At 37.5% G+C, this 107,380-nt stretch overlaps 3 protein-coding genes across 9 annotated transcripts; 2 read left to right on the top strand and 1 right to left on the bottom strand.

Moving 5' to 3' along the window:
- Positions 1-11,400: 11,400 nt before the first annotated feature.
- On the top strand, positions 11,401-30,883 carry LOC127654061 (mitochondrial import receptor subunit TOM70-like). Its single transcript, XM_052141026.1, has 12 exons — positions 11,401-11,686; positions 18,301-18,474; positions 18,552-18,678; positions 19,638-19,747; positions 19,831-19,979; positions 23,142-23,349; positions 24,742-24,876; positions 29,578-29,685; positions 29,893-30,009; positions 30,117-30,214; positions 30,310-30,432; positions 30,605-30,883. The coding sequence occupies exons 1-12, from the start codon at positions 11,450-11,452 to the stop codon at positions 30,756-30,758; spliced, it is 1,740 nt and encodes a 579-aa protein (XP_051996986.1). The 5' UTR covers positions 11,401-11,449; the 3' UTR covers positions 30,759-30,883.
- Positions 30,884-34,467: 3,584 nt separating this feature from the next.
- On the top strand, positions 34,468-57,100 carry LOC127654058 (TBC1 domain family member 23-like). Of its 2 annotated transcripts, XM_052141013.1 has the most exons (19): positions 34,468-34,513; positions 38,105-38,219; positions 38,799-38,904; positions 39,707-39,911; positions 40,854-40,977; positions 42,023-42,147; positions 42,245-42,291; positions 42,397-42,500; positions 49,145-49,267; positions 49,403-49,495; positions 50,241-50,411; positions 50,528-50,570; positions 50,779-50,885; positions 51,648-51,784; positions 52,050-52,094; positions 52,969-53,057; positions 56,022-56,157; positions 56,489-56,683; positions 56,958-57,100. In XM_052141013.1, exons 1-19 carry the CDS (start codon positions 34,476-34,478, stop codon positions 57,040-57,042), a joined length of 2,088 nt encoding a protein of 695 aa, XP_051996973.1. In that variant the 5' UTR covers positions 34,468-34,475; the 3' UTR covers positions 57,043-57,100. The 2 variants fall into 2 exon arrangements, with proteins under 2 accessions (XP_051996973.1, XP_051996974.1); XM_052141014.1 differs by lacking the exon at positions 52,050-52,094.
- On the bottom strand, positions 57,070-106,546 carry LOC127654060 (tumor protein 63-like). 6 transcript variants are annotated; one of them, XM_052141025.1, is made up of 14 exons: positions 106,479-106,546; positions 98,005-98,139; positions 97,695-97,824; positions 83,675-83,923; positions 72,867-73,053; positions 72,619-72,734; positions 72,332-72,441; positions 72,108-72,232; positions 71,668-71,750; positions 68,966-69,090; positions 62,680-62,822; positions 61,291-61,441; positions 61,091-61,184; positions 57,070-59,776 (listed from the first exon to the last, which is right to left on the bottom strand). In XM_052141025.1, the coding sequence occupies exons 1-14, from the start codon at positions 106,529-106,531 to the stop codon at positions 59,474-59,476; spliced, it is 2,004 nt and encodes a 667-aa protein (XP_051996985.1). In that variant the 5' UTR covers positions 106,532-106,546; the 3' UTR covers positions 57,070-59,473. The 6 variants fall into 6 exon arrangements, with proteins under 6 accessions (XP_051996985.1, XP_051996980.1, XP_051996981.1 ...); XM_052141020.1 differs by lacking the exons at positions 97,695-97,824; positions 98,005-98,139; positions 106,479-106,546 and adding an exon at positions 88,941-89,100 and having other exon boundaries at positions 57,074-59,776; positions 72,096-72,232; XM_052141021.1 differs by lacking the exons at positions 97,695-97,824; positions 98,005-98,139; positions 106,479-106,546 and adding an exon at positions 88,941-89,100 and having other exon boundaries at positions 57,074-59,776.
- Between the last annotated feature and the right edge of the window lie 834 nt (positions 106,547-107,380).

Genomic DNA, 107,380 nt, shown 5'->3' with positions numbered 1-107,380 from the left:
TAGCATTTTATCAATGTAGCAAAGCAGGGAAACATTTAGATTGCAGCAGCCATTTGAACACCTGCCTTCAAATGCACACCAGAGTTTTAATACTAGCCAACATGTCCAGGAATGATCATAAAGTTTGCTAGATAAATGAGAAAAATCCACTCATCTCATTTCTAAGCACACACATTTGAAGCTCTGTAAAATCATGTTTGTGCTTCATGTTATAAATGCAAGTATAGGGGAACTGGGTAGCTCAGGGAGTATTGATCCTGACTACCACCCCTGGAGTCATGAGTTCGAATCCAGGGTGTGCTGAGTGACTCCAGCCAGGTCTCTTAAGCAACCAAATTGGCCCGGTTGCTAGGGAGGTTAGATTCACATGGTGTAACCTCCTCATGGTCACAATTAGTGGGTCTCACTCTCAATGGTGCGCATGGATCGTGGTGAGTAGCATGAAGCTCCACATGTGGAGTCTCTTCATGCCATGCACAAAGAGCCAAGTGATAAGATGAACGGATTGAAGTTCTCAGAAGTGGAGGCAACTGAGACTTGTTCTCAGCCTCCCTATGGAGATGAGTAACTGCACCACCATGAGGACCTACTAAGTAGTGGGAATTGGGCATTCCAAATTGGGAGAAAAAGGGATAAAAATAAATAAATAAATAAAATGTATTAATGCAAGTATAATTAAGAGAAATGCGCATTTTAAGCGCTTTATTTTTCTTCATGAAATAAAACACTGACATAGGCCTAATGATTATTGTGTCATTAAACCAGAGTCTCTCCCACAAAATCCAAACACAAGTGTTTAAAAAAAGAAGCGTGATATGACCAGTTGTAACAATGATGTGCCTCGCTTGTCCACTTCTGATTGAATCACCCCAAATGGGTGCAAGCCATTCTGTTATGCTGTTAATTTATATGTTATCATGAATTAACTCTCCCGTTGAGTTTGTGCATGAATTTCCCATTGAGTTTGTGAAGGAATTTCAGGATCAACTCACCAGTAAATCAACCGATGCACTAAAGGAAGAGTTTTAAACTGGCACATGAGACGGGAATAACGCAGGATGCTTTTGAACTTCGCAAACTGTCTGGAAAGTCCTCCGTGGCAGACATTTCCTGCTAACTGAAAACCTGCTGTGCACAGTCTCCAAGGTTCTGTCACAGTGTCTCTGCATAATAGTGCATTTGACAGTGCACTAGCCACTGTAGAACAGCAGAAGATGCTGGAACCCTGCAGGTAATCTAGACTGTCATTAACCCATTTAATCCCACCGAACAGGGTGAAAGGGGTCTAAAAGTAGCTGCTGATGTATTTTACAGAGAGTTGCCAATTTTAAATGACAGTGCAGACTTTTTTTTCGCATGAGTGGCGCAAATAGCCACATGACCAAAGCTATTTAATTACACTGCAGTCCTCTAAACATTATGTTTGCTAAAACCCCATTAAAGGAAGCAAATATGTCGTCATAATACACATACAATTATATATACAGTATCTCACAAAAGCGAGTACACCCCTCACATTTTTTTTAATATTTGATTATATCTTTTCATGTGACAACACTGAAGAAATGACACTTTGCTACAATGTAAAGTAGTGAGTGTACAGCTTGTATAACAGTGTAAATTTGCTGTCCCCTCAAAATAACTCAACACACAGCCATTAATGTCTAAACCGCTGCAAACAAAAGTGAGTACACCCCTAAGTGAAAATCTCCAAATTGGGCCCAATTAGCCATTTTCCCTCCCCGGTGTCATGTGACTCGTTAGTGTTACAAGGTCTCAGGTGTGAATGGGGAGCATGTGTGTTAAATTTGGTGTCATCGCTTTCACACTCCCTCATACTGGTCTCTGGAAGTTCAACATGGCACCTCATGGCAAAGAACTCTCTGAGCATCTGAAAAAAAGAATTGTTGGTCTACATAAAGATGGCCTAGGCTATAAGAATATTGCCAAGACCCTGACACTGAGCTACAGCACGGTGGCCAAGACCATACAGCAGTTTAACCGGAGAGGTTCCACTCAGAACAGGCCTCACCATGGTCGACCAAAGAAGTTGAGTGCACGTGCTCAGCATGATATCCAGAGGTTGTCTTTGGGAGATAGACGTATGAGTGCTGCCAGCATTGCTGCAGAGGTTGAAGGGGTGGGGGGTCAGCCCGTCAGTGCTCAGACCATACGCCGCACACTGCATCAAATTGGTCTGCATGGCTGTCGTCCCAGAAGGAAGCCTCTTCTAAAGATGATGCACAAGAAAGCTCACAAACAGTTTGCTGAAGACAAGCAGACTAAGGACATGGATTACTGGAACCATGTCCTGTGGTCTGATGAGACCAAGATAAACGTATTTGGTTCAGATGGTGTCAAGCGTGTGGAAGAGGACTCCAGTGGCAACCTGTGAAGCTCTGGTGAACTCCATGCCCAAGAGGGTTAAAGCAGTGCTGGAAAATAATGGTGGCCACACAAAATATTGACACTTTGGGCACAATTTGGACATTTTCACTTTGGGTGTACTCCCTTTTATTGCCAGCGGTTTAGACATTAATGACTGTGTGTTGAGTTATTTTGTTATACAAGCTGTACACTCACTACTTTACATTGTAGCAAAGTGTCATTTCTTCAGTGTTGTCACATGAAAAGATATAATCAAATATTTACAAAAATGTGAGGGGTGTACTCGCTTTTGTGAGATACTGTATATATATATATATATATATATATATATATATATACAGGTGAAACTCGAAAAATTTGAATATCGTGCAAAAGTTCATTAATTTCAGTAATTCAACTTAAAAGGTGAAACTAATATATTATATAGACTCATTACAAGCAAAGTAAGATATTTCAAGCCTTTATTTGATATAATTTTTATGATTATGGCTTACAGCTTATGAAAACCCCAAATTCAGGATCTCAGAAAATTAGAATATTGTGAAAAGGTTCAGTATTGTAGGCACAAAGTGTCACACTCTAATCAGCTACTTAATCCAAAACACCTGCAAAGGGTTCCTGAGCCTTTAAATGGTCTCTCAGTCTGGTTCAGTTGAATTCACAAGACTGCTGACCTGACAGTTGTGCAGAAAACCATCATTGACACCCTCCACAAGGAGGGAAAGCCTCAAAAGGTAATTGCAAAAGAAGTTGGATGTTCTCAAAGTGCTGTATCAAAGCACATTAATAGAAAGTTAAGTGGAAGGGAAAAGTGTGGAAGAAAAAGGTGCACAAGCAGCAGGGATGACCGTAGCCTGGAGAGGATTGTCAGGAAAAGGCCATTCAAATGTGTGGGGGAGCTTCACAAGGAGTGGACTGAGGCTGGAGTTACTGCATCAAGAGCCACCACACACAGATGGGTCCTGGACATGGGCTTCAAATGTTGTATTCCTCTTGTCAAGCCGCTCCTGAACAACAAACAACATCAGAAGCGTCTTACCTGGGCTAAAGAAAAAAAGAACTGGTCTGTTGCTCAGTGGTCCAAAGTCCTCTTTTCTGATGAGAGCAAATTTTGCATCTCATTTGGAAACCAAGGTCCCAGAGTCTGGATGGAGAGGCACACAATCCAAGATGCTTGAAGTCCAGTGTGAAGTTTCCACAGTCTGTGTTGGTTTGGGGGGCCATGTCATCGGCTGGTTTTGGTCCACTGTGCTTTATTAAGTCCAGAGTCAACGCAGCCGTCTACCGTGACATTTTAGAGCACTTCATGCTTCCTTCAGCAGACAAGCTTTATGGAGATGCTGACTTCATTTTCCAGCAGGACTTGGCACCTGCCCACACTGCCAAAAGTACCAAAACCTGGTTCAATGACCATGGTATTACTGTGCTTGATTGGCCAGCAAACTCGCCTGACCTGAATCCCATAGAGAATCTATGGGGTATTGCCAAGAGAAAGATGAGACATGAGACCAAACAATGCAGAAGAGCTGAAGGCCTCTATTGAAGCATCTTGGTCTTCCATAACACCTCAGCAGTGCCACAGGCTGATAGCATCCATGCCACGCCGCATTGAGGCAGTAATTAATGCAAAAGGGTCCCAAACCAAGTACTGAGTACATATGCATGATTATACTTTTCAGAGGGCCGACATTTCTGTATTTAAAATCCTTTTTTTTTATTGATTTCATGTAATATTCTAATTTTCTGAGATTCTGAATTTGGGGTTTTCATAAGCTGTAAGCCATAATCATCAAAATTATATCAAATAAAGGCTTGAAATATCTTACTTTGCTTGTAATGAGTCTATATAATATATTAGTTTCACCTTTTAAGTTGAATTACTGAAATTAATGAACTTTTGCATGATATTCTAATTTTTCGAGTTTCACCTGTATATATATATATTACATATTTGGAATCGTGCTGTGTTCATGTTCTGTTGTATGGTAGGTTGTGTGTAAATGACTGAAAAACAATAAATACAAATTAAATACATGAATGAATTTAATACACCCCCCCATAAGCAGACCAAATTTACGTGCAGTGCTTCTTCTCTGAAATAATACAAACAAACTATCAATCTCTGCCAACCACAAGTCCAGTGCCTATTCTTAGACCAATCCTCCAACAGATTAAATAGGAGAGCGATGTGAGAGGTGAGCCGTGAGACTGTGTCAGACACCCCTCCAGTGCCTAGCTTGGCATGGTTTGGCATGACTGAGTGGGTCATCAGAAATAATTCCTCCCCACCCCTTTTCCTCTTTCACATACTACCTCAGCACATATCACAATTGTTCTCTATTCCTAATTTATCACTTCTGCACATCACACTTTTCATCTTTCCTCCTTAACCATAGCCAGAAGATCTTTTTTCTGCTTTCTCTGCCATTTCTTTCATAGACTTCTTCAACACTGATCCAAAGATACCAATGTCTTTCAACAGGTGCTGCACTGATGTTCTCATAAACCCTCGACACCCAACCTCCATCAGGTAAGTGGCAGTGCTCCATCCCTTTTCCCTGCACTCGGCGGCCAGATCAGAATATTTTGCCTTCTTCCTCTATTAGGGTGCCTCCAGTTCCTCTTCCCATGTGACAGTAAGTTCATTCATTATGACTTTCCTAACTGATGTCAAGCGTAACACTATGTCCGGTCTCAAGGAGGTAATGGTGATCTCAGAAGGAAATTTTAGTTGCTAGCCAAGGTCAACCACTATTGACCAATAACGTCCATGTGCCAGGATTGACCTTGCCTCCTTCCAATTCATGCCTTGTGTGGCACCTCCCTTTTCTAACAAACTCAATGTACTTCCTCTGAGGAGCATGATGACCTTTGATTGCCTTTATTCTACACACCTCTAGGATATCTGCCAGCATTTGCAGAACCTGATCATGCCGCTACCAGTAGCTTCCTTGTGCCAATGAGGTCTTGTACCCAGCCAACATGTTCAGCATATTTGCACTTGGGGCCTCGCAGAAGGGATGACTGTCCTCTTTACTATACCACATTTCCAGGGCTTGGAAGAGTGTCATAGGTAGATCTTATTAGAAAACTTCCACAGGTATCTTCCACAGGTTAGCCCATCCTAAAACTCTATTAGATGTACCCTCCCATATTGCTTCGAGACCTTGCTGCTGCTGGCTGACTGCTCGAATCATATACCCTTCAGTGGTAGTCTGTCACTACCATCGCTTTCCTCTGTTTTTTAGCCATCCCCCATCCAATACCTGCTCTTCCTTAGTGGGTCCTTCCAACAATCTGCTGTTTTTGTTTAGTCTTTAAAACCACCCTGTTTACAACCTCCTCTGCTTTCTAGGCATGGCCTGTGCAGACCTGGGCTTGAAAAGTCCTCAGTTCTAAAACAGTCTGGTATTCTCCTGCTTGTAACCCAGGGTGATGGACTTTAGTAGAAGTTGGAAGGCATTTCTATCAAACAATGCTACATCTGAAATAGAACACAGCAAGCCCAGCCACTTCCTGATGTAACTGTTCGACTTGGAGTCCATCCTTGCCACTGTCGCTGCAGTGATCTCACACATTTTTAGCGGCCAAACCAGACGGTGATACAATGCAAATTGGTAACACCAGACCTTGTATTTGTCTGTGAGATGACACTTCTTTCATCTGCTTCAGAACTAATCCTGCCATGTGATTATCGGATTATTCTCCCCCTAAACTTTGAATGGGCTGCTCTGACGGCACCGGGATTCTTTCACCATCCACATCCAACGATGTCTTGTTGCTTCTAATTCCCTTATGTACAGAAAGGCTACGTGACTTTGCTGGCTTGATCTTCATCCTGGCCCATGCCTAAAGATCTTCCAGTTTTTTTAAGAGTCTGTTTGTGCATGCAGTAGTCTGGAGGATGCTTGTGACATCATCAATATAGCTGAAAAATGCTGGCAATCTTACCCCAGATTGTGCACAGATTCCTCTGGCCAACTATCTGGCACCAATTAGGATGATCTCAAATGCAGCTGTGAACAGGATGGGAGAGATTGAACTTCCCATCTTAATTCCTTTTTCCAGTTGCTGCTAACCAGTTGTGTACTGCTGTGTTACAAAACATATTTTCAGGTCCCCACAGTACCTACCAAGATCTTATTACACTCTGGTCCAGTCAGACTACATGGAGGTCTTTCCTGTCTCTCTTGGCAGACAGGATCCGTTCCCATACTATTGAGGTATGCTCCACACATCCAGGAAAACCTGTGTATCCATTCTTCAGGAGGTAATCAGACATCCTCCTTGCTACCACCAAAAATAAAATCTTTTCCTCCACATTCAGTAGAGCAATACTCCTAAATTGACTTATATTGGTGGATTCTGGTTCTTTGGGTTTAAAGATGGCTAATGCCATTCACCATTTACATTTACATTTATGCATTTGGCAGACGCTTTTATCCAAAGCGACTTACAGTGCACTTATTATAGGGAAAAACCCCCCCGGAGCAACCTGGAGTTAAGTGACTTGCTCAAGGACACAATGGTGGTGGCTGTGGGGATTGAACCAACAACCTTCTGCTTAACCAGTTCAGTGCTTTAGCCCACTACGCCACCACCACTTACAGGGGTATGTACTGCTTCTTCCAGGTAACTCTCAGTAGTCTCCACAACAGTTTAAAAACTGTTGGGCAACTTTTATACATCTTATATTGTATCCCATTCGGCCCCGGTTCTGAAGATGTCCTGGCTTATTCTACCACTTGCCTGATATCACTCAACTTGGATTGAGCTACATAAAATCCCATGACTTTCTCTGCTGGCTGTGGGACATATCCGGGAAAGCCTTGCGGGCTGTCTTTATGAGGATCACCTAGTTGTTGTTTCATGTGATCTTTTAGATCTTGCTTCGGCATCACCATCTTTCCACTCATCTTTTCTTTGAGAAGCTTTCTGGCAAATTTAAAGGGATCCTTGATGAATTTCATCTTCTTATGCTCCTTTCTTTGCCCTCCTCAAAACTGACAACCTTTCCCTTATGCCATACCACAATACATTCAAGCCCTCCTTCTCATGCTCATCTGCCCTTCTCCATGCCTTGCAAAGCTGCCTCCACTCTTTAACCAGCTCTTTTCTCCTACCCATCACTCTGGGACCATTCTACCTCACTGACAATTTCCCAAATCTTCCTACGCATTCTTCATACACAATGTCACTAAACATCTTAAGTTTGGCCTCCACCCTTCCGCTGCGTCTCCTCCATGCTTCATTATCATTACACCTTGTCCAATTAATTAGTTTCCTTCTCCCTGCCTCTTTTTTTTTTATTTCCTCCCCCTTTCTCACCAATTTGGAATGCCCAAATTCCCAATGCGCTCTAAGTCCTTGTAGTGGCGTAGTGAATGCCTCAATCCGGGTAGCGGAGGACGAATTTCAGTCGCCTCCACATCTGACAGTCAAACTGTGCATCTTATCACGTGGCTTGCTGAGCGTGTTACCACAGAGACATAGCTCATCTGGAGCATAACTGTCAACACTCCCATTTTTCCCTAGAGTCTCCCATATTTCACACCCATCTCCTGCCCCCCTCCCGTTTTGTTATTTCTACCACGAATCTCCCATAATTTGTATGGCCCAAACCTCGTTATTGTAACACAGACTCAGGTAAGTTGGGATCCATCAGCAGTTTCTTTATTGAACTCACAGAGATAAACAGGCAATGGTCAAGCAGTGGGGAAGCTGGGCAAACGTAGACAGGCTGAGCGCGTAGTGAGGCAGGCAGAACGTCAGGGCAGGCGGCAAGTGGCAATACGAAGAGGCAGGCAAGAGTATCAGGCAGGCAGGTAACAGTCAATCGTAGTCAAGGGGTAAGCAAGGTCAGTAGTTAGAACGCTCAGTAGTGTAGCCGGAACAAACAAGACTTCGCAATGTGACTGTCACTGTGCGTGGCTTATGTAGAGGGAGTTGAATGAGGAACAGCTGTACCTTAATCAAGCCCCGGTATGTGGGTAAGGAGGAGATTAGAATTCAGGTGAACCCGATCTCTGGTGGCTGATCGTGACAGTTAAATGAATAATCACATCAATATATTATTCCAAGGTTGTCCAGTTGCCTGATCTTGTTTGAAACGCAATCTACTGAGTAGACACAATCGAAACATCATACAAATTTTAACACATTGGTGACCTGAACCTGGCATCCTAAACCCAGTTGTGCTGTTAATATCTGCGCAGGTAGTAGACGCAGGAAGTTGAATCAAGCATCACTGGTAGACAGGAGAAGACTCAGGAGCTGTTCCGATGAAAAAAACAAAATATGCATGTAAATTTAACAACAGCTGGACGGAAGAATTTTATTTCATATCTTGAAGCAATAACGACAATGCCCACGCCTTTTGCATAGTGTGTCTCACTGATTTTAATATCGGACATGGTGGGAAAAAATGACGTTGCTCAGCACATGAAATCACAATGGCACATTTTGTATGTATTTAGCCTGCCTCTGCCATCCAGCAAATTTTCAAAGACGTGATCTGAGAGATGCGCCGATGCCTTGCAGATGCCCGCGAGAGATTTATCAGATTAAATATCTAGACCGCTCTGCGAGTCCAAGTCCTGCAGTGTGAAATGTGTTTTGATGTGCTATCTGCAGCAGCTCCCTGAACCCAGGCTTATCATGCATCTATTTGTATGGTGAGCACAATAATATAGTATAAATTGGCTTAAATAGAGTTTCTATCGAAATACATTTGCATACACATAAGCTTTTCAATTATTTGAAACAAAAACAAAGCACAAACATTGTTGAGCCACAACACCAGGAGGCAGCTACCTGCGTTCATTGCTAAATTATTTATTTACCTCCAACTCTCTCTGCAGAACAGACAGTCCTTGCTGCCCACATCTCCCAACCATTCTCTCCTTCATATTCATTTATTTATTTTCCAGCAAATCTGTGCACAAACAACTTGGATCGCAAGACCACCATTTTTAAAGGGAAGAACGCAAGAAATACTCTCACACGTGAAATTACGTCATTTCCTGTATCACTTCTCACGTGTGTTTTGTTGTGAAATGTAGTTTGGAGACCAGACAGAGTATTCAGGGATTCTTCCTAGTGACCCAGTCACTGATCCCTTGTTTAATGTGCAAACCACAGCAACTTCAAGATACCCCATTATAGACAGCAGTTGTGTAGTTTGAAATGAACAGTAATATGATGACTTTGAAAGTCGTATAGTGTGTGGGCGGCATAAGCGTCATGTAACAGAGGATCAGAAAGAAGGAGGCAGTCATTTAGGGGGCTTTCACACTTGGTTCGATTGCCTGTTCCGAACCCGAGTTCGATTGCTCCCCCCTGCCCCCGATGGACTGTGTTCACATTATATATTTGTATCCGAACCGCGGTACACTTGCGTCATCAAGCTGCAGCTGGTGCGTAATCGTGTTGCTTGATAACCGCGAAATGAAAAGGCGTCAAAATTCAATGAATAGACTTGCTCGGTTCACATTTGTTCTTCTTTTTTTTAACCTTTGGTTTTGTTTTCAACATCAAGATACAGAAACACACTTGCGTCTGTCTGCCGCAAAAATACTGAAATCGTTCAAAAGACAGCGGGCTGTCCGCCGAAGACAATTTTTGCGAAGGCAAGCAGAAATCATCTCTCTGCTTGCAGTGCGTGTGCGTGTGCGTCAATTCCGCTTTTCGTCAAGGTAAGTGTATACACACACGCACGCACGCACGCACGAAAGTAAACTCTTTCCGCTCATTTTGAAAGTGACGCGTGTGAGACTGACGACCACATTATACGTCATCAATAGCGGTTCACTTCCGCGGTTTGGTTCGATTGCGTTCATATCAGCAGCGAACCGTACCCCAGACCACCTTTTTAAGCGGACCCGAGTACGGTTCGCGGGTGCGCACCCGAGTTCGGAAGACAGCGTTCACATCATCCAAACGAACCGAACTCTGACGTCATTCGAACCGGGGTGCGCACCAAAAGTGCTAGTGTGAAAGCCCCCTTAATCTACCACCTTACCGCTTGTGAAAAAATACTATGGGCAGAAACATTCTCAAAATGCTTGATAGCTGGCGGAACATTCCATTGTACACCAAACAGAAAGTCTAAAACTATTAGCAGCTTTTTGGTCTTTTTTTTACAGGTTGCAGACAGCAAGTCCTATTCATTATTAAATAAATATTCCAGGGTCCAATACAGGTTAAGTTCAATCAGCAGCATTTGTGGCATAATGTTGATTATCACAAAAATTAATTTCGACTTGTGCCTCCTTTTCTTAGAAGAGAGAAAATCTATGTTCCAGTAAGGCGCTTAGAATGAAAGTTAATGGGGCCAGAAACATTAAAATAGTGTTTCAAACGTTTACCCACAGACATAAACATTATACAGGTTAATATTATTATAGTGTGATAAAATCACTTACTATCTCTATCGGTGTAAAGTTATATCCAATTGTGAAATTTAGTCGACATGGCAAAGAAGTTGTAACAACTTCTTTGCCATGTCGACTAAATGCATAAACCCTAAAACGACTGTAAAAGTGATGATTTAAACAATTTTACAACTCAAGTAATACACAAGCTTTAACAGAAGAATTCATGAAAGTGCTTTTATAAAATTATAAGCTTCACATTTCTGCATTTAAACTCCTGATTCTCTTCCATTTTAAGTGCCTCACTGTAACATCTCTTTTTCTTTTTTAAGAAAAGGAGAGAAGAGCCATATTAATTTTTTGAGGTGATACAAATGCTGTCAATTGACCTTAACTTGTATTGAACCCAGAATATTCCTTTAACATTAAAAACTGTAATTATTTCAAAGCCATTTAACTATTAAATAATAATAATTTGACTCAGTTATAAAGTTTCAGTTAATTGAAGATAACAAAAGCTTTTGTCCCTGTCAGGCGTTGTAGTTCCATTCTTGTTGGGCGTATAGTCCTCCAGTATCCCATGATACCACCTGTTCAGAGCGGTGACTCTTTCCTCTCATCTGGCGTGCGCACGCTGGTATGTGAGTTTGCGCGTGAGTTAGGCGCTGCTGATGTGCTGAGTGTGTTGGATGATGGCTGCGTCTAAGCCCCTAGAGCCACAGTCCGGGAGTGGGCTCCCCCGCTGGCAGCTGGCACTTCTCGTAGGGACTCCTATCGTCCTCGGAGTCGGAGCGGTGTACCTCTGGAACAGAAGCCGTGGCAAGGACAAGCAAGGGAAACGGAATGGAGAGAGGAAAACTCCCGAAGGAAGCGCTAGCCCCGTCCAGGGCCAGATCGGTGCGACCAACCCAGAGCTAGAGAATATGGTAATGAGCCAGATTATATATCATTCATTATGCGTTAACATTTATTGATTTTGACCCGTCGTTTTTTGCACGTTTCCTTGACACCGTAAAATTACAGTACTCCCAGTCAAGGGCAAGGCTCGCCAAACTAGCCTTGTGGTGTTAGCGAAAGTGCATTAGCCTGTTAGCTTTCAAACATTAGCTTCAAATTCATATCTGCATACAGCATCTGTGTCGACGATCAGAAATATAAAGGTCTCTCGATTTCATAACACTTATTGTAATGCAGTACATATTTTGATTATTTGCCTATTGGTCCCCAATCTTCCGCAGACACGGGGGCGTGAAAACGGTCAGGCTGGAGAAAATGCATAATTTGTTGCATATTAACTTTAGCACTTTATCTCTTACATTCATTGCATGCTTGATGCTCACAACGTTTACTGTGTAGTTTTACGGCAGCTTGCCTATAAATCACAACGTTTTCCGAGTGGCGTGAATCAAACATGTAGCGCACACAGGAATCCATGAATCTGGCCTCCTTTACACCTGTTGTGTGCGTTATTTGGGTCCATAATGGTAATGTAAGATCCATGACAGGATATTGTTTGTAGGCACTTCAATATATTACAAAAACGATTCCGGCAATTGATGAATGTAAAGCTGTGAACAATGTGTAACATTCGAGAACCATGCATGTGTGTGTAATATGCATACAATGTGCAATAATAAAATGCAAATCTTGTCCAAAGGTCAGAGATGGTTTAGTGAATTACATTTCAATTAGTGCCATGTTTCTCAGAATATTGGATTATGTTTCAGTAAAAGCCATGCAGCGCAAGTCTCCTTGAAGGTGTACATTTGAACTTTATCTGGCTTGACAGTTTGACTGTATTCTGTCTGCAGTTAATATGTTTAGAAATTTGCTGAAACTGAGAAAACTGAACAATAATTTAGTATGCTACACCCTGTTGTTGAGAAGTTGAGGTAATACAATGTATTGAACCACACATACTGTAAAGTTGTGGTTACCTCAAAGTTGCTGGAAAGATGGCATTGTGATATGTCCTTATTTTGAAATGTAGTTTTTCTACATATATTTCTGTATATCCATCTATCCATATACACTTTGCAAGTTGTACTATTTTTGTACCAATTAATGTATTAAGACTGCATTTTCAGTACTTTGCTCACCTCTTAATTTGTAAGATTTGGGGATTAGACCGACTGCTCACAAGGGAGATTTGGATGAATTAGCAAATAATATTAAGGGAAATGATTAAATACATTATGTATTATTCAAATATGTTTTGAAGTTCCACTTTGAGAAGGCAAAATAGTTTCATTATTGATTTTGGTGCTTCCCTGTGTGAATGTTTTAAATGCTCAACAGGAATATATGTGTGGCAGACAAAAGTCAGTTTTGATCTTTTATCTTTACATACACTGGTGGCCAAAAGTTTGCAATTATGTACACATTTTTGCTCTTATGGAAAGAAATTGGTACTTTAACCAAAGTGGTTATTAATTACATGTTTAGTCAGGACATTAATATTGTGAAAAATTACTATTACAATTTGAAAAAAAAAAGTTCAGAACTTCTTAAATTTCTTCCTTGGCATTAGCTGTCAGTTTATGCAGATACTCAGGTGACATTTCACCTCACACTTCCTGTAGCACTTCTGCCATAGATGTGGCTGACTTTTCGGGCACTTCTCCTGCACATTACAGTCTTGCTGATCTCACAGAAGCTCAATGGGGTTAAGATCCATAACACTCTTTTCAATGATCTGTTGTCCAATGTCTGTGTTTGTTTGCCCACTCTAACATTTTGTTTAGTTTTTCTGTTTCAAAAGTGGCTTTTTCTTTGCTATTCTTCCTATAAGGCCTGTACACCTGAGTCTTCTCTTTACTGTTGTACACGAAACTGAAGTTGAGCAGGTAGAATTCAATGAAGCTGTCAGCTGAGGACACGTGAGACATCTATTTCTCAAACTAGAGACTCTCTGATACACTTATTCTCTTGTTTAGTTGTACATCTGGCCTTCCACGTCTCTTTCTGTCCTTGTTAGAGCCAGTTGTCCTTTGTCTTTGAAGACTGTAGTGTTCAACCTTTATATGAAATCTGTTTTGGCCATTTCAAGCATTGAATAGCTCCTCAAAACAATGATTGACTGATGAGTTTCTAGAGAAAGCAGTTTCTTTTTTGCCATTTTTGAACTAATATTGACCTTAAGACATGCCAGTCTATTGCATACTGTGGCAACTCAAAATCAAATACAAAGATAACGTTAAGGTTCCTTTAATGAACCAAATAGCTTTCAACTGTGTTTGATATAATGGCCAGTGATTTTCTAGTACCAAAGTAGCAAATTAGCGTGATTACTGAAGGATAAGGTGTTGGATGGCTGCTAGATTGATCAAACATTACTTTTTTCAAATAGTGATGGTGCTGTTTTTTTACATCAGTAATATCCTGACTAGGGCTGCACAATATTGGAAAAAACTGACATTGCGATATTTTGTTTTTCTGCGATATACATTAGAGGTCACCTGATATGAGTTTTTTCAGGCCGATGCCGATCTTTTGAAATCGGGGTCGGAGGATGGCCGATTCAAATCCAAATGCAGCTTTAATTAAGGGGCAATCCAGACACGTAATCCAATAATCAGAGCATCCAAGAGAAGCACAGGCATAACTAGGGATGGGTATCGTTAAGGTTTTAATGGTATTACTACTCTTACCGATACTGCTTATCAATCCGGTACTTTAACGGTTCTTTTTGTTATATATATTAAACAAAGATAAACGTTATATAGGCACAGTGATTTAATTTCAGGAAGGTCTACTAACATTACTGTTCAGGTGTGGTCTAAAAAGAAATCTAATAAAGTAATCAATTGTAAAATAACACTGCATAGTTTATCATAGATAGATTAATGCAGAAGTTATTCATTCAAGAGCTGTACGTGATTTTCTCTTTGCCTTTTGTTGTTTCGCAGTAATGGCTCAATCATCAGCATGTTCATTAGACTGCTTCCCCTTTTAAGACCGAGCTCCTGATGCACCATATTTTCTCCCAACTATTTCCATAACTACGTCCATTTAAGACATAAACTGTGTTTAAGTGAATCTCCAAGCCGGGCGTTTTGACATTTTTGTGCATAGTTGATCGTTTAGAAATGCACATGAAACTAGGGTGACCAGACGTCCCGAAAAATTCGGGACAGTCCCGAAATCCAAGCAGTTGTCCCGAATCCCGAATCCTGCCCTAATTGTCCCGAAAATTAGAACAAAGTCTCAAGAGCAGACTCTCGAGTAGTTATAGTGTGATAGAATATTAAAAATTGCTCATTGCCGTCCTGCAGCCAGCTCCTGTCGGCTGCTCATTGCAACCATAGACAGTAAAAGAACGTAGAGAGCTGCAGTAGGCTATGTAGACTAGGTAGGCGGCAAGGCGCGAATTTCATGCTCAAAAAAAGTCACAAGGAGTGATTTGATTGGATGTTGCTGATGTTAAAGCGCAGTGTTTGTTTTATTTGTTTCATGATGACACTTGAGTTCAATGGTTTTTTTAATTTGTATTTCCGTGTTTACATGACAGACAGTCATTTTATTCAGAATTCCTCAATAAATAATTTTGCCCTGATTTTTGAAATTCATTAACCCCCCCCCATTTTCGTCCGTCCCGAATTTTACCAATTCTGATCTGGTCACCCTACATGAAACCCAAAGTAGCCTATACTTTGCTTGTGTCGTTGCGGTCTGTTTTGGAGCGTGCGCTGCCTTGGGAACGGTATCTCTTGCGCTCTTTTTATTATTTAGCAACAGTTGCTAGACTGCATTTTACAACAATCACCGATCGTGCTGATTCTGACGTTAAGTTTCAGTTTTAGGGAGAAATGTCAGTGCACCGCTGGGAAGGAAGTTGTGCTAGACAGAATGCGGCTTATGTATAAATATTCTTTTTATAATCTTTGGAAGGCGAAATCTAAAATAAATTCAGACTAATAATCACAGATCTAAACCAGGCTACGTTTGAATGTTTAGTTCTGTCAGTCATTAAGCAGGGCTCGTGTTGTGCTCGCTGTGGCACCGTGTAAGGGATATCTCTCTCTCTCACTGCGAATAGCTAAATTGCATCACAGACAAATGGTTTCATATTATTATACATAGAAATGGCTGGCGAGATAAAATAACTTTCTCTTTATAGCAATAATACATTTATTTTCTTAATTTCTCCAGTACCGACAGCAGAACTGATAACGTCCGAGCTTACCAAAGCCAGTCCTTCACTAGCCTATAGTGCGTTGGTATCTTTTTTATTACTTATTTCTCTACATTGAGTGACAACGCTCTCAAATATAAGACACACAAACAGAACAAATAAAAGTCTCAGATTCACTGTCTGTAATTGCAAAATTCTTGCTTACTTATTGTGACATGATAGCCACCCTTCTGCTGTGATAATGCAACTTCAACTACGCTATCAATATCCAAAGTAGCCGAACGTCATGTCGCCTATCGCGTTTTTTCTTGAAGTTGGCAGTAACATATCAAAAGTTTTTAATTAAATATAAAGAAGTTATACAGATTTAATCCTTACTGTTTTCTCCAAGGAACTTAGCTCCTTCCTTAGGCACTGGATGAGGTCTGCTCACTCTGCTGGAAAATGACTCTAAGGGCAGTGTGCGTCGAAAACGTATTTCACTGCAACACTAGGCTGCCCACAGATGCGCCTGCCTAATAATCGGCTTGATATACTTGGATATTGGCCGATGCCGATTATGTTAAAAAATGCAAAAAAAATCAGCCGATTAATCGGCCGACCTCTAATATACATTGGGATATGAAAAAATACAGTATGACTTCGCCAGATGACTTGAATAGCTCTATTTGAGAAGAATTAATTATTCTAGAATGATTGGGGTGATTTTTGTAGGGAACTGTATCTTCATGGAAAATATGACTTATTTTGGGTAGTTTATTTTATTATAATAATTAATACACCATTTAATTCACCATGGTTCCATTGTATTCATGTAATACTCCTCTATCAATTCACCCTAAAGTCAATGATCTAACATGTTATGATATTAATAATGCATGTTGCTTACCCTAAAATAAAGGGGCTCATTTGTGAATGAAGTGTGCTGTCTAGAAGGGATCCAGGAGATTACAGGAGGCTTTATCTCTGTACTCCAACCAGGTTAAAACAGAGCATAACACTAAGGAAGTTTCATTATCACAATAGGGCATTAATGTGAATGACAAAAGTAATTTAACATTTTATTACATTACAAATTAATTACAAACCTCTTTTTTTATTTTTTTTAAGAAATGTAAACAATAAATAACATTTAATGGGGAATAAGTGCAGCTATACACCAACCCTGAGTGGTTTACTAAAATACAACATAAAATAAAATGTTTATAAAAGGAATAACTTATTACATACCGCTTGTCAAGCGACTGGATCATGTTTTTAAAACCCACGTTGGTAAACGTGTTAATTGGTACCATGTCTTTCGCAAGGTGAAATGTTACTGAATCTGTGATTTTTCTCTGCTGTTTGGAACCTTTCTCGTATGATGTAACACTGGCAAAGGCATCTGAAATAGTTTTTTGCTTTGGACGGCATTTAGATCTTGCTTTGCACTCGACATACAAAGATTTGTGGTGCTGACTTAAATTATCAAATAAATTGGTAGTGTTTCCTTGTGTTGTGGCAACAATTGCAAGACACTCTCGACAAAGTACCTGTTTTTGGTCAACATTATCCTGTCTGTAGACAAAATATTTCCATATAACTGACCATGCATTTCATTTTGCAACCAAATCCTCCATTATTTTTGCCTGTTCCTCGCTCATTTCATCAAGCAAAAGCAGAGCCTGCACGTCGACAATGTGCAGCAACGAACATTTAAAAAAAAAAATATATATATATATAACAAACTCTGTGTATCTATGAACCCATAAATCGGAGTAAATTACGTAATATCAGACAGATATAATGCTACATTTAAAAAAATGTAGACTATACGTTTATCTTACTACATCGCACGTTCTGCGATGTGACTATTACGGATGAGCACATCGCGATGTCGATGCTGAAAATATATATTGTGTAGCCCTAGTCCTGACTATGTTTTGTGATCAGTTGAATGCCACTTTGGTGAATTAAAATACCAATTTCCTTCTGAAACAGCAAAATACAATATTCTGTTAATTATTACAAACTTTTTGCCACCAGTGTTTTTATGTCAGTAAGGTGTTCTCTTCTCCCAATATTCTACTCAGATGTGCATCAGTGTTTATATTTAGTCTAACTTACTATGTATCTTAATATGTAGTTTTGGTTACTTGCTGAATGTTGTGTTGTGTTGAATGTCCTGATTGTAGTGACCTGGCTTCTATAAATTGGATTGCATTCACACTGCAATTGTATGCAATTTTTAGATTTCCCAAAATGCAGCATTTCATTTTTTTTTACCAACGTTTTTGTGTTGATCAGATTAAACCTCTTTTTGTTTTTTAAATGTACAGTAGTTATTGTTTGTTTTCTTCATTTATTAAAAGATTTTATCATGCAACTTTTCTTGTATTTAAAATAATTCTGTGTCTGTCCATCTAGAGTCCGCTTGATAGAGCACAGTCTGCTAAGAATAAGGGCAACAAATACTTTAAGGCTGGAAAATATGAGCAGGCGATCCACTGCTACACAGAAGCCATTGGCCTGTGCCCCAAAGAACAGAAGGGAGACCTTTCCACCTTCTATCAGAATAGAGCTGCAGCCTATGAGCAACAGGTTTGTTTTAATCACATGATCATTTAGTGTCACCAACAGAATATTATATGTCTGAATGAGTGCTTTTTGTGTTTTAGATGAAATGGACAGAGGTGATACAGGACTGTTCTCAGGCAGTGGCGTTGAATCCTCTCTATGTGAAAGCCCTTTTTAGACGTGCCAAAGCACTGGAAAAACTGGATAACAAGAAGGAGTGTCTAGAAGGTTAACGTTTTGTTTGATTTGAATTGGCCTTGTTCCCAACTGACAATCTTTTAGGTTTTTTTTTAATTATTTTTAAATTTTGGTGTTTTTAATTTTTTACTTTGGGTGAAGTTTTTTTTTTTTGTGTCATCCCGACCTCTAACAGATCAATTGCATGTTTTGCATATTTGAATTTAACATGTTCACAATATGTTTATGCTCAATCTTTTTTGATTTTATAAGGACTTTGATTTCCTGTCAACAACCTGCTGTTACAGTGGCTGAAATCAGCCATTAATTCAAGTTGTCATTAATTGCCATTATTATTATTTGTTTTAAAGCAAAGACTTTTTAGCTAGTCAGTTCACTCGTCTGCCTTATTTAGAATGCTTCTATGCAGCTACATGTATTTTTCTATATAAACAAGCGGCATACAAGTGCAGCTCGTATCTACTTGAATGGGGAAAGACTGAAATCTCCAAAATGGTTATCAAGTTTAAGATCAATAAACATATTGAAAATCTGCAGTTAAATCTGACATCGCTGGTTTAATAAATGATGCTTCTTTACCTTTAGATTATGTAAAAAAAAAAAAAAAAAAAATATATATATATATATATATAAATATAATATATATATATATATATATATATATATATATATATATATATATATATATATATATATATATATATATATAATTCCGGCTTGTATAGCTGTTCTTCAGTTGATTGACAGGTGAGGCCTGTATCTAAAAGGCGATTGGCTCTTTTAACTATAAGGCCGGATTTCCTTTTCTACATCCGTTGACCATTGGACATTCCAATTTCTCCCATTCATTTTAATAGAAGTGACCTGTCTTTGCTAAATAGACTCTGATTAAAGGAATTATCAAGAGGGTTTCCTCTGATATTAACATACTCCTGAGCAACATGGTCAACATGAGCTTCAGTCTAAAGTAATGTTTCTGCTTTTTGTAGATGTGACTGCTGTATGTATTCTGGAGGCCTTCCAGAACCAGCAGAGCATGCTACTGGCAGACAAGGTGCTGAAACAGCTGGGAAAAGAGAAGGCCAAAGAGAAGTACAAGGTGAGAATTTGACAGAGTCAGGACTCAGACTTCATGTAAACGTTGTCAAAAATGTATGGCATCTAATCTTTCACTTTTCTCAGAACCGGGAGCCCCTTATGCCATCTCCTCAGTTCATCAAGTCCTACTTCAGCTCCTTTACCGATGACATCATCTCACAGCTGCTACAGAAGGGGGAAAAGAAGGATGAGGATAAAGACAAAGAGGGCGAGGCCTCAGAGGTCACAGAAAGGTAAAAGCTGGGGGCTTTCATTATATTTTGCCCATAACCACAATGAGATTTGTAGGGGTTTGTGCTTTTGCTGGTAGTGTGTCCTGTTAAATGTAACCCAAGTTCTAACCATAAGAATAGTCTGCAACCGATATATCAACAAGGTATCATATAGCTGATATAATTTTCTTTTTAATTATCAGCGATGGCAGATTAGTGTTGCAAAGTTCTGAGTTCTTTGCGACCAGAGTGCTTATCTGACCGACCCCAATTGGCTTGCATGTCATTTAGGGGCAGGTAAATGTGATATTGATGCTACCACAATAATACACTGGCATGCAAAGAGTATTTTAACAGTGCTGTAGTTATCAGAACCACGGCTCAGCAGGTGCAAAAGTTGATTGTTTAAAGTGCATACATTTGTTTTTTAAATATGAATACAATAATGTAAATAATTCAAATACATTACATCATCATGTACATCTATTGTGGCAGCAGACAAGTAAAGCATTTACACAGTACAAAGAGTGATTTCAAAAGTACAAATATTGTTTGTTTTATCTCCATATAAAAGAACATAACAGTGCATCCGGTGCATAACAGTGCATCCACATTTTGTTATGTTACAACCTTATTCCAAAATTGATTAAATTAATTATTTTCCTCAAAATTCTACAAACAATACTCCACAATGACAACGTGAAAGACGTTTGTTTGGAATCTTTTATTTTATTAGCTTTCGTTGAACGCCTTCACTCAATGCTTTGTTGAAGCACCTTTGGCACCAATTACAGCCTCAAGTTTTTTTGTGTATGATGCTACAATCTTGGCACACCTATTTTTGGGCAGTTTCTCCCATTCTTCTTTGCAGGAACTCTCAAGCTCCATCAGGTTGGATGGAGAGCGTCGGTGCACAGACATTTTCAGATCTCTCCAGAGATGTTCAATCGGGTTCAAGTTTGGGCTCTGGCTGGGCCACTCAAGGACATTCACAGAGTTGTCCCATAGCCACTACTTTGTTATCTTTGCTGTGTGCTTGGGGTCGTTGTCTGGTTGGAAGATGAACTTTCACCCCAGTCTGACGCCTGTTTCACACATACTCCGTGTGCAGTGCGTATGCGGTGCGTATACGGTACAGGAGCAGCGCACGCTATAGTGCTTTCACATATGCTGCGTTTGCAGTGCGCTACTGATCCGCAGTTTCTGTATGCCACAAAATCAAACATTTAAGGAATTTTGATTTTAAACCTAAACGTTAACTTTGAGATTGTTTAAGGCATTGAAACAGTATGAAAATTCATTTTAATCATTGTGATTCTTTGTTTTACATGTAGTTCGAGTTGTTGACAGAAGAAAAGCTATTGCGCTATATCTGTTGCTAATAAGGAGAAGAATGAGACGCATTTGGGTTCACTGTCTTTTTTTTTTTAGGGTAAAAAAAATCATATATGATGGCATTTTGCAACTTTTGGGACTATAATCATACTTTTTTGTTTTTCTTGACCCTGTAATTTAGTAACTGTAGAACACATTAACTGAAATTATGCGTATATGATGAAATTATTACAGTTTCTTGACAATCTATGTCTATTTTAATGTGAACCATGCGCTGCCACTTTAATTCAGTGCGGTGCAGCACAGTAAAAACAGACTCTGTCCGTAAACCATCGCTGCACTGCTGTATACGCATCACAACTGGAACGGATCGACAGACTGCATCCGCGTGCAGTGTAAAAGCTCTAACCTGTTAACATGGGACCGGAAAAAATACGCACTGTAAACGGAGTATGTGTGAAACGGGCGTGAGGTCCAGAGTGCTCTGGAGCAGGTTTTCATCAAGGTTGTCTCTGTACATTGCTGCATTCATCTTTCCCTCGATCCTGACTAGTCTCCCATTTCCTTCCGCTGAAAAACATCCCCACAGCATGATGCTGCCACCACCATGCTTCACTGTAGGGATGGTATTGGCCAGGTGATGAGCAGTGCCTGGTTTCCTCAGAGTTAAATCTTTGTTTCATTAGACCAGAGAATTTTGTTTCTCATGGTCTGAGAGTCCTTCAGGTGGCTTTTGGCAAACTCCAGGTGGGCTGTCATGTGCCTTTTACTGAGGAGTGGCTTCTGTCTGGCCACTCTACCATACAGGCCTGACTGGTGGAGTGCTGCAGAGATGGTTGTTCTTCTGGAAAGGTCTGCTCTCTCCACAGAGAAATGCTGGAGCTCTTTCAGAGTGACCTCAGGTTCTTGGTCACCTTCCTGAATAAGGCCCTTCTCCCCCGATCGCTCAGTTTGGCCGGGTGGCCAGCTAGGAAGAGTCCTGGTGGTTCCAAACTTCCATTTACGGATGATGGAGGCCACTGTGCTCATTGGGACCTTCAATGCTGCAGAAATTTTTCTGTAACCTTTCCCAGATCTGTGCCTCGATACAATTCTGTCTCGGAGGTCTACAGACAGTTCCTTGGACTTCATGGCTTGGTTTGTGCTCTGACATGCACTGTTAACTGTGGGACCTTATATAGACAGGTGAGTGCCTTTCCAAATCATGTCCAATCAACTGAATTTACCACAGGTGGACTCCAATCAAGTTGTAGAAACACCTCAAGGATGATCAGTGGAAACAGGAAGCACCTGAGCTAAATTTTGTGTGTCATGGCAAAGGATGTGAATACTTATGTACATGTGTTTTTTTTATTTTTTTATTTATTTATTTTTTATAAATTTGCAAAGATTTCAAACAAACTTCTTTCACATTGTCATTATGGGGTATTGTTTGTAGAATTTTGAGGAAAATAATTAATATAATAAATTTTGGTATAAGGCTATAACGTAACAAAATGTGGAAAAAGTTAGGGTTAATGTTCACAGAATTTATGTTGTGTGTTTGTTTTTGGTATGTACGTTCAGTGAAATGACCCGGACACATTGCAAAGGTTCCGCCCTATTCCAACCAGTGTTCAGAACTCAAAATAAGCAGAGTAAAATGTCAGAATCATGATAATGCAATATTAGTAATGCGCTAATCGTGATAAAGAAAAATTTACATGTTAAACATTTCAATGCATCTGTTAACGTAAACAGCTCTAGTTTTTGCTCAACAATAATTTAATTTAGCATTTCTGAATGCATGCATGTACAATTATTATGTTACTTTTCAATAGTTGATGTATTGAACCACTGTTTCCTCAGCTCAAGCTACCTTAAGGCTAAGCAGTATATGGAGGAGGAGAACTATGATAAGATCATCAGCGAGTGCACAAAGGAGATTGAGTCTGGAGGCAGGTACACAGCTGAAGCTCTTCTGCTGAGAGCCACCTTCTACCTGCTGATTGGCAACGCTACAGCTGCACAGCCTGACCTCGACCGTGTCATCAACATGAATGATGCCAGTGTCAAGGTAACAGAAATGAGATGAAAAGTAAAAAAGAAAAAAAAAGCACTATAGGCACTTTTCCAATAATGGAACTTTAGCTAGTTCCTTGAAAAATGTCAGGTTCTCGTTGTTTTTCCACCACGTGGAACTAAAACTAGTACTTCCTCCTAAGGTGGTACTTTCCTTGCAAAGAGGAACTATTTCTGTGGAGTCAGAACAGCAAATGCTTCTCGTTGTTCAAGAAAAATGCATCAGACAGCCGATACCGGTCATTTTGAAAAGTCTAGTTAGTAGTCTTAACTTTTGCTGAGATGTTGCTATTGTAGGCTTTTCAAATCTAAATGGATAGGTGGACATATGCTGTTGTGCATGATCTGCTGAGTATTTATGGAGAAGAAAAAATGCAGCATGAGTTTGAAATGCCGAGCATAATCGATGTATACAAGTAATCTGATTGCCTCATGAAGTTAGGATTTGATGACATTGCATTTTGTAGATTGAAAATGTAAAAAAAAAATTTAACGGGAATACAAGAGAATAAAGGATCATAAAATTATTTACGTTCCATGATTATCATTTATATTGTACATTGTATTATGTACTGTGCATTGTTTGCTCGTTCTACCTTTAAATGTTTTGCTAACCTTTTTGCACTTTCTTCGTTTGCGGAGTTAAAGGCTTCACTTTTTGTATTATACACTAATAAAGATGTTTTTATTTGACTTCAAGGCTATAAGTAAACGTTTTTAAGTTCGTCATGTGTATATAGTATTATCCTACAAAGCACAGCAGTAATTGAATTGGTAGTTGAAATCAGTATTAGAACACTCCCTACATAGTAGGTTCAAGTGGCATTGTTTATTGGAAGCAAACATGATTTGCAAAGGGATTAAAAAGCAGTTGACTACAGATGAACGAAGCAATAAAGCAGTCTCTCCTCTTGCTCTCCTGTTGTTTTAAATCTCTCACCAATCGCATCTTGTACACGTGAAGTTTTCCAGTTCAAAAAAGGAAGATACAAATCAACACACAATCTTACACCGAATCATTCATTGTTAATGTTTTGAAGTTAGTCATCTCAGCTGTTGTCACATCAAGTTCAGTCGTTTCCACCTGAAGCGTCATATACTTATGCCAAAGCTTTTTTTAATGAAGTTCCTGCTTCCGTGTCCCTGGTATGGGCATAGTTCCACAAGGAATTGATTTTGGTTCAGTTACTGTTCCACAATTGTGTGGACAAACACCTTATCACTCTCATTTTAACCTCTCACTATGGCAAATTTCACTGTGTTACACAGTTATGGCTCATAACGATTGACTGAGTCTTGTCAGAAATAACCAAGCAAGTTATTAAGGTGATGCATGGACAGTATGTATAGAATGGCCTTTGGTGTTAATGCATTTTATTTGTTTCAGTTGCGTGCTAATGCTCTCATTAAACGTGGAAGCATGTACATGCAGCAGCAGCAACCCCAGCTCTCCACACTGGACTTTAATATGGCTGCAGAGATTGATGCCGATAATGCAGACGTCTACCACCACAGGGGACAGGTACAATCAAAGCTTCACACTCATTCACATTTTCAGAATGTTCAAGATTTTGAGGTATGAGGATACCCTTTTCACATCTATTAATTTTACATGTTTCTGGGCAAACTTTAACCTAAAATAAATACATATATTTTTCATGTTTGTAACTACTAAGATGGAGTTTAGAACAGTCATGCACCACTTCCCACCAATTAAACCCTAAAATCTTTGTACAGTAAACCATAGCAACTGCATGAAATTTAAATAATGCTAATTTCGCTACTGCGTTGAATTGTTTTCATAGTGTTTCTATTGTTTTCATTGTGTTATCATGGTACCAAAATTTCATTAGTCTGTACTGGGCTGCAACTAATGATTATTTTGATAATCGATTAATCTTCGATAATTTATTTGATTATTCAAATGAGAATTTTATTTTATTTTCTGTAATTTTTTAAAATATGATTTAAAAAAAACTGAAATGACAAAGGGGCTAAGGATTTGGTTTGGTTTATCTGAATTAACAATTCTTTACTCACAAAACTGTGAACAAAGCCTGAATCATCAGACGTTAAGTTTAATGTATTGTTATTATTACTACTTTCGGGACATATGTGAAACAGTTCCTTTACTTGAAAAAAACTAAAAGTGCTCATCATTAAAGAGTAAAATGATCCATAAGGAATGGAGTGGGACAAACAATCTGCCCAGCAGAGGGCAATAGTGACCAGTGAATTCTGCCCAGCTGAAAAATACAGAATTATGTTAGGTACATTATGCTTGTACACTGCCACTGATTATTTACATTTTAAGAATTTTAATATTATATTTTTTAAATAGTATTTTCACTGATTACATGCTTCTAAACAAAAGAAATGGTGGATTCTCCAATTGTGGAGACTCGCTTGTGGTAAGAACAATTAGTTTTGCGAAATATGCGTCTGATTTTTAATTCATAACATTTACATTATAAAACATAGAAAATAGCAGTAAAATGTAAGTTAAGTGCTGGAGAAAAACAACAACCGTTCCACATTAATCTGTATGATTATTATCATCTTCTTTGAAGTGTTTATAAAGTGCTCTTGTGCGCTGGACAACTTGGGTCATGTGTCTCCTGCTACAACTTAACTCTTTGAGTTTCATAATGCAACCCATTTTTAACAGGACTGTGAAGTGATGTCACTGATGGGGCTTCTCTGTGCTGACTGCAGAATATCCAACTAATCGATCATGAAATTCGATGTTGATGATTTCCATTATCGATTTTATCAATTAGTTGTTGCAGCCCTAGTCTGTACCGATACTAGTGAAATTTCACAGTTCTCGATACCAATTTCGATAGCACAGAAACAATTATATGGTAATGTGCTATTGAACACACTCCTTTACCCTATTTAAAGTTACATTTCAGTGTAAATAATAAATTAAAAGATATACATGTTTCCTTCAAATTATGGAAGGGATATTTTGCCATTTTAAATAAAATAATAAAAGGATAAAAATGAAAATAAAAAGCTGATTTATTCATTATTGAAACGTGTCCGCAAAATGTCAATTCAAAATTGTATTATTTGATTTTAATTTTCTCTATAACAATGCATCATCCCTGTTAAATTAAGAAAATAAATAAAATTGAATCTTCAAGATTGTAGTGAAAATGAAATGTCAAATCATACATTTTATTTTTTAATTTGACAAGGATGATGAATTTGTAATAGTGAAAACTAAAATGAAAATCTAATGATTTAATTTTATTTGTAATTTTTGCACATACTTTTTAATAATGAAGTGGTTCATCAGTTTTTCATTTTTATCCTTTTATGCATTTATTTAAAATTTGCAGAATATCCCTTCCTTATCAAGTGTTTCTACCACTTGTTTGTTTTGAAGCAGGGTCCTACTGAAATCTGTTTTTATTTTTCCAGAATTCCATAATTATAATATAATAAACTATTATTCCATAATAGTTTTATAATTAATTTAATTTAATTATCAAAATGATGTCGTAATCAAATCAATTCTTAAAACCATTGCATTTTTTTTAACAAACTTTTATTCAGTACAAAAGCACTTTGGCTTGTGATATATTGCTTCATTTCTAGTATTATTATTACAATCATTATTCATTAATCATTATTTATTATTATTAATTTTTCTACAGTGAGGATGACATTTTACTTTACAGTTGTAATATATTTCTGTTGCAATTTCTGTTGCAATTTCAGGCATCTAGCTTTTATTATGAATCGTGCTTTTATTTTGACGTGTGTTTTTGATGGAAGTTTAACTTCTCTGGATTAACCATTTGGTACATGGTCCAGTGTGATCATTAAAGTGCAAATGCTGTGATTTTAATTATATAAATGTATTAGAGATGGGCACGGGTACACTGAATTGGCAGCGATGATTGATGGTGATCATACATGGTGACTTTTCACTTAATTTGAAATTCCGTGACAATTACCTGATAACTAAACACACACGTGCCAAAAAGGGAGCTTATTTTTAATTTTAAGATTGATTACGTTATGAATGAGGGGTACATTGATTGTCAGAGACGTCTCATAGCAACCAAACTAATACAAAGCTACAATGCTATCATTATGATAACCAGAACAAAGAGAGTGTAATTGACCGTGCTTTGAACACCTGTCTGTGCAAAACGTTTGCTAAACACGTTTTAAATAAGAACTTTGACTTTTTAATGGATTTAATTTAATAATTTTGAATGTTTGTTACTGGCTGTAAACCTCCCTGCTCTAAGTGATGAAACACACACCTGTATCTCTTCCGTTGCACTTTCCCCAGTTGAAAGGTGAAAATTCATATTCTCTGAGTTGAATGGAACACTTAATGAATCACAGCAACAACAATACGGAGCATTGTGGCTTTCACCACGTGAGCGAACACACACACACACCAGGTGCGTGTGGCAGTGTACAGCAGGGGAGTGTTTCAAACAGCTAGTCCGAGCGCAACTAAATTAAACAATGCAGCGTCTTCAAAACTGAACTTCAAATTAAAATACATATTAAAAACGCAATAGTTGTAGCATCTCCTGTTAATCCAACCATGATTTGAAAATTGACATTTCAGACAGTCACTAAAAAAAATCAGCTGCGCACTTACTAAGATTACTACGGTAACTTGAAGGAAGAACGGACAGACACGCATTGTGCACATACTTTCATTGAGTTGGGCAGGGAATCTTCAAATAATAACTAAATATGATGCATTATATTTTGATTATGCAATAATCAACATTTTGTGACAGATTATTTTATAACAGACTATAATAATAAATGGACTATACACTGGGAACAACAAGACGCAATGCAGGAGCCATAGACGTTTGTCAGACAATAGAGATGTCCCGATCGATCGGCCACCGATCAAAATCGGCCGATATTTGTCTTAAATCTGTGATTTAACATGAGTGCTTTCTGTGTCAATCAAAGATGTGCTCTTCAGGTGCTCTCAATAGGTCATCATCAGTCACTCATCCCAATTTAAATCAGATTAATGTTGGTCTCAATACCACTAATAATAAATATAACTGTTTAACCTTCAATAAAGACACCGCGTCTTCATGCATTTGCTTAATAAGTAGTGATTTGTGTTACAGCAAAACTCAAAGACAGTAAACAGACCATAGATATTAATGATTTCTCACTGGAGCAGTTTTAGAGCTTATTATGAATATATTTTTCTTATTTTTGAATGTATCTCTGCGGTGTGTGATGCTTTCATGGTTTTTACTGGTTGTCAGTTTGTCACAATGGCATTTTGTTATTGACAACAGAACTATTAATAACTGTTTCATTATTGTTGAACTTGGGCCTGTTCAAGTGTAACTGTTTACACCACTTTAGTTGAATTGCAAAATTTTGAATTTGTTTTTATAGAATTAATGTTTTGTTGTGACTATTCAAGTCAAGTTGTTTACACAATTTTTAAGTGTATGTAAGATTTCTATTTATCCATACAGAACTCAGTGGATTTGTGATTTATTTTTGTACCTGATTATTAAAGTTAAAAAGCTAAACTAAGTTAAATATATTAAGCTGAAGACATCTTTTAGTTACTTTGTTTAATTAGTTATTTTTGTAAATACACAAAAACACAGTGTACATGTCATTGCCCCTTGAGTACTCTGAGTTCTCGAGTAGAAAAAATTACCAAAATGCCAATCCCTAAAATGTATTGTGCACATCTAATACATGCGGTGTCCACGCTTCACAGTGGATTAGTGCTCTATTCTGTCATCTCTCACACAACGCAAATGATTCCCAACGTCTGTGGAGTTTCTAGTGTATGAGCGGTCTGCTTCACACACTCATTTAAATCACACAGCTCGAATGCAGACTAAGATTGCAGCCTTTCGTGGTTTAATAATCACACTGGGACATATCATGATTTTAATTTGATTAATTGTGCATTTCAGTGCTAAAGGAGTAACAGAGCACACACTCAAATAAGCGTGTGAGTATTTGAAAGCATTTGTGTGTCAGTAAAACAATGTGCGGTTACCGGATTAAGTCGGGGCTCGGTATTACCGGTACTGCAGAAACACTGGTATTGTTGCATCTTTTTTTATTTTATTACCAACTTGGTACCGAAGTACCGGTACTTTTGACAACACTAAACCTGACTGATGATTACAAAGAATGTCCATCTTAATTGTCTTAATAACTGTGGATATATTAATTTTTTTTTTAGTTGAAAATTCTGCTGGATCAGGTGGAGGAGGCTGTTGGAGATTTTGATGCATGTATAAAGCTTCGACCAGACTCTGCGCTTGCTCAGGCCCAGAAGTGTTTTGCATTGGTGGGTAACAACAGAGGGTTCTGTGTGTACATTAACACCTTTTGAATTGGCACTGTTCAACTTTTGCCATGTTGCTTCAGAGATGATCCTTGGTCTACCATATTAACAATGAACAAAGTCAACCTAATGTGAGCAATTTCATTGTTTGTTTTTTTTTTTACTCATAGTAAACGTGGATATGATCTCCATGTCGTTGTTTTATTCTAGTACCGACAGGCCTACACTGGAAACAACCCATCCCAGGTTCAGAAAGCTATGGATGGCTTTGAGGATGTCATTAGGAGGTTTCCAATGTGTGCAGAGGGCTATGCTTTGTATGCACAGGTATTGTTCACCTTTGTCATTTAGAATGGAAATGATCTATTGAATGTGTAATGTTTGAATCCTCTTTGTATCATACATTGTATCATCCTTTTAAAAATCTTTTGTAGGCACTGACGGACCAGCAACAGTTTGGTAAGGCAGATGAAATGTATGACAAGTGTATTGAACTAGAGACTGACAATGCCACAACATATGTCCACAAAGGGTTAGTTCTTTGAATATTTATAGAATCCTATGTTAGTCCATCCCAAGTATGAATATACATTTCTGATCGGTTTTTGTTTGTTTGATGATGAACAGGCTATTGCAGCTCCAGTGGAAACAGGATCTAGAAATGGGCCTTGATCTCATAAGCAAAGCCATTGAAATTGACAACAAATGCGACTTTGCTTATGAAACTATGGGAACCATTGAAGTCCAAAGGTTTGTGACAGCCAAAATGTTAACATTCCCTGAATAACTGTACTGTTTGATTTTCCTGATGTGTAAAGCTTTCGATAAAAACTTTTATGTGGTTGTATAAATCTTAAAACCTGATGGTGTTTGCTTTGAAATGCGCTTTTGGCAAAACTGATATTTAAATTGTCTCCCACAGAGGCAACCTGGACAAAGCTATTGACATGTTCAACAAGGCTATCAACTTGGCTAAGTCAGAGATGGAGATGGCCCATCTCTATTCTCTGTGTGATGCTGCTTATGCCCAGACCGAGGTAGCAAAGAAGTATGGACTCAAGCCTCCCACACTATAACTCTGGGTTTCTTCCATCAGACTGTATTGGAGGACTGAAAAGTGGCTCAGAAAATGATGGGGTAATGGCGTATGGAGCAGCAAAAGCAAAAAAAAAAAAAAAAAAAAAAAAAGATTAAAAGAGAAAGAATAGACGGATGGCTGAGTTGATTTAGTCCACATTTTATCAAGTATGGCCCAGATAATTTTTCAACTTGAGAACAGCATTCATTTGTTCATGTTCATCCTCCCTTGCCATGTGGTGTGACAAATGTGAATCTTTATTACTACCAGAAATGGACAGAAGTCTACAATCAGTCATTTTTACTTTTTATTTTATTTTTTTTATTGTTAGTATTTTGTTCCAAGACGCCAGAATCCATAAATCAAAGGGATAGTTCACCCAAAAAGAATATTCTCTCACCCGTTACTCACTCTCATGCCATCCCAGATGTGTATGACATTGAGCAGAACACAAATTAACATTTATAGAAGAATATTCCAACTCTGTTGGTCCTCAAAAAGTGAATCGTGACCACAACTCAGGAGGTCTAAAAATGAAGTAAAGGAGGCACAGAAGTAATCCCTATGACTCCATTTGTTTAATGCATGTCTTCTGAAGCAATATGATAGGTGTGGGTGAGAAACAGAAATTTCAACCAGAGTCCTTTTATACTATTAATCTCCAGCTTTGACCAGCCCCAACCTATAGTTGGCTGAATTTGAAAGTAAAAGTCACTTATATTGAAATTAAAGTTTCGTTTTAAAGTTAAAAAAAAAGGACTTTTAATATTGTTCTGTTTCTCACTCACACCTATTATATCACTTCAGTGTATATATGGATTTACCCTCTGGATTCTTATGGATTACTTTTATACAGCCTTTTGGGCCTTCAAAGGTCTCGTCACCATTCACTTGCAGTATTGGGACCAACGGAGCTGAAATATTCTTTAAAAAATTGTTGTTTGTTTTGCAGAAGAAAGAAAGTCATAAATATCTGGGATGGCATGAGGGTGAGTAAATGATGAGAACATTTTTATTTTTGGCTGAACTATTCCTTTGAATGTCAATGAATGCCATCAGCAGGACTGCATTATCGATTCATGGTTTGATGCTAATGTGCAGATGTTTTGTCCTTCACTGTCATATGCTACCACTCTTTATGTTTTTGTTGTATGGTAAATGCAGGATTAAAATTTTAGTTGACATGTGTTCGTGTTATAAATCATTCAGTTCTTTGGGTTTCACTGCTTTTGATCACTGTTTATAACAATGGGGTTAAATTAAGTTAAAGTTTAAGAAATTGGACCACAAGGTGATTCATTTGGTTTTTTTTTAGTTTTGGGATTGTTTTGTTTTTTTGTAAGTTCTGCATTGAATCAGTGAGATTTCATTTTTTTTTTTTTATAACAGACGTTATTTAGCCTGCTCAGTGGGAAAATAATTCTTATTTTTGGAGACATAATTTGCTTACTATTTTTTTTTTTTTTTTTTTTTAGCGTAAGGTAAACTATAACCAAAGTAATTTAGCACCATAAGCCCTGTACAAGTCTTTTGCTACCGAGTGAAACAACTTTACCTTACTTTTTAAACTGAGGCTCTAAAACGTTTAAATGAAAGTTTGGCTGTGCAAACTTAATGTTGCATGTTGCATCAATGTGATGTTGCAAAAAGAAAAAGGAATGAACATTGAACCTAGAAGGTTTTGCTTCTCAATTGCATTCATTTTATTGTTCAAACTGTGCATTTCTCCTTTAATTTAAGTTGCTTTATGAAATAAAAAATTATATGGAGGGATATTTTTGACTACCTTCTTGGAAAGACTAATTGCAAGAATAGATCATAAATTTTTCATCTAACAACAAAGTGCAACTCTTCTCCCTTTTTTCTTTGTTCAAAAACTACATTAATTTATAAAGCCTTATCTTGAGAACTTGGTTGTAAAGAAATGGCATGCCTTTAAATACAGCATACTAGTATCTATCTAATATATAAAACAGATGGATGGGGATTATCTAGATAAGTAAAACATTGCAACCACGACTTCTTCCCATTACTCATTCAGACATTCTCTCAAAAATATAATTTCTGTATATTGTTCATGAGCTTTACATTTATTTTATCACTTTGGCAAAATCATTACAAAACATTGTTCTGAACAAGTCATAAATACTGCACTTTAGGATGCTTTGAACAAGTGAATATCCTTCGCTCAGTGTGACTTTTTCTATCCACACTAGTGAACATAAGTGATGTGAATGTTTAACACAATATAGGGGCTTAGCATTTAACACCTGGTCAAAACTAGTTTGAAATTAAACAAAAGGGATGTGATCACTTGCCTATTAATTTATAAGTTGGTCATTAATGCTATGTTTACTAGGTTTGCTCATTTTTGTTTCCCAGCCTGGTCAGTTAGTAGTAATTTATTGGATTTACTGACCAATTCTGAGGGGGAAAGTCATTCCAGACTGCTGCATGTTTGAAGATCTTCTTTGTAACTCTTGCTTAGAAGGACTGTTTTAAAATGAACTTTACACTGCTGGTGAATTGGCATCATCTATTCTAGAGGTTATAAATTAATTAGTAGTGTTTGATCTGTTTATATTAACTGCAAAAAGATGCCTCAAGAAAAAAATAAAAATAATAGAGATGTAATGTGATGTTGGCAACATTTACTGTGTAATAATAATGTATCATAACCATAAATAAAAAGAATGGTCAATTATTCATAACTTGGTTTCATGATTTAATACGGATCAATTTTAGGTGTGTTTATTTTCATTAAATGGTGTTAAATTGTTATTTACTATTGAAGTTATTAATCATTGGATGACCAATTATTGGAGTCCCTTGATTCAACAAGCGTCACACTGTATATATACACTGCAAGCGATGCAGTAAAACTAATGGTTAATTTTCACTGGAGTGAAAAGTGTGTCATGTCATGTCAGCTGGGAGGAGAACATGTCGTCCTGATACAGCAGTAGGGTAATCTTTCTTTTTCTCTCTCCATACAATGAACGTGAATGGTGAATAACGAGACTTACCAATCAGGTAGCGGGGAGAAAGATTTCGGCACAACGTTCATGATGATGGTAAATTATTTTAATATTTAAGTAAACTATCCCTTTTCGCATATGTAGTCGAAATATAATTTAAAATACATGTGATTTGGAGTCTTAATCGATTTTTTAGAGCGTTTTCTGTCATTTTGCACAGTTATTTTCTCATTAAACATTCACAACATTGTAAGACAATTCGATGTCATTCCTTTTGACACAAATACAAACTAAAATAAATAAATAAATATAAGGGCATCACACAAAAATATATCAGATTCGTTAAACAATGACAATTTCTTGTTTATAGAAAATGTAATTGACTCAAAATAAATAACAAGGGATGTTTGGAAAATGCGATATAATTGCTTTTAAATCACCCACTTAGTCTGACGTAAATAATGTTTTTCGAGAAACAAAAACATAGTATTTTAATAGTAACAAAAAGTATTTACTTGTGAATTAATAATAAATAGTAATGATAACAATGATTAAATAATACAACTATACATGTTTAATTATTTTAGTAAATAAATAAATTAATAAAATAATAATAATTCATAGTTTTTTGTTTAGCTAGATTTGCACTGTAAAAGTGTGTCCAGATCGTGCGCATGGTCCGATCGAAAGCACGCTGGTATTTACGACACAGTTTGACGTGGACCGTCATCACAGCTATGGCGGATGCTGTAGGGGAAGTGCTTCAAGGCAGCTGGTAAGAAAACACTGCTATCCAATTACACCAGAGAACCGTTCACCGATCCGAGTTTGATATTGTCACCTGGAACTTGAAGCCCGTTGAAGAAATGTTGTTAAAGCCGCAGCTGATACACGTCACACGTTTAACTGACAGTGAGACAGCTATGATGTGCTAAGCAGCTAGTCTGGCTAGTCAAAGCAGTCAGTGTATTGTTAGGAGACTCCAGCTGTTTCTCAGCAGTTTGATACACACTTTTCAGTTTTATTGAGTCCTCTGTCATCTATCTCCTAAGCGATTCAATATGTAATTGCCGTGATAACAAATGTTGTGGTTGTTTTCTCAGGACTTGGTTGTGTGTTCGATCTGCTTTTGCTAGGTGTTAGCGTAGCTTTGCACACAATATAGCTGTGAAAATGATGATTGTGTGGTGATATAATTGAAGTTTTGTTTACAATTTCATATCACCATTGCCCACTCAGCGGACGCGGTTTAGTTGTTGTTTAAAATTTTTCCATTTAAATGATTGCTAAGTTGCTCGGCTAGTCTCAAAAGTGGGGGAGTGTCTTGCTGTAAATTGTCTATTTCATCTCAAATGGTGGGTTTGTGAAACTGATTGATTCCATAGATGTCTGTTTGCTTGTTTGCCACATTTCAGAAAAAGCGATCCGTATTTAAACTGTAACAGTACCATTAGCAGTATGATGGGCTTAAAAATATTATGACTCTTGGCCTCAGAAGAATAACAGAGGTCACGATTCACATCTACTCGTATGACAGAAACGCAGTTGGAATAGGTGAATCTGAGGGTTTGCTGACCATACTATGCATCAGACTTTTGGTCTCAATGTCTTTAGAACTTCCTTTTCAGTAGGACTGGGTGCTTTGACTATTCCAGTGTAGGAACGTTGAAACCATCAGTGTCTGTGAATCCGATGAACATCACAGACTCATTTGTGAAGATATTAAACGAGCGCTCGACAGGAAGAAAACGCTGATTTTCGTGAGGTTCATGAATGACATCTTTTTAAACAAGATGTCTGCATATTTGCAGACGGGTATATAATAGATGTTGTATTGATATTTGTGCTTTTATCATTAGAAAAGGTACAGGGAACTGCTGAAGAGACTGTTAGAATACATGCTTTAGAGGTAAATAAATGAGTGCTCCACAGGATGCTGGATCTGCTCAAATTTTGTGAAGTTTGTTTATTACATCAGTTTAAATGAGGTATGCGCATAGTTGCAGACAGTATATGATATTTGTTTTATTGATATTTGCCATTTCTTATTAGACAAGACAGTTAAAATTTACAGAAAACATTTTAGGATAGAGAGGGAGAATGAAACAGGCGAGCACTTTAACATCATGAGCTCAAACGTGTCTGCCACAGCTCTGATATGTGGACTGTTTAAATGACACCGTGTTGCACACTGTCCTATTATTGTATTAATACGATGGCATATAACAACTGGTCATTTACGTGTCTCCATCTCTTCACATGCAAGCAGGCGATTAATGGCCATATGGGAAAATTAATTGGCCGATGCTGATAATTAAAGTCAGAATATCGGCTGATTTATCAATCACTGTGCTATATCGGTCAACCACTAGTTGTAAATACATGAAAAGTTGTTGAGTTGGTGTTCTTTTTACAGCCTTATCAAGCTGACGTTTTCATGACATCAACATTCCTTTTTATCTGACTATTTAGTGCCGAACAGAATTATTCTAAAAAAAACAACTTTGCATTCTAGAGAGGAATTGGGAATTATAATGACACAGTTAGTTTAGCACTATTAGATGACGGTCTAGTTCGTTTTTAGCGGTTCCTCTATTCTAGACTGAAGGAAAATGTTCACACTGAGACGTCACACAGAGACACACCTCTGTAGGCTAGGTTTTATGTCCTCTTCTCTGAATATGGATCTTCCTGTTTTCACAGATAATGACCAGGAAGAGAATAGCCTAATCCATAGGGGAGATAAACAGCAAAGTATGTGTGCGGGAGGCACATGTTTCGGCTTGTGTTTTGTGAAGTTACAAATTAACCACAGAGAGAGCTTTACACTGTCTGTTGCTAATTTTTCCTATTGCTCTTGTTGCACCTATGAATGAAAGAATGAACTTGCATTTTCTCACCTCAGTTTGGAATGGCTTGTTGTTAGACCATTTTAATGTCAGCTCAGGTGCATTCCCTTCAATAGAATATTTTATATGATATCTGTTATAATTTGTTCAAAATTCCATTTTATTTTATTTCCCAATTTCTGTGTTTTCCATTTCATGTTCTCAGAATTCCAGGTTTTAAAGTTTAATTATTTTATCATTAGAAAACTGTCTAATCAAATTAATTCATCCAATTTTAATCAAATGAGAAGAACAGAACAATTACGTTTCAACATACCATTGCATTATTTTTATCAAATGAAGAGCTTCTATACTGATTCTCACAGCACAATCAAAATGACAAAATTGGAATTTGTTATTTATTTTTTTGGTAAAATACAGTGCTGCACAGAAGAGCATCACAGAAGCAGTGAAGAAACTCTTGCTTGTGTACTTAAATATAATGCAATTATTATTAATATATAATTATTATTACTGATACTACATTGAATAATACATTTTTATAAATAGAAGTAATTTATGTCTGTCACATTTTTTAAAATGGAGCTTTTATTTAGGCGTCTATACAGAAAACTGGATGTTTTCGATGACTTCACAACTCTGGAAAAGAAGTTTGCTGCATGGGCTGATTTTCTTATTATACTGCAAAAGGCTGTGATTTAATTACCTACATGGTCTGCATGTGCTGCACTTCACAATGAATAAAATGGATGCTGAGTTGGCTAATTTGCGTGTCAACGTTCTGGAAACCTGCATGAGCTTAGAGTCTGGGACGGGACCAACAACTCTCCAATATTTTGAATTTGGACTGCAGTACCCATTTCAAACAATTTTTGTCAATCTTACATATAGCCCCTTTAATAACAGAATTTTATTCGATTTTGATTCAAAGGGTAATAATTTGATTATAAAACGATTCACGATGCATCACGATGCATTTTATCCTCCAATTTCTTTTTTCTTCAGTTTCATCAATTTCTTTTTTTTTCATCAATTTAATCTCTCTATTTTTTTCCCTTTCAGCTTTTTTATTTAACAGCTGTTTTCAAAAATCAGGATTAGCGGAATTAAATAAAAACATCCCCCATTTCTCACGAACCACTGCCTCATTATTATTTTCTGCGGTGTTTTCCTCCGTTCTGTGCAAATCAATGCAGAAACAGGTGCAAGCTAGTATTTCATGTTGTTTGTTTGTATGTTATCATGAATAAGCTCTCCCATTGCTATATGCGTGGGTTTGTGAAAGATTTTCGAGATCGTAGTTTAAATCGGGCACAAATGGTTATGTGTTTTATACACCTAGTCTTTATACACCTGTGACTGTAAAAAAAAAAATCTGATTTTTGGCGGACGATTTGCCGGATGCGATGTGAAAAGTGCCATAGCAATGCATTGTTCTAGTTTAAAAACTTGTTTTGGATAGAACAGACTTGGTAAGAATAGGCATTAATAGTGATCCGTGTGTTTGTGTTCTGAAGGGATGAGGATCTAGCTGATGCTCTTGACTCAGCAGGCTATGATCTGGATTCTGACCAGGATGGTGTCATCCAGGTCCGTAACCTGCCCCCACCACAGCGCGCCAAGTTATGGATGGTAAGTGTGTGTGTGTATGTCTGAAGACGAAATGGCTTGACTGCCTGTGTAGCATCATGTGGAAATATTGACTTTCAGCATTATGAAAAAGCTTTGGAAAGATCGAACATGCTGTTTTGAGAAGAGATAGACAGAAAAAGTGTTTGTGCATGGATGACTGGATACATCAAAGATCCATGGAGATCTTTGTTTTATAGGGTTTTCCAGCAGAGCCAACAGGTCCCAAAGGGCTTTAGAAAGCCTCCGTATTGATCAAGTGGGCCATTAAGGAAACTGTAGCCTGGCCCTTTAAACAGACACCCCTTATGGGATTACTGTACATCTTGTTCAGGAGCCTTTCTGAACTACAGTCCCATATCCCTAATTTTCACTGATATCCCTCTCTCTGTTTGCTCTCCCATACTTTTGACTTTTTGCTGTTTGTGCTGCTGGCTGTGATATCTTGTTCAGGAGCCTTTCTGAACTACAGTCCCATATCCCTAATTTTCACTGATATCCCTCTCTCTGTTTGCTCTCCCATACTTTTGACTTTTTGCTGTTTGTGCTGCTGGCTGTGATGTTGAATGTGTGTGTTGACAGATTGCTTTGAACGTGTCTGGTAAAGGAGACAGTCTGTCCTCATGGGATGGGGCTCTGGACCTACAAGAACAGACGCTTATTCACAGTTGCAGTCAGCAGATCATTGGTGAATAACCAGAGCACACCTCACCATATTTTAATTGTGGCATCTATTGGTTGCATGCCATATTTTTATGTCATGAGTTCCATGAATGGGAAGTGAGCTACATTATGCTGGTTATTCAGAACACCATGTATGACATGCCATGCATTGCACAAACATAGCTTGATGGCATTTCTGTTTGTTTGTGTTCTACAGTTTAAAGAGACAAACACTTGTTTAAAGATTTGTACTCCAGTGATGACTATAATTGTGAAGTACAGTATGTCTTGAAACTAAACCAGTTATTTTTCTTCTTTACAAAGTATGCAATGTTGTGAGGTTCAAATACAGCCCCTTTAAATTGAAATCATAGCTTAAGCTTTCAGCTGTTGTTTTTTGGGCTGGGTATAGATACAGATTTTCTATTAAATTTCAAGTTGATTTTTCTTGCAAATTAAATGGGTTTTCTCTTAGGTTTTGCTGTTAATTATACAGGGGACATTTTAACTTGGAACATTATGTAGAAGTAGATCTGGCGCTACTTTACACACTCACAAGGTGCATGGATAGAAACAACAGTAATGGCACCGAGGAATCCAGCAAAACTTGCAGTGAAAACCTTTAATAGATTTAAAATGAATGACATTAACCAACGCGTTTTGGCACGTAAGCCTTCATCAGAGTCAACTTGGTACATTATGAAAATATAAATTCTTCCAATTTAATTTATCACTTTTATAATTTTTTTTCCCATTCTTTCTTTAATGTATATGGGATTATATTTCTTATAATATGGTGAAGCTAATGTGGAATCTTCTGCATATAGATCAGCTGGGGGTACCAGTGGAGGAAGGGAGAGACCTGGTATCAGACGTGGAGTCAGTTATCACCTTCTATTGCAAGTCCAGAAATGTCACCTTCTCTCCAGATCTTAGCTGGCCAAACCTTCTCAAACCACTCCTGGGCTTACAGCTGCCCCGCAGAGACCTCTATAACTGCTTCTACGCAGTCATGAATAAATACATCCCACGGTAGGAGCGTGTGTGTGTGTGTCTGTGTCTGTGTTTCTTCACTGCTGTGAAAAGCATAAGTTTAATTATTAATTTTAAGTATTAGTATGAACTTAAGTTTAGTTTCAAAACTTTATTGTCCACAGTGTGAAAATATTGTATATATGGTTTTACCATAAATACATATAAAAACAACATTTAATACAACAACCAGTGTCTATATATACAGTATATACACACACATATATATATATATATATATTAGTGTATAGTGTATATTACAATATTGAATGCATAGCTATATTTTATTGTATTTTGATTCTACTTTTTATACTATCATATATAATCAGTATAAATACATTCATTATAAAAACATGATAAATGGAAGAATCAAAATACAATAAAATATAGCTATGCATTCAATATTGTAATTGCACTTGGCACAAATGACAGCTGATACACATTCGTGCTGGCAGATGATTGCTTAATGTGCCTCTCTCTCATTCATATATATATAAAATAACTTCAAATGGCTAATTAATTTGACAGGGTGCCCACTAAGTACATCACAAATAATAAAAATTATGTTTAATGGGTTATCATTCCTTGTGTTTGAATATTGTTACTGATGTGGTAGTCTCAGCCTGAAGCATGTCTGAAGCACATAGCATACTAAATTTGAAAACACACTCTTAAACATGTTGCAGAAAGGAAAGCAGAAATCCAAAAGCCGAGCTGCATATTCTGCTTTGTTCACTTGGTTATGTCTGTGAAATGATCTGTGAGGAGGATTTCTGTGCTGTGCTTGGACTCTACGTATTTTTTTTTGCTATTTTCCTGTGTGTTTTTTGTGCAGTCACTAGCAGAGATGCTATTCCATTATATTAATTATTTATTTTCCTTTTATTTTGGTGTTGTATATCTCAAAAAAACCCAATTCAGTGAAATTTTATCTCATTGCAGAGACTGTGTGGTGAAAGGACGGCCATTTCACCTATTCAGACTCCTGTTACAGTACCATGAGCCTGAACTCTGCTCATTCCTAGACACAAAAAAGATCACTCCTGATTCCTATGCCATCATCTGGGTCAGTTTTTCTCTGACCTCTCTGAAAATGCTTCAGTGTTTTTGGCTGGGGGGTTACTTTTAAAATTCCACCACATATTACAGAATATATGATGTAAAATTAAATTTTTTTTTGCATTACTGACGACGAGCTAACTTAATCTAAATACTTTGAAGTACAAAGCACTGGCAGTTTTGCCAGAATAACATGCAAAAAATCTGCCAGTTAAGTGAGACAAAATACTCTGAAAAAGCCTAAATATCTAATGCGTTGTTGCTTCTCAAGTAAATTTATTGTAAACCGATTTATTAGATTTTTTTACAGGAAAACAACAACAAAAAATGCTTATTAAGAGTAAGATTTGTTCAGTACATCTTTGCCCTAAAGAAAAATCTAGACAGATCTAACAGTGATTTATTTTTTATTTTGTATGATTTCATCATAGAATATTACCATGCATGTAAGGGCTAGATATAGAATTTTTGCTTGGCATAAAGCTAAATGGTCGCATAATTTACACAAGGTGAACTATTTTTCCTGCTCCAAATTTACTTCAAAATCCCAGTTTACACAACATCTTTTTCTGATCGTATGTGTATTCACTTGAAGCTGAAGTATGTCAATTCTGTACCACTAGCGCCACCAAACAGAATTGCAAAAATAAATAATGTTTACAAAACAGTTTTCTGAAAATGCACATCTGCCATTGATCATACAAAGAGAGAGTCCCACTCCTAACTTACACCATTGGTTGAGTAACGTTGTTGGCGCAGGTCGAAGCAGGTCCCTCAAAACAAACTGAGCAATTTTCAAAGCACCACAGAAAGTCAGTGCTTACAGTTTCTAGTTTCTTTTAACATATGAATGGCATTGTTGGCTCTGCATATTAAGCTGGGATAAGAGAAGGTATTTTAACAATTAATATATATATATATACTTAAACACTTTTCTAAACTACAGATACATTCTCAGAGTTGGGGTTAAATACCATACATGTCCATTTACCATTTTGATCTGTATGCTAAAGTAATATATACTAATGTTGTGCGTTATTTGCTTCCTGTAGCTGGGCAGTCTCTTTTCTAGCCACTGTCTCCCTGAGGTCACACAAGCCTTGTGGGACATTTACCTGCAACAGGCTGATCCTTTTCTAATCTTCTTCCTCATGCTCATCATCCTTGTCAATGCCAAGTATGTGATACTGGACTGTGGAATTTTGTTCTGTGCTCCACACTGTTTATGAATTAAAGTAAAAAGATGTTTTTCTTTTCATTTTTTTAATGTCCAGAGACAGCATTCTCACCCAAGAAGGAGCCAGTAGAGAGGACATAATCAGTAAATACTTTCATGCATTCTTTCTGATTAAACAATCCAATCCAAAAATAAGTTGCCTTGATCTGTGTCACTAAAGTGTACAGCTGTAAAAAAAATTGTTTTCAGAAATGCTGGAGCAGTCGCCGTCATTACTAGAGGCAGAGGACATAGAAGACTTGTTCTCTTTGGCACAGTATTACAATAGCAAAACTCCTCTTTCTCTCAGAAAGGTATATTTGTGTTCTTTGGGCAGCTACTTCAAAATTTTATATACATAACAATAATTAAACTTGTGAATTAATATGTCTTGATCACAATTTCATGATCACAATATCATAATTGGCCCGCAATTGGAATAATAATAATAATATTTAAGGCACAATGCTGGTTATCACAAAATAAAACCAGACAACCTCTGAAAGGGTTTACTTGGGCTGACTGAACGTTATCCCACTTATAACACAGCTACTAACCAGATAAATAAATACATGTACATACAATGTTGATTTGCTTTAAAATGATGTAATCAAGTAAAAATAAATAGCTGGTTACGTCGGAGATCTGTCTGTGTTTATTTTGTGGAAATGATTGTCTAAATCATCATTATCCAGCGTAGTAAAAGACCATTTGCCAAGTACATAAATAAAACGCTTGAAACGTTGATTTGTAAGGTGCCTCTTAGAGGAAGGGTGGGAATTGTTTTCTGAAATAGTTATGCATTCCCTTGCAATATTTTGCATGTCCTCGCAATAAATTTACCATGGTTTTACTTCAGTAACCATATTTTGTCCATGATATTCGTAGTGAAAACTTAGAATTAATAAAGGCAAATGAAAACATTGGTAATAAAATCATAATTTTTGGGTTACTATGGTTTAATTACAAATACCTTGGTTCAAATATTAACCATGGTTAATCTATATTAAAACAATGGTTTATATATGGATGCATTATACTGCATTAAAACCATGGTTTCCACCAAAAACTATGGTTACTACAGTCTACAAGTACAATATTACTATAGAAAAACAATAAGGTTACAACTGTAACCCTGGTTCCCTGAAAGGAGGGAAGGAAACGCTGCTTCACTTTAGCTTTTGCTAGGGGTTATCTCCGCAGGTGTAACCAATCTCTGAAACTCTTTAAAATCTCACCAAAATCTTGTTAGAATATTCGACTGAAGGGTATAGAGTGGTACTCATCCACTGTAGTGAAGATCCATTGAACAGAAGATGCATACATTTCATTCCCTCCTTTCAGGGAATCAGGGTTACTGTCCTAACCTTATCGTTCTCTTTCAAGTCCGTCATTTCAATTCTTCGCCATTTTAGCTGACGCTAGGAGAATGTATACATCACGCATGTTACTGATTCACACGCACAACAATGTTCACTAGCCATTGGGGTATTTAAAGACACCAACAGAGTCTCCTCTTTGTATCATAATAAGAAATGAAGAGCAAAATGATGAATGGATGGATATACATGGCTATGACATTAACCGGTTTGATTAGCGCAGCATCGCAGGATGCTTTAAAACACTGATATGTGTGATTATGTATATAAGGCACTAGCCTTGTGGGTAAATGGGTTAGTGCAAATTTATATAAACTGACTGCGGCTTATGGGAAGACCATATCAATAAATATAAAGAAGCTTGTAGTCAGCAATGGAATACACAGTTTAGCTCTCCTCCACAGTAGCACCTGTGAAGAGAGAAAGGTGACATCCAGGTTGTAAAACCTAGCGAAAGTGCTAGGGGAAGTTCAACCTGCAGTGAGGCAGATGCCTTCAAGGGAAACACAATTAGACCATGCCCATGAAGATGCCAGGCCATTAATGGAGTGAGCTTTAACGTCAATGGGTCACTGTTTGCCTTGCGAGTCGGATGCAAGCGCAATGGCATCCACAATCCAATGTGAAAACGTTTGTTTGGAGATGGCCAAACCTTTAAAGCGACCCAGTGACACAAACAGAGCTGATTCGACAGTCTAATTTGCCTTGTACGATCGACATATGCATGCAGTGCTCTTACGGGACACAGTGTGTGTAGCCTCTCCACTTTGCTCGAAGCATACGGAGGGTAAAAGCCTGAAGGGGAATCACCTGTGCCCTGAAGGGAGTTGTTAAATCTTTCGGCATGTAGCCTTTCTTGTGTTTTGAGGACAGCTTTTGATAAGCCTGGTCAAAATCTTAGCAGTAGTTGTTGACCGACAGTGCTTGAAGTATCCCAACATGTTTCACTGAAGCCAAAGCAAGAAGCAGCACAGCATTCTTTCTATAAAGAATGTGTAAACTCACTGTATCTAGTTGCTCAAACGGTGGGCCTGCAAGTGCTTTTAACAAAAGCGCAAAGTCCAAAACTGGCAATATCAACTTCAATGTGCCATGTAAGAACTTCACAATCAAATGATGTCTGCCTACTGACTGACCGGTCAATGGGATGTGTCCAGTTGCTGTGGCAGCAAAATATACTTTGAGCATAGAGGAGGTGAGACTTGCATCCAAACGTTCTTTCAGAAATTGAAGTATAGGCTGTACGGGGTCTTGCACAATGTCCTCGCCCCGAGATGAGCTCTAAACACTTGCCATTTCAAAGTGTGTATATGTCTCGTTGAGGGGGCTGTGGCCTGTTATGTGGTGTCAAGCCATGGTTGCGAGAAACCGTTTGCATCATTTGGGCACCGTTCACTGGCCAGATGTGAAATTACCACTATTCTGGTTGTAGATACCAAAGCAGATCTCAGCTCATCCACTGGCATCAAAGAATTCTGTTAACTGGAGGGAATACATACTTCAGTCCTGCTGGCCATTTGTGGGCCAGAGCATCCAGGCCCAGTGGAGCATAAGTCAGGGAGTACCACAAGCAAATATGTGTTGACTCTGGGGATGCAAATAGATCTATTTCAATTTCTCTGAATAGATCTCATATCATCAGAACTGTCTAAAAGGGGGAAGACTCCATTCTCCTTGTATAACACCCTGTTGCGAGAGCAAATCTGCGCTTCGTTTCTTGTGACCAAGAATGTGTGTCGCACGTATCGATTGAAGTTTTCCATACCAGGGAGAAGAGTAATTTGCTAAAGTATGATGCACCAAGTTCATTATCGGGCACGATCAAACTCCCCTCAATCGCCGTGTTGTCGGTTCTGATCAGGACATGAAACTCCCTGGACGGCTGGTTGGAAAGCCATCATTGCTAGAAATACAGCAAGTACTTCCAGACAATTAATGTACCAGGTAATTTTTGCATCTGTCCAGGTGCCAAAGGGACAGGGCTCTCCAGCCCATGTTTGAAGCCACATGATGTAAGCAACCATGTCGCCATGAATGATGAAGCACCTTCAATCTGAGCCAGCACTGAAGAGGTCTCATATGCAGTAGCCCAATCAGAGTGAGCGCGGAGGCCATGAACCCCAAGGACAGTTGAAAAAGCTTAGGTAGAAATGTTTTTTTTTCAGCTTGAATGTGTTTAAACACTGTCCCAAACGCTCCAAATGTGCAAGCAACAGGTCTGAATTTGCATGTTTCTTCCATTGTTTGTTCTAAGAGCAACCAGTCGTCAAAGTAATTCATAACACAAACGCCACTTAGCCTCAGCGGAGTGAGTGCTGCATCGACACATTTTATGAATGTGTGAGGAACCAGACACAAGCTGAAGGGCAGGACTTTGAACTGGTGAGCAGTCCCCTTGAGAGTGAATATCAAGAATGGGCTGTGATGAGGGGCTATGTGCATATGAAAGTAAGCGTCTTTCAGGTTGATTGATACAAACCAGTCCGTAGGGCGAACATGAGATAGAATTTGCTTCAGTGTAATAATTTTGAAAGGAAACTTTGAGTGTCCGGTTCATGCACCCCAAAGTCAAAATGGGCTGCCTTTTTTTTTTTTTTTTTTTTTGTGCAACTAGAGAATCTAGACCATCGATATGTTCTCTATCGCAATGAGGTTTTATATCTCTGAATGGAGAACCTGCACGTCCCACATTATTGCGGTGAAGGAAACAACTGCGTTTAACTGTAATCGTGCTTAAGCACATCGTGGAACCTAATTTCCAGCTTGTGACAGTGGGGAAAGTGAGAGGTCTATTAGGCTATGTTGAGGCACCTAAAATCTCTGCGTTGCGATATAGCCGTCTTCTGGCATGTCGTCAACAACAGTAAAAATAGGCATTGAAATTACCTGTGTCAAGACACAAACTCATTCCTGACTCTCAGCGCCAGGATAAGCGAAATGCCTATTAGGTTAATAGGCCTAAAATCTCTGTGTTGTGACATAGGCAGTCTTCTGGTATGTTGCCAAATATAGTAAACACAGGGCAAACCGTCCTGCTTTACTGAGGAAATGACACGCGCGGTTCCCAGCTCACAATGGCTGAGAAAATGAGAAGCTTGTTTAATAAGCAATGCAAGGTGACCTGTACTCGACAAGTAATATTAAGCTGTTCGTGCAGCTCTGGAAAGAACGGCACCGGCGGCAAAACGCTGAGGCATGGCAACACTGTTAACAACAAAAGAAAATTTTCTCTTTTTTTTTTTTAAGGCAAGAAAACTTCAAGCATCACCATCTCAAAGGCTGCTTCATTCTGTTTTCCCACCCGCAGGGGAAATATTACAGTAAACGTCTCACCTGAGCGTGTACATGTACCACTAATAAAGCCCAGTGACAAAGTACCCCTGACATAAACACCACTATGAATGATTGCAATGTGCCGGAGTATGCCATTAATCAGCACAAAATAGGTGAGGCCACTGGAGATGGAGAGATGCAGGCTCAAGCCGGCGAAAATCACACTAAAGTTTTCTTTGCTCTGTATCCCATTCTCGCTAGATATAGGGAGGAAATGGTAACTGCATCTTCTTCCTCAGAAGCAAGCTGAGAGCAAAGCGTTTGTGTATCACATGATCACAGTAAACACGATCAATTTCAGTAAGTGCTGCTTACCTGGTAGGTATAATGTTTGTGACATAGCACCCCTCTTATCATAAACTACGCTCCGTGTGATTGCATCATGCGTGCCATATGCAGATCGTCACTGTTGTACTGGGCAGGCGAAGCCGCTTTAGATGGAAGAGAGGATAAACACACGGTGCGAGCCGGTGACAAATCATCCTCAACTCCATACTCTATATCCCGTCCTCGAACACCTCCCTCATGCAGTTCCTTGGAAGCCACAGGAGTAGAGTGGGAGGTGAAGGGGATGGCTTTAACTTTCAAATGAGCCGAGAGCAAAGCATCTTGAGATTCATGCATTCACTGTGAACACTATCAGCCTCAATGAGCACCACTTTGTTTAATGGCACTTGTGCCTGTCAGAGGAAATATGCTTGTTTTCACGTATTTGTGGAAACATTTGCAAAACGGCATATTTATAAAGAAGTCGTTAAGCAAATGGCACTTTTACGATTGTTCAAAGTTTACAAATACACAAACACAATCAGGCTGTAGTGCTTAATTTACACGCTAGAGAAAATTCTAAATAATTCAACGGATATATTCCGTTGAGGCCCACAGGCTGTATAATTATATCCGATTGTTTTGAAGCAGTGAAAACAGAAGATGCTTGTCCTTCTGCTGTCCCACTGGAGGAAACTTCCAGAGCTGCCGTTAAATGGCAAAGAGAGAAATCGACGACCGCCAGAGCACCACAGGGAGTGAAAGAAATTATCCACCCACTGTGAGTAGAGATCTTGATGCCGATTCTAATAGAGAAAATCCAGTTGATGTGCAGAGCCTGAGAAAGAGAGATCTTTGCCCTGAAGGAGACAATTCTAATGATATAGCGCTGTGCTGGCATATATACAACCACAACATTAAAACTGCCTGCCTAATATTGTGTAGTTCCCCCTTGTGCCACCAACCCTCATCTCAGAATAACATTCTGAGGCTCTATTCTTCTCACCACAATTGTACAGAGCGGTTTTCTGGGTTATCGTAGACTTTGTCCGTTCGAACCAGTCTAGCTATTTTCTGTTGTCCTCTCTCATCAACAAGGCGTTTCCGTCCACAGAACTGTAGTACATTTTAGATACTGTTGTGTGTGAAAATCCCTATGATTTTACTATAGTAATATTGTAAACTATATTAACCATAGTTTTTGGCAGAAATCTTGTTTTTACTATAATAATGTAGTTGCCATGAAGGCTAACCATGCTTTTGGCGTAAACCATGGTTTTACTGTAGTAACTCTTGGAATCCATGCTACAGTACACTGTATCCATAAAGTAACCATGGTTTTATTATAGAGTAACCATTGTTAATCTTGTGGTAATGTAGTTACATGTAGCTATGGTTTTAGCTACAAATACCTTGGGAAAACTGGTATATGTAATAAAACCATAGTACAAAATTATGATTTTTATTACCTTTGCTTCTGCTTTATTGTGCTAGTACTATGGTTTTACAATGAATATCATGGTTAGAAATAAAATATGGCTACTCTAGTAAAACCATTGTAAATGTATTGTGAGGAAACGCAAAACTATTGTAAGGGCATGCAAAACGTATTGCCAGGGCTTGCAAAAATCATTGCGAGGGAACACAAAACTATTTCAGAAAAAAGATTCCCGCACTGTCCTCTAAGGAACTCCATACATATGTGGATGTTTGGTTGTTTCTGAGAAATATCAGACCCCTAGATGATGCCATTGATCAATCATAATGGAGTATTTCAGAGAGCTAGTAATAATAATAATGTATAAATATATAAAAGTTAATGTATGCAATTGGGTATAAGAAAATAAACCTGATCAGCATTTTTACTGGGTTTACATGATGACATCAGCAGTTTTATTGTTCTGATGAGATTGTACCTTTTCTCTGCACTGCATTGCAGCTTGACATGCTTTAAAATTATTTGTTTTATGTGTTTGTAGGAGAACCATAATCTGTTTGGCAGTAGTCTGGTGGCTTTGAAGGAAGAAGACATGGACCTGAGTCAGGCGCTCTGTCTACCTGTATCTGTCCCTGAGATCCTTCAAGCCAACCAGCTACAACCTGTGAGGCCTTACTCCAAGAGTTCTGTCTTGTATATTTCCAGGCCTTGAAAACCTGCACATTGTCTTTGATTCATAATTATTGTACAGGATATTACAGATTCTTAGTGTGCTTTCCTGTGCTATTTTGCTGTTTAGGAGGGTGTGAGGTTTTTTGTTGTCGACTGTCGTCCTGCAGAGCAGTACAATGCTGGTCACCTCTCCACTGCCTTTCATTTGGACTCAGACTTGGTAAGAATGAGGCAAGCTGAGCTGAAGGGTTTATACTGTGACTCATCATGATTTATGCATAGTATTGCATTTGTATAATAAAATAATAGACCTTCTATTACTTTCTCGAATTTTATTTTTAAATAGGGATTGATTTCCTTTTGGATCCATCGGAATTGTCAAAAATGAGTGCTGTCAGTTGATTAAAATATTTAATCATGATGTTTCTCATAGTTAGTGCATTAACAAATTTGGTTCCTTTTTAAGGAAAGAATTGTTTCCTTTTTAAGGATTAAAAATAATAATAATGGTTAAAAAAATCTTGAGACACCTGCATTTTATTCTGTTTTATTGCACCAGTTTTGTGAATGACCCCTTATAGTTTGGAATACCACATATGAAATATCCCTAGTACCTGACAAATATCAGTGAAATAGTTTTCCTGAGAAATCCCATGTCTCTGTGACAGCACTAGGCTCTGTAAAGAGTCAGGATTTGTCATGCTCTTATCACAAACACTCTTTTGGAAGACAGGGAGAGAAGGTGATGTTATAATGGAAAACTGAATAAATGTGATATCACCGTTTTAAAAACGTTTAACTGATCTATTTTGTTAATCAGTTCATTTTGACAGCTCTGTCAAGAATACAATGTTTAGTACATATTTAACTGCCTTACATCAGCTCGGTGCACCTCCTTTATCTCATATCCAGAAATGTTTTCAAGACTGCTACTGTAATGCAGTGGTGTGTACTGTGCTTCACAGATGCTCCATAACCCTTCTGAGTTTGCCCTGTCAGTGAAGTCTCTTCTAGAGGCACAGAAGCAGTCTCTGGAGTCAGGCTCTGTGGCCAGCGGAGAGCATCTGTGTTTCATGGGCAGTGGACGTGAAGAGGAGGATATGTACATGAACATGGTTCTCGCCCACTTTTTACAGGTCAGAACTGCTTTTACTGTATATTAAATGCTGCAAGTGCAAATTACTTGGTTGTCAAAATACTAACAGCTGTTTATAAGTGGTAAATCAAAGCACTTTTTTAAATTATTTTGTAGAAAAGCAAAGAGTATGTGAGCATAGCAAAAGGTGGCTTCATTGGTAAGTTTATGTCCATTTAACTGTGCTTTTAATGTGATGTGTACAAATGACCACAGTGTCTGAATTGCATCTTGTAGCTTCTGACTAACTTGGGAACAAAATTATTAATGAGAAAATGTAATCGGGTGAAAGAAAATATACCCAACTAGCAGTTTTACTGCTTTTACATGTATATTGTGCTGATGAGACTGTTTTGTTTAATACACAGCATTGCAGCAGCACCTGGCAGATATTAATGTTGAGGGGCCTGATAATGTTTATGTTCACTGGATCGTGAGCACCTCAGGATCACACAGCAGCCTCAGCTCAGTGGATGTGAGTTGTGTTTGTGTAATACATTTTCTGTGTATTAATCTGATGATGGGGTTTACACTTTCATTTCATTTTCTCTATGGTGTTTTCTGCCACCTTGTGGGCATTTTAAGTAAAGCAAGTAATTTGTTACACTTCACGGAATAAAAAAGTCATTCCTCCTTTTCTTTTAAAAACAGTCAAGGTTAAATTGAGGCACTTAAAATAGAAGTGAATGGGCCAATTTTGGAGGGTTTTATGGCAGAAATGTGAAGCTTAAAATTTTATAAAAGCACTTACATTAATTCTTCTGTTAAAAGTCATGTATTATTTGAGCTGTTAAGTAGTTTTTATGGCAGACTGCTAAATTACCAGGATTTCAGCATTACGTCACTATGGCAGTGATGTTGTAAAATTGGCAATAACTTTACACAGAAACTGTTAAGAGATTTTATCATGCTAAATTAATTTTAACACATTGTTTACATCTTTTGGCTATACTTTTGAAACAGTGAATATTTTAACGTTTATGGATTGGCCCCTTTAAATTCCATTGTAAGTGCCTCACGGTTACCCAGAGGGACAATCCCAAATGAGTTTTTATGATAATCGACATTGACACAAATGCTGTTGATTTGAGCTTATCTTTTATTAAACTCAGAACATTCCTTTTAAAAAAAGAATATTTTGTTGTTGTCTCAAGTATTCCTTGAATTCAGTTCTGGTAACCAATAAAATAACTGGGTATTTAATTTACTGGCATGTCTCTCTCTTATTTTAAAACAGGGGGACTTGAATAGCACAGATGGCAAAGGAGTTAAATCACTTGTCAACAAAATGACCTTTGCACTTAAGTCAAAGTCAGTTAATGTAAAAGAAAAGGTGATCAGCTTCATTGAGAACACTTCCACGCCTGTGGAAAGGTGAGCATCTTATTCTTAATCTATGTCCTTTTAATTTCTATTAAGGGGTAATATAATCATCAGATCTTTTTAACTATGTGAATTGTTTCTACCACATCCACTTATATTAAACTTTATATGAATATAATAAAAGGTAATCATCACATATGTTTCCCAAAACAGCCTTTTTTAATTTTAGTTAGAGGCATTAATTTAAAGGTTCTGATTTTCTGGATTCTTTGTGTTTAATCATTCTCCCAACCTATACGCTGCTATTTCACACTAGAATATCAATCAATCTGCCCTGGCCAGACAAGGGGATACTGGATCGGTAAGACTTCATTAATGTTTGCTTGTGCCCACACTATCATGCAACCTGCAACTTCCCCTCTCAAGGTGGTGCTGTCAACTTTAGTTTATTGTAGGGGTTATTGGAACCCGGATTAAATGGCACACTCATGTATGTTCTAACATCATATGCATCTGCATCACTTGCATCCATTGTGCATTCCCTTTTGAATTTCCTGTTTCCTCAATTGAAATCTACAGTGGATTAGGAATATCATCTGAGTGGGTTAACAGTCTAGAATTTTGAAATCCACCACCAGACCTTCAGACGTATGTGTAGAACCACTGAGGCCACAAATTCCACTCAGAATGGTGGAAACTGGACTTTTTGTCACTCTGCCACAGTGTTTGCTGTTGATTCCATGTTGATTCTAACACTGCTCTTGCCACTGTATGTCTTTCCTTGGATTATGCAAGCAGTCTGCATCTGACACCCTGAAATCTGATTACAGCTGTCTGACTCGTTGTCATTCCCCCTAACTTGTGTGGAGGGAGACTGCAGGCTTTCATTGTTTTTATACAGAGATGATACTCTCATTTGTGCAAGGCTGTGGCAATTGTGATTAAATGCTGAACAGTTGCTCATTCTCACAGTATAATACTCTCAAAAGACTTTATAAGTGTCTGGACTTCCACACATTGATTCTCATCTCAGAGACAGTAGCAAACTTTTTAACCTCCCTCTCTTTCTTCCAACTAACAGCACACACTTTTTCTAATCCTGGAGGACCCATTTCACTGCCATGCTCTTAGTATGCCTGTCTTAGGTTAAGGATGACAATGCTGGTGTGAAGGATAAGCCTCTATTCCTCCTGTGCTCTTGTAAATGATGCCTTTCCTTTCCTCTCCTCCTTCAGGCATGTGAGCAGCAGTGATCGGGTGGGGAAGCCGTACAGGGGTGTGAAGCCCGTCTTCAGCATTGGTGATGAGGAGGAGTATGACACGGGTAAGTGCACAGTTCCCTTTTTTTTCTTTTTCAAATGCAGTACATATTCTGATGGGATGCAAATTAATTTGCAGCGATGGTCTTGAGGGTTTCTTGAAAAGTACAGGCAGGTTTGTAAGAGCAGGGTTGAGAACCCGAAAATGATCAGATCAATGCCATTCTAGTTGGGCTGTCAATAGATGTAAATTAATTAGGTGTTAATTCAGTGAGATAAAATATGTTTTAACTAGAGCTATCAAGTTAACACGTTAATAAGGCGTTAACGCTATATTCCTCTAATGCCACAATTTGTTTTAACGGCGTTAACGCACATCCTTATATGACCCTTTTAACAAACCATGCATTGACTGTCGTGAAAGCAGATGGTGGGAGACATTATGCTTAAACCTCTGCCAAGCATTTTATTAATGTAGCAAAGCAGGGGAACATTTAGAATGAAGTAAGCACACAAAACACACAGTTAGCACTGTGCACAAATCCACTCATCTCATATCTAAGTACGTACATTTGAAGCTCTGTAAATTCAGATATTACACTAAATTACTTTGAATTCTGCTCGTAATATCATGTTTGTGCTTCATTTTATAAATGCAAGTATAATTAAGAGAAACAGTGCATTTTTTAAGCGCTTTCTTTTTCTTCTTTTACTTGACATGGGCCTAATGATTAATGTGTCATTATACCAGAGTCTCTACCGCAAATCCAAATGCAAGTGGTCAAAAAAGAAGCATAATACGACCAGTTATAACAGTGATTTGTCTCGCTTGTACACCTCAGATTGAATCACGCCAAACGGGTGCAAGCCATTCTTTTATGTTTTAGAGGTCATGATAACATGTAAACTAGGTTGTGTGTAATTGACTGAAAGACAATAAATACATCTGAATGAAGCATATTTTGTCCACTCATGAGATCTTGCGATTAATCGCGATTTAACTACAAGAAAACATGCGATTAATCTCGATTAAAATAATTTCATCGTTTGACAGCCCTAGTTTTAGCGCAATTGTGCCCAGACATAACAATGAATATTCCTTCCTTTGGGGCAATTCAAGCTTGAAGTAGGCTACCACCTGTTTTTAGCAGTTTAGGCAATGAACAGCTGCACACACAACAAACCACACTCAGGCTTGCTTGACACTAGTGACAGCACAAGATCAGAACAAGTTCTTGCATTCAAACTCAGCTGGACAGAGCACAATTCCGAATGTATATTTGTTATAGTACACATTTTTAGACTATATTTCACACTTTTCAGTCCCCCTACAGTGCCCAGGTACTTCACTAAAGATAACATTTTTATGACAAATATAAATTTATCACACATTTATTGCTTTTCACATTCAAAGTTGTATTTTCAGATTTTTTTCTTTTTGCCACTGACACGCAAGTGCCAGCTTCTCAGGTCACATACAGATGGCGCACTACAATTATCTGATGGACCCAGTTGTAATATTTCCATCATAGTCTTTTTTTTTTTATCAGTCAAATTAGTTTAAATTTCCCTGACACGTGGTATATTTTATGTTGACTCGATATAGTCACGCAAGTTCAAGTCTGATGAAACGGGTGTTCTATTTAATAAGTCGCAGAGTTGGGGAACGTACTTTTAAAAGTTTACTTGCGTCATTGATTTTTCTGTGTGCACACACATACAGTAGAATTGATTAGAGAGAGAGAGTGTAAAAGAACTGGACAGTGGTGTGGATGCAGCATCATTCAAAATCAATAGTTTTCATTTACAGATGCCTTTTGTAGAAATTCACTATTCACAATCAGCCAAGAATGAAAGTATCCAATAACAAGAAGGTTACTGAGACGTATTACATGGCTCTCTGGAATGCTAGATTCTGATTGGTCAATGGCACCATCCAGTGGTCAGATATTGTTCTGTATCAGAGTGCTCATCCGAGTTCTGCAAGCCGTGATCACCCTGTCGGGTATATTGTGCGCTAACCAGTTGACTGTAAATTAACCCTTACGTGGCGAGTAGTATTCAGCTGATCATGTGATCCCAACATTGCTGCACCCATGAGGGTACTACTGCTCCATGTAGAATAAAACCACTTTTAAAAGGTTTCTGAAATGACTAGAGTAATTTCTTTAGGAGTAAAACTTTGTTAATGGGGAAAAATGACTGCACTGAGTGCGTCTTTAAAGACATGTAAACACGTGTAAACTGATGCTTAGTACAAAAAAAAAAAACACAAAAAAACTCAGAATGTATTCTAATTGTAGAGAGCACATCAATATGAAGACAAAACGAAATCCCAGACATTTTTAACCAATATTGAAATCCCAGCCGGATGCTTTTTTTCAGGTTTGGAAAAGAGGTAATATCCTGGAAAAATGAATGTATGGTCACCCTACATAACCATTTATCAGTACTGAAAGGATGTTACCACCACATTTCACTCAACACAGGGGTAGAGGGGGCACATAGTCGTCATAAGAAGGGTGCATTTCAGACTGAATAAAAAAAAAAATGTTTTATCCTTGTGCTGCACCTCCCCCGTCATGCACACTATATAAATAATATATTATGTCATGTTATGTATATGCATTTAATGGTTAACATGTTAACTTTGGATAGTTATGCATTCTATATATCTCTTTTTTTATTCTTTGTTTATTGTGGCAATTTAAGTAAAATGGTAAATGGTCTGCACTTATTTAGCGCCTTTTAAACTTAGTGGTTCTACAAAGCACTTTACACTGTGTCTCATTCACCCATTCACACACTCACACACCAATGATGGCAGAGCTGCCATGCAAGGTGCTAGCCTGCCATTGGGAGCAACTTGGGGTTCAATGTCTCGCTCAAGGACACTTCGGCATGTGGAGACATTTGGGCTGGGAAAGTCACTTTTTACAGTTAAATGTTTATCAGTTCAACATTTGATATACTTGTGATCTCAAATCCCAGTGTGTTTTTCCTTGGCTTATTTCCTTCTCTCCTTTCAGACGAGATTGACAGGTCATCAATGTCAGATGATGACAGGAAAGAGATTGTCAATATTCAGACTTGGATAAACAAACCAGATGTAAAGCACCATATTCCATGCAATGAGGTTAAGGAGACCGGGCACATGTTCCCAAGGTGAGGCTACCTATTTGAACACAGCAGAAAACATGGGACAGGTGCAGAAAAGGTTGACTTTCGCATGTTTTCTTGTACCAATTTTTTTAATGAAGTCACAAGATATGCTTAACATTGGTATGCTGCCATGGTATTCTGAAATTATGGTTTTCATCCATCATTAATATTAACACCTAGTCTTAGACACTTTCTAACCAGTGGCCCAGGTTGTCCGAATTGTCATAACTCTTTGATAATATTTTTCAGCCAATCAGATTTTGAGGCTTGTCCTAACTTCAGTGGATTGTGGATGATGTGTAATTCAAATGTATTTATTTTTTATATTCTGCAGCCATCTCCTGATCACTGCAACACACGTGTACTGTTTAAGAGAGATCGCCGCCCGTAAAGGTTTTGCTTGCATCCAGTCCAGGCAGGCCCTCAACTCTGTGGTGAAGATCACCTCCAAGAAGAAGCATCCAGAGCTCATCACTTTTAAGTTTGGCAACAACAATGCCACAGGAGTGGAGATACTGGCTGTGGAGAGGTAAGGTCACTGATACAGGACATGAGACTGTCCTATTTATTACACCTTTTTATCCCAGTTCAAGTTGTATTCTAGATTATTCTCATGCTTGTACTTGCTAAACAAGGTAAGTGATGTACTCACTCTGATTGGTTAAGCAAAGCCTCAAACAAAGCTTTTCTCAACTATTTTGAAAAATCTCAGCATAAAATCACAGTATTTATTAATGCTTGCACTCATTTCCTTATTTGTGTTAATTGTCAGAGTTCTGACACTTCTCATGTGTCTTCTCAAGGTATTTAATACCGAATGCGGGTGATGCCACTAAAGCAATCAAACAGCAAATAATGAAAGTTTTGGATGCTATGGAGAGCTCTTAGTGACGAAGACATAAGAGAGGCTTCGCTCTGGTCGTCCATGGGATGACCACTGCTCCAGCCAGATGTCAGCCTGAAGAGGAAGGTAGTCCCCTCCACCTCCTCCCTGGCCAACACTGACATTGAGGACTTGAGCGCTGTCATGAATCTTTGGGTGCGTTGCTATCACGATTGACAGGAATTCTAAAACTTTAGGCAAGGAGATGTGAATACGAGCCTGCATTTGAAATTGTTAATTTGTTTATTTTGCTTTTATCATCATTTCTGTTTTGAGAACATGTCTTAATTAGGCAAGTTAGATTTATTATCTCTCCTTTATCTGTCTCGAGCCTTAATGCAAAGCTACTGCATTTTATATAAGAGACTCAAACAGGTCCTCTGGATGAGAAAACATTTTTGGAACCTACTTTAATATATGATCATTAATCCATAAGCCATTTGAAGATTTGAGTATCATATATTGTTGTGTACTCATGTAACAGTGAAGAGTTTCATGCATTCTTATCAGAGCAGTGTTTTTACAGCACAACTAATTGGAGCCAGATCACTGGCATTGACGTATGTGCTTAATTTTCATATTGGGAAAGAACGCTACTCTCCACGATGTTGCTTGCACAAAAGAGGCTGCACCAGTGTGATATACATACTTCCACACAACTCATTAGTATGACCTTTGGAAACCAGAAATAATGATAACCATGTGTTAAGTCACCTTTTATATTCTGATTCCAAGAAGTGATTTTGTGATTGCAGCCTTGATGATTAAAAGGAACAAGTCAAGAGAAAGTCATTGTACACTAGAAAAACTAGACTTCTCTGTAAATAATGGCCAAGTTTACCAGAGAATGTATTGAGAAAAAAAAGTTTTCAGATGCCAATAACAGAGTGCATTATGTGGACCAGCTTCTATTGAGGGAAATATTAGTATTGTATTCTGTATTGATGCTGACACACTGAAGAAAGAGACTGAATTCATAAGCCAGTTTTCATCTAAATCAAATAAATACATAAATAAACAATTTACTGGTGTCAATCATAACCGTACATCTTAACACAGATCAAAGAAATGTAAGGACAATTAAGGGTGACATTAAGACTAGGGGAGAGTTATTCATATATTTTTGGTCCTCCTGTGTGAGGAAAATGTCCTACCAGTTTGTCACACTATGCTAGTTCTGAAAAATGCATTTGAAAGTTTAAAAAGAAGTCCATTGCATTAATTGTTTAAGACCATGGATTACTATTGATAAAATCTGTTTTAATAAATCCAAATGAGGTCCACCATGTCTCACTCTATTTGAATAAAATGGGTTATTTAGTCTTAATTGCACATAACAGCATGCAACAATGTGAAATTATTATTTTTGTTTATATCAAAATAAGTACATTGCAACATATTTACAATAATTCCTTATAGTTTGATAAAGAATTGTTTACTCAGTTGTCAAATGAAAGTGAAATTAAACTGTACAATATTGCCACATTAGCCTTATCAAGTGAACTGAAAATGTGTAAAAAAAAATAAAAATAATAAAAGAACAAATACTGAAGGAATGGTTAATGGAAATCACTTTTAGACTGGGCAGTAAACAGCGCACGGCTCCATATTCATTTTCACAACCCTTAGGAGCGATTCAATACTTACATACTGCAATTCAACAGTATTAGAGCGTTTACGACTTACAAATAAAAGATACAATAAACGGTTTACAGTATTACATGGAGGCTGCATAATATCAGTCTTACACCACAAATAAAAATGAATAACACTTTTTTTTTTTTTGAGAATAAAGAAAAAAAATGTGCGATTTGAAATGCATACAATCAAAACTGACAAATGTCAGAGTTTCAAAAAAGCCTATTGTTCAACTGCAAGGAATGATCGCAATAAAGATTACAAACAATTAACACTAAAGCTCCTACATGGAGGAAAAGTTTTTTTTACAAAAAATAGGAAGAAAAAAAAAGAACGAAAATAATGATAAACATATAAAAGTATACAGTACCTTTAGCCATGTAAAAACGTAAAAAGAACCCCCAAAGTTCAGTATTTTATATTGCGCGGAGTAATAACATTTTAGCATTTCTTAAGTGCTTTGTCTCAAGAAACATTAAAAATGACTAAACAATTTAGCAAAGCACCATTTCTCACTCAGCCACAGCTGCTTACGTTTAATAAAGGGGCTTGAAATGACAACCAGAGCTATATCCACCACAGGAAAAAGGACTTTAAGTGCATTTTTTCTGCCTGTTTAATTTTAAGTGACCTAGAGCACTATTAAGCTCACAGTTTTCTTTTATTATCATTTGCAGAGGAAGACTGTGATACGATTTGGACAAACACCCAAATGTGTTAATAAGAAATTACGCGAGTACAGAAAATGTGCACTGTTGACATGCATATATTGTATTGTATTGTGGCTAGGCATCACATTCATTCCCCCTCCTCTTTGATGCGCTGTTGCTTGTTGCGGCGTGAGTCTGGGGCCAGGTCAAAGGAGAAATCGGACCAGTCGTCTCGCGGAGGGAAGGAAATGGTCTGGCGCAGAGTGAAACGCACAGCATCGATCACACGCTCGCCTCGTGCTTCGGTGGAGCCCACGCTGACAGTGGATGTACCACTAGAGGTGCGCAAGATGTGGGGAGGTGGAGAAAACTCCATGGTCTGTCGGTACTCCATGATTCCTTTCCAGATGATGTGCTGGAATTCTGTGGGAATCTTCAGCCTGGACAAGTCCTGTGGATAGATATACCACAGAGCTCATGAATACAGCAGCAACTGCTCTGATCTCTCCATCACCTCAGACACGCCAGAGCCTAACATGTACTCTTTAAGAGCAATATTTTGATATTAAATTATTCTATGGGTAAAGTTTTCTCAAACATTTTGCGAGTAAGGGAAAGACTTCGAGGCTATTGTAATATACAGTACTGAGCAAAAGTCTTAAGCTGCGTTCACACTGACAGCGACAAAACGACCTCATCTCATTCACAGCTCGCGACTTCCGGCAACACGAGCGACGGCGACCTGGCGACTGGAAGTGGGCGTGTCCAACGTTGAGAAACTTTTAATTTTATGCAAATGAAGAGCAGATGGTAGAGCTCACGTGATCCTCAAATTTTAATAATATTATTAATTGTAAAGAAACAGCGTTGTTCAGACTCTCCATACACACCACTAGCGACATGCAGTGATAAAGTATCTGGCAGTGTGAACGCAGCTTTAGGCACATTATATATTCTACATTTAGTGTATCAGTAGGAAGTACCAATTTTCGATTTCAACATTCTCTTTGTAAATATAATTGAATAGAAGAACAAGGAGCCCGGATCTCAACATCATCTAGTCAGTCTCGGATTACTCGAAGAGACAGAAGCAATTAATACAGCTTAGTTAGCTTGAAGAACTGTGGCAAGTTCTCCAAGAAGCTTGGAACATCCTATCAGCCAGCAACCAAGAAAAACTGTGTCAAGGTGTACCTAGGAGAATTGGTGTTTTGAAGGCAAAGGTTGTCACACCAAATATTGATGTGAACATTGGGAACTATCTGTCCAGGGTGTTTCCCTGCCTTCGGCCTGAGACAGCTGGGATAGGCTCCAGCACTACCCAAGACCCTAACATAGGACAAGTGGCTATAGAATATGGATGTTTACTTTGTATGATGTTATTTGATAAATGAAAACTATTTATGTCATTATTTTTGAAGATATCCTCACTATACAACATTTTTCACAAGTGCTTAAAACCTTTGCACAGTACTGAATTTTGAAGTCCCTTGAGTTCATAAAGAAAATAATAATAAAATGCTTCTATAAATGTTTTTTTTTTTTTTTTTTTAAATAAAATAGAATAACAAAAAATAACATATGCTGATCAATGTGCCACAAAAATTACATTTGCATGCTTTTACGTGTTTTCGCACATCTAAACTAACAAGCCAAATCGTTTTTGGTAGTCTGAAGTGGAAAAAAACAATGATATTACAGAATATTTACAGAATGTATGCGTGAAAACATACAAAGACGCTAAGGAGAAAGGCAAATTCCTCACCTCCATGTTGTAGTTCTCAATCTGGTAGATATTGGTCAGACCCTGGGCAGTGAAATAGTCCAAACAGGCTGAGCAGCCCAGCCTCAATAGGAAGCTGCAATGAATAGATTTGACGTTGTTAAAATAATGCTGTTTCCCCCATATTTCACTTTGATAATGTACTTACTTTCAGAAACATCTACAGTGATGATTTTGTGTACCTGGAAATGCTGTTGTCCATTGGGTATGGTGGAGGAGGTGTGCAGTGAGAGGAGGGCACCATTTGTAACTGAGGCTGCAGGGGGTTGGAGGGGCTCAGGGCACTCATGTCTGTATTCATAGGTACAGGGCCACCCATCATGGGAGGGTTCACTGAAGGAAGGGGAAAGGGTTGAGGAGTGTAATAAACCTCAAAAGGGAGAAATAAAATAAAAGCATGCAGTATTTCTTTATCTCAGACCTGTCCATGCTTATTATAGCATACATATTTCAGATACTACAGTATACACTGATCAGCCAAAACATAAAATCCTGCCTAATATTGTGTAGATCTCCCTCGAGCCGTTAAAAGCACCAACCCGCTTACTAACTTCTCACCACAATTGTACAGAGTGGTTATCTGAGTTCAGCTCAGGTTCCTATATGTACAGACAGGTTCGAACTGACAAAGTCTACAGTAACAGATAACCCGCTCTGTACAATTGTGGTAAGAAGAATAGTATCTCAGAATGTTATTCTGGGATGCGGGTTGGTGCAGTTTTAGCGGCATGAGTGGGAACTACACAATATTAGACAGGTGGTTTTAATGTTGTGGCTGATCAGTGTAAACTACCATCAAGCAATTGACCAAAATTGATAGAAAACATAACAAACACCTGTGGGGTCCTATCTATGGGTTAGGCAATTTTGGAATTTTGGAAAAATGGACAGCACTAGCGTGCCGATGGCTAGGTGGATTGTCCCACAAAGATCTTGTTCAATTTACAAGGAAGCTGTCTGTCAGTGTGACATTGAGAACTGAGAATTTCTCAAGCCCAGACAGGCTTTTCTTTGATGGGGAGAAAGGGATTCTGAATCCAGACACTTTCTTTATGTATCATTATCAAACATATTGCTTCTCATTTGTAAGAGTTTTGGTAACACTTTACAATAAGAATCCATTTGTAAACATAAATGAACATGAATTAACAATAAACAATAATTTTACAGCATTTGTTAATCTTAGTTAATGTTCATTTCAACATTTACTAATACATTTTTAAAATCAAATGTTGTATTTTATATCATTAGTTAATGCACTATGAATTAAAGTGAACTAGCAATGAACAATTGTATTTTTATTAACTAACATTATCAAAGATTAATGAATGCTGTAAAAACATATTTGTAATTGTTTGTTCATGATACCTAATGCATTAAATAATGTTAATGAATGGAACCTTACTGTAAAGTGTTACCAGATTTTATTTATGGGCTTAACACAATAAGGCACCCTTTTCATTTAATCCAAATGTCAGTCCTAACACATTCTGATAATTGTAATTGTCATTACATTTGTAGATAGTAAAATTAATTTAATGTAATTCTTAATGATTAAGTATAGGTCTTACTGTCAGTCAGTCCTCCACCCATGCTGGATGGGGTGAGTGTGTTGCGTTGTTGGGGGTTGATGAGCTGACTAACTGATGGCAGCTTGTTCTTGATCATAGTGGGTGAGCTGGAACCAAAGGTTGGCTGAGGTGGCAAAGAGCTCCTGAGGGAGAGATGAAGATACAGGTGATGATACTGATTGTTGGATATATCCCATTTTATGTCCAGAACTTAGACAAACCTATGGATATTTTATTTAAAAAATGTTAGCATAGGTTTTAGCTACTTTTTCTAATTTTATACAAAGAAGCACTAAATGTTTTGGACATTTTTGGATGGTCAGGTGAAGAAGTAACAAAGCGAATAAATTATTCTCAAACATGTTTGTTTTATCCTGTAATTATCTGGATACATGCAATTACTTCGTTAGGAAAATAATTCCCTAATAACTGTAATAAGGTGAATAACAAATGCCAAATTTGTAGATTTATTACAATAATATTATATTTTTGTGTGTGTGTGTGTGTGTCCTTAAATGATTCTGAACAGTGGCAGATTTAGGCAGGGGCGACATGGGCAGTCGCCCAGGGCAGCATCTTGCAGGGATGGGGGTTGGGGTGTGGGTACGAGGCAGCGGGCCCCCCCACCCCCGGTTAACAACTTTAGGGGTGTGTTGAAGCGGGTTTCGCCCAGGGCGCCAAACAAGCTACAACCGCTACGGATTCTGAACTTGCACATTGCGTTTTCTTTGTTCATATGTAATCAAAATATATGGTAACACTATACCACGGTAGCTCAATTTTTAGAGCATTGGAATTTGACCGTCGACAAGAAATGACAAAATTACATGGTTGCTTCAGCTATTGCAACTTTCTTTTCATATTTGCTTTTTATGACAAAATACTCTAGGTTAGGTTTAGGTTAAAGGTTTAGTTTAGGGGTGTAGGTTTTGTTTATTTAAAACTCCACAAAGCATTATACTAAATAAAAAACCTTTGAACTGCTTCTAGTGTTCCTAACAATGTACATTCTCCTCAAAAAAGCAGTGATACTTTAAATAAAACAATTAATTTCATTTTTCAAAAATGCTACCACAGTCACATACATTTCATGTGATCAGGTTGACAATACAATCTACTTTACAATATATCTGATTACTCATTTTCTCATTTACATTAGTTAACTACATTAGTAACATGAATCAACAATAAACATTATTTTACAGCACTTATTACTCTTGGTTAAAAGGATAGTTCACCCAAAAATGAAAATTAGCTCATCATTTACTCGTCCTCATGATTTGTATGACTTTCTGTTTTCAACTAAACACAAACAAAGAAGAAGAAGAATAAAAAAAGCACATAAAGGCAGCATAAAAGTAATCCATATGACTCCAGTGGTTAAAGCCAAAGCCAAAGATTTAAATCTAGATTTTTTTTTCTCACCCACACCTATCATATTACGTCTGAAGATATGGATTTAACCACTGGAGTCATTTGAATTAATTTTCTGCCATTATATGCTTTTTGAGCTTCAAAGTTCTGGTCACCATTTGCTTGCATTGTATGGACCAACAGAGCTGAGATATTCTTCTATTCTTCTTTGTTTGTGTTTAGCAGAAGAAAGAAAGTTATACACATCCGGGATGGCATGAGGGTGAGTAAAAGATAAGAGCATTTTAATTTTTGGGTAAACTATGACTCCCTGTAATGTTAATTTCAACACACCAATACAATTTTACATTAAAAATTGTACTGTATGTTAACATTAAAGCATTATGAACTAATAGAAACTAATAACGAACAATTGTATATTAATAAATTAACATGTTTTAATAAAAGTTGTAAAGCAATGTGAAATGTTAGTTCATGACACCTAATTACTTACTTCTAACAAACAAAAGCTTATTGTAAAGCCTATTTATTAGTTCCAGTTTTTCAAAGTTTGTTGTTTTTTTGTGAACACTTAAGACCCTTACTATTCCAGGGGAAAAAAGAATCGAGACATAAAGACAAGAAAAAATAGGAAGAGTGAGTATATAGGAACACAAAAGCAGAGAAGTCATTTATTGAAAAGTAACTGACAAAAGTGCTAGAGCCATTGAGAATAAAACAACCATTACATTTGATATGAAACAACAAAAGAATCTGTCAACACTATAGCATTCATTTCCTGTTCTCTCTTACTCCAATATACATGGCAGAAAATACATCTTTCTTTAAGAAAATGCACATATAATCAAGACAAAACACAAAAACTGCCCAGCAGTGCACTTTACAAAACATGACCAGCATTATCAAAATTCAGTCATCAATAAACTCTATCCCTCCACGTTTATAGACAGCTCGAGTCCAGCTCCATTTATAAAATACAGACAGAGGCAAAAAAGGTATTTAAGATGAACCATAATCAATATCTTACAGAAAAACTCTGAGTCCCATAAACAATGTGTGTGCTTGGTTCCTGGTCAGTTCAGACATTCAGGATTATATTATGAGAGAGAGAGAGAGAGAGAGAGAGAGAGAGAGAGAGAGAGAGAGATAAAGAGAGATAAAGAGAAATGAGGTGGTCAGCTGAGAAGTTGCTATTCTGTTTCTGTGCAATGTGTTTCTGTGCAATACTAGCAGATCAGTCCAACAAACAACATAAATGCAGAGGCAAAAATCCACCTCACTTACAAGGGCCCTTAAAGAAACATCCTGAAAAAGTCTGGAAACTTTGAAATGTTTTAAGAAACTTTTGACACACAAGAGGCCTACATCATTTAGATTACTTAACAAGCCTTCTAATGCAACTACATCTGAGTGTAGGGTGAGTGTTAGCGAATTTAGCACACAAACGAATCATTCCAATTGGATAAATGAGAGCTATTGTCTAAATAATACACTTTGGAGGGACAAATCATGCAAAGAAAGTACCAAAAATCTCAAATGACTTCACTTGACAGCTCACTTAGGTAAAATGAGGTGTTCAGATGGCACAAAAAAATAAACCCTGTGTTCTTCCTGTTTGTGGTATGTAAAGTCTAGGAGTTACCACAGGTGACACATGAGAGAAGCACAATGAGCCCCTTGAGGGGTAGAGGGTGAGATGAGGAAGACATGGAGAGAGATGAGCGAGGGATGCTCTGAAGGAGGAAGAGGAGGAGGAGGAATGTGATCCCTGCTTTCAGGAAGCACTGAAGCACCTCTTCTGCTCACCCAATGGGTCCAGAAGCTCAGAGCGCAAGCGGGCCCTTAACAGACTGCAGAAAAGAGCCAAAGATAGAGAGTGAGAAAAAGATAGACAGAAAAATGCAGGCAGATGAAGAAAGAGAGGTGAAGGAACAATAAATGAGAAGCAAAGACAGATAATAAATAAGAATGAAAAGATGAGGCATATGACATCTTAGACTGTAATAACAGAATTTGTCTTGCTTTCCAGTACAAATATCTAAACATTCATAAAACACTGTAAATTAAATTGAGAAGCAAAATGACATAATATATTAAGTCTTGTTTTCAAAGCAGTTTGTGAGGTATATGTGTAAACAAGACATACCAGGGCCGTGGACCCCCAAATATAATGATCCCCTTGTGATGGACCATCTTCTTAAAATATAAAAAGAAAGCTATATATTTGAAAGAAAAAGTCACAATACTGTGTGAGAAAAATAGTAAGATGGTCTAATAAAGAGAACACGTTTTGAAAATGAAATAGTTGCCTTTTATATGGTCATTGTACTGAAGTCAAAATAAATTATTAAAACTTAAGCTGGAAAATATCAACTTTTTGCATACATGTTGACGGCATATCTTTTTTCTTCCCACTATTAGAGTACAGCTACATGAATAACTTGAATATTTTTTAATGTCAATTCAATTGGAATTTATTTTTGTCTTCAGAAATCAAATGAAGCAATTATGCCATTCTGTAAAGTACTTTTTTCCAAACCATTTTTCATTTCGTGCACAAACCCTTTCGTGCACCCATTTGCGGCACCCTGGGGGTCCCTGGGCCTCAGTTTGAAAACCCCTGCAAATTCAAACGTAAAATACGTTTATTTTTCTTACCTCATTGGCAAATAGTTTATTCTTGTTTTAAGCATGAAGCATGAACCTCAATAAAATTTTAATAAAATTTCTCTGAAAACCAGATTTAGATCCTTTTTGCTTCTCAAGTAAATGTGTATTGTTTTAATGATGTTTAGAGCTATAGACAAAAATAAATCAGTCATTCTTTTTTTCTTTTTTTTTCTTTGCAGTGTTGTGATGAGGAGGTGATGATCGGTAAATTAAACTGTAACTGTAGAGTATTTCCTACAAAGAAATGGAGTATGAAGTCATATTTTGGCAAAAGTAACTGGGTATAAAGTAATAATAGAGCAAATATGCAAATTATTAATTTGCATATTACATTTATGCATTTGGCAGACGCGTTTATACAAAGCGATTTACAGTGCATTTATTACAGGGACAATCCCCCCGGAGCAACCTGGATTAAGTGTTTTGCTCAAGGACATAATGGTGGTGGCTGTGGGGATCGAACCAGCAACCTTCTGATTACCAGTTATGTGCTTTAGTCCACTACGCCGCCACCACCACTGCATATTAGTTAGTGTGATTTAAGAGTACAATAAAACTCATCACAATTTCAAGTGCCATCAAGGTTTGATTAAATATCTTATTAAAATATATTATTGTGTATATGTATATGCATAACTCTCCACAAGGTGGCAATAAGATACAACTTTGGAAATATCAGAAAACAAAAAACTCAAGGAGATCAACAAAATAAAGGTCTGAACCACTGAATATATGGCAGTAGGAACTTTATTTCAAAGGAAGACAAAAGTAAACAGTTAAGAAAACAGATATATGAAGGGAGACGAAAGTAACAGCATGCAGACGGCAGAAAATGATCAAACTATGATTTGTCTACATGTGTACCTGGAAATATGAAATAACCTATGCTATTATATTAGGCTAAGCCTTTTACAATCTACCAATAAATCAGAATAAGAATGAGGATGCCTATAATGTGTACTGGATTAGCTAAATTGATTGTCTTTGAGAGGAAGTTGTAGGATGCACATTTCACAGACTGTGTACTCTGTCCTTGTCCTACAAATGGACACTTTTAAAGATAATGGCTACCTGGTCATTTCCTACCTAGTCATTTAGAAAAGACTAGGTTTTAATAAATGGTGGATTCTACTTCAAAACAGAACCATGCAGGAAACCCTAAAATCATCAGTTTTCTGTTACCTTTTCTCCAAATACATCGGTTGGGGATGGTTAATTAGTAGTATTTTTATTTATTTTTTAATTACAGAAAAAAACCCATTAACATTTAAATACTGGTGCTCCACTCAGCATATACCCAACCAACCATTGGTTCCTTAATGAGGGAAGTTGAGAAAATAACTAATTACAAAAGGAAAACAAGGCTTTTTAAATGTAAGATATAACTTACAGACCTCTCCCTCCCCTTCTGTTGAGCAACATCACAGCAGATACAGCGTCTGTGTTTATGAGGAAGTAAATACTTTGAGGAGAGACTAAATTTGCATGTTCCATGCAGACCAATAACAATTTATCTGTGGTGTTTCAACCCGTTTAGCTAAATTGCAGTTCTGTAGTAATCTGAGCAGCACAAAATGTGAAGTCTGATAGACTGAAAATCAGATAAATCATAACACCATCTCAGCAAGGTACACCCTTTTTTATGAGAAGCTGAGCATACTGCAAAACATTGTTAATATTGTGCGAATTGATGCTGACCAGAACAGCTAAGGTTTGATTAAGGCCTTATCTCTTAACCATATCAGTGATCCACAACACAAATGTCATGCAAGATGCAATCCAAACAAAGTATGACTATGAAATATAGTCATATTTTAGCCAAGATTAAATCATCAGCATAAAAGAATATTCAATTCATACCTCCATGCTACGTTCCAGTGTTTGCACTCCAGAGAAAACATGCTTTATTTACTAAAAGACCCAGAGGTGGGGCTGCAATTCATGCCTGATCAAATAAACCAAACCCTAAATGACAGTCAGCTCACTGTCAATCAATGAGCAAACACAACCAATCCATGAGTGTTTAATGCAAACAAGAAAAGTCAAACAACTTATTAAAACACTGATGCACAAATAACTGCAGGTGGACCTTGCTAGCACAGTGTATTATGTGCTTACAGTTCGGCTTGGTTAACAGTGGCTTGCTGTTTACAATAGTAAACTTGCAAAAAAAAGGAAGAGTAGGGGAAAACTGAGGAAAAAGAAGCCCCTTTTGCAATTTTATTTTAAATTAATTACTCACTGTTTTTGCAGTAGGTTCTGCTGCTGCTGTCTGTATGACTCAATAGTGTGCTGAGGGAGGAACTGCATGAGTTCCAAAGACTCTTTGATTTTCACCAAAATCTCATATATTTCACGGCCTTTAATCTGTAAAAGGAGAGAGGAGTTGTAAGTCTAGATGTCACTCTTACAGTATGTTATACTGAGTTCTTCACTTTCAATCAATAGACTGTCTGTGAGGTCTTATTGTTTTTTAAGTATCAAATATTTATGTAACACTCTCTATGAAGCCTTTTTATATAGTATCTAGAATCCTATATAAATAAATATATAAATGAATATGCATTATAAAGGTATTCCTAATGCCTCATAATAGACATTGTTTTATGTAGTATCTTTCCATGAATAATTGTTATATGAATAATGTCTTAAAACTATAATGAAGACATTATTATAATACATTTTTCATGGTTATTCACCTGTACAGAGGATGGTGCATTATAACAATTGATGACACATGATATAATTCATGAAATGTGGTGTTGTTCATGTGTTTTAATGCATTATACTATTTCACGGTACAGAGTTAAACATTATAATTATTACAACAATACAATAACTTTTAAGTGTAAACAATTTATTAAACAATGTATTTTAGCATAAAGATGTTACAAATGAATTGTAAAGCATCTAGAATACCTTTATAATGCATTATATATTCCAGTATATATCATATAAATGCATTATAAAGGTATTATTAATGCTTTACAATGCATTTATTACATCTTAATACTGAAATACACTTTAATAAATTGTTTACCCTCATAAGTTATTGTATTATATCTATATATCGTATATATCATATTATGTCTTGGAAGACTGTAAAATTCTCACACACACACACACACACACACACACACACACACACACACACACACACACACACACACACACACACACGTAGTGTTTCCATGTTTTATGGGGACTTTCCATAGACATAATGGTTTTTATACTGTACAAACTTTATATTCTATCCCCTAAACCTAACCCTACCCCTAAACCTAACCCTCACAGAAAACATTCTGCATTTTTACATTTTCAAAAAACATAATTTAGTATGATTTATAAGCTATTTTCCTCATGGGGACCGACAAAATGTCCCCACAAGGTCAAACATTTCGGGTTTTACTATCCTTATGGGGACATTTGGTCCCCACAAAGTGATAAATACACGCTCTCACACACACACACACACACACACACACACACACACACACACATTAGGAGTGTGCAGAGGAGCCATTATCTGTATTTGTATCTGTATTTGTTCATATGACCAAATTATCTGAATCTGTCTCTGTATTCGGATAGAACCTGGTGTGGGCGGGGCTTAAACCGGAAGTGCGTCAAAACTAAATGAAACACCAATTTTTAAGTAATTACCCTTACAATTATAGTTTCTATTTATAAAATATGCCTTTTCATACTAATAGCCTAATAATAACAATAATTATTATTATTTTATTATACAGTTATTATTTAAAAAATATTATTTTATTATTTTTTTTTCTTACCAGATGAAGCTGAATTTGTAGGCTACATTAACTGTGGAATATGTTGGGGTATCTTCTGGTATTTCAGATATTAATATCTGCATGAAACAAAATTTTGGTTTGTCTGTACATTATTCTGGAGGTGTCAAGAAAAATATAAAAATGTCAAGCACACATTTTTGCAGTGAATAATAAATACAAATTCAAACATTAAAAGAAATTAAAATAAAATCAGTATAGCCTACAAACAGATGAAAGTCCTGTATGTCTATCAGGAATTCACAATAGGACACTATTATTTAGTTAAATAATAATAATAATAGTAATACAAATAATATTGTTAAATTTATATAGCACCTCACCAGAGTTCAAGAACACAAACTTTTAAAATTACAAATTTCAAAGTACAGTTTAAAGAAGAAGAAGAAGAAGAAAAGCATGTTTCAGTTTCTTCATTTTACATAAGCAGGAATATTCTGAATAGATAAATACTCTATGGAGCATTTAAACCTTTATAGAGCATTTAAACTTTTTTCAGAATAAAGTCTTAACCAGATAATAATCTTAATCACTGATGTGGATATAAATGTGGTCAAATTTAAGAGACGGCTAGACGAGCGTCGATGTGAAATCATCACTTCAGGTCAGGTTTAGGCTATAAAAAATACATGGGAATCATGCGCAAATCATGTGATACTTAAACATAGACATTTCAAGAAGTGGAAAGTGTACATGATGTCTTATCTTAATGTTACACTTGATAAGCTCCAAATGCGCACAATTAACATGGACCGCAAACAGAGTCGAGTTTGCGACATCTGATCTGAAATCACACCGTGCGCATTTTCATTCATAAGGTTTACACTTATTGACTGCAAAGATGAATACATTTGTTATAATTTTGGATATGTTTATTTAAAATATTATTTGGATGAATTCGTTATTCGTTTTGAAATCATTATCCGTGCCTTTCTGAATAAGGTATTCGGCTTCGGGCGAATTATATATATTATATATACAAAATAATTAATAGAATAATAACAGGTATTTTTAGGCTTCCTAGACAGTGTTACAAATACACCCTTGTATAATCTATAATTAACAGGTATTTTATTTTAAATTGATAACTGAAGCTGTCTGGCATTGCAATTCTGAAAGTAGAGATACTTACAGGCAGACAAAACACTTCCTCGTCGGTAGATCTTCTCTTCTTGATGGAGGGCAGCTGAGAGAGGTGAGAGGCCTGACGGAAAGCTGTGTAAGAGGGAGACAAAGATAATGAAACACTTGCGAGAGACAAGATCTGGAAAGCACAAGACAGAGCTAAAGCACAGAACAGGAGGAAAAGTTCAGGTGAAGGTTGAATTCAGTGACTGTGTGTGTGTGTGTGTGTGTGTGTGTGTGTGTGTGTGTGTGTGTGTGTGTGTGTGTGTGCGTGTGCATGTGTGTGTGTGTGTGAAATTGAGTAGGATACTAAACAACATACATGCATTTAAGTGAGAAGACTCTATAGGTACAAGTAGCATGCAGTTCAAATGTTTATCTTTATGAGTTTATGTATTAGAACAAGCCCAGTCACCAGCACCCAGCATTACTTACGGTGTTTCGTACCCTCACTGCTCTTTGTGCCATCGCTGACATGTTGTTTGCGGATGCTGTCCTCGTCCGCTTTGCGGTCACGTCCAGGGCATGCACAGATACGAGCCTCAAAACACCGTCGGCCCAAAACCTGACCACTGGAGATTGATAGGAGATATTAACGCACCTACTCGTGAATTGGAGATGATTTACATACAACCCCATAAGTTTTGCATATCTTCTCATAATTATCTTACTCTCTGGTTTCCAAGGTTACAATGATGAGGATCGGCCGTCTGTTCATTCCGCCAACACAGCTGGAGTTGCACATGAAATTGTAGAGTATAGTTGTGAACTCTGTGCCCACCTGTTAATAGAAAACAACTGGTGTAAGTAACACTACTTTAATTGACAAGTTTTGTAGAGCTGTGTTATTGTTTTAGAGACCAAGTAACTGCTGTTGAGGATGACTTAAGGTATGAAGGGTATGTAGGGGTAGCTAGGTTCACTAGAGTTCCTCAGCATGTGTGTGTGTGAGGGTCACCTGAGGGGGTTCGTAAGGCACCAGCACACTCTGTCGCCCAGTAATGGAATCCTCCATGTATTGGGCATGACTGTTCCCCTCAACCCTAATCAGGTGACTGGGTGGGGCTATTTGGCCTATCAAACACAATGGTCAGTCAATTATATCATCCAATTATTAAAATGTATCACAAGCTGAAGATTAAAAACACATTTATTAAAATATATATCATGTTGAATTGCATGTACAAATTTAGAAGGTAGACCAACCGTCGTTGAACTCTCGGCTCAGTTCATGGTTCGGGCATCGTTTGACCACCTCAGTAACATGCTCTGCTTTCTTATAGACAGGCATGGCCCGTATGACTGAACCCTGGGGCGGGTTGGTAAGAACTTTGATTTGAATGGGACAGGTTTTAGCAATCTGACAGTACAGCTTCTTCAGCTCTGTGGAGTACTTTAGCAAAAAAGAGAGACAAAAGTTTAATTAGTAACCTTCACTAAAACAATAAAAAATTTAGCATCTTCTATTCTATGTAGCATATTATTTTAACATCACTGTGCTTATATATCAAGAATATGGACACATTTGATCAACATGATCACACAAGAAATCGACATGTTGCTACCAAAAGTTACGTTACTGTGAAATCAACCCTATTCTGCTGAGTTACCGAATGTTACTGAGCGTAAGACATTTTTGCATCAGTTCAAATGTGTTTACATTTTCGGGATTCGACGGTCGCATTTTCCCTCCCAAAGATTATGTTTGTACTCAATCGACGGTTAATAAATTGTACATTTCTGTTGACTATATTACATCATTGACAACTTTTGGCACCATTCTGTCCATATTTCACAGGAAACTGGAGCTCACAAGTGCTCATCTGTTCAACAACACTTCCAGATTTTCTTCCACTTTCACCTTTCCGATGTTTCAAATTTCCGCAAGCATAGTCCTATTTCAGCAAAAGAACTTCTGACCTACCATCAGCGAATTCAAGAGTTTTTGATTTTTTTGAGTGTTTATGTACAATTTGTATAAAGGTTGTTTGTTTTATTATGCAACTACTTTTTTACATTGTTGAGAAATAGATCAATAAATAAAACATCTCCCACAAATACTCTAATATAATACTCCTGTTTCTAAAACTTCCTTTAAAAGTTCCTCACTCTTTATACAAACTAACTGAAACAATCACTCAAAGAAAAGGAAACTATTGCAAATAATAGATGAAAAGACTAGAACTCTTTCTTTTTACTTTCTCGTCAACAGGGAATACAGAAATAAAACAGCTGCAGCTTGGCAACTATTTAGTGGAATAAGCGCCATATAACCATCTTTAAAGGGAAGAGCAGCTGGTTTTAGGCGGCAGAACTTCTAGTTCTGCCCTACAGCTGTAATGGGTTGCAATATACCTGTGATTAAGAACATACAAAGCACACCGAGATGTGCTTCCCAAACCACCAGAATAGCATGATTTATCTTAGACCTTAGCACTCCATTTGTCAAAAATATTGCCCATATGTGATAAAATATCTGGCAATGAAAAGCTGAGTCGTGCCCTTCTTGGGAAAAAAATAACTTAAATGCAGTACATATGCAAATAAGTTTCATCATTGATGAAAGCTTGATGTACAGGGTGTCACTGACCACAAAAATCATAATTGCATCATTGCAGTATGCTTGACTCATCATACTACCACAGACTAACACTCATGTGCTCCTCATACTGACTGTATCATCAGGTGTTTAAGAGCCTGTCTAACCACACACACACACACAATATTTCAAAAAGAAAGATCTATGTGATTAAACAAAGTCTCACAAAGCGTGACTGCCAACATTGTGACATCTACAAATCACAAATACTAAGCTACCACCAATGTTGTTACAAATGGTATGCTGAACATTTTGTATTGTATATAATCATGGTTCGTTCCACATAAATTAGTTTAGTATATGAGTTGCTTATCTCTGCAGATTTTTAAAGAATTCTCTGAACAAACACTTCAGCTTTTAGCAAAGCTCTTGTGCATCAAGTGCACAGAAAATAACGATGAAGAAAAATTTCCTGTTAAGTTCATTCAAAAAGGTGAAGAAGAAGAAAGAAAAAAAGGGCTGTGAACATTGCCCGGGGCTGTTCTGAAGAACAATGCTACATTAAATTCCATCTCTATTAACTTTTGATATGAAGTGTTCCAATGAGAGGAGCCCTTCCCAACACCTGCTTGTGAGTATTACACAACCTTGACAAGAACAAACACACATACACACAAAAAGTCCTGGCCATTTCCTGAAGGAATTTGTGGAACAAACTGGATGAGACAAAGAAGCAAAAACACCAAAAAAAAAAAAAAAAAAAAAAATAGAAAACAAAATAATAATAAACAAGGAATTTGACAAACTATACTTTTAATGTTAGACCACAAAAGGACATCAGAAACAAACCAGGGTCAGAAAATTTGGAGGGCTCATGGTAAAAATGCTACAGAGAGTGACAAAAATGCCCCAGGTATTTAAAATTTGGGGGCAAAAAAAAAATGCTCCTGAAATCAATACCTATCTATCCTGAAATCCTACCTCAAGGATCAATTTCTACTTGATCTAACCCTTAAAAACTACATTCCTTGGTTGAACATAATGTATTCAGGTTGATTTAGACATATTAAATAACTTTTATAAAAGCACTACTAAAACCAGTTATTTCAGATGTTACCACAAGAAGCACATCTATTTTACATAGACAAAAAAATTATAATAATCTAAATTTACTGTTTAAGTCAAAAGTATTATTTAACATCACTTAATGAACCTGAATTAGCTCCTTAGGATAACAACTGCAGGTTTCCACTTTACAGTGCAAACGGTTGGCATGCTGTTATTTATAAGGTTCGATATTTATAAATGCCCTCATAAATGTAAAAGTTTCACTTGGGGCAACCTAATAAAAAAGTTAATTTCTGTTCATTTTTTAATACATATTTTATATCACTTTGTGAAATAATTAAGGTTTAATACAAGAGACTACCGTAAAAAAAAACAAACCTTGAGCTTAAATTAAATCTGTACAGTATGTACATGCTTTAGGTTCCTTGTCTGTCATATCATTTGAATGTAGCTGAAGATCTCTTTATCAGAAAATCAACAGCATACCAGTACAACAGCTCATCTACACTCCCAGAACCGACTTGGCCAACTTTAGCTCTAACTAAATTAGTACCTAGGTGCTTTCACCAATGGATGATGGAGGTGTTCTGTGCGTGAACTGAAAACAGTTTTTGAAAGGTGTCCTATAAAAAAGAAAGATGAATAACTGTAATTGCACCTCTGCTCCCAACATGATATGCCCCTGAATGCTCCTGTCATTCAGTTAAATGAAGTGAGCGAGGGAGAAAGAGAGAGAGACGGCGAGAGGGAGGGGAAGAAGGCGAGAGGTAGCGAAAGAGAGAAGGGATGACAAAGATCAACTGCATATAGCAACAATACACAAGAAGAATTGGAAATGTCATTTCAGTGCAATGATGGGTTTCCTCCAGGACAAAAGACAAAGTTGTTGACATGAACATCAAAGGGTCAGTCACAGAGAGGTAAAAGCACGGAAAAAAAGCTTGAGACAGATATAAATAACAGCGGCTTGACATTTTACACTGTTCATACATATTTTGTAAACTCCAACCTACAAAGTTTACCGCACAAACAAAACAGTCCATGCACCAATTCTAGCCCTAAAGCAACACATTTTAAAAATGCAAATATGTGCAGAGACTGCCGTGTTTGCTTAGGGCCAACCATGAGCAACTGCTGACACACACACACACACACACACACACACACACACACACACACACACACACACACACACACACACACACACACACACACAGGGTTGGGCCACACAGTGATCTGATGAATTGGAAGGCATTGGCTTTTAAACAGGGAGGGGCACAGTGGTGTTAACATGTAATTATGTTCCAGTCATGGGCTACATTGTGAATTACACAGCTTGGGAACAAAAGGTTTAGGGTATCTTTTGAGCAGAAAGAGGGGATATGTGAGAGTGACTAGAATGGGCAGAACTCTATACTACAGTTTTGTGAACCATTGGCTTGGCATATGTCAAGGAAGTTACGGTGACAAGCATTTAAAAGGAGATACAATCTTTTACTTCTACAGACCACTCCTGCACTTTGCCAGCTGGCAATTAGCCTGAGCCAAAATTGCAGAACTGCTGTGCTTTTTTATGATGTAATGCAACACAAGGTCAGGTCCTAATATCAGCATGTAAAATTGTTCATTGCTGGGTAACCTGCTTAATAATTGCCACTAATTTATGAGAGCTAAACATAAAATAATCACAGATATTTTAATGAATATGAAATGCAGAGATTTATGCACACACACATATACAGTGATTTATGTGTTGTGACAGGTTTGTAGTTGTAGTGTGTGTGTGTTTGAGCAGAGCAGGGCTGCGGGCTAAGGCTGCATACGTGTCTCAGCATGGTTGGGCGGGTTGGCCCAACGCTCTGGCGCCTCTGGTCTTGTCCTACCTCATACCTGACATGTACCATCATGCCCGTTGCTTCTCTCAAAACCTGTTTCATTGGGAAATAAGTTTAATTCGTTTTTTCCCTCTTTGGCGCAGTGGGGGAAAACACCTGCTTGCTGTGATGGCGGAAGAAAACTGAGTTTGGAGAGCAAAAATGTAGTTGTGCATGCTGAGCTCAAAAATAAACATAAAAGTACAGATCCGTTCTATGGGGAAATTTCCCATTGTCTGTGCATAATTCATCTCTAGCTAGGAAACAAAACATTGAGCACAGTAGCGCAAACAGTCAAACTGCCAATCACACTCTTCATATTGGCATCTGCTAGGGAAATGGGTAACAAATTCTTGCTTTTGTGCACGATTGTGTCAGCAATTTACACAATTGTAAGGCAGAAGGCAATTGTAAACTGCAATAATGTTGCTTGTCATGCCTGAGAGCTTTGCTTTGTGTTAATGCTGCTTTTAGTTCAAGTTTGTTCGAAAGTGAAAATGTTACCTCTTACAAAATACATTTCCAAAAGCCCTAAGGTCCATATCGACCCCTCAAAAACAAATGGCTTTTGTTCATCTGGATGGAGATCTTTGTGCAACCAGCCTCATCAGATGAAAACAAATGCCCCCATGCTTCCTGGCATTAGTTAATGCCCTAGGATGAAATTATATGCTTTGGAAATGTGATCTTTCCCAGAAAACGTGTGACAAGCTTTGGTGTAATTACGCAGGATTTCCCCACGTTTTCCTGAATGGTCGCCCTGAATGCTGCCAAATTCTTTCCTCACAGCTACCTTTTTTCTTCTTTCGGATAAAATGAAGGTGTGTGCATTTCTGTTCACATTCAATTACACTCTTAGGACATCGCACAAAAGCTGGGCTTTAAGGTCAGGTGTAATAAACAGATGCTGGACCTTTTTATTGAGTTCCATTGTATCTCAACTACACAAGGAGATGGAGATTATGATTGTGCAAGTGAGTTAAAGTAGAAATGGCTGCTATCATTGTGCTGACAGACGAATCTCCTCTTTGACTCTGTCCAGCACCTATAAAGAACAGGCAATCTTTCATTGTTCAGAGTCACAAATAACAACAAAAGTTAAATCTCCAAACAGAACCTGTCAGAGAATTGAGCTTTTCCAGATACGCCTTTCTTAGAAATAATTTTCCAATCATAAAAATCTTTCAACCTCAGATTTTTTTTTAATTAACATCTCCCTCCTTTTCTTTCTTCTTTCCTGTGCTTGTTGTAGGTTTTAGGTTATACGTGGCGGTGTCTGACGAGTCTCAACAGGCTTCTTGACATAAACAAGTCTCAGCTCCATCTCACGAGGCGTGGGACGGGCCTGCAGATGTTCCAGGGACAAGTTGTATCTTGCCACCTTTCGCTGGAACACTCGTCTCTTTGAGTGCTTCTGTCCTCTCCCAACCTCCCCATTCTCTATCCTCATTCTCATCTCCTTGTCCTGCGGCATTATGAGAGATGCAGTCGACAAGCTTTACTCATTGAGCAGGGAGCAGCCCCTTTGGCACTGTAAGGTTCAGAGGAAAAACTTGAAGTATTTACACAAGAATTATTGATCCATTCGTCTAATCCCTAGCTCTTTTTTTGAGACAACAACTCCTGGAGATTTCTCCAGTGGTCACATTCCTTTGGTCACAGCCAATAGTGGCATGCAGAGGCATCTGCCGTATGCCCACCTATCTACCTAGCCCACCAAAAATAAGTGATTATACATATGGCCGTCAGAACAATGAGTAGGCTTTTTACCCGGAACTTTAAATCTACTAACGCGATGCCGCAGCACATTTGAGTGAATTGTTCTTTTTTTTTTTTGTGTAAATAGATTCTCTGTGCACGGGGCTGCGGGAGCTGGGAGAGCACCAATCAGAATGTTCATTTCAGATGTGATTGAATATTTGCCAACCAATCATATTTTCCGCTTTAGTAAGGGGTGGTACACAAATAAAAATAAAAAATCCATTAATTCTGATGTAGGCTGTATATTTTAACACTAGATAACACGTTAACGTGAACATTACTACACTCATATTAGCTATTCAGTGCTTAACAGTTGCATATGTGCTAGTTAAATAATTAGAGTAATTTTCACAGTAGCCTAATGAAAGGAACATTAATGAGACCTATTAATTTAAATACATAATTAACATAGAGTTACCATACCATGGTTCTTAGTAGTGTACTGTGCACATTCCAGTATGAAACTTACCCTGATATACAAGTTTATGTAAGACTATAACTACAACAGACAATTTTTTTAAATGAATTATTTATGGAAAAAATATATTTCTTTCACATTTAACATATGTACAGTATATACACATGTAAATATATGCATCTTACAGACGGGGGTTATTCAGGTGAACCAACAGATAAACTAAACATAGGGCATGCTGTACAATTCATAGGTTAACAGTAAAATGCAAATGGAAGACTCTACTCTTAAACAGCATCTAACACCTACTGAACATGATAGAGGGAATGGGTTTGTTCTAAAAATTGAAAGTAAACTAACAAAAATTTGGTGTATGGGTTGTCTTATCAGTGACATCAACAGAGAGAAAAGCAGGATTGCAAAAGCATTCCTGTAAATGAGGAGTGGTAGCATGCATTACCAGGAAATGTGTGAGTGGGTGTGTGTCATTGAAGCTAGGATGAGATTGAATTCGGTATGGAGTACATTTGTGGGATACAGGTGTTGCAAAGAATTCACAGGTCACAGCAAAGAACAGGTTTCGAATACACAATTCTCTAAGGGCCGTTGACACCGGATTCGTTTTTTTCTTCCGTCTGCGCTGTTTTCTTTTAATAGAAATATGCGCCAAGTGGCCATTTTTGACAGTTTTAACAGCAATGTCTTACAGTTTATCAGCGTCTTAGACATGATCACCGCATTTTTAGATGCAGTTTCTAGACTTTTAAAACAGTGTCTTGAGGCACCCGAGTTCTGTCATATTATTTGCGCTGCATCTTGCTTTTTTTGCACAATAATGCATTCAGTGAATGGCCCCCAAGGGGATACAAACAGAGTGCAAATTCTTTCATGCAGAATATAGAGAAATACTTCTCATGTTGCTGAATTGTCAACACTGTCCTTGCACATTTGAATCCTGCTGGGCAATCATTTACTGATGATTACATTCAAAGCTCTGAGGACTGTGAGAAATGGAAATATGAATGAGTCTGAAAGTCTTAAATGAGGCTACCAGGGTGTGGTTTTTTTCTCACACCCAGAACGCTTGTCTAAGTACAGTCAGGTGTCTAACAACTGCTGTTGTGCTAGTGAAGGGGTAAGGATGACAAGGGCTGTTGTGGGAATAGGGTAAATGTCACAATCCCACACTGCACTGTAGCCAATAAGCACTAAGGGACTGTCTCACAAACCAATCTTCGCTCAACTTGTTTACTCAAAGATGTGAGACAGCATTACCGCATTAACTGACTCACTGGTTTGTCAAGACAACAATTTGCCAAATTTGAGATTAAGGAGACTTTGGTTAAAAATTGAATCAACTTTGGTTTAAAATGGAATCAATTGCTATAAAATAATGATAGACTTTTATCTCACCAATATGCTGGTGTCTGTGATTACTTAATAATCACAGACACCAGCATATGGCATATAATCCATGCAAATTCACAGTTAGCCTAGACAGAAATTAATCATATTTCATACAAGAGGACAACTGTGTTGTTCTTATTGTTAACATTCAATACTGATGGAATACAGAGGAAATGGTGTGAGACGTTTATCCTTAGAACTATACCCTACGGTAATTGACGAAAGCCGTAACTGAAGGATTAGTACAAGCTAGAAACCGCTAGAGTGCATTGTTCTTCCAAAAGTCAGATTTTTTTCAATACTTTTGTCTGACTCCAGAATAACAGAGCGGGCACAATGCAATGATGCATGGGTAGAGCTGTACGGTTGGGACCGTCCCCGTCCCCGTGCCACTAAAACTAGACTAGCGGGTTTAGTCAGTTTAGTCACCTCTGTCAAGTGGTGACACCTATCTTATCAAAACAAAGTGACAGTCACACCGCTACTGTATTGCTCACTGATGCGTGTGGACATAACATAGCGGTTTATCCAAAAACCGCCACAATGCGCTAGCAAGTAACTCACCCACAGAGGTCAGTCATGGGCCTTTTTGGGAACAAATTTGCCTTTCTTCTTTTGGAAAATCTCTTATTTTTTATTTATAATAAATAACTTCAGGTGGATCCATATGCATCACAAAAGGGAAAAAGAGCATGTAACTCCAAAAGTGCATATGAATATGTGGCTCTTTATTGAGTCCCACAAGATATGTTATCTGACAGGGTCACTGCACTTTGAAAGAATGCTCCTCTATTTTCTAGGCTGAAAGCTTCAGCCCACCTTGAGTCTCATACCAAGTATTTCATACTGCAATAAACCAGGCCAGTTTACACCTATGGGGCCTTTTTTCCTCAGCCAGGTGGAGTTTTGTAACTGACAACTTTCATATAGATCACAGAAGTGCCTAAAGCTGAGATGAGACAGATAAAACTATGATTTTCCTTCTGGAAGAAGGTCAACCCTTGACAGCCGAAATCAGTTGCTTTAATGAACACATCACTTTGTCCTTGTACAACATAGCAAAACTACAATACATAATCCCATACACAAAATCATGCATATTCAAAAATAAATGGCAAGTACAGATGGGTGTTTGTGACCGTAGGGCAGATGGTCCAATTTCCTGGTGCAGAAAAATGTGGTTGTTGCTATAATGTCAGACACTTAACCCCAATATAGCTTGAAGAGGCTATATGCTAAACTTTCTATACTTCTATCTTATTGAATTTTCCCTAATCCCTAACACCATAAGTAACAGTTATCTGAACAAAATTGTATAGAAATTTCTTCTACGGCAATGGAATCAATGGGTTTTACACATATTTGTGTAAAATCCTATTTGCTTAACATTAGTGTAAGCGAAACCACAGCTCTACGTGTTGCTGTGTAGATTAATTTATTAAATGTTGTTTCATATACAATACTATGCAAATGTATTAGGCAAATTAGATATTTCACAAAAAAATTCTTAAGATTAAGGTTATCTTTGCAAAAAGAATAGAAGAAGAAGAAGAAAAAAAAGGAGCCCTGAACCAGATGGTATGGCCCCAACAGAGCCCAGATCTCAACATCATTGAGTCAGTCTGGGATTACATGAAGAGACAATTTAAATACAGTACATAGAACTGTGGCAAGTTGTCCAAGATGCTTGGAACAACCTATCTGCCAACAATCTTGAAAAATTGTGCACAAGTATAAAGGAAGATGGGGGAAGATGGCCCAAAAGTTAAGATGTCCCAATACCTTTAATTTTCCTCGAACATTGATGTCAATAATCTCATCATCTCATCGCATTAATCGTGTCTTTTAAACTGAACATCAACATTTGTGAGATTTCTTGCATCTGAAAAGTTTTGTTGTTAAATTATAAAAAACAAATTATCATTGGTTAATAGTGATCAAGATTTAATTTTGTTTTGGATTTTAAAATGCTTAATGTCTTTTTATTAATGGGGGATTATTGGACATAGCCACACATGTATATTTATAGGGTAAAAAATATTGATTTGATTATGAAGTAATCAAAAACGGTCTGTTAAAGTCAGACTGTTTAAGATTATGTTGCCCAGGGTTAAGTTGCCCCCTCAGAATTGGGGAAGAAGGCCCCCAGTGGGATGTTGTTATAAAAAAAAAATATATATATATATATATATGATTATTATATAATTATATGTTATATATGATTATGTCAAAATGCATCAGAATTGACAGAATATTTTATTTAGTATTTTACATTAATGACACACTTAAAAAAACAAATAATTAAAAACGATAACAGATGTATTTTATATATTCTGTAAAAAGCAGATGGTATATGTCTTCCCCAGGGGGCTTCTTGTCCCCAGGTAAGTAGTGGGGCAAGGTGGCCCCTTTTTTGTGCTAAACTAAACTAAATTAGCAAAAAAAAGTTTCCATTCCCCACTAATATGTCAGATGATTCATCACGATCCTACACATGCTAAACTCATCTCTAAATATGTTACAATTTAGCTGTTAGTGCACACTGTTCCTAAGGGGGTTCATCTTTCCCCATCTTGCCCTACTTAGGAGAATTGGTGCTGTTTTAAAGGCATATGGTGGTCACGCCAAATATTGATTTAGTTATTTTTATGTTTACTACACTTTGTATAAAGTTAATTGTTAAATAAAAAATATATACAACATTACTACTGCAAATATTTCTGCTAATGGGTTAAACTGAATTTAGATTACTACAGTCTTAACATATAAAATTATTTTAAATTAGCAAAAATATATAATAAATATTTAAAGCGGGATATGTCGAAGTTTGTGATTGATGGGTGTCCCAAATTTGCAGAAATCTGCAGAGTTTTTGTTCAGAATTCTGAATGCACAGATTCCATATGGGCATTTTCATATGTCAAACATGTGAACATATACACCGTCTTACCGTCCAGGTGGCTGATTTGGCTGTGCTGGACTGCTGGAAGGACACATCGAAGGTGTGTGGGCCAGCATAGTCTGTGTTTGATGGGATGGCAGGTGATGGAGACAGGGCCTCAAAGGTGGAACTGGGCTGGGCATAGGGTGATGGGGCTGTAACATTGTTCTGAGAATGCTCGTTGTTGTAGGGGCTGGTGGAGGTGGAACCACCATTCTGATCCATGCTATTGAGGAGCCCCAGGCTTGTGTACTGTGGCTAGAAGAAAAAGAGAGAAAATATGCCGTATAAGCATATGTCTTTTCATGTGTTTCGCTGGTGGAACCAAATCATATGGTATTAGCAGTGCCAAGTGAAAAAAGAGCTAATATTAATCAAAACATTAATGAGTTGTTGCCACAATACAGCTTCTTTTGATGTTAATACATTTGGCTATGATGTAATGGTGGGCTTAGAGAACCAGAAGATCTTCATAGTGCTTGGCTTGACTTAAAAAAGCCTTTGTATGTATAAGTCAGGAATATTTATGACCCAAGAGGTTATTCTCTTTAACAAACTGTTTATCAAATGGGCCTGTCTATGTACTGGTGTAAGAGAAAATGTCCTATACACTGTAAGGGGCTCATGACAAAAATGGAGGATTTCCACAAGAACTGAGTTCCTAGAAATGGACACATTGTGTAAAAATGTAGATTTTTACTGGATATTCATTTTCAGTTATTCTGTCATTCAAATGTTTCTCAAGAGTTCTGTCAAAATATTACCATATCTAAAACATAAAAGTCAAATCAATTAGCAATCATTCAAATGTCTGTCATTGCATACCTTTGGAATCCAACATCCATATTTCCACCACTAAAAAGTGGGCCCACAAATCAACCCGACAAATTACACAAACTAAAATATTTTTTATAAGTTATATCAAATGGAAGTGGATCCTTGAGGTAACAATTGCAGATTACCGCTATCATGTGCAAACTAACCATAAAATTAAAGTTCAATTAAGTCATCATCCCACTTTATTGACTTAATCTTGTTGATGAAACAAGCAGTCCATGAAAATGAATGAAGATGGCAATAAATGAATCAGAGGATGCAATAAAAACAAATGGAGGTGGAGGGGGACGAGCAGTGAATGGGTGATACACAGTTCACATGGCTCCTGTTGCCCTCTTCCAGTGAAGGCGTAGAGAGGAATTAAAATGACTGTCATATGAGAGAAGGAAGAATGTTCTGGAGTTAAGCCAGACTTTTCCAGCCCCACTCCTTCAGCCACCCTGTCCATTCCTTTCCATTTATACACGCCACATTCCTGGATGAGGTACCATGGTTGTGTTGCTCTTTAGACCGTCATTAATCTCAACTGTGTCCCTTGTTTATTTCAGGTATGGATGGAGACAGCTGTCCAGCTTGCAAGCTTATCCCCTTTCTCTATCTTTTCTTGTCTCTCTTTCTCTCTTTCCCTCTCTGTTCTCATCAGACAGATAAAATTGTCCTGGTGCTACTGGTGGCCCGAGTGAAACTCAAAGTCAAACCCAACTGTTTTGTGCACACGTACACATGGGAGTGGGTCACTTCCCTGACTTCACTGTACCTTCCTAACAGCGCCATTGGGGATAGAGATAGAGAGATGGACCTTTTGTGATGTACAGACAGGGGTCATTGTATGTGTGTGTGCCACAAGTCTGCTCAGCCTCCTGGAAACAATGAGTCTCTGGCTTTTAAGAGCCTGTCTGAAGGAACAATAGACCAGGTTGGTAGGTGTACAGTATGAAAAGAAGTGTATTGTAAGAGCAGGCGCACATACACACTCACAAAGTAGACCTAAACTCTAAAGCTGTACCCTGCAGCCTCAACAGTGCTTCTCAAACACACACACACACACACACACACACACACACACACACACACACACACACACACACACACACACACACACACACACACACACACACACACACACACACACACACACACACACACACTTCCCCACAATGGAGCAATTAGGACAAAATTGAATCTTTTAGAGACAGTAAGGCCAAGCAAATCAGCCTGAAAGTGTGATCCCATTATGGCTGTGAAGGGGAGTGTCCCATCTACCTACAGCCATAAGCAGTACATGAGCATTCATTTTAAATGCAACAACAACATCATCAACAACAACAAAACATTGAAAACTTTAGAAATCGAGTTGGGGTGGACTTCAATGAGATTTTTAATTATAATAATTTAGTTTTTGGATTAGATTGTGCAATCCGTAATAGTCTATTAATTGTTACAAAATCATAGATTAAAAAAATAATAGTATAGTGGGCCTATTACATTTTGTAGTATGTAAAAAAATAATAAAGCTGCTTTGGAACAATATGTATTGCGAAAATGGATATATATAAACTGAATTAAATTAAAAACAGAATATATGTACAGTATATATGAATTAAATATATTAACTGAAATTAAAATTGTATATAAATGAACTAGATGAAATATACAACTTCCCACATCAATCCAGTTGCAAATGCTGATCTCATGCAAAATCTGACTTATTTTAACACACAGTACAAGTCACAAATACATATGGGAAACTACCCAGGAAACTTCTCAGTTCTTAAGTAGCACTTCAATAATGTTAAAGGATGTAATGTTAATAAAGGGGGTGAGACGTTTATCAACTGTGCTGTTGCAAAATCTGAACTAGATTTTTTTTTTTTTTTACCAACAAATGCAATTTGACAAAACTTTTGTGGAGAGCTTTCTCTCAGTTAAAGCTTGTAAAGATGTTTTCCAGGGACTGCTGGACACAATTAACCTGATAGTACTCTAAAATACTTAAAAGTGCCCACTCCATTCATCAATGAGTGGACAAAACCATCACATAATAACTCATCATACTTTCATTTGGCATTTACTCAGTTTACATTTAATCAAAATATGAAGGTGAGAAAGTTTTTTTTCTTGTGTTTTATGATCAAATAATATTCCTCTCTAGTGCAACATCCATATAACAACTGCTTTAGCTGCTCTTAAAAATACCACCCTGTTTATAGCCTCCTTGGAGCGTGAGTCCCTGGGATGTCAGGATGCTTAGCAGAACCGTAAATAAAATGTCCATGACGGGTCCGATAGCCTTTAATAATACAGGTGAAAGCTTGAGCAGTCTGCTTCAGGTTAATATGCATAACCTCGGCTGTAGAATAGGGAGATTAAACCAGTGGAAAAGAGAGAGAAAAAAGTTAATTTGACTGATTTAGAAAAAAAAAAGGCTTGCATTCCTGGGTGTGTTCCTGTGACCTGGGCAGTTTGTAACCCAGGCTGGGTGTTGAGAACATCTTTGAGGCCTTGATGAGTGACCACAGGGGTAGAAATTATTAAGCGCTAAATTGGGGAAGGTAGAGGGGGGTTAGATGGAAGAGCTCGATTTATTCTTTACGTGGGCTGGGCAGTGCAGATGATTGTATCTGTATCCAACACAGTTAAAACAATTACAATTCCCAGGCTTCTCAAGATCACTTTGATGAACATATTCTTCAAAGCGGCTCCACAATCTATCACACAGACGAGGGGGAGTTTAACCTGAAACCATCTTTCTGATGAGAAAATGATGGACGTATCTTAAGGGCCAAACTCCTCTTAATGAGCAAAAACTTTTAAGGCCACAACAAACATCACTTACAAATGACCAAAGAGTTAAAGAACCTCAGCTACAGCTCTTTCGATGGAGACAAATGCAAAAGTTTAACCACAATTTTAACACATCTAACTCTTCTGATGTAAATCAAAGCATAAACACTACTAGCCTTTCCTCTTAAATTCCTTGTACCTCCATGTCTCCTGTTACAACTCAAAACATGCATATCTACAGAGCCATAACCCCTACCATGATTAAAGAGAGTGAGAGACAGAGCGTTTAAAAGCATTAATCAAAGCTGTTTGAGCAATGGATTGGTTACCTATAGACGGCTTTATAAACACAAGGGAGAGTGGGTGAGGACCGGACTGTGTTTCTACCAACACTCAGGTTTGTCTCTGAGCTAATGGTGTTGTGTTGACAACAAATCTTTGCAAGAGAATGGCAGCTCTGAAGTCACAGACTGAACTACCACCTGCCATTAAGGAATGGAGAACAAACAGACAGATCTTAAATGGCTCTTTTTCCACTCAAGTAAAACATTCAACCTTTAAACTTAAGTTGTGTTTTATTTAAATAGAATAAAATATACTGAATGAAAAACTTTTTTTTGACACAATTTAAAATTCTGATTTAATTATGCACCATTTAAGGAATAAAATAAAAAATGTTAAAGAATATATTTTGTTAGAAATGTTTTCAATGTTAGAAATGTTAATACACTGTTTTATCAAGATGTCAAATGGCAATGTTAAAGTGGACCTATTGCTGCTGTTCAATAAAATTAATCATCTGAGATTATTATAAATGACAATTCTAAGGAACATTTAAGCAACGTGACACAAAATTCAAGCATGATTGAGAATTGTCTCACCTCACTCAAACAACTACATTCACTTAAATGATTTTTCAGAAATCACTTTTTTTTATTTTTATTTCCTGATACAGCAATGCAATGACGTGAAATATTTTTGGGAACCTAAAGCGCAGTTCCAGAAACAGTACAATATGTGACCATTTAATCGGTGATATTAAGGGTAAAAGTAAACTCCATTAGTACTTTCTCAAAGCAAACTGCCAAATCACAGCCCATTGTTCTATACAAACAAGATTATCAGTCTCACCGTCTAAGACAAATCCATTATTTGCCAAATACCCTGACTCAACCTGAGAGCGGTACAGCGTAGACACAACAGCAGCTAGACAAACCATTAAAAGAATACACATCGATTTTTATCTGTAGACACACATTATTTGGACAACTGATTTTTCACATACAAACTCCATTGTAAAATGATTTCTCACAGTTCAAATTTCACTCATGGTTTTACTCAAAGACATTGTTTTGAGGAAAAAAATAAGATGTTTAGGCAACATATGCAGCACTTGGTAAACTTGTACAGAAAAATAAGAAATTCCAACTTTGCAAATCACAGCACCACAAATTCACACACAGTAACAATACCACCTCAAATGTTTTTGGTAAATACCATAAGAAAGAAAAAAGAGAAAGTGCATAATATGTTCTACAATGCCTTTGTCAGGCCTACTTTTGCCATTTACTCTGCAGGGTTCCCTAAAACCCCCAAATTTAGAACAGGGACCAACATAATCTCCAGATGGGCAGTGGTAGCACACGGGCCTTACCTCACTGTATGATGTGGGTGGATTGGTCTCCAGGTACAACATATTGGCGCTGAGGTTGAGCAGTGCAGCCGCTGTTTGCTCCACAGACTCCAGGATTATTAGCCCTTTTTCTGATTTTATCTCCTAAAAGTGTGACGTGGGCTACAGAGGTGAATGGGACAAGCTTAAAGTCTCTATAGGATTTCAATGGGAATGCCATATATACCAGGGGACAAAGAGGGAGGGCCTGAGAAATTACCTGTCCAATACCTGAGTCCAATACCACACCCTAAATTTTGGGAAGGTGTTGTTCGTCTTCTGGCTCTTCCTTTAAGATTTAACCCTAAGATGTCATAAAGTACGCTCCAAATGTAGGCGCTTTCCCATGCAGTTATTTAATTTCAATGCAATAATTTTCAATATTGCATGCATTTGAGTTTTTCCACATTTAAAAATTGAAACAAAATGTTTGAAATTTTTTGAATTAACAAAACACTTTAACAAATAAATAAATCACGTAAATCACATAATAATTAAAATTAATTAATAAGAATTGTGATTATTAATATTTAAAGTGTCAAGCAATGAAACTAGCTCCAACATAGAGGTCAGCCAGTTAATTGATTTATTTGAAGTTTTTATTTAAAATGTAATTTAATTTAGATAATAGATTATTATATTTTTTAAGTATTTAAATAATTTGAGAAATTATTTGACATTTCAAGACATGATGACAGTCAATGTAAAACCTGCACTGTGAAACACTATGCCTACAGACACATGATTCTGTCTTGCTTTGGAAGGAATCCTCTTTATAGTTCTGCAATGTCCTAAGAGTGCATAATTCCTTGCACTAGTAGCATTCATAGCCCCTGTTTGCATAATAATGAGCCCCTCCCCACCATTCAAAGAGCCTCTAGCATGGCCTTATGACAGTCTCATGCGAAACAATAGGTCTACAGTTGACATCTTGTATCTATCAGAGATGACTGGTGTAGATTTGCTTTGAACACACTAATGTTGTTTCAGACAGATGAGAACAACCCACTCCTTTGTGAATATTTAAATGTAAAAAAGGATAGTGTAAGATCCATCAGATTATGGAGAAGAAAGGGAATTAAACCTCTTTTCAGGTTGATTTACTAATGTTTACAGACTACCAAGTGCTAGGTTTCAGTAACTAGTCATGCAATTTATGAAATCATAAATGCAAACTGTTAAAGGTATCAAAAATGTTTAAAATGTAGCTACACAGTTGCTTTTGGCATTTAACGTTAATTATCCTCTCCTCTTCGCAGATCTGTGCAATAATAAATTTCGAGAAGTAAATTGTGCTTTCAACATACCTATATTTTATGAGGCTGTAATGGAAAATGTGCAAAATTCAACCTGTAATATTCACTTATCACTTCATGTATTAGTATAACAAAAGGTAGTAGGTGGTAGCCCCAACCCATACCACCCCCACACGCTGGGTGTAGCGTCGTCTCCAGACTACAACCAATTTCAATTTTCAATTTCAAGAACTTTATGAGTTGAATACACATGGTTCTGTAAATTGCATGTTCAAACTAATAACAACTAACACACACAGTCTGCTTTAAGATTCTTCAGTAGCTCATAGCACCCTTCTTGGGGTAGATGTTATTTAGAAGCTCATTTGATGGGGGCAATTAGAGTTAGCTAAACAAACTTCTAATTACTTTAGAAAAACATTGGCTCCAATCTACAATAGGCCTTCATTACTGTGGTACTAGAATCACAGCAGGTTACTACTATTAAATAAACTGCAAGTTTGTGAATAAGCTGACCACAGCAATAATTTCTACATTTAGACAAATTTCAAAACACTGCTTAAATATATATTTCATAATGCATATTATACATGCATAATGCAACGTCCCATGCAAGAATGAAAACACTTTACACTGTGTTTCATGAACAGGTCCATTTAAAAGAATGAATGTTACATGAATGTACATCCTCCAGTATACTTGTGTGCTCTTTCTTGATTTATATGACCTACAATTGCTGTCCGTAGCTTTATGAACAGATCACAAAAATATTTTTAATGTCAGTTTTGCACTTCCATGGCAAGCTACTCTAGGTCGTCTGAGAGGTTAGCTGAAATATTTATGTGCCCTATGGGGGTCAGAGGTGACAGCATTAAGGGGCAGCCTCAGGTGACAATTGTCACAAAGGGCTGGATCCCTAAACCTGACCCACCTAATAATCACAAATTATAGCACCGACTGCAGTCAAGAGAAGTAAGCCTCTAAAACGTTTTTGCTTCAGGGAGACATGGACTTTCATATGACTACATCAGATGTCCACTCTGTTGAAGCATTTCCACTTTTATTAGCGAGGGGAGGGGGGGTCTTTTTATTGTTTGTATTATTTAATGCACATTCATATCACTATACTTTTTGCTATATTACCTTTGCATTAATAAAAAAAAAAAATTCCAAACCCAAAATTATGAAAATGTCCATTGTTTTAAGTATTCTGGCTTTATTAATTTCAAATTTAGGCATTGCTCTGGCCTTATAAATAAATGAAATGCTTTCATTTTGTCTTGTATACTAATATTTAAAATAGCCCACTGTATGGGGGCCAGGGTAGCTCAGCGATTTCGGATGGGACGTTAAACTGAGGTCCTGACTCTCTGTGGTCATTAAAAATCCCAGGACACTTTCTCGTAAAGAGTAGGGGTTTAACCCTGGTGTCCTGGCCAAATTCCCCCATTGGCCCCTATCTATCATGGCCTCCTAATAATCTCCATCCCTACATCACTCTACCATCTCCTCTCCACCAATAGCTGGTGTGTGGCAGGCGTTCTGGCGACTATGTCTGCCGTTGCATCATCCAGGTGGATGCTGCACACTGGTGGTGGTTGAGGAGATTCCCCTATACTATGTAAAGCGCTTTGAGTTTGAGAAAAGCGCTATATAAATGTAAGTTGTTGTTGTCGTTGTTGTTGTGCGTGGATGCCTCCACACGTGCTATGTCTCCGTGGTAAGTTGCTCAACAAGCCGTGTGATAAGATGCGTGGATTGATGGTCTCAGACACAGAGGCAACTGAGATTCATCCTCCACCACCTGGATTGAGGCCAGTCACTACGTCACCACGAAGGCCTAGAGGGAATTGGGGATTCCAAATTGGGGGGAAAAAAACAGGCTACTGTGCACTGAACAGGAACAATTGTTTTCATTCAGTTTAGGCCACCATTTTTATTTTACAAAAGCAAAATTATGCGTTACTCCTTGTCTACCTTATTTGAACAAAGTCGCAGCTTAGCAGATCAACACCCACTTATGAGGTGAATATACAGTATATATATACACACTTATATACACACACACACACACACACACACACACACACACACACACACACACGTGTAAAACAATGAACTAAATTAGGCAACTGCTGTGAGGCAATAAACAGGTTCTGCAAAAAGTTGTTCCGAAACTGTTCCGTGGTGCAGACAAAGGATTTTGCACTTAGATCTGCACTAATCAGCCACAACATTAAAATCATCTACCTAATATTGTGTAGGTCCCCCTCTTGCCACCAAAACAGTGCCAACCCGCATCTCAGAATAGTATTCTTAGATGCTATTTTTCTCACCACAATTGTACAGAGCAGTTATCTGAGTTACCGTAGACTTTGTCAGTTCTAACCAGTCTGGCCATTCTCTGTTGACCTCTCTCATCAACAAGGCATTTCCATCTGCGGAACTGCAGCTCACTGGATGTTTTTTGTTTTTTGCACCATTCCGAGTAAATTCTAGAAACGATTGTGCATGAAAATACACAATGTTAGGTAGATGGTTTTAATGTTGTGGCTGATTAGTGCAGATCTAAGTGCAAAATCCTTTGTGATCTCAGTGATTGTGGCATAATTGTTGGTGCCAGATTGGCTGGTTTTAATATTTCTGTAACTGCTGATCTATTCGGATTTTCACACACAACAGTCTCTAGAATTTACTCAGAATGATGCCAAAAACAAAAAACATCAAGTGAGTGGCAGTTCTCTGGATGAAAATGTCTTGTTAATGAAAGAGGTCAACAGAGAATGGTCAGACTGGATTGAACTGACAGTAACAGTAAAGTCTACTCAGATAACCGCTCTGTGGTGAGAAGAATATTATCTTAGAATGTTATACTGAGATGCAATTTGGCACTGTTTTGGCAGCATGAGGGGAACCTACACACTATTAGGCAGGTGGTTTTAATGTTGTGGCTGATCAGTGTATATGGACACTTAAAGGACTGTTTGGGCTTAGAGCTCAAGGATTAGTGAGGTATCATGTGTCAGGTGGCTAGTGTTTTGGAAGACACCTGTTCAAGAAGCACTGCATCACCCTTTTAACAGAAGATTAAAAGATAAAAAAAAAGACAGAGTTGTTTTTATGCAGTATATATTTTGACAGCCAGATTCTTCTGTGAACATATTATCTAATGGTATTGTGCTACATAACCTTTCTGGTGTCAGACAGCACTTTAAGTTTGTTAAATCCCATCTATAGTGGGTTTGAAACTCTTCTATAATTGGATTCACTATCTGTATTCATGTGTAGCAGTATACTGTATAGTTCAGGATAATAAGCAGTTAGTGATGTCAAACACCTGTGGACATCAGAGAGCAAAAGTCAACACCTGCACTCTGAACTTTAGAATTGTTTTACAGCATAATTGGCACCAGACCACACTATCTTGTTTTGAACCTCATCTAGTCTTCGAGGGATTGCTGTATTCTATGTTAAATAACACCAACAAAAATTGAGAGAGTTTTCAAATAATCATAATACCAGCAGAGATTTTATTTGCCATTCTGCAAAAGAAATGTACAATACACAAGGAAAGAAATGGCAAGAAAATAAAAATGCCACCTGGAACAACTGCAACAATATCCAACCTGGTCTGATGGAATCACGAAACTATACCTGCATGTGTGCTAAATTATTTTTGCGTGCCTCGTTGTACGTATCGCAAGGTGTTACAACAACAATGACTTTTATAATGAAAATCTGTTAATGAAAATCTTCATTATTTACTACCAAACTACCGACAGCTTTTATATGTTTAATGAAAAAAAAATAAAGAAATTGTGTGTATGTGACTGATTTTCCATCACAAAATCCAAAAGAATTCACAAAAAGCTTTAGGATATAATGTAGTCACAGAGTAGTCACAAACAGTAGTCACAGAGCGGATGGATAGCACTAAGACAGCACGCCTTAGTGATGTGTTCCCACCTAATGCTGAGTCAGGCTCCACTTGAAAAGAACACTACAAATGACTAATCATGGGCTAATTCACAACACAGCCTAAACACATCATTGCCTCACCAGCTTGAATGCATTCGAGGCATATACTCTGTTGAATCTTTGCTGCTCAGCAAAGCCCAGACTAAATAAAATGTACTCAATGGGCAGCCAATCCATCCTACTAATCTGTCAGCACCTATTTCAGGAGTTGTCGTCTCATTGGATATCACTGAAGCAGCCCTTTAGACTCTCCTTAAAAAAGGACTAATACAAACGAGGCTAACTGTCAGAATGTGGAACAATAAATCTTCCATCAAAAGAGTGGAGTTGAAAGTAGATAATAATTTCTTATAGAGTATGGCCATCCTCCAATGAAAAGCAGACAGCATACAAACTATATATTTATCAATAGACACCAAAAACTGCACTTTATGAAAAAAACTAATATATATATATATATTAAGTATACATTGAACATATAAGGAAATCCAGAGGGTAAACACAACTAAACTGACATACTTAACATTGCTGTGAGTTCACCACTTTTTTTTTTAGCTGTGAGTCTTTTGCTTTTACCTGAGCAATTGCTCCATCTTGCCATGAAATCATCTGTTTGATGTTAGGACACATCCTTTCCTCTGCAACTCTTTTTGCAACATTCCTCCATGCTACCTGACTCGACACCTCTCTCTCTCCCCCTCTTTCCCTCTTTCTTCTCCCCCAGAGAATAGGACGCAAGCCTCAATCAGTCACAGTGACAGGTGCTGTGCTAAATAGTTGCCCTGCAGCTACAGAAAAAGCACACCACCCTGAGAAAGAGCAATTTCAGATTAAACCATAAAACCCCTGCACAACCAATCCCAAGGACCCTGGGGGAGCCAAACAGCGCACATGTTGCCCAATGACTAATCAAGAAGACACTCCACTTTCGTATTTTGTTATTTTTGTAATGAAAGAGTTCGCCGATTAGCCAGATGCTGGTTGCTGTTGTCTTTCATCAAAGTTTATTTTTCAGGATTTAATGAGCATCATTGCTACAGTGTTTGGCAGTTTGCCACAGTTCCCAGCTTTTCCGTCGACATAGATGCTAGCTGGCAAAGGACGGGGTGTTAGCGTGCCATGCAATGCACCACGCCCAATCTTTTCTGAGAGGAAGATGGAGGCGGGTGGTGTAAGTATGGGGGGTATTAATCACCAGATCAAGAGAAAAGATAATCCCTCAGGGCCAGAGAGGCAAACCGTTGCTCAGTCTCTCCCTTTTTCCCCATCTCTACTGCAGGACAACTGCATTCCTCTGCAGGGAGGGGAGCCACCACCTCACCTAATTCTCCTGCATACCCAAGGACAATATAAAGGCCTCAGCTTCAGCTACAGGTCACACTCTTAAAGCCAAACTTTCCACTGCCTCTTCTGTTGTGTATAAACACATTGTCAAAACTATACGTGTTGATAGAAATGTGCCCGAGGGATACAAAGATTCTGCTTGAGTTACATAAACGTTAAGCAAATGAACAGTTTAGAGTGTTAAAGGTCATCTAACATTTATTTTTTACAAGTAAACTCTAGAAAAGAAGGTGATAATGAGCTGGAACAAATTATAGTGAAGGGAAAAATATCACTTACACCAAAGAAGAAATTGTCTGATGTGTAGTATTGCTGTAAATTTCCTCCATCTTCACAATTCATCGATCCACTTCAGTCCTTCAGATTTTTATGATCATTCAAAGATTGTTTCAATTGTTTATCATGTAATTTCACAATTGAACATTTAAAGCACTTCAAATCTGATGTGTCTTCGTAGCAAATCAAGGCTATCATCGTCAAGACCCTTTCTATTTAAAGCTGTTCATCCAGATTTGGACATATAAATACTGTCCGACTTTGTTACCAACAAAACTATCCAGAATGACCAGGGAAAACCCATAAACACCCCCAATAAACACTTACACAAGCAGATGTGAGAGTGTGTTAACTGGGGCTTACCACTAATTTCCCCACTACTGAAATGATTCACCTGATTGATCACAGTAAACAAAATCAAGTTTCATATGTGATACAATAATCGTGGTACTCTGCTAAAGAATTTCCTACGGGCTTTCAAAATTTGGTTGGTTGGTGTTTAATGTTTTATATAAAATAAAATGAATAAAACAATTTATATACTGTATATAAACATTCAAAACAAACAAAAGCCAAAACAAGCAGTCAAAAAGATTTCATTACAGACATTTGCTTGAATGGTTTTAAAAAGGCTACCTAATCTATTGCTCCCATCAAAGAACAGCCCGTCTGAGACAGTGGGAGGTTTAAAAAATCCCCATGTATTTGTTTTAAATTTTGCATGGGGATTTTTTTAACTTTAACCATTAAATTAATTGCTAAACAAGAGTAGGAAAACTAGCCAGATAACGATGATAAGATTTAGCATGAACTGCTTTTGCTCATTGTCAATATAAAAAGTGTTTTTAGTCTATGTTACAGGAAAGTACAGAAAGAGTAAATTGAAAAAATATAAAAATAGCCCAGAGAGTTTATAGTCAATCATAGTTGTTAGTATCATTAATAGGCATCACTATTACATTACATATGCATTTTGAACCAGCAACCAAATCAAGTTATCAAATGTTTGATTTAGCTGCTTCTTTTCCTTAAAGGAATATTCTATTCGGGTTCAATACGAGTTGAGCTCAATCAACAGCCTTTTCTTTAAAAAACTAAATCTTGGTTCCAGTGAAGCATTTACAATGGAAGTGGGGCCAATTTTTGAACATTAAAATACTCACTTTTTCAAAAGCATAGCCACAAGACATAAAGGATATGCGTATAAAATAGATTTTAGTGTGATAATACTGCATCACTTTTCTGTGTTATAGGCAATTTTACACCTTTGTTATCATGTAATGTAAACAAACCCTAAACCCTAAAATGACTGTAAAAATTAAAATTAAACAACTTAACAGTTCAAATAATACATGAGTTTTAACAGAAGAATAAATTTAAGCACTGTTATACAATTATAATTTTCACATTTCTGTGTTTAAACTCAACAAATTGGCCACATTAACCTCGATTTTTTATTGTAATTTTTTTTAGAAAACTTGGGATGAGTCTAAGTAAATTTTTGTGGTAATCAACATTATGCCACAAATACTGTCGATTGAGCTTAACTTATTGAACCCTGAACATTCCTTTAATAAAAAAATAAATAAATAAGCATTTACTTAAATTCACATATGCCAAAGTTTCCCTAATGTTTCCTGTCTTAAACAGTTTAAACTTTAACTTTCAACTAATGTATTCATCCATAGAGGTCAAAACATCTTGACATGATGTGATGTGACCAAGAACAGGGTCTCGCAATAAATGCTCAAATATGAATGACATTGGAATTTAATTCACACAAGTTCGATTGCAATTTAAATTAAATGTGCAATAAGCACATTAAAATGTGCAATTTCTAATGTCTAAGTGTATGATGTCCTTAGTGAAATGAAGTACTCACAGTAAGGGGCTCATCAGGCCCATGCATTGTGATGCAGTCCATGCTAATCTGTATGGTATTAGATGCTGATCCAACTGTAGAGCCCTCAGAGAAGTTAAGCTCAATTGGCTGCATTGAATGGAGCGCAGACCTGCAACAGAGATCAGAAAACTGTTTTTTTTACTTACAACACATTGCTGCACCTTTCCTTATTATATTATTTTGCATAGACACTACAGAGCACTTTATGCCAGTCTGTATGTACAGGTAAAATGGGTGTGACTGCTTGTTGGGGTTATATTAGCGAATTTGTGAAGTACTTTATACTCACTGGTCCAGCATCTCCAGTAGCTGGTTGAGGACATCTTGTCCGAGCATATCTGTATTCTGGGAGCCTTGACCCTGTGACATGGAGGCCAGGAAAGAACCTTCAGCCCATGAAAGACATGCTGCTGGTTCTCTCAGTCTGGAAAGGAAGAAACAGAAGTTAGGGGCTGTTCACATCAAACATGTTTTTGCATCCATCTGCACTGTTTTTCAATGTAAACACAGCAGAAGGAAAATGAAAATTCTCTCATCATTTACTCCAACTCATACCATCCCAGATGTGTATTGCATTCTTTCTTCTGCAGAACACAAACAAAGATTTTTTGAAAAATATCTCAGCTCTTTTGGTCCATACAATGCAAGAGAATGGGTTCCAAAAATGTACACTCCAAAATGCACTTAAATCAGCATAAAAGTAATGTTTAAGACTCCAGTGATTATGATAGGTGTGGGTGAGAAACAGATCAATAATTCAGTCTTAAATTGAAGACTTAAATATTTTTTTTTTACCATAAATTATCCTCCCTACCCAGTAGGGTGTGATATGGACAAAGAACTCAAATCACCAAAAACAAAAGAAGAATTACTTAAATATTGAACTTTTTCTCACCCACACCTAACACATCGCTTCAAGAGATTTGGATTTAACACCTAGACTCTAATGGTTTACTTTTATGCTGTGTTTATGTACATTTTGGAGCTTCAAAATGTTGGCACCCATTCACTTGCATTGCGAGGACCTACAGAGCTGAAATAGTCTTCTAAAAACCTTTGCTTGTGTTCAGCAGAAAAAAGAAAGTCATACACATCTGGAATGGTATGAGTGTGAGTAAATGAGGATACAATTTTCATTTTGTGAACTATCCCTTTAAGGCCATCTATATAGTATACTTCTAGACATTGACAAAATTAATTTCAATTTGTACACATTTAAAATGTACAGCTTAAATCTTCCAGTAAATGGATGACTCATCTTGGCACTAGACAGATTTTTGTCCAATCGAATGCTATGTGGAATGAGAATGCCCCTCCCCCTACTACCACCCTCAACCAACTAGCAAGTAGCAAATTAGGGAAGGTTGGGCTATTTAAAATAAAATGGGATGAGCCCCTTTTATATGTCCCGCCCAAACTTCTTGATTCAACAGGAAATCAGGCACACAGTAAAAAAACTGCACTCGTCAATCGATTTCATGGAGTTAATAGTAGTTTCCTAAATTGTCATTCTGTGGAATAAACAAGCTATTATAAATAAGAGTAACAAACAGCTGTAAGGCTTGAACGTGAACATCATTTAGTAAACTGATACAGTATCACTTGTGTTAAAGCTGTTAAGAGGGCATCACACTCACTCAGGAAGTAAAAACATAATCCATTCTTAATTGCCACTTCCCTCACAAAGGCCATGCTCGGTGCCTGCCTAATGCAACACCAATAACCAGTGTTAACATGACATTTAGGACAAGTAGAGAGAAAAAGACTGTCAGAGAAAACCAGATGACCCTCTCCATTTGCAACATGACACCAAACCAGAGCCCAGCGCCTCATTGTTCCTGTTGAGGAGCAGCACACGCTGCCGACCAAGTAGAGCGGAATTCCCCCTTGCAGTCTATATGATAGCAACACCACCACTATGCAGCATTCGGAATGTGTGTGGCTGAATTGGGCTTGGCTGAGGATGGGGGTTGAATTCGTAAATGTATGTGTACGTGTGTATCTGGAGTTGGGGTGTCAACCCATAATCTAACGATGGCACTCGGGTGTGGGGCCGGAATTCCCCTACATTCTGTGAGGTGGGGAGATATTAATATACCAAACTATGTAGGCAAGCCTATAAAATGCTGCATGCTTTAAGAGTGAGGGATTTCAGATTGCTGTTTCCTAGACAGAGATACAAAGCAATCCCTGTCTTTGATTTTACTGTAAAGTGAACAGACATTCCTTTGAAGAAAAACTTTTCTAAAATTTATGCTGAATAGTACCATAAAGAATTTTTTGCCTAAAAAATTTGTCTGAGATCAAATAAACTATAGGCTCTTAAAAGGTAGAAAGGCCACTGTAAAACATAAGTTAACATACAGTAGATAACATACATGTAATTTACCTGATTTTATTAAAGTCAAAGAAATTATTTTAAATGACTACATAAACCTGACTATGTTTGTCTACACTAATACATTGTAGAATATCAGGTAGACATCATCAGGTTTGTAAAAGAAATGCTCACATTCACTTTTTACAATGTAATTAAAAACATGTAAAACTAACCCCATCTCCTAAAGGTGGAAAGGTAGGTGGTGCAAAAGCAGCATTTGGAGATCAGCTTAAATTCCATAAAATTATTTTTTTGTCTTCTTTCATACATTTCCCCAAACATCTTTTGAGAAGAAAAGCAGGGTATATACCCTATTTCGTCTTTGTTCAGTTGAAGAGGTGTGGCACAAAGTGAATGCTAGAGTTGAATTACTGGGACAACGGTGTGCTGCCAGGCCTGTCACAACGATAAAAGCTTTTTCAACCCTAATGTTTACTTTAAGCCTCATAGACATTGTCGTTTGGCACAGTGGAAGATGTACAAATGCCAAGCCCAATAACTCAATTGTCATGGTGCATCCACAAGTTCATACATTAGCATTCCAATGCCCTATTGTAAGATAAAAATCTAAACCCCACTGCTTCTGACAATGTGGACATGAACAGTCTGAGGGGCTTTTAAGGAAGTAAGCAAATACAAATGAAAGCTGTGGCTTTCTTACTGACAGCCATTCGTTTAACTAGTTGTAATAATATGTCTCTCACTACATGTACAATCGAAAGAGAAAGTCGCTATAGAATAAGCTGTGGATAACAACAGGTACTTTAGAATTCAATTTGTGTGTCATTTTTATAGAGCTTTCCACATGTGAGGACCCCATACCTTTTTACTTTTTGCCATCTTTGTATATTTTTCCATAATTTTTTCCATGCATACCTGTTGTGGAGTGAAAGGTTCAGTTATCTCTTTGTTGTTATGTGTATGCAAGTTATGATAGCAACATAAATTTATGTAACCACCTAGAAAAAGCATGCATCATGATATTTAAAAACAGGCGTATTCCACAAAGTTTGCTGGCTGTTACTCATAGTTATTTCCTGCAGAATTGAATGGTACTGCCACACCTACTGTTCCATTCAACAGCAGCATCACTCCATCACTGTAGCTAATGTTATTAGTAACCTAGTGAGCTCAATTGGCCTTATTCATGACACATGAGCAAAAAAAATGAAAAACATCTGTAAATTGTGCGTAAAACCATTCTTAGGAAAAATTGCTGCACTCAAACTAATTTGCAAGAATGGATTCACGAACGATTTACAAATGAATGCTCATGTTTCATTAATAAGCCCAAATGGGCATACAGAATTGAAAGATTCCAAAACTCAAAGCTTGAAGGATGAGTTCACTTCAATGACCTCTAATAATTTAGAGAAGACCAGGGTTAGTTGGCACAGGGCTGAAGGAATAGTTCATTTACTCAATCTCATGCCATCCCAAACTCATATGGCTTTCATTCTTCTGCAGAATACAAAGATTTTTGGAGGATCTATGAGTTTTTTTTTGTCTATAAAAAAGTCAGTGGGTTCCAAAACCTTCAAGCTCACCCAGCATAAACACCACTACATTCTTCATACCAATACAAAGTCATATATATATAAGTTTGGGACAGCATAAGGGTATGTAAATTATAAGAGAATTTTCATTTTTGGGAAAACTTTAATTTCTGAGTTAGAAGTGGGTCCAGCCACAATTTAACATCTGAATAGTTGCATTGCCATTTTGACCCACACTGATTGATTCTATCAAGACATTAAAAGGTTAAACTCAATTGAGGTGAGGACAACTTTGCTATTTTTCATTTCATGTCATAAAGCTCTAACTAAGTTCTAGATATGTCTTGACTCCTCCATAATAGTTAGATTAGTGGTCAATTGTCTTAAAATGTTAATTAGGTCCCCCACAATTCTGAATATGCAACAATGTAAAAATATATCATATGTAAACATATTTATTCCTTATTGCAATACTTAATAGATTGTGATGAAGCAAGCAAAATCATTGTTCTTTTAAAGCAACAACTGAGCTTCAATTAATTTTCCATGCTAAATGGAAAAAAACGCTCAAACAACTCAATTAAAAGTGATAGGCTATAAACATATGGAAGCAACTTAAGCAAAGTGTTCAGTCTAAGGGGCATGTCATTTATATCATATCATGGCATACTATATTTAATTTATAGTGTTCTAAGTGCTAAAAGGTTCTACAATTGTCAGGATTACCTTTTCCTATATACCACAAAACAAGATACTTCTTTTAAGTCAGAGAATGTAGTGGCTAATAAGGTCTCTCTGTATGAGAATTACATGTCTCTCTCTCTCATTGATATGTTATTGCATTAAATATTATCAACATTACAGGTCAGTGAGAGCATGAGAACTATATAGGTCTCTCAGCAGGTGCTGAGCTGAGTGGCTGCTGTCTCAGGCCACACATTTCGACAGGGCATGTTTCAGATACCTGAATGAGATCTGAGAGCTGGGTTGACAGCCCTGGTGTCGTGACATCATCATTATTATCCTCCTCCTTATCATCATAAAACCTGTGCCAAGGGTATTATCTAATTAAAGTTGAGAGAGGATGCAAACTCGGCCAAAGGTCAGAGAAGAAAGGACAAATGGATGTTTGATTGCAGCTAGAAATATTACATGGTTGACAGGGATTTTCAGCCAAGAATGATATCATGGTCCTACAAAAGGCGCAGCACCCACGCATGAAAGCATCCAGGCTGTTTCCATATGAAACCAGTTTTGATTTACACCCACAGAAGAGACAGGTGAAGTTTATGGTGGGATTTTTTCGATCCATCATCAGCTGAATTAGGAATAGCTATTTCATCAATTAAATTTGTAATTGTGTTTAATTGGATTAAACATAAGTAAGAGCTCTTGTAATGTCCTGATTAAACAAATACTGCAACCTGAGTATTTTCTGTGAGTGAGTGTTGAGTGCTTCTGGAGTCATGCAGCAGTGAAATACTGTTTGAGGAACTGTCTTTCTCTGTTAAATTACCAAAGCATAAAACATGCTCAAATTTCCTTGGAATTTTTTCTTTTCCACCAGTGGCAGAGACATCTAACATTACTTCCTCAACCAGCATAAATTTAGCCAAGGAAGCATGATCCTTTCTCTTAAAGAAGTGCTTTTGTCAAATCAACTTTTAAAGGCTAAATCAAACTGCCCCAACAAATGGCAAAACATTTTTAACATTTTAAACAATCTAAAGTTGGCAAATGGATATATGGGCCATTGTTTTAATAGTTAAGAGTAAATCTGCACTAGACAACTTTGAACGCTGTTCTGTGTCTTTTCAGCCTCTTGTGATAAGCAACGAGTTTCTAAAATGCTGTTTCAAGTTAAAATAACTTTGAAAAATGCATCAATTGAGACAATTGCATTGTGTTCCACTCATTGCGCTGTGTCTAGCTTTTTAAATGCAAAAACATATTGTATCTGAACGGCCCCTTAGAACGTTGAGAATTCTAACCGTCATTGAATGCGTTAACATGCATGTTCTTACACCGATTATGCTTAACAAGCCGACACCGTGTGATGTCATATAAATGCTTTCAATGGCTTTCCTTTATAAAGTCATAAACGGCTTTAGAATAAAATTATCGACACAGGTAGATTTTTGTCAATTTCACCGATATCGCGTTGCATGTAAATACCTCATCTGGCTTCCTTATGGCTTATCTGATATGTGCACATGTTTTGCGCATGTCTCTTCACGGTTTGACGTGAAAAGTGGAGAATAACATGATTATTTTTAAAATCTCGTGTGAACGTGTTTTTCTTGCTTAGTGTTATTTTTTATTTTTTTATTATGCTGATTTTTGGGAGTAATCAGCATGTTGGTGTGTATGTATACAGGCTCAAAGACACACTGCCCCAACAAACAAGAATAGGGTTCGTGCTACAAAACCCAACAACCATTTCTGCTCGAGTCTGTTGTGGGCAGTGTGAATTAGCTATACATATTTCAACTTATCGTCTCTGAAGACTCTATAAAACAGCTTAAACTTCTCATTGGAGACAATAGTCAACTGACAACTCTTTTTTTTTTTTTTTTTTTATGGTGAAATGTTCTGTTCACCTCTAGTTTAGGGTGGGTTTCATTTACTGTTGGCTTCTCTGGAAGCTGTAAGTGGGTGTCTGGTTACTGGGGAGTTATGCATTCTGCCTGAGGGAGAGGCTGCACTGCGTCCACTTAAACACAGACCAGGCCACTCGCAGACAGGACGGGGTCAAGGGTCACAGCTTAACAGGGCTGCCCATTGTCTCCTGACAGGTTGGGCACATCCAGCGATGAAAATGCAATCAAAACAAACAGAGCCCTGCAATCTAGGGAGAGGGGCTACTCCACTATCGTCATTATTCAGAGGCCAGGTAACGTTTAAAGGGATCTGCCGACCCTTCCCTCATCCCTCAAACCCAGGGCTGCAGGACGGACATGGTGGCTCAGACAAAAGAATGGTGTCCCCCATGATTTCTCCTCCTTTCAGACATGTGCTTTCATTGTGAATGTGCTCAAATTGCAGTGCAAAGGACTGAACTATCTCAAAGTTATACAACCTTCCACTATGACATGATCCACTCAATTCAAAATTCAACCCTCATGATGAATTATGAATTATGAATCATGTTTTCCTTTGGTGAATAATACCTGCTTGCATGCCAATTAGGAGCTGCTCAATTTGCTATTAGGAATTACTCTCTCACAAAACGTAAAACTTTCCAATATAAATCTTTTGAAAAGAAAAACACAAAAACTAAAAAATATTACATTTGATTAAATGTTATGGATTTTCATGAAGTGTAATGCAATATACAACCAGCTTCTGGTTTGTCTGTGGCATGCTGTATCCTAATGGCACAGATTCAATACTATTTAATAGCATAACATTAGTAACTTTGAGACAAAAACACAAGTAGAGAAACAGGTGTGGAGAGTGTGAGAATTTTACATAATTGTTTGGTGACTGAATATATCCAATTGTTTTAACATAATTTATTAAAGGATATAAATTATTTAATGATAGTAAGTCAAGTTGGATTTGAAGTTTCAAGATATATGTCAATGACAAAAGTTTCCTCAGAACTACTTCCCCCCAATTATGATTATTTAATAAACAATATTTCCAAGATAGAGGTTCTAAGAATTCAAATTTGCAAGATACATTATATATTGTAAATATTTAGGTATATGTGTCTGGTGCCTATTTTGTAGCATCTGGTTATGAGAGGGTTTGAATGTTTAAGGAAATGTGGATTAATTTCCCCCCAAAAAACTCTAACATTCACTAAAACAACAGCCGCAGAAGGTATACCCACATGTGTTCAAAGTTCTAAGATTTATCAATACAGTCACAAATTTCACCTGAAATGTGTGTGTTGACTAAGGTAATGACTTAGGTATGTGTACATAATATTCTTTGCTGAAATTGCTAATATTTTGCTCTAGGCAAATCTGACTTAGTGCTTTCTAATACTTTCACCCTACCCTATGACTACTGTCAACATATTAAATTACTTAAATACAAATCTAATTAGAAAATATATGAAGGTGTAATTTACATAAGCTATAACATAATTAATATAATGTGGTCATTTATATTTAGAGCACCTGAGGAGAGCTAATTTTGAATAATACATAAATTCAATATTTAAACATTATTTATATAATTGCCCTTTAGAATAGGTGCCATTACTTTGAAATGTAATACAACGTCAGTACTGTAACACCCCCACATGTTTCAGTCTGTTTATCCATATGAAAACTATAATCCAACTTCATTAATGATCATGAACTCTTAATTCCTGGCTCTATTTGGCAGATATTATTCACCTTTATTTAGCGTTCCACAAAAACAAATGTCCAGTAGCAAGAGTGCATGAAGAGCTAGTAGCAAACAAGCTGTAGAAGATTATGAGTTTCCAGCCTGTCCACCCTGAGCCCTGAATTGTACAAAATGCTTCCATTGTCACCATAAGAACACCACATCTATAAATATCATGGCCAAGCAGCAGCTGGAGAGCCAGACACAACTGTTAGCACCTCAAAGAGTTCCACTGTCTCAGTTCAGATACTGATAGCAACTCTTTAATGAGTAGAATAAGAACAAATACACCATTCTGAACCAGGGATTTCCTTATTCAAACATTTTAACATTTGAAAACCACAGCAAAGTGTTCCATTTAAACAGCCACACATGCTTTGCATTGCAACATGTGCTTGTATCTATTTACAAATGAAGCAACTAAATAAATCTATGCATGCACCAAGTGTTTACATCTAAGTAAGTGGCCAAGTTAAACCTGGTGACCAAGCAAACTGCTTTTTAGAACTGGCAGACAAACTGGCAGAGTAACTACTGTCTTACCGTTGAAAGGCTCGTTCTGGGCAGAACTGTACAGCTGTATAAGGTGAGGTCATACTGTCAGACTGAGGTGTTTACTGAGGTCGTCAAGGTTATCAGCGAGTGGCCCAAGCACATGTATTACAGCAGATCTGATCTATGATAAATAAATTAAAAACAGCAAAAACATAAACAACAAAAATATTAATTTGAGGCAGATTAAAGTGCAGGAAGGTCAAGTGCACAGGAGTGAATCAAGTGTGGAGGATGTTTTAATTTTGATTTAATCTTTCTACAGCCCACAAGCAGAGGGGCGGTGACAATGCCAACACGCAGACCAATCCCTGACAACAACTGGACATGGTATCATACCCCTTCAGTTGCTAGGATATAGATATTAAGCCACAACCCCCACCCATGCCATTCCTAGTCCATGTCCCCAGTGATGTCTGTCTAAGCACTAACCTGAAAAGCACATTCCGATGGCTGTGATTTGTATCCAGAATCCCAGGAGCTTTCAGCCATGCAGCATGATTGCATCACACTAGCCACTACGTTCGATTTTGGAATGACCAGGTGAAAAATATGTCACATCAAATAGCCCTCAGTGGGCATGGTGGTTTTCTGACCTGTCAATGGGGCTGAAACCTTGTGTTCGAAGTTTAACGCACTGCATCCAGCCTGTTAACATGTGGAGCAAGCACCTATGACACAGCTTGTACAAGACAGGGCTAATCTTAATTGGAAATGTCCTGTTGTCATTGAATGGAATGAATGCAATCAACAGAATGAGCTCAAATTGACATGCAACCTATCATGTCGACTTGCTATCTTGTCCAGTAGCTGCCAATTAAAGAAAAATATGGCAGAATTAAATTACAAATACACGTCTTTCAATGTTCTCTCCAAATAAAGACATAGTGTAT

This window comes from Xyrauchen texanus, chromosome 13, assembly GCF_025860055.1.
Source record: "Xyrauchen texanus isolate HMW12.3.18 chromosome 13, RBS_HiC_50CHRs, whole genome shotgun sequence".
Taxonomy (NCBI): domain Eukaryota; kingdom Metazoa; phylum Chordata; class Actinopteri; order Cypriniformes; family Catostomidae; genus Xyrauchen; species Xyrauchen texanus.
This window is presented reverse-complemented; position numbering and strand designations above follow the sequence as displayed.

What these genes read in the sequence shown, in the direction of transcription:
- LOC127654061 (XM_052141026.1), top strand. Translation starts at nt 11,450, where the DNA reads ATGATGGCTGCGTCTAAGCCCCTAGAGCCACAGTCCGGGAGTGGGCTC. An exon ending in ACCCAGAGCTAGAGAATATG is followed by an intron (nt 11,687 to 18,300) that starts GTAATGAGCCAG and finishes CTGTCCATCTAG; the next exon opens with AGTCCGCTTGATAGAGCACA. An exon ending in CAAGAAGGAGTGTCTAGAAG is followed by an intron (nt 18,679 to 19,637) that starts GTTAACGTTTTG and finishes TGCTTTTTGTAG; the next exon opens with ATGTGACTGCTGTATGTATT.
- LOC127654058 (XM_052141013.1), top strand. Translation starts at nt 34,476, where the DNA reads ATGGCGGATGCTGTAGGGGAAGTGCTTCAAGGCAGCTG. An exon ending in TTCATTTGGACTCAGACTTG is followed by an intron (nt 49,496 to 50,240) that starts GTAAGAATGAGG and finishes TGTGCTTCACAG; the next exon opens with ATGCTCCATAACCCTTCTGA. An exon ending in TGAGGAGGAGTATGACACGG is followed by an intron (nt 53,058 to 56,021) that starts GTAAGTGCACAG and finishes CTCTCCTTTCAG; the next exon opens with ACGAGATTGACAGGTCATCA.
- LOC127654060 (XM_052141025.1), bottom strand. Translation starts at nt 106,531, where the DNA reads ATGACCTCACCTTATACAGCTGTACAGTTCTGCCCAGAACGAGCCTTT. An exon ending in GGCCTGATGAGCCCCTTACT is followed by an intron (nt 83,924 to 97,694) that starts GTGAGTACTTCA and finishes TTTTTCTTCTAG; the next exon opens with CCACAGTACACAAGCCTGGG. An exon ending in TTGAGAACTACAACATGGAG is followed by an intron (nt 59,777 to 61,090) that starts GTGAGGAATTTG and finishes ATCTATCCACAG; the next exon opens with GACTTGTCCAGGCTGAAGAT.